We start from the raw sequence: 144,179 nt of genomic DNA on the forward strand, positions 1-144,179 counted from the left end.
GCGTCTTTAACACATTACAACAATTTAAATGAGAGATTTTTCCTAACCAATATAGCCACTCCCCTACTTCTGGTATTAACTGATGAAAAGTAAACTCAGTCAAAGCCATTCTGCTGTAATTTCAGATGCTCCTTGTCATCCAAATGTGTCTCCTGTAACAAAGCAATATCCACCTTCTCCTTTCTAAGACTCAAGAGTACCTTCTTCCTCTTAATTGGTGAGTGACTTCCCTTGATATTCCAGGTACACCATTTAATCAAATCATTAGCCATAATCTTCTGCAATTACATTTAAATTCCAGAGAGGAGGAACCCGAACCACAAATTGCTGAGCCTTAGTGTCGCATGGTCCACCAAATATAAAAACTACATAAACTAAAACCACTACATTTAACAAACATACAAAATTATTAAAAATTAAAAACAACAAAAACTAGAAAACAAACCAACATATAAAGCGCCAATAGCGCTGAGTAGGGGAACTCACCCCCTGCCCGGAGGGGGCAACTACCCGTCCCGAACTGCCCATAAATAGGCATCTAACCATCTCAACCACCTTCACTTCTCCCAGCTAGAGCCACATCGTAAGCACAAGCTAAAAAGAATAAACACCCCATAGAATATCAATATGAATAAAAAAAACATTCTTTTATAAAAACAAAGGGGAATAAATACCCCACCCATCCTTTGGTATGTCCGAACTTAGAAATTTAATATGTACATCTTAACCACCGCCAGACATAGTTTGAACCAAATTATTATCAATAGAGGTAAAAAAAAGGGAAAAAAAAGCTCCAACTGGATTTCCTCCATTTCTTTTACAGAATGATAAACACATACCCATGCAACGATATTTATAAATACTACAATTGTTTAAATTAGGTTAGTTTGTCCACAAAGTCTCTTGCCTTCTCCGATGTGTCAAAGAAATGCATGGATCCATCTAAGGTGATCCGAAGCAGTGCCGGATATCTCAGGGAGTACTGAATCCCAAGCTCCTTCAATCTTCTCTTGAGACCATCATACGATTTTCGTTTCTGGATCACCGCCGCTGAAAAGTCCTGAAAAAACATGATCTTAGACCCCTCGTAAATTAGGGCCTTTGGATCCTTCACCTGGAGTCTGGAAGCCTCCATGACTCTCTCCTTATCCCAGTAATGATGGAACTGCACCAGAAAAGGACGAGGGCATTGACCCGGACCCAACCTCCGTGCTGCGACCCGGTGAGCCCTCTCTATCTTCAATCCTCTCATGCCAGTCTCCAAGTCAAGGAATTTCGGAAGCCAATCTTCAACAAATTCCGCAGGCCGCTCACCTTCCTTACCCTCGGGCAGACCGATGATCCGAATGTTTTTTCTCCTGCCCCTGTTTTTAAGATTATCCATTTGGTCACGCAAATTATGAACCTGCGTCTTCAGGGCTTGGATCTCTTCCTTGAATGAACTGGCATCAGCTTCCACCACTGTGACCCTGTGCTCCACCTCATCCGTCCTCTTCTCCAGGTCTTCCAGCTGCTGCTCATGCTTCTGCAGCATGAGAGAGACTGGAGCCAGCTTCTCTTCAATCTGTTTCCCCAACATCTCGCGAGATTTTGAAAGCTGGTTCACCTGGAGAGTAATCTGCTCTGAGGCTGCTGCAGGCTGAACTGCAGGCCCGGCCTCAGATGCTCCCCCTCCCTTTTTAGGCATTTCTGGACAGCTGAAAATACAGGTAAGTCAATTTTTAAATGTTTCTTGGGGCTCCACAATCTTTCCAATGCCCCAAGAAATCCTGATGACCTGGGTTGGGTGGGTTAAAGGACCGTCCTGCTCCTGCTGCGATGCGAAGCTCTGCAGTGCGATCTTCTCAGATTGCCGCCATCTTAGATCCGACAAAGACATTTTAAATATTTCTTTTGAGAGAAGTACAGGTCATAATCAAAGAGCACATTCAAACAATTACTAATCAATTTTAATGAAATTACTTTATTGATAGCAACTCAGCCAAATGATATTTCCTGGGAACCAACCTTGTCTTCCAAAATTTAAGCCATTCTTATCTCATGAACCGAGTTTTTGCACCTGCACACGAAGGTCACTTAGGATGGCTAGTAATGTCTTATCTAGTCTAGTTATTTCTATGCTGTAAAAGAAGCATTGTCTGCTACTCTTTGTTGAAGCCAGTTTATGCAGCTTTAAGCAGAATTGTCAATTTGCAGCCTAGAAGCCATTTTGTCATATTATTTTCATTAAGAAGCCACTTTATTCCTGCGTATGTTAGTAAGAGCATGTATTAAATGGTTGTTCCTTACTACAACTAGTTTCTTCAGCCTATAGTCAGATTTCAGATCCTCAACAGCACAGAAACAACTCATCCATGCCGACCAATTATCCCAAACTGACCTAGTCACATTTGCCAGCATTTGGCCTATATCCCTCTTACTCCTTCCTGGTCATATTACCATTCAGATAGTTTTTCAATGTTGTAATTGAACCAGCCTCCACCTTTTCCTTTGGCAGCTCATTCCATGCACCCACCACCTCTGCATGAAAAGGTTTCCCCTTCCCCTTAGATCCCTTTCAAATCTTTCCTCTCTCACCTTAAACCTTTAGTTTTGGACACCCCTACCCAAGGAAAAAGACCTTGACTATTCATCCATTCTATGTCCCTCATGATTTTATAAATCTCTATAAGGTCACCCCTCAGCCTTCAACATTTCAAGGAAAATTGTCCCAGTCTATAGCTTAAAACATCCAACCCTGGCAACATCCTTGTAAATCTTTTCTGAACCCTATAAAGTTTCACAATGTTTTTCCTATAGTAGGGAGATTAGAAATGAATGTAGTTTTCCAAAATAAAAGTGGCCTAACCAGTAGCTGCAACATGACATTGCAACTCTTTTACTCAATGCACTGACCAATAAAGGCACGTGTACCAAACACTTTCTTCACTGTGCTGTCTCCTTGTGATTCCACTTTCAAGAAACTATGAATCTGCACCCCAACATCTATTTGTTCCACAACATTCTCTAGGACCTTACCATTAAGTGTATTAGTCCTGCTCTGATGTGCCTAACCAAAATGCAACATCTCACATTTATCTAAATTAAACTCCATCTGCCACTCCTCAGCCCAGTGCCCTATCTGATCAACGTTCAGTTGTGCTCTGAGATAATCTTTTCTCCCTCGCCACTACCCCACCAATTTTGGTGTCATCTGCAAATTTACTAACCATACCTCCTACATTCACATGAAGACCATAACACCAGCTTCATAAGACCAGGGATCATCCTAGTGAACCTTCTCTGAACTGCCTCCAAAGAAATTATATTTTTGCTTAAGGGGGGCCAAACCTGCTCATAGTACTCTGGGGTGGTCTCACAAGCATCTTTTACAGTTGCAATAAGACTTTTCTATTTTTATAAACCAATCCCCTGGAGTGAGTTTTTTTTTAAATCCATTCACAGGATATAGTGCTGCTGGCCAAGATAGTATTTAATGATGATCCTTTATTGCCCGGAGCGTCAACCACATAGCTGTGGTCTGGAGTCACATTCAGGTCAAACTACGTAAAAGTACAGCAAGCCAGGCAGCACCAAGAGATGGAGAAGTCAACGTTTCAGGTATAACCCTTCTTCAGGAAATGTTGACTTCTCCACTTCCTGATGCTGCCTGGCTTGCTGTGTTCTTCCAGCCTCCTACTTGTCTACGTTGGATTCCAGCATCTGCAGTTTCTTATTTGTCTCTAGACAGGATAGAGATGGCAACTTTCTTTTCTAAGAAACCAGATTGTTTTTTTCCTAAAAGTCAATAATGGTTTCATGGTCATCATTACATTTTTAAAAAGATTTTTGAGAAGATTTGTAGCTCAGGTTGAGGTTCTAGATGTAAGTTTGCTCGATGAGCTGGAAGGTTTGTTTTCTGACGTTTTGTCACCATACTAGGTAACATCATCAGTGAAACTCTGGTGAAGCGCTGGTGGTATGGCCCGCTTTTTATTTATGTGTTTAGGTTTCCTTTGCTTGGTGACATCATTTCCTGCAGTGATGTCATTTCCTGTTCTTTTTCTCAAAGGGTGCTAAATGGAATCCAAGTTGATGTGTTTGTTGATAGAGTTTCAATTGGAATGCTATGCTTCTCGGAATTCTCGTACGTGTCTCTGTTTGGCTTGTCCTAGGATGGATGTGTTGTCCCATTTGAAGTGGTGTCCTTCCTCATCTGTATGTAAAGATATTAGTGAGAGTGGGTCATGTATTTTTGTGGCTGGTTGATGTTCATGTATCCTGGTGGCTAGTTTTCAGCCTGTTTGTCCAAAGTAGTGTTTGTTACAGTTCTTGCAAGGTATTTTGCAAATTATATTAGTTTTGCTTGTTGTCTGTATAGTTCAAGTTCATTAGCTGCTGCTTTATTGTGTTGGTGGGCTTGTGGGCTACCGTGATGCCAAGAGGTCCTGAATAGTCTGGCAGTCATTTCCGAGATGTCCTTGATGTAGGGGAGAGTGGCAAGGGTTTCTGGACACGCTTTGTCTGCTTGTTTGGGTTTGTGGCTGAGAAATCGATGGTCTGTGTTTATTGGCTACTCGTTCTTTTTGAAAACACTGTACAGATGATTTTCCTCTGCTCTTCATAGTTTCTCTGTGCTGCAGTATGTGGTGGCTTGTTGAAATAATGTTCCAATGCAGCTTCGTTTGTGGATGTTAGGATGATTGCTTCTGTAATTCAGTATTTGGTCCATATGTGTTATTTACCTGTAGATGCTGGTTTAAAGATCCCCTTTGGATGTTCGCTCTACTGTCACATGTAGGAATGGCAGTTTGTTGCTGTTTTCCTCCTTAGTGAAACTCACGGGTCTTGAAGGTTTCCTCTAATTTGTTTCATTTTAGTGATGACAAAGATGTCATCCACATAGCGGACCCAGAGAAAGACAACAAACTCACAGAAGAAACCCAGCAAACAATCAGCCAGTCACATCAACATTAAGAAGGAAAAAGAAACACTTTGCCCATAGCGTTCAGGGATGTGTAAGTTAGGCGCATTAGTCAGGGGTAAATATAGGATAATAGGATAAATATAGGATAATAGTGGTTTACTCTTCAAAGTGTCAGTGTGGACTTGTTGGGTCGAAGGGCCTGTTTCCACACTGTAGGGATTCTATGATTCTAATGACTAGTCCTTCTAACTGCTTTCCTTTCTTGTGTATTGTGTATTCAGATGAAATATCTGAAAACAAACCTTCCAGCTCAGCGAGCGAACTTACATGCACATTTTTAAAAAAATTCAAATTACAACACCTGCCTGGCAGGATTCGCACCTGAGTTTCCAGAAATTGCCTTGGTTTCTGGATCAAGATTGGGATACAGACAGTCTCTAACCTCACCTTTAAAACATTATCTAAACTGAGATGTCACCTTTTGTTCATACCGATAAAACCTTAAGTTATTTTGGTACTTTGACTTGAAAGAAGTTTTGGGATTTTCATATTAATCAATCAAAACCTGCAGCCCCATTCCAAGACCTAACAGCAATCTAGGTTTGTTCAATACATCGCATCAGTTGCATGACACTTTGATGTTTTACGATAATTCGTGTATCCTGTGATGTTGCTCCATTAGCTAGCTGACGGAGTAGCAGCGCTCAAAAAGCTGGTGCTTCCAAATAAACCTGTTGGTAATTTTTAACTTTGTCCACGCCAGTACCTCCACATCTGGATTAATAGTTTAGGCAGAATACCAAAGCTTTTCTGAATTTGGAATTGGTAGGCTTTTAAAAATAATTGGGAGGGTGCAGCACAGCGCAGTGACTTGTTGGGGCTCTCCTACCTAAGAGCGGAACACCTTAGTGCTGACCCACCCACGTGCGCACTCTGCCCCACCTTGGCAACATCTCCGGGGCTGATTGGCATCCGCGCTAACCAATCAGAACACGCCGGTGAAACAGGTGGGATCCATGACGTCGGCGGCCAATGGGTGCGGGGCGGGGTGGGTGAGAGTGGGTCACGTGAGCAGGCGCTGCAAGATGGCGGCCGCGTTGGAGGCGTCGGCGGTGGAGAAGAGCCCGCGGTTGTCCTTTTGAAGCGGGCCTGGCCGCATTTGGTAAGGAAACGTTCTCAGTTTCCCGTTCTCGTTGGAATGTATTTTTTTCGTGGGGGACATGTAAGGAAGGCGGCGGTTGGGGACCCCTCCCCCTGCTTGGGATGGGGGGGGGGAAGGGGGTTGGGGTTGCCCGATGTTGTGGGAGAACAGTCAGTTTGTCTCACTCCCTCACTCACCGGGGCCTCCTGTGGTTTCCACCCTCTCTTCTCCCCGTCTGTCTGTTGAGGCAGGCCGCTTCACTGTCTATTTGAGAGGTTCAAGTGGCCCACCGACTTGCGAGTTTTTTCTTTAGTTTAAATTGTCCAAATGTGGGAAATGTGTGACCAAGGAAACTTCTGGTCTCCCCTCCTTTGGAAGGACGGGCTTTTTAACACCGAGACTCTGATGTAGTCTTCCTACCAGATTTAAAGGTCGGTTTGTACTTGTACCTGATCAACTCCCCAGGTCCAGGACATTTTATTATGACAGTTTTAAGGAGGTAGTTGTTTCAGGTCCTCCCTAGTTCTATTCAAGAGGTTAGTGTTCAAAGTTCAGTGGCTGGGCTTTGACTGTTCTGACGTATTGCTTATAAGTCTCTTTTGAGATTGGTGGAATGATTTTGGATGGTGTTGAATTTTTTTTGGTACTAATCCAACTGCTTTACCATAACGTCATAAGGAAAGGAGCAGGAGGTTGTCAGTCCGCCCTTTTGGCAAGGTTCTGACTGATTTGATTATGGCCTTACATCCAGTTTTCTGCCTGACAGAATAAAGAACAAAGAAAATTTACAGCCCACGAACAGGTCCTTTGGCCCTCCGGCCCTCCAAGCCTGAGCTGATCCAAATGTACGGTTTAAACCTGTCGGTCAATTCCTAAGCATCTGTGTCCCTCTGCTCCCCATCTACTCGTGCATCTGTCCAGATGCATCTTAAATGAATCTACCGTGCCTGCCTCTACCACCTCTGCTGGAAACGTGTTCCAAACGCCCACCACCCTCTGTGTGAAGTACTTACCACGTGTATCCCCCTTAAACTTTCCACCTCTCACTTTGAAAGCATGACCTCTCGTTATTGAATCCTTCACCCTGGGAAAAAGCTTATCTCTAACCACCCTGTCTATACCCTTCATGATTTTGTAGATCCCAATTACCTTATTTATCAGTGTACTTCAGTATATGCAGTGATGTTCAATTCTGGTCTCCCTACTATAGAAAAGATGTTGTGAAACTTGAAAGTGTTCAGGGAAGGCTTATAAGGATGTTGCCAGGATTGGGCGGGGAGAGCGATTTGAGGTGTAGGGAGAGGCTGCATAGGCTGGGGCTTTATTCCCTGGAGTGTCGGAGGCTGAGAGATGACTTTACAGAGGATCATGGATAGGGTGAATAGGGGCATAATAGGGAAAGATATTTTCGCCAGGGTAGGGGAATCCAAAACTAGAGGGCATAGGTTTAAGGTGAGGAGAAAGATTTCAAAGGGATCGAAGGGGCAACTTCTTCATGCAGAAGCTGGTGCATATATGGAATGAGTTGCCAGAGGTGGTGCAACTACAAACGTGGAAAATTCATCTAGATGGGTACGTGAATAGGAAGAGTTTAGTGGGATATGGGGCAAATGCTGGCACATTAGACTAGATCAGTTTAGGATACCTGATTTGTCTTGAACCAGTTGGATTTAGGGGTCTCTTTCTGTGTTATATAAGGCTGCCTGTATGACTCAATATTGATTTATGTAGAACAGAATTCCAGAAAGTAAAGGCTCTCAGAAGAAATTCGGCATGCTGTGTTAAATGGGAAACCCTTCATTTTTAAACAATTCTCCTAGTTATAGATTTTTTCCATGAGAGGACACAAACTTCAGCATCAACCCTGTCAAATCCCTTCAGAATCCTGTAAATTTCAACAAGATTACTTCTCATTTTTCTAAACTCCTATGAATATAGGCCACCCTGTTCAAGTATTCCTCAAGGCAAACTGTTTGATCTTAGGAGTCAGCCTAGTGTTTCTCCTCTGAACTCCATTCATTGTCAGTATATCTCTTAAGGATGGAGTCCAAAGCTGTATATAGTTCAAGTGTGGTCACATCAATGCCCATTAAGTTGTAGCAAACCGTCCTGACCTTTACCCTCCACTCCCATTGCAAGTAATTAAAATCAATTATTTATCTCACTGTGTGAAACTTAATTATGAAGGAAGTAAATAACTACGTATTGCAGTAGTAAACCGACACTATCATGCAGTTTTGTTTAACCTTTTAATATTTTCACTTTACTGAAAGCAACATCGAAGGAAATGTGACCTTGCACGGAATAAACCACCGCTGTACAAGATTATTATTTCTACTTGAGGCTACGTTTGCTTTTGTTAGTTACAGTAGGAAAGAGAAACCAGCATTTATATAGTTCTTCTCATCCTCAGGATGTCTCAAAATGCTTTATAGCCAATGAGTGTGTTTTTGAAATATAATTACTGGTTTGTAGACATATATGGCAGTCAATTTAAAAGGACCCAAATAGCAAATGAGATAAATAAGGTGTTTTGTTTTGGTTGTGTCATTTCAGAGATCAGAGCTGATAAAGGCACTGTGAAAGCTTGACTGATCACAAACTGAACCAATTTAGCATCTCACTTACAAGACAAAATGCTTAATTTTATTATGCTATTTCAATAAACTTGATTAATTTATTCCATTTTATTTCATTAGTTCTTGAATCTGTAGTTATTGATGTAAGATTATTTTTTTTTAAACTCACATGTTGACTTGTTAAGTCAAGTAATGTTTAGTCCTTCATCTCTGGACAGAAACCATGACTTCTCAACTTTACATTGTGATGGGACGCATTTATTAACAGTGCATCGAAGTGAGCATAATGTTATATTTGTGCATCAAGATACATTATTGTGTATTTAAAAACTGCAATGAATACTTGCAACTGCTGATTTCAGTTTTGAAGTTGATCTTATTATTTTTATCTGTTAGCATATAATCAGCATGTCTACAACCTGTATGAACGTTTGAAAAAAAGTACAAAATTTTCTTGTAAGCTTTCCTAATGACAGTGTAGTTTCACAGTCTCCTTTTACCTGGTGGAACATAAGAGGACCATTTCTTCCACTTCTATCTGTCTTGGACAAGATATTTGATTCTGCTCAGTGTTTCTTTCCACCGGCACATTGTGGTTTTCCCCAGTTGATGTTTATATTTGATGTTTATAAGTGTAACAGACTTGTTTTGCCTTTGGATTTTATCTGTGGTGGGCGCATCCTTTTGTGCTGTGTTAGGTGTTTAACTTAACTTTGTAGCCTGCGAGCAAATCCAGGACCTGCCTACAGACTGGCTTCCACCTATTGTCCTGCCTGTCTTGTGTGGCCCTATCCTGAATGCTGTTCTACCAACAAAGTTGTAGGGACATAACACGCAAACTTTCCCACCATGTTAAAGGGCTATCCCAAAGGAAGGAATTGCAGACTTTCTTGTACAAGGTTCAGTTTGGGGCTCTGCAAGCAATACAAGATGATTCAGTTTACAAGCCTATTGGACTTTAAAAGATATTGGCTTAACTTTAACAACTGACCTATTGACATGTTACAATTGCCACACACTCTCCTAAGAGTAAAGCTCAAACAAATCTGCATTATCTGTCTGAACCTTGAGATGCAAAATTACCTTGGGGGTAGTACTTTTTGTTTTCCTAATCGTGAGAGGCTGAAATCAAGGAAATTCAATAATATCATAAAATATAAATGCAAAACTTCAAAGGGCATGATTGTTTCATTCTAAAGTGGATTAAATCCTTAGAGCAAGAATCACTCATACTTATTGTTATCTATAAATATGTTTGAGATATTTTTGTTCAATCTACTAGCTGTTTTGGTGGCCAACAAGGTGTCAGCCCCTTAAGTCAAACCATGTTATACGAACCACAGTTCCGTTGTAGTCATATGTGGCATCTCAGATGTCATTATGCAGCTTTATTCAATGACATTTTCCCATGTTGCCTTGTCTTTATTCTGGTGAATCTCCATTATGCTCCTAAAACATTTTACTTTTTATTACGGAGCTCCCAAAACTGAAATTTATTACGTTATCATACGGTGTATGAATTCATTCTGCTACTTTAATATTGTGCAATTATTTTAAAGTCTCATTCTATGGGTCATATTTATGTTATCTAATATGCCAATTTTCACTTCCAAGAGTTATGTATTTGATCTCCAAGGTGTCTTTGTTGAAGACCTGTAATGTCTCTTGCTCCTTCAGTTTGGAATTCAACATTACAAAAATGTTTGTCTCTTGGAAAAGTTTGAATTAGTGCTAAGTTTAGTTTTGACTCCCAGTTCTGACTTTGTGAATATATCCTTGGAATAGCTAGGTCATGCAGGCTCGGAAGGTCATTGGTGTCCAATCTGTTAGGATGATGGTAAATGCTACACTCTCCAGTGCTGCAACAGTTAGCTGTTTTCACATTCAAGGTTCTCTGCATGTGCTTGCATTGATACATGAGAAGGGCAACCCCATTTAATATTCCCCAATGATTTATAGAGGCCTACACGTGAGAAAGGGGTACATGATGACATGCATCTGTGGGACCATACACAGGTCAAGAATGAACACCTCTTTTGAAGAAAAGTTGACAAGAAAGCATTAAAGATGTCAATGTTAACTGAACCTAATGTTTCCTAATGTAACACAGGGTCTTCCAAGTGGTCTGCCAACTTCAAATTACATGCAAGAGCTGAGGCTAAATTAGAGAATAGGCCAGAACCCTCATTCACATGTAACATTACACCACCAGACTGACTCCTGCATATATGCCATGGGTTGTTTTAAGTGTGAGAGGTAGCAGTGTAGTTGTATAAGCACCACTTACATTACTATTGCAATGTTCAACTGATCAGACTTTCAAAATTATTAAACTTTGGACTTGGAGCTGAAGTACATCATTTATACCAGTCTTCTCTCCTTCCCATTTGGAAACTTCAGCTAAGAACCTAACCAGGAGTTGGCAATTCAGCCTCTCAAGCCGCCTTGACCATTTGATATGATCAAAGCTGAGTCATTTTGACCTCAACTCCACTTTTCTGTCCACTTTCCCTAATCCTTCAACCCACTACTAACTCAAAATCTATGTATCTCCTTAAATTGACTCACTGTTTTGGCATCCACTGCACTCCGGTTCACAAAATTTTGATAGTGATTTCTCCTCATCTCTGTTTTAAATCTGCTACCTCCTTATCCTAAATCTATGACCTCTCAATCTAGATTGCCCTGCAAAAAGAAATATACTCTCTCCATCTTTTTTGTCAACCCCCTTTGACATCTTGATATATGGGTTGAAACTTTATTGCTGGAACAGCACAGCAGGTCAGGCAGCATCCAGGGAACAAGAGATTCGACGTTTCGGGCACAGGCCCTTCTTCAGGGCCTGTGCCCGAAACGTCGAATCTCCTGTTCCCTGGATGCTGCCTGACCTGCTGTGCTGTTCCAGCAATAAAGTTTCAACTTTGATCTCCAGCATCTGCAGACCTCACTTTCTCCACATCTTGATATATCTCAATTAGATCTCCTCCGTCGTGATACAAAGCTAGAGAAAGACCTGGATCCCCAGTCTTTTTGAACAGTTACTGTTTCTGGATTTACTCTAACTAGAAGATATCCTGTTCTAGCCATTTTATGGCCAGAGTAGATTGCGTCACATTTGTCTGCATTGAAATCCATTGCCAAATTTTAATCCATCAGTAACAAAAACAGAAATTGCTGTAGAAACTCAGCAGATCTAGTAGCATCTGTAGAGAGAAAGCTGAGTTAATGTTTCAGGTACAGTGATCCTCCTTTTATCTTAATCAGTGTTTCTCTTACTTTGTTTCTGTATACAGTGTCTGTCTGTCAGCACTTGAATATGTAGGTTTCTATCCTATCATCTAAGGGTTTATTAAATTGTCTGGTTTATTAAATAATAAGTTGAGGCCTTTGTGGAATACCATATTCTTGCCTGTTGAAGTATTTACCCAATTACTTTGTTTACATCATCAACTTCATCACCATAAATGGGAAGACAATTTTAGCCAGAATGTTTTATCTTATGACTGTTGTGTAGCCTATATGAGTATCTAAACGACTCGGACTATCAAAGGAAAGTCACCAATTTGAATGAACAACACCTGAAATGTGTCGCAGTTGTCTAGTAAAGGTTAGCAGGTTAAACATGTCTGTACAGTCTGTTTTAAGGTTAGCCGTTTTGGTAACCAAGCTCTTTTTAAAAAAACTAAGTAACTACTTCATAAGATGTCCTGATCAATACTTATCCCTCCAGCAGCATTACTAAAATGGAAAGTCTGCTTATTATCCTATTGCTAAAATAGAACTGTGTACAAATTTAGTGCCATGTTTCTAGCAGTGTCTACACAATAAAGAAGTACTTAATTGATTCTAACGTGCTGTAGGGTGTCTCGGGGTTGTGAAAATGATACTGTCAAAATTGCTGGAGACACTCAGTCAGTCTGGCAGCATCTGTAGAGAAAAAATAGCATTTACGTTTAGAGTCCAGTGACTCTTCTGAAGAGTCACTGGACTCTAAATGTCATCTGTTTTCTCTCCACAAATGCTGACAAGCTTGACTTTCTCTGACAGTTTCTGTTCTTGTTTCAGGTCTCCATCCTCAGTTCTTTGGTTTACGTTATAAATATAACTTCATTTCAAAATAATCTTCTGGTTTTGTATATATTCAGTTGTCTTATTTCATGAGCTTTCTTTTCAGTTTGTTTTTTTTCCCCAAAGATAGTGACTCAACTTAGGCCTTAACTCCTCCTTATTTCTAATCTTGTGTTAATGGAGTCTTAAAAGTAAAAATGCTGTTCAGTGTATTCAGGTGTCAAGGTGCTGAACTCCAAAATTCTCTTCCTAAACCTCTGTACTTCTCTTACATTTTGTGACTACTGCTTAGAACCTACATCTTAACCAAGCCCTTTGTCATCTGTCCAAATATTGTCTTGTGTAGCTTGGTGTTAAACTTGTGCTATGACATTCACTGCAAAGTATCTTGTGATGTTTTGTTACATAGTGACACTACGTAAGTTGCTGATATATTTGGTTTTTTTTGCAATATTTCTTACTTATGACTCACTTATTAAGTATTTGGATTACAAGAACAATTGCTGACATCAGAGCATTACAAACTTCCGCCTGGCAGAAAGTATGCAGCTTAATTGTCTTTTCTGTGTCATTATAGGAAATGGAAACTGCTTGATAGTTTTGCTTTGATTCGAGCTGGAGCTAATGATTAATTCTTAGAATTCACATCTAGTTAAGTTTTAAAAAAAAATCCATGTTGCAAGATGACTATTTGTTTGTTACCGATTCTATTTATGCTAATTTTTTTTTTAAAATCAAAAGTCAAATTATATTAAGCAAATGTTCTTTAAACAATTTGTAATGTTCCTCATGGAAAAGTTTGTTTGCTGTTTAGAAGGAAGCGAATCCCAGAAGGAGACAGCTAGAGATTAATTGAGGGGAGTATGAGGGTAATTGAAAAGAAGCATTAAGGCTTTTGAAGGAGGAAAAGTAGTTTTGGAAGAGTTGCAAGTGTGCGGTCATAATAGATATGGAAAATAAGGCCCTGGCGAAGAAAGTGGTATAAAAGCTTTATTATAAAATCAACAAAGTGTGTGCTGTGGGAAAGATGGCTGGCTCAAATTAGAGCAAGTCTGTGGATGGAGTTGAAGGTGCATGTCCTGAAATTAATCAGTGGAACACTTGGTTAGGGTGAGTAAATAAAATAGATTTGGGCATTGTGTAGGTTGTAATATGGAATCAGGGGAGGATTAGAGTTTGGGAAAGATTGCCCACAGGCGAGCTCAATTTTTTTGACAGAGTTGAAAATGAAGACCTTGAACTGGTTTGGAACAAAATGGTGAAGATGTAAGCTGGGGGAGTAGGTATCTGGCTGTGAAGTTGTGGAAATTAGAATTGTTCTTACCTTCAGAATGTTGCTGGAATTTGTCTGTTGAGAAATGTCTATGCAGAAATCGTTAATGCCTATGGTAATAATTAGACCACAAGACCCCATTTTCCTTAACTATCTATGTTTTAAATATGCCCTCCACAGCCTTCTGTGTCAATGAATTCCACAGATTCCACCATTCTGGCGAAAGAAGTATCTCCGTTCAAAAATATTTTTCTTTTACTCTGAGGCTGTGGCCTTGGGTCCTTGTCTCTCCTGCTAATGGAAACATCTTCCCAACGTGTCCAGGCCATTGATTATTTTGTAAGTTTTCAATCCAATTTCCCCTTTTTCTAAACTCCGAGTATAGTCCCGTAGTCATAGAAATGTACAGCATGGAAACACAGCAAATCCTAACGGATCAAATGGATCGGTTGGAGTGACAGAGGCAATGAGGAATTTACAAGAGTATGGGGGTGTGATGGGAGGCAGTTAGAGGAAGGGAGAAAAACTGCAAATGCAGTCAGATAGAAGGATTAACTCCAGGAATGGTTGAGGTAGGCAGATAATGCAGGAATGTTCTGTGACTATCCCCATTTCAAACAAGTATGCTGTTTTGGAAAATCTAGGGGGTGATGAACTCTCAGGGGAATGTGACACGAACATCAAGTTTCTGGTATCAAGACTGGCTCTAATGTAATGAGGGAAACCAAGCAATTGGTTGTGATAGGGGACTGTCTAGTCAGAAGCACAGAAGTTTCTGTGGCCAGCAGCGAAAAATCAGAATGGTGTGTTGCCTCTCTGGTGCCAGGATCAAGGATGTCTTCAGAGAGGGTGCAGAATGTTCTCGAGGGGGAGAGGGACCAACAGGAGGTCATTGTACACATTATAACCAATGACATGGGAAGAGAAAAGGATGAGATTCTGAACGGAGAATATAGGAAGTTGGGCAGGAATTTAAAAAGGCATTCCTCGAAGGTCGTAATATCTGGGTTGCTCCCGGAGCTATGGGCTAGTGAGGGTAGGAACAGGAGGATCGAGCAGATGAACGTGTGGTTAAGGAGCTGGTGCAGGGGAGAAGGGTTCACATTTTTGAATCATTGGAATCTCTTCTGGGATAGAAGTGACCTGTAAAATAAGCATGAATTGGAAAGAGATTAATATACTGGCAGAGAGATTTGTGAGAGCTGCTGTGGACGATTTCAACTAGTAAAGTGGTGGGGTGGGACCCAGGAAATAGTGAGGAAAGAGATCAATCTGAGATTGATACAGTTGGGAAAAGGAACCAGTCAAACAGTCAGGGCAGCGACAAAGCAGAGAACAAGATAGGACTGATAAATTAAACTGCATTTACTTCAGTGCAAGAGGCTGAACAGGTAAGGCAGATGAACTCTGGGCATGGTTAGGAATAAGAGACTGGGGAATCATAGAAATTACAGAAACATGGCTCAGGGGCATATAGGCCTGGCGGGTCGATTATTCCAGGGGATAAATGCTATAGGAAGGATAGAAACAGGGGCAAAAGAGGAGAGGAAGCGGTCTTTTTGATAAGGGATAGCGTAACTGCAGTACTTAGGATATTCCTGGGAATATATCCAGGGAAGTTATTTGAGTGGAATTGAGAAATAAGAAAGGGATGATCTCCTTACTGGGGTTGTATTAGAGACTCCCAAATCGTCAATGGGAAATTGAGGGACAAATTTGTCAGGAGATCTCCGTTATCTGTAAGAATAATAGGGTGGTTATGGTAGGGGATTTTAACTTTCCAAATGTAGACTGGGACTGCAACAAATGGAGAGGAATTTAAGTATGTACAAGAAAATTTTCTGATTCGGTATGTGGATGTACCTACTAGGGAAGGTGCAGAACTTGACCTTGTGAAACTTGAAAGGGTTCAGAAAAGATTTACAAGGATGTTGCCAGGGTTGGAGGATTTGAGCTATAGGGAGAAGCTGAACAGGCTGGGGCTGTATTCCCTGGAGCATTTGAGGCTGAAGGGTGACCTGATAGAGGCTTATAAAATCATGAGTGGCATGGGTAGGGTAAATAGGCAGTCTTTTCCCTGGGGTCGGGGAGTCCAGAACTAGAGGGTGAGAGGGGAAAGATATAAAAGGGGCAACTTTTTCATGCAGAGAGTGGTACATGTATGGAATGAGCTGCCAGAGGAAGTGGTAGGGGCTGGTACAATTGCAACATTTTAAAAGGCATCCGGATGGATATATGAATAGGATGGGTTTGGAGGGATATAGGACAAGTGCTGGAAATTGGGACTAGATTACAATGATGTTGCCAGGGTTGGAGGATTTGAGCAATAGAGAGAGGTTGAATAGGTTGGGGCTGTTTTCCCTGGAGTGTTGGAGGCTGAAGGGGTGACCTAGAAATTTATAAAATCATGAAGGGTGTGGATAGGGTAAATGGACAAGGTCTTTTCCCTGGGGTGGGTGAGTCTAGAACTAGAGGGCATAGGTTTAGGGTGAGAGGGGAAAGATATAAAAGAGACCTAAGAGGCAACCTTTTCATGCAGAGGGTGGTACTTGTATGGAATGAGCTACCAGAGGATGTGGTGGAGGCTAGTACAATTGCAACAGTTGAGGTATTTGGATGGGTATATGAATAGGAAGGGTTTGGAGGGATATGTGGCAGGTTGGACTAGATTGGATTGGGAGATCTGGTCAGCATGGACAAGTTGGATCGAAGGGCCTGTTTCCATGCTGTACATCTCTGACTATGACCCTTCACCCCAACGTGTCCATGATATCCTAATCCAATCTAGTCCCATTTGATGTTGATGAATCACCTCTGGGCCTGCTCCAGGACCAGTATATCCTTCCTAAGGTATGGGGCCTAGTAATGCTTACAATCCTCCAAATGTGGTCTGACCACAGCCTTAATGCCTCAGATGTACATCCTTGCTTTAATATTCTAGTCCTTATGAGATGAATGACAATATTGTATTTGCCTTGTTAACTATTAAGTTTGCACTTTGCACTTAAGATTTCTGAATTTCCTCCCCATTTAGAAAATAGTCCATGCCTCTCTTTTTCCTAATAAAGTGCATGACCTCTCACTTTCCCAAATTGTATTTCATCTGCCACTTCTTTGCCCACACTCTTAACCTGTCAAAATCTTTCTGCAGCCTCCCTGCTGCCTCAATACTACTTGCCCCTCCACCTATCTTTGTATCATTTGCAAACCCAGCCAGAATGCCCCTCAGTTCCTTCATCCAGATCATTCATGTATAAAGTGAAAAGTTATGTTCCAACATCGAGCCTTGTGGAACACCCCTAGTCACTGGCTGCCATCCTGAGGAGGACCTTTTTATCCCTACTCTCTATCTTCTGCCAGACACCTAATGTTTTATCCATGCTAGTACCTGGCCTCTTATCTTACTCAGCACCTTATCAAAGGCCTTTTCAAAGCCCAGATAAATAACATCTGTTTGTCTCCTTGGTCTAACCTGCTTGTAACAACATCAAAGAATTCTAACAGATTTGTCAAGCATCATATCCCCTTGATGAAACCATGCTGACTTTGATGTATTTTACTATGTACTTCCATGTATTCAGAAATATCATCTTTACCAACAATTGAGGTCAGGCTGATTGGCCTATAATTTCCTGTCTTTTGCCTGCTCCCTTTTTAAACAGGAGATTACATGAGTGATTTTCCAGTCCTCTGGGACCCTCCCCGACTCCAGTTATACCTGAAAGATCACTGCTAAAGCTCCAATGTCTCCAGCTATCTCCTTCAGAACTCTTGGGTGAAGCCCATCTGGTCCAGATGATTTATCCATTTATCCACTTTCAGACCTTTGAGTTTCTCTAGCACCTTCTCCTTGGTGATGACCACCATACTCAAATCCACCACCCCCAGACTTTTAAGAATTTTTGGGATGTTATCGTGACTTCCAATGTGAAGATTGATGCAAAGTACATCTTCAGTTCCTCAGCCATTTCTTTATTTCCCCATTACTACTTCTCCAGCATCATTTTCCAGTGGCCCAGTGTCCACTTGTGCCTCTCTTTTACCCTTGTATGTCTAAATAAACTCTTGCAATCTTTCCCAATATTACCGGCTAGTTTATTCTCCTATTTAATCTTCTCCCTCCTTATTTCTTTCGTTGTTGTCCTCTGCTGGTCTTTGTAGGTTTCCTAATCCTCTGATTTCCCACTGTCCTTTGCCACATTTATATGCTTTCTCTTCTGCTTTTATGCTGTCCCTCACTTCCCTGGTCAGCAGTTGTTGCCTCATCCTCCCTTTAGTGTGCTGCATTTCCCTCTGGATGAAATTTTGCTGTGTTTCTTGAATTACTCCCACGACCTCTAGCCATTGCTGTTCCACTGTCTTTTCTGCTAAGCTCCTCTCCTGCTAGGTTACAGTAAAGTTCCCATTTTTCAGATCCTGAGCATCCGGAATTCTCATGCAGCTGACATCTGTTTCAAAAGTGGAAATCTGGGTACGTGGGATCTAGATAACCGGGACTTTACTAGTGCTAGCAATTGGGAGCAAATAATAGATCAAATGCTTTATTAAAGCTAGTTCAAAAGTTTCCTTATTGATAAAGTCAATATCATGGCCAGGTATACTGGTATTTTTGAGCAATCCTCATGCCTTGTTTTTTAAAAGGCACATTCATCTTCGAGCAGCAAAAAATCAAGTTTTCCCAACCACCACCAGTATTGCTGATGCCACCAGCAGGTTCAGCTAACTGGCACCCAACGTCCTTTCTGTACCAGATACTAGGAAGGTTACTGGACATAGTCAGCACCATTTACCTGCTATTGGCAGCTGTTTGGAATATTTGAGGAGAAAGTGAGGTCTGCAGATGCTGGAGATCACAGCTGGAAATGTGTTGCTGGAAAAGCGCAGCAGGTCAGGCAGCATCCAGGGAACAGGAGAATCGACGTTTCGGGCATAAGCCCTTCTTCCTGAAGAAGGGCTTATGCCCGAAACGTCGATTCTCCTGTTCCCTGGATGCTGCCTGACCTGCTGCGCTTTTCCAGCAACACATTTCCAGCTGTTTGGAATAGACAGGGACAGTCGAAGCATTGGGGAACATACTTTTCTAACATCTGCTCAGAGAGACCATGCACAATCCTACCACTATTGTTACCCCTCTTGGTGCAGTAAAAAGCTGGAGGATCTTGCTTTGTAATGTTTCTCTATTGCAAAATGATAATTCCTGATCTCTACATAAGTCTCCCATGTGAAGAAGCTGGGAACTTTGTACAGTGGAGAATATGATAGAGTGGCTTATTCTGATATGGGATATAAGTACTGTAGTAGCTTGGAGTAAAGACGGCTTTTTGTTTTGTGGGGGTTGCGCGAGGATTGAAAATGGGGAAATTATGCAGTTATATACAAAGGAAGCTAAGAAATGGAAAAGGCTGGAGAAACTCAACAGGTCCAGAAACATCTATGGACTGAGAAACAGATAATGTCTTGAGTCTAACATGAACTGAAGAACTCTCATATTGGACTCAGTGTTATCTCTCGCGCTGTTTCTTGTGCACTGTCTCTTGTGCACTCTTGCTTTGAATGTATTTCAGATTTACAGCATTTACAGTATTTTAATTTAATGTAAAATGAGTGAGAAGGTGTTTGCAGTTTTAAAACCAAGTTACTGGAACACAGTGAGTTATATGTACAATCTTACATTATTGGAGCGGTGAGAGAAGGGTCCAGGCAAATTGTCCTGTGTGTGTTCCGGGCAATTGGGACTGTCCTATTATCGACTTTTCAATTGGCCACCAGTTTTTGGTTCAAGAGAGCTTAGCATTGTACACCTCGATTGGTTCTTGTGTAGGTAGCTATAGCCTTGTGTGACAGCAGAAATATCTAACCTATGAAAGGCTCCTTGGTGTTGGCCGCAACATGACCTCCCAAGCCCCCCCTCGCTTCTGTGTAGAACTAAAATAAAATCTCTAGCATGTAGCTATTCTCCTTCACCTTCCTCTCTGGGCTGCACTCTGCAAGTTCCCCTATTGAAATGAAAAGGAACAAAATCACCTCCGGAGAACCTGAAAAGGTAAATCCTCAACCAATGAATGAATAACTGTGAAGTTAAGACTACTTGTATAGGAATTTTTAAAAGTACAGTTGGTTAACTGGCTACAAAGACCCAACAACGTCTTCTCTTCCTCAGGCAGCTGAGGAAATTTTGGCATGACGGCGAATACCCTTACCAACGTTTATAGGTGCGCTATCAAGAGCATTCCGTTTGCATGTATCATTACCTGGTATAGCAACTGCACCATTCAAGATCCGAAATGGTTACGGAGGGTGATGAACTTGGCCCGGACAATCTCAAAGGCCAACCTCCCATTTACAGAATCCATCTGCCAGGTCTGCTGTCAAGGAAAGGCTGTAGGCATTTTCAAAGATCCACCCCACCCTGGCAACCTCTACCATCAAGGAGAAGGTACAGAAGCCTGAACACACGCACCAGCCAGTTTCAAAACAGTTTCTACCCTACTGTTAGAATACTGAATGGACTCTCAAACTTTTAACATTCGCCTGTACCTGTGTTTTTGTTTTTTGCCACTGTTTACCTATTATTTATTTATCTATGCTACTTAACTCTGTGATCTGCCTGTATTGCTCGCAAGACAGTTTTTCACGATGTCTTGGTACCCATGACAATAAATTCAGTTCAATTCAAATTCAATTCATTTCAGTCGTTAGCAATTCACATTTTTTCTTTTACCATCATAAATTGTTTTTAATAGCTGTTTGTTAATAGAATAAACCAATTGTGCATTTCATTTAACTTTTAATTAAACAGTTGGGAGAATGGGCAAGTCTTGGTTTAATTAAATTTTCACATTTATATTAAATTTTCACATTTGTGATGATTTGGGAAACAGTGGGACTTGATTAAGAGAATGTTATCCCCAGTGAGTTGTGAACTTGACACTCAGTTTTACCTTGTAGTAATCCTAAGTAATTTTAGAAAACTATTGTAGCTGCCATGCGAAAAGTAACCACCCGATTCGGTCTGCTTCCTGAGCTGACAGTCATAGAGATGTACAGCAAGGAAACAGACCCTTCAGTCCAACTCGTCCATGCCGACCAGAAATCCCAACCCAATCTAGTCCCGCCTGCCAGCACCTGGCCCATATCCCTCTAAATCCTTCCTATTCATATACCCATCCAATCGAGGTGGGTGGTGGTGAGGTCTCAGTAATTTTAAAGTCATTTCAAAGTCGATAAAGAGATGCAATACGGTGAATACAGCTGAAAAAGTGCAGCCGTTTTTGCTCTTTCATCTAACTTTCAGTGCAGATTCACCAATTAAATTCAACGTCCGTGCAGTAAACCTTGTTTGTATGTAATTTGACCTGTCAGACTGAATAGTCAGTTCTTAATGAATGATGGTAAATGAATATACTGGCCTGGATTTTCTGCTGAACATTCAGTATGCCAGCATAGATTTACATTGCAGGTAGGTGAGATATTAAAGTGTTGATTTCTTCTGCCGACCTACAAGAAATGGAGTGCCCCAGGGGCAGAGTGGAATGTCTCTATTCTGCAGGTAGAATGTAAGTGAACTTACGTTGTCATCCCTTGCCATTCAGAGCCCTTTGCATCGCCATCACCTATTCTGAATCAATTAGAACATTGCAATTAAAATTCTGACTGCACCCTACAGTTACAGAAACGATATGCAACAGATTTGACCATTAAGGGATCATTTATGTTACATTTGTTTCTGGAGACAATCAGGTCACTGCATAGTGTCATGACTATCATGTGACTGCAAGGGTGCAGCTGGGGGTTGCGAGTGGGGTGCTGGAAAAGCAGCAGGTCAGGCAGCATCCGAGGAGCAGGAAATCAACGTTTTGGGCAAGAGCCCTTAAGGGGGTTGTCTTGTGGACATTTTGTATAAAAACTGTTTCCTTTGTTCAGAGAGACCTCTAGACATGCTATGCAAGCATGGCGAAGAGTGTTAAGAGTTTCTCCAAAGTTCGTACTGTACTGTGCTTAATAAAATTTGGTGGTTTAAAGAAGTTGGCGTGTTGCAGTTGCATCAAGTGTGTAAGAATCTCAAGAGAAAAAGAACACAACATAGGCACACTGTGGAATCCCCATTGTAGCATGCTCTGACAATTGCTAGGGAAATTGTTTTCTTCTGGGCAATTCGCCTCTGCCTGGAACCCTCGATTTAAGTTTAAAATTAAGTAAAATAGTTATTCAGGAAAAGTTAGACGATGATGTACATACTCCTCTTTACTACCCTCCCTGGGCACAGAGGTCATGTTTGCTGCTTTCCAGGTTAATGGAGTCTTTCCTGAATCTAAGGAATGTTGGAAATGTAATTAATGCATTATTACTTCATTTGCCATTTAAGGCTTGAGGATGAAGTCCATCTGGACTTAGAGATTTGTCAGTCTTCAGCATCAGTTTGCTTAGCACTGCTTCTCTAATGATTATGAAATCGTGTTTCACTCTCCCTTCTACCTGCCGGTTTACAGTTATCACTAGAATATTTTCTGACATCTCTATATTCAAGACAAAAGTAAAATATCTATCATCTATCATTTCCTTTTATTCTCAATTCTTGCTCTCTAGATGGTTAACACTTGCACTTTTCTAAATGGGATCTTCTTGCCAACAGCAATACGCCATTGATAGCTGACTACAATTACACAATGCTGATTAATGCCAACTACCTAACATTAGTCTGATTTTTCACAATTAAAAGAAAAGTTCAAGTTTTAAAAGTTTATTTCTATGACCATGTATACTATTACATTAAAATTATATCATTAATTGCTATTTGTAACCCTGTTAAAAATCACACAATACCAGGTTAGAGCCCAACACATGTTTGAGTGACATTCTTCCACTCTGGCAGTGTATGCCATCTCACTGCACATGATGAATAGGCAGAGAGGTCAAAGGATCATTCAATTGGTCTAAGTGGAGTGAGCAAATCTAATTAGCTGATGGAGAACTCTATTAGAAAGGAGAAGCAAGTTTCGATTGATTTAAGATGCAAATTCAGAATCGGTTTCAAGTCACTGCCCAAGATAATTAAAAAAGGTTTTATCAGTGTCTGCCTAACTTTGCAAACTTCAATCAGGCAGAGATACATCTCAGGTCTGACACTGAATTGTAGGTGTGAGGCCTTGTTCAGAATCTGTCTGAATTTTAAATCAGGCTGGTCTTGTTCTGAAAGCAAGAATTTGTAAAATGCCACACTATGACTACAGATTGTGTTTTTGAACAAAATAGAATGTTTCTGCAAATAAACAAACATCTTGAATGAAATGATTCACTCCATAGATTTGAATACAATCGAACCTCAATCATCTGAAGGGGATCTCAAGGTCCCAATAGAAACATTAGTCAAAGAGCTGTTTCAATCCTGATCGTGTCTTTTCTTTACAGGTACAATGAATTAAAAACAAACTGCTGACTGAAATGCTGCTGAGAACAGTCCTGGAAAGTTAAGGCACCGTCTCCAAATGACTGATCTGTCTCTGCCTCTCCTCTTCCCCAGATAATCTCTCCAACATTGTCCTGTAGAGGGCAAAGGTGGAACTTACCCACAAGGCAGCAGCAATCTTAATGTTGGTGTATAGTCTGACTGCCTCAGGGGCGGGCATGGGTGGGATTGGGGGGTTCACACGTGTTAAAATACTGCCCAGTCTCCTGAATGGGGAGCAGACTTCACAGAAAACTTCGAGCCCCAGACGAAATCAATGAACCAAATAATCCGCCTATCTCGTTTGGATAATCGAGATTTCTTGTGTATATATGTGTGAGAGAGGGGGAGGTGTGGAATAAGTAATCTAAAACTGTAAGAACTAATTAAGATGGAGAGATCGTGATTTATCATGGTGATGCTGTCAAAACAGGGCAGTAAAGAAGATTTTACAGGCACAGAACAGTGTGGTAGGGTCACCTGTAGCGCAGCATGAACCCAGGATCATGGTTGAGGTCCTCTTTGTGGGTGTGGAACTTGGCTATCAGTCTCTGCTTGGCAATTCTGCGTTGTTGTGTATCTCAAAGTCTGCCTTGGAGGACGCTTACCCAATGGATTGGAGGCTAAATGCCCTTGGCTGCTAAAGTACTCCCCGACTGGGAGGGAACATTCCTGTCTGGCGATTCATCTATCTTCGTAGTGTTTGCTTGGTCCCGCGAATATACCATGCCTCAGGGCATCCTTGCCTGCATCATAAGAGAGAGTCAACAGATGAATATCTGATTTAGAGTGGAACTGGAAAAGCACAGCAGGTCAGGCAGCATCATAGGAGCAGGAAAATCGACCTTTCGGGCAAAAGCCCTTCTTCAGGAAAGGGGAGGAGAACTGCTTCAAGGTAGACATCCTTGGAAGAGGACTCGCAGTAAGGTTAAAATCAACTAGGTGGAGGTGGACACTGCAGAAGAGCTTTTGCCTATTGCGTTGATTTTCCTGCCCTTGGATTCTGCCTGACCTGTGGTTTTCCAGCACCACTCAAATCTTGATTCTAATCTCCAGCATCTGCAGTACCCACCTCTGCCCAACTTGAATCTCTGCCATGTATGTGGTGGGTGGTGGTCCCAAGTGTGATGGTTGTATCCATGTTGATGATCTGACATGTCTTGCAGAGGTTGCCATGGTAGGGTTATGTAGTATTGCAGTCAATGCTATCCCAAAGGCAGGGTAGTTTGCTGTGAACAATGGTCTGTTTAAGGTTTGGTGGTTGTTTGAAGACAAAATGTGGAGGTGTAGGAAAGACCTTGGCAAGGTGCTCATTGTCATCGATGACATGTTGAAGGCAGCAAAGAACATGACGTAGTTTCTCCACTCCGGGTAAATACTGGATGACCATGGGTATTCTACTGGTTCTATCCCATTTCTGTCTTAGTTTGTTGCTTTTTCTCTGGTGTGGCACATTGGAACTAGCAGTCGATGAGTTGAGCATCATATCCTGTTCTTAGGAAGGCATCCTTCAACACACTTAGGTGTCCATAGTGTTCCTCCTCATCAGAGTAGATCTTGTGTGCATACAGGGTTTGTCGATAGGGGATAGCTTTTTTAAATATGTTTAGGATGGAAGCTTGAAGTGCAGCGTAGTGAGGTTATCCCTGGGCTTGCAATAGAGTGAGGTATTAAAGAATCCGTCCTTGTTGGATCCAAGAATGATCTGATTCTGAAGAGTAATCTATGGGAAATCTAGTGAAATGAATCTTGATGTTGCTATGTAGTAGTTTCAGTGATTCCTCGCCATGAGTCCAACGGAGGAAAATGGCATCAATATATCTGGTGTATAGTGTTGATCAGAGGCCCTGTGCAGCAAAGAGATTTTGCTTGAACTAGTGCATGGAAATGTTGGCATATTGGGGTGCACATTTGGTCCCCATAGCTGTTCCATGTGTCTGGATGCAGACCTGGTTGTTGAGGATGAAGCGGATGAGTTGTAGGATGGCATCAGAAAATTAGCATTAAGTACTAAGTATTAAGTACTCAGGCTGTTGTAGCGATGCTGGTGTAGAGTGCTGAAATGTCCATTGTGACCAGGAGTGTTCCTGGTTCGACTCGTCCATGAGTGCTGAGTTTCTGTAAGAAATCCGTAGTATTACAACAGAAGCTGGGGGCTCCTTGTTCAATGGGTTTCAAGATGCCCTCTACATAGCCAGAGAGGTTCTCTCACAGGGTCCCATATGTTGGGACATCCAGGTGTGTTGGCTTTGTGTATCTTCGGAAGGTAATAGAAGCTCCCCACGCAAGACGTACGCAGGATGGAAGTGCATAGGATACTCTGAAAGACTAGATCAAAAGTCTTGATCAATCTGATGAATTCACGCGAGTGTACTTTGGTTGGATCTGCAGGTAGTTGTCTGTAGCGTTCCGGGTTGTCCAATTATCAGCATACTACTTTGCAGTAGTCCATTCTATTCTGCATGATGATGGCTCCTCTGCTGATTTGATGACCAGTCTCTCATGTGCCCATGCGTTCTCACTAAAACACGCATGAATCAATGGGGTGAACCATTTCATCCAAGACGTTTGTTTGTTTATTTGCAGATACATTCTGTAGTCGCAGTCAGTGTGGTATTTTCAGAACAAGACCAGCCTGATTTAAAACTCTCAGATTCTGAACGAGGCCTCTCACTTACAATTCAGTGTCTGACCTGAAACCGATTCTGAATTTGCATCTTAATCAATTGAAACTTGGAACTCCTTTCTAACAGAGTTCTCAGTCAGCTATTTTAGGTTTGTTCACTCAACTTGCACCAATTGTATGATCCTTTGAGATCTCTGCCTATACACTCTGGCGGTGGGCCATCTCTTACGGCACCTTTACAAAGGAGTGTCATTCTGAAGGCTTGTGATCAAATGAACCTTGTTTGACTACGACTTGGTGTTGTTTTTTTTTTAACTTTGTCCACCCCAGTCCAACACCAGCACCTCCACATCAATTGTAACTATTTAATACTGTATTTGAGGGATACCACTGTTAATCCACAAATTCCTTGGTGTTAACAAGTACAACCTTTTAAGTAAGTGGAGAAGCTCTTACCATACATTTTCACCTGTATAGCTAGCTTCTCATGCTCTGAATTTTCACTTCCGATTAATCTTTGTCATTCTCTGTCATTCTTTATATTCTGACCACTACTCAACTTTGCACAGGTGTATACTTTTACCTTTTAAATTTGATGCTTTCCCAACTACTTAACCTGAAATGTTTGGTACTAACTTTAGATTCTTTCTTTATTGTAGGAATGGAGTAATACCGAAAGATAAATATTGCTTCAATGACAAATTACAATTGTAGCAAAAAGGGATAAGTATTAGATAAAGCTGAAAATATTAAAACACTGATTTAACCTGTGGTGTAGACTTCATAGTGAAGCACTGAAAATAAAGGCTGTGGAAATCTTTAAGAAAACTTAAATCTTGAAACTTTGGTCTTTCTAGGGGATGAACTAAGGCAAATTGCCAACCTTATCTGTAATTATTTTGTAGCTGTAAATTAAGACCTTTTTGATATAAAACAGTGCTGTGCCATGGTGAATGGAGAATTTATTTCATGCTTTTATGAAATTGCAGGGCTTTCATTATGAACATCTATTAAGAGTAGGTATATCAAATGCAGGTAAAGTACACATTTGCAAATCATAAAAGTTCTTTGCTGTAGTTTTCCAATACAGTGGTTTACATTTGAAATGAATGACTATTTTTATGCCAGGACCTGGGGGCAAACACCAAGCTGTTGTTTATTGAGGCTTTACTGTAGTGACCTGCTTAATACAGGTTATTAATTTTTGGCAATTTATTTTTGAAATCCACAGTACTCTATTTACATCTAAAGCATACTATATTCTCAATGTTAAAAATCATCAATGCTGTGTATTAGGTCAATCTAACAATGAAGAAAAAGAGAATAATACAGTTTCAGTCTGTATTTAACATTGATGAATCAGAGACTTGGAAGTTACCAAATGAAGTGTAATGCAGTTTATTTGGATGGTTTGCATATTCTGTTAGTTATCCAGGCTTGAAAATTGTCAGCATGGTCGCATCATCGTCAGAAATACAATGCACATAAGTAGGTCCAAACAAGCCCTGAGTCGAGCAAACATTTCAGAGGATAGTAAAAAATCTTGATACCAAAACAAACTGTTTCCAAAAATTTGTCATCCGAGAATGGCAAAAACATTGAACTACAGCAAAGAACTTTTATGATTTGCAAATGTGTACTTTACCTGCATTTGATATGCCTACTCTTAATAGATGTTTATAATGAAAGCCCTGCAATTTCATAAAAGCATGAAATAAATTCTCCATTCACCATGGCACAGCACTGTTTTATATCAAAAAGGTCTTAATTTACAGCTACAAAATAATTACAGATAAGGTTGGCAATTTGCCTTAGTTCATCCCCTAGCTCAATATGTCACATCAGAAATGCAGATGAAATGGCCATGAATTTTAATTTATCCAGCAATGGAATTTTGGAATTTGACAGCAGTCCTGGTGCCAATGATAGGACGTGAGTATGCCAGATATACCATGGTGCTTGCACAAATGATGTGGCAACACAATTTGGGCCTCTACCTTTTAAACATAGAGCTGCTAAGAATTCATTCCAAGCAGACGTTTTTATACATGTCGGCGAATCAGTTGGATGGAAGAACCCAAAGTGAACTTATGGGTCAAGAAGTGCAGGGTGATGGATTCTCACAGGAATGTAGCACGATCAGCCAAGTTTCTGGTATTGAGACTAGCTATAATGCAATGAGGGGTTCGGGTTCCAAGATATCGTCTGGGTTAGGGGACTCTCTAGTCCAAGGTACAGATAGAACTTTCTGCGGTCAGCAGTGAAAAATCAGAATGGAGTGTTTCTTCCCTAGTGCCAGGATCAAGGATGTCTCCGAGAGGGTGCCGATTGTTCTCGGGGAGAGGGGCCAGCAGGAGGTCATTGTCCACATTAGAACCAACGACATAGGAAGGGAAAAGATTGAGATTCTGAAGGGTAATTACAGACCATTACGCAGGAATTTAAAAAGGAGATCCTGGAGACTAGTGATATCTGGATTACTCCTGGTGCTACGAGCTACTGAGGGCTGATGGAGCAGATGAATGTATAGCTGAGGAGCTGGTGTACGGGGGAAGAATTCACATTTTTGGATCATTGGAAGCTCTTTTGGAGTAAAAGTGACCTGTACAAGAAGGACAGATTGCACCTAAATTGGAAGGGGACTAATATACTGGCAGGGAAATTTGCTAGAGCTGCTCGGGAGGATTTAAACTGGTAAGGTTTGGGGGTGGGACCCAGGGACATAGTGAGGAGAGAGGTCAATCTGAGACTGGTACAGTTGAGAGCAGAAGTGAGTCAAACAGTCAGGGCAGGCGGGGACAAGGTAGGACTAATAAATTAAACTGCATTTATTTCAGTGCAAGGTTCCTAACAGGGAAGGCAGATGAACTCTGCATCATTAGGAACTTGGGACTGGGTTGTCATAGCAATTACAGAAACATGGCTCAGGGATGGGCAGGACTGGCAGCAGGGAGGCAAGAGAGAGGGGGTGTGGTGTTTTTGATAAGGGATGGCATTACAGCTGTACTGAGGGAGGATATTCCCAGAAATACATCCAGGGAAGTTATTTGGGTGGAACTGAGAAATAAAAAAGGAATGATTACCTTATTGGGATTGTATTATAGACTCCCTAATAGTCAGAGTGAAATTGAGAAACAAATTTGTAAGGAGATCTCCGCTATCTGTAAATATAATAGTGGTTATGGTAGGGGATTTTAACTTGCCAAACATAGACTGGAACTGCCATAGTGTTAAGGGGTTTTGGTTGGGGTGAAAGGCAATTTCGTAAGCAAGACAGATGGAGTGGAATTTAAGTGTGTACAAGATTCAGCATGTGGATGTATGTACTAGAGAAGGTGCAAAACTTGACCTACGTTTGGGAAATAAGACAGGGCAGGTGACTGAGGTGTCAGTGGGGGAGCACTTTGGAGCCAGCAACCATAAGTCTATTAGGTTTAAAATAGTGATGGAAAAGGATAGACCAGATTAGATTAGATTAGATTCCCTACCGTGTGGAAACAGGCCCTTTGACCCAACAAGTCCACGCTGACCCTCCGAAGAGTAACCCATCCAATCCCATTTCCTTCTGACTAATGCACCTAACACTACGGGCAATTTAGCATGGCCAATTCATCTGACCTGCACATCTTTGGACTGTGGGAGGAAACCGGAGCACCTAGAGGAAACCCACGCAGACACAGGGAGAACGTGCAAACTCCACGCAGACCGTCGCCTAAGGCTGGAATTGAACCTGGGACCCTGGTGCTATGAGGCAGCAGTGCTAGCAACTGTGCTGCCCTCTGTGGTCTTCACCCTTTCTATCCTCTGTACTTTCTTCCAGCTCTACAACACTATGCACTCCTATATTTGCTGTTCTCCTCTGCATTTCCAATTTAATTGCTTCATTATTGCTGGTCATGTTTTCAACTGCTAAGACCCCAACCTTTAGAACTTCCTCCCGAAACCCTTCTGCTTTTCTCTGTCGCCTTTTAAGACACTACACAGATACTGGCCTCTTTCACCTGTCTTCGTACTTATTTGTGTCTTGGTATAAACATTGTTTCGCAACATACCTTTAAAGCACCTTGGAATATTTTATGATATGTAAGGTAGTACATTGATGCAAGCTGTTTGTATGAGAATGCCTTATCCCTATTATGTTTTATGGAAATCCTTTGGAAACCACTGCTTTATGCTATGAATTCTTATTTTTATTAAACAACGTACAGGTGGATGTTCTTTTCTCTTCCCAGCACTGATGATGTAGAGCACACCTAACATGCATGATTTAAAAATATCTGCATTTCTGCAATTCAGTCCATCAGTTAAGGCCAGACACATTCCTTGCAGAGGGCTATTCCATGATGTTGTTTGCAACTGGAAATGGGGATGGAAATCCAGCTGATGCTATTAAAGCAACTCTAATTACAACATCTAAAAGTTGAAGTTCTAAATTGGAGAAAGGCCAATTTTGACAGTATTAGGCAAGAACTTTCAAAAGTGAGTGGGGGCAGGCGTTTGCAGGTAAAGGGATGCCTGGAAAATGGGAAGCCTTCAGAAATTAGATATCGAGAATCCAGAGCGTATATTCCTGTCAGGGTGAAAGGAAAGGCTTGTAGGTATTGGGAATGCTGGATGACTAAAGAAATTGAGGGTTTGGTTAAGAAAAAGAAGGAAGCACATGTCAGGTGTAGACAGGATAGGTAGAGTGAATCCTTAGAAACGTGTAAAGGCAGTAGGAGTATACTTAAGAGGGAAATCAGGACGGCAAAAAGGGAACATGAGATAACTTTGGCAAATAGAATTAAGGAGAATCCAAAGGGTTTTTACAAAAACGTGAAGGACAAAAGGGTAACTTGGGAGAGAATAGGACCTTTCGAAGATCAGCAAGGCAGCCTTTGTGTGGAGCGGCAGGGGATGGGGGGAGATGCTAAATGAGTATTTTGCATCAGTGTTTACTGTGGAAAAGGATATGGAAGGTATAGACTGTAGGGAAATAGATGGTGACATCTTGCAAAATGTCCAGATTACAGAGGAGGAAGTGCTGGATGACTTGAAACGGGTAAAGGTGGATAAATTCCCAGGACCTGATCAGGTGTACCCTAGAACTCTGTGGGAAGTTAGAGAAGTGATTGCTGGATCTCTTACTAAAATATTTGTATCATCGATAGTCACAGGTGAGGTGCTGGAAGACTGGAGGTTGGCTAATGTGGTGCCACTGTTTAAGACAGATGGTAAGGACAAGCCAGGGAACTATAGACCAGTGAATCTGATATTGTTGGTAGGCAAGTTGTTGGAGGAAATCCTGAGGGACAGGATGTACATGTATTTGGAAAGACAAGGACTGATTAGGGATAGTCAGCATGACTGTGTGGGAGATCATGTCTCACAAACTTGAATGAGTTTTTTTGAAGAAGTAACAAAAAGGATTGGTGAGGGCAGAGCAGTAGATGTGATCTATATGGACTTCAGTAAGATGTTCAGCAAGGTTCCCCATGAAAGACTGGTGAGCAAGGTTAAATTTCATGGAATAAAGGGGGAACTAGTCATTTGGATACAGAACTGGCTCAAAAGTAGAAGACAGAGGGTGGTGGTGGAGGGTTGTTTTTCAGACTGGAGGCCTGTGACCAGTGGAGTGCCACAAGGATTGGTGCTGGGTCCACTAATTTTCGTCACTAACTGGTTTGGATGTGAGCATAAGAGGTAGTGTTAGTAAGTTTGCAGATGATACCAGAAAATTGGAGGTGAAGTGGACATCGAAGAAGGTGTCCTCTGATTACAACGGGATCTTGATCAGATGTGCCAATGGACTGAGAAGTGGCAGATGGAGTTTAATTTAGATAAATGTGAGGTGCTGTATTTTGGGAAAGCAAATCCTAGTAGCATTTATACACTTAATGGTAAGGTCCTGGGGAGTGTTGCTGAACAAAGACCTTGGAGTGTAGGTTCATAGCTCCTTGAAAGTGGAGTTGTGGGTAGATAGGATAGTGAAAAAGGCATATGGTATACTTTATTGGTCAGAGTATGGAGTGCAGGAGATGGGCGGTCATGTTGCGGCTGTACAAGACATTGGTTACGCCACTGTTGGAATATTGTGTACGATTCTGGTCTCCTTCCTATTGGAAAAATGATGTGAAACTTGAAAGGGTTCAGTGAGGAAGTGGTGGAGGCCAGTCCAACTGCAGCATTGAAGAGGCATCTGGATGGGTACATGAATAGGAAGGGTTAAGAGGGATATGGGGCAAGTGCTGGCAAATGGGACTAGATTACAATGATGTTGCCAGGGTTGGAGGATTTGCGCTATCGGGAGAGTCTGAACAGGCTGGGGCTGTTTTCCCTAGAGCGTCTGAGGTTGAGGGGTGACCTTATAGAGGTTTATAAAATCATGAGGACATGGATAGGATAAATAGACAAAGTCTTTTTCCCTGGGTGGGGGAGTCCAGAACTAGAGGGCATAGGTTTAGGGTGAGAGGGGAAAGATATAAAAGAGTCCTAAGGGGCAACCTTTTCACGCAGAGGGTGGTATGTGTATGGAATGAGCTTCCAGAGGAAGCAGTAGAGGCTTGTACAATTGCAACATTTAAAAGGCATTTGGATGGGTATATGAATAGGAAGGGTTTGGAGGGATATGGGCCAGGTGCTGGCAGGTGGGACTAGATTGGGTTGAGATATCTGGTCAGCATGGACAATTTGGACTGAAGGGCCTGTTTCCGTGCTGTACATCTGAGTCTATGCCTCTAATTTTGTTGAATAAGTGTCCCTGTGCCTTACTCAAAGCACAAAACTGGTTCTGAACGTTTCCATACTAAATCTGTTCAAGATCAAGAGGCAAAGAATGGATACTCTAAATTTGGTTTTCTGAGGATCTAAATTCCATTGTTTGAGCTTTGGATGTGTACGTTATCAAGCTATTCAAAGATCGCATTCATACAAATGGAATAGTTTGATGGAGAAAAGACTGGAAATGCGCATGGATGCCCTTTTGGAAACTCTGTCATCAAATTGTTCAGAAAATGCAGAATACCTAACTGAGTGGGTTGGAGATGAAGGTGAGGTATTTTGAAAATACCATGGTAGATTCAAAATATGATCTTTGCATTGTTACCATAGCCGAAGTGTCTTGATGAATTCTATTAACTCATTGCGTTGACAAATATTTTTGAAGATTTTGTAGTAAAAAGTATTTTTGTATGGTTCTTTCAGTAACGGTTTTTATGTTGATTTGTTTTGAGTTGCCAGTGCTATTTTTTTTAACCTTTTTGAAGTGGTCACCATCTACTCCAACGTTAGTGTTCACATTTTGTTGTTGGCATATTAGCTTTTTGAAGTTTGTACTATCTTTCGAAGAAGTACACTGCTACTACAGTATGAATGATCTGCTTTTGTATAATAGCATTTATATAGTACCTTCAGAATTGTAAATTAAAGTTCAGAACTTTGATTTAAGGATGCACATAAATATACACCCATGTACACTTGACAAGCATTTTATCACATCTCGATTGATATAATTGTAAGATGCCTTTGTGTGGAGTCACAGAAAATGGGGGAGATACTAAATGCATATTTTGCATCAATATTTACTGTGGAAAAGGATATGGAAGATATAGACTATAGGGAAATAGATGGTCACATCTTGCAAAATGTCCAGATTTCAGAGGAGGAAGTGCTGGATGTCTTGAAATGGTTAAAGGTGGATAAATCCCCAGGACCTGATCAGGTGTACCTGAGAACTCTGTGGAAAGCTAGAGAAGTGATTGCTGGGCCTGTTGCAGAGATATTTGTATCATCGATAGTCACAGGTGAGGTGCTGGAAGATTGGAGGTTGGCAAATGTGGTGCCACTGTTTAAGAAGGGCGGTAAAGACAAGCCAGGGAACTATAGACCGGTGAGCCTGACCTCGGTGGTGGGCAAGTTGTTGGAGGGAATCCTAAGGGACAGGATGTACATGTATTTGGAAAGGCAAGGATTGATTTGGGATAGTCAACATGGCTTTGTGCGTGGGAAATCATGTCTTACAAACTTGATTGAGTTTTTTGAAGAAGTAACAAAGGAGATTGAGGGCAGAGCAGTAGATGTGATCTATATGGACTTCAGCAAGGCGTTTGACAAGGTTCCCCATGGGAGACTGACTGATTAGCAAGGTTAGGTCTCATGGAATACAGGGAGAACTAGCCATTTGGATACAGAACTGGCTCAAAGGTAGAAGACACAGGGTGGTGGTGGAGGGCTGTTTTTCAGACTGGAGGTCTGTGACCAGTGGAGTGCCACAAGGAACGGTGCTGGGTCCTCTAATGTTTGTCATTTACATAAATGATTTGGATGCCAGCATAAGAGGTACAGTTTGCAGATGACACCAAAATTGGAGGTGTAATGGACAGCGAAGAGGGTTACCACAGATTACAATAGGATCTGGACCATATGGGCCAATGGGCTGAGAAGTGGCAGATGGAGTTCATTTCAGATAAATGCGAGGTGCTGCATTTTGGGAAAGCAAATCTTAGCAGGACTTATACACTTAATGGTAAGGTCCTAGGGAGTGTTGCTGAACAAAGAGACCTTGGAGTGCAGGTTCATAGCTCCTTGAAAGTGGAGTCGCAGGTAGATAGGATAGTGAAGAAGGCATTTGGTATGCTTTCCTTTATTAGTCAGAGTATTGAGTACAGGAGCTGGGAGGTCATGTTGCGGCTGTAAAGGACATTGGTTAGGCCACTGTTAGAATATTGCGTGCAATTCTGGTCTCCTTCCTATCAGAAAGATGTTGTGAAACTTGAAAGGATTCAAAAAATATTTACAAGGATGTTGCCAGGGTTGGAGGATCTGGGCTATAGGGAGAGGCTGAATAGGCTGGAGCTGTTTTCCCTGGAGCGTTGGAGGCTGAGGGGAGACCTTATAGAGGTTTACAAAATCATGAGGGGCATGGATAGGATAAATAGACAAAGTCTTTTCCCTGGGCTGGGCGAGTCCAGAACTAGAGGGCATAGGTTTAGGGTGAGAGGGGAAAGATATAAAAGAGACCTAAGGGGCAACTTTTTCTCGCAGAGGGTGGTACATGTATGGAATGAGCTGCCAGAGGATGTGGTGGAGGCTGGTACAATTGCAACATTGAAGAGGCATTTGGATGAGTATATGAATAGGAAGGGTTTGGAGGGGTATATGCCGGGAGCTGGCAGGTGGGACTAGATTGGGTTGGGATATCTGGTTGGCGTGGACAGGTTGGACCAAAGGGTCTGTTTCCATACTGTACATCTCTATGACTCTAATTGTGGAAGAAGTACAATGGAGCTCTGCTTGCACACAGTTAGTAGCTGTAAGAAAGCTTTGTCTGAATTGGAGCTTATTTTGTGTAAATAGCATTTGTTCCTCAGTATCTTGCCCAAAAACCTATTTATGTACATTTGAGAACAAGATTTGACTGAAGGATATCATATTGGAGTCTCTCCTAATTTGTTGTTCACACAAAACCTCCGGACGGGTTGCTGATTTTTGATTGGCCTTTGGAATCCATACTCTGTTTTCTTTTGTAGCTCTCTGTTTTGTGTATCTTCATGCACCATTTCCGTGAGACTTTGTGAAATCAGCTGAGGTTTTCCTGGGTTGATAGGAATGCCACTCCTAAGTTTCTCATTTAAAAAATACACTGGTCTACTTCACCTAGACCAACATAAACAACAGTGATTGCACCAAATAAAATCATGTAACAACAATGCTCTCATACTCTGGTAACATTTTTGATGGCGCCATTTTTATTTATAATGGAACATCGAAATTTAGAGTGGTGTGGTTTACAGCACCAATTCATCCTAACCAGCTAGCATTCTTTGTAAACTGCTGAATTTTATTTTAGAACCAAGCTGCTGAAAATTAAGGACCTACAGGGTAAGGATCTAAGAAAAATTAATATGTCATAGCAGATTGATCAGTGCTTTAGAGCAGGTACAGCCTTGAGTAAATGTAACATAATGCATTAACTTCAGTAGCTACTGAAGGGAAACCGCTGTTATGTAGACAACAATCTTGTCAGTGGTTAAAGTACATGTTGCATTCGAACTTGATGTAAAACCCCATTTTGAATCCAATCTGTATACAGAGTTGTCTTCATTTCAGTTTCAGAAGTACACTGTAATTCTGGGGCATGAGTAAAATGTCAAAGTGCTAGTTATGTTAGGTTTCAAACTCTATTGATTTCAAGTGTGGAAGTACTATTGTAAGTTGACTGTCCAAAATCTCAAAAGTAATATGCTGTTTGTTAACTCCAGGAAGTCTCATCTATCCATCGCTCTTGTGTTAAATTGTAGCTGTGGTTCTGCTTGCATCTAAGTGTGCCACTCCTTTGTTCTCCAACTGTTAATGTCTATGGACATGCTCTTGAATATGCTCTTTAATTATTTTGAAGGGGGACAATGGAACATAGCTAGATTGTAGTTGGCAAAGAAAACAAAGTGGCTAATAGTGTCTGTCAGTGGAACAAAAAAACACGTATGCCTTGCTGTTATCAAAAGTAACCAAGGTAAGTTACTATGCATATGCCAGGTGGTTGAAGAAGAGAAGAAAATAGAAATTGAATTTTTAAAATAAATCAAACTATTAAACTGTTATATTGCTTGCTGTTCTTTTTCAGTATAGGTGAAATAGAATAGGAGCGGTAATTTTTTAGTATTCATTTATGGGATATGAACATAACTTTAAGGCTGATTCCCACTGGCCTAAATTTTATTTGGACTCCTTGATGCTATGCTCAGTCAGGTGTTGCCTCAATGCCGAGAGCAGTCACACTCAAATCCCCTCCTAAATTCAGCTCTTCTGTCCATGTTTGCAGCAAGATTATGATGAGGAAGTCTGGATCAAGTGATTTTGGCAGACCCTAAACTGAACATTGGTGAACAGCCTTTGGAATGCACTATCTGATGGGGTATTCAATGATAGCCTTCAAATGGAGTTTGGTAATTACTTCAAAAGTATGCAGGTGTATGTGGAATGTTTAAGGAAATCTGACTAACTACAATGCTTTTCAAAAAAAAGCAGGCTTCATTGACCAAAATTACAGCCTGTCTTTTATATTGTTCTTTGATTTTGTTCTAATACAATATTCTGCAATTGTCATGTAGTAAGTGAGCTTGTCTGCTGTAAGTATTTGTTTGACTTTGCTGCGTGGCAATATCTGATCTACATTACCAATAGTGAGAGAAACTGGTACTTTGAAGCCTGTAGATGACATGAAGTCATTTTTTGTTAGTTATTTGGAAACGCTTTCTTTCAGTTACCGTGATAATTGACTCATCATAAATTATGAATCATAAACATTCTTACTTGAGTAAATGTTGTCATAAGGACTTCAATAAAGCATATGATAAGGAAGTGATATATAAAAGCAAAATACTGAAGATGCTAGAAACCTGAAGTAAAACCAGAAAGTGCTGGAGATACTCGCGCACCCCAGCAGCATCTGTGGAGAAGCACAGTTAATGTTTCAAATCTGATTTGACTCCTTTTCAGAACTGTTGAATGAAGTAATACTGCCACACAGGGAGGTTGGTGTGATATTAAAATATACAGTCCTAGTTTAAATACATTTATTCTCTTGATGGTTTCATTGCAAACGTTTTCCCAGTTATCAGTACTACTTAAGATGTAATAAATTAATGCAGTTGCTGGAATCTGTAGTGAACAACAACAGTATTTGCTCAATCCTACACATCCTCAGTAGTGAAAACAAAAATGCTGTAGATCACAGCGGGTCAGACAGCATCCATGGTGCAAAACACAATGGCAAACAGATTTGAGAGGAGATACGGGGGGCACACAGTTTATTCAACTGCTAGTCCTGATCTGGCAGAGACAGAACCTTTTCAACAACAAGGTCCTGCAGAAGCAGCTTCCCCCAAGGCTCCAGACCCAACAAGCAGCTTTAGAACCAAGAACCACAGAGGCCGAACAGAGAAGCTGAATCAGGAAGACCAAACCAAGAGCATCATCGCAACGAGGGACATCCAAGAGCGGGGGAACCAACCGAGTGCTCTCAGAACAAGACCTTCTAGGCGCAGGCTGTTCCAAGCCAAGAGAACCGATGGCAAGAGTCTCAGCAACCTGATGCATTTTAAACCTGTATTTTCCCTCAGTATTAAGTTGAAACTCTTGAAACCCAGGAAGATGGGTGGTGATAGTGCAGGGACCCCTAGGGTTGGAAGCCTGATTAAAGTTTGTGATTAAAACGTCTGTTTAGCTTCTAATGGTGTTTTAACCTCTTTAATTTGATGGTGTGTTTAATCATAGGCCTCTGTATAGTTGTTAATTTCACTGTTTCTTGCATTTGCCTTTTATTTCTTACCTTTTTATATTTAAATAAATGCAGAGTTCCTTTTGCCCTGAAACACCTGTCTACTGCTACCTTTATTTCACATTTCTAAGTCCAGTATTAGAACCAGGGATTGGGGCCTGATTCGAACCACCTAAAAATCGGCAAATTATTGATTGCAACCAGGTGTCCTACAGATGTCCTCTTCCTGAGGGATCAGAAGAGAGATCCTTCAGCCCCAAATCATTTCTGATCAGCCATGCTATCTTTGTTGATAGATGTCAGTTGAGTATAGCTTAGTTGCACAATTTATTTTTTTTTTATGTAGTGGTGAATAGGCTGTTGTAAACTGAATTTCTACATTGTTTAACTTTTATAGAACGAGCTAAGAAACCAGTATCAAACGCTGAAGGCCTGTTCCAAGAGAAATGTCCAGGAAAGACTGACTAATTTGGCATTGCTTGGTAGATTGGTATGTATGATAAAACTATTTGAATGCTATTTTTGAAGACAAAACATATGAAATCTCTTGTTTGCCAGTGCATCATATTTTAAAGTGCTCTTTTTAATTTGTAAGTCCATTATATGGCAGAAATACATTGTTATGGCACAACATCTTTTCAGTATAATAATTTTTCTAAGCAAACTTAATGTGGGCGAAAGTGTCATGACTAGCATTGTCTGTCCCTAGTTACAGTTGATAAGGTAGCAGTCTGTCATCTTGAATTCTGGATTAGTGGTGCAGGAAGAGCACAGCAGTTCAGGCAGCATCCAAGGAGCTTCGAAATCGACGTTTCGGGCAAAAGCCCTTCATCAGGATTCCTGATGAAGGGCTTTTGCCCGAAATGTCGATTTCGAAGCTCCTTGGATGCTGCCTGAACTGCTGTGCTCTTCCTGCACCACTAATCCAGAATCTGATTTCCAGCATCTGCAGTCATTGTTTTTACCTTGTCATCTTGAATTGCTGATTTGGAGGCACTGGTGTTAGACGAGGATGGGCAAAGTCAGAAATTACACGACACCAGGTTATTGTCCAACAGATTTATTTGAAATTACTAGCTTTTGGAGTGCTCCTCTTTCATCAAGAACCTTTGACATCTGTATAGTGATGGTGCTGTTACGACACTGGGTAAACCCCTCTGCTAATTTAAACCAGCAACACCGAAAAGATTCACCTACTGCTGTAATCTGTTAAAATTCGAGAGGCAAAGAACTATCCCACAGCTCACTATTTAAAGTAAAAATTAACAAATTTATTCTTTAAGTCCAACAGAGAATATTAAAACCAACAATTATTTATAGCTCCTTTCTCTTAAACCTATCTTTTACCTCCCACTATCCAATACTAGTCTGATTAAGAAATCCCGATTTAAGATTTACAAAAAAAAAATCACGTTTCAAAACTAGTCTGTTTTGCCGATGTTCCTTTATAGATTTTCCTCTTTAGATTCTCTCCAGGTTGGCTTTGATGTTCTGCTGCATAAACTCCCCAGTCAGGTACCTTTCAGAGAGCTCTTCAGCTAGTAGTCTACATTTGTTGGTGCTCGGCAGATCTCCACCGAACTGTTCAAATGTCTGGTTTTCAACCCCAAAACATCAAATTGTTTCATTAGTATTTTGACAATATTAAAACCAAATTCAAATTTAATTGGATTTTGGTAACTTAGGGCATAGTTTAAACTGTTCGAGTTTGAACTTGTTTTTGTTTCATGGCAACCCAGCGATGCTGAGAGATAAGAGAAAATGCTGGAAAATCTTAGCAGGTCTGGCAGCATATGTAAGGAGAGAAGAGCTGACATTTTGAGTCTAACTGACCCTTTGTCAAAGCTGGAGATAAATGGGGGGAGGGGGGAGATTGATGCTGAGGGAAGGCACTAGATGGATGCAGGTGGGGGGTGGGGTGATGGTGATAGGTTAGAGTGAAGGGTGAAACGGATAGGTGGGATGGAAGATGTGCAATAGTTGAAGAGGGCAGTGCTGAGTTGGAGGGTTGGATCTAGGGATGAGGTCGGGATAGAGGCACCTCCCCATGCAACTGCAAGAGGATGTAAAACCTGCACCCACACCTGCCCCCTCACCTCCATCCAAGGCCCCAAAAGATCCTTCCACATCCAACAGAGATTTTCCTGCACATCCAAACACTCCATCTACTAGGTCCATTGCTCTCAATGTCTCCTCTATACTGGGGAAACAGGACGTCAGCTCACGGAACATTTCAGAGGACGTCTGAAACAACCCACTGCCCTGTGACCAACCACTTCAACTCCCCCTCCCACTCCATCAAGGACAAGCAAATCCTGGGCTGCCTCCACTGCCAAAACCTAGCCACCTGAAGCCTGGAGGAAGGATGACTCATCTTCTGCCTTGGGACTGTCCAACGACCCGGCATCAATGTCAATTTTACCAGTTTCCTCATCTTCCCTCCTTCTACCTCATCCCTGATCCAACCCTCCAACTCAGCATAGCCCCCTTGAACTGTCCCATCAGTTCATCTTCCTTCCCGCCTATCCACTGCACCTGTCACCATCTACCTATTGCCTTCGCAGCTACTCCCCCCCCCCCCCCCCCCACCCCTCCCACCACCACCACCCCCCCACACACCATCCTCAAACCCCCTCTCCCCCACCCACCCCCACCCCACACCATCCTCAAACCCCCTCCCCCACCCCATTAATCTCTCAGCCCCTCCCCCCACTCTCCCTTTCTGGTGAAGGGCTTATGTCCAAAATGTCGATTCTCCTGCCTGACCTGCTGTGCTTTTTCAGCGCCACACTTTTCGACTCATTATAATAGTTTCTGTCCATCTTCATAAAGCTGTGCCTTTTGCTTTATTCATTCATGGTTTGTGGGTGCTACTGGCTTAGTGTCCACCACTGATTGGCCTTGAAAAGACGGTGGTGCAGTCTTTGGAGTGTATGTACACGCACAGAGCAGTTAAGAAGGGAGTTCCAGAATTTTCACCTAGTGGTAGTGACGGAACATTGATTATAGATGCAAGCAAGATATTGTGGGGCTTTGAGGGGAACTTGCAGGTGGTGGTTCTCCTGTGGAGACGTTGCCCTTGTCCTCCTCGGTGGTGGAGGTTGAGAATTTGGGAGGTAAATAGCCCAAGCAATACCCAGCTACTCTAGTTAAAAATTGCCAGTGTTCAACCCAAGCACACAAATCTGAGTTATTGTTTTAAGTTTAATTCTGTGGATTTTAATTTATTTAACAGTGGAACAGCTGGCACTGCATAAAATGGCCCCTAACGTCTATCTCTTGATAACACTAAATGACCAACCGCATAGTCTACAGAATAATACAAAAAATTCTTCAATCGTAATAACAACACTTGAATAACTGAATAAGTAAAATTTGTACAGATTTGTTTAAATCTGTTCCTGCTTTAATACCGCAATAGCACAGTGTTAAATAGGTTCATTATTAAATTAGATTTCTTGTTAACGTAATCTAGTTTGAGAATATTCATCCGTTCAATAGGCAGTCAAGTTTTGGTTTGTGTGCTGGTGCTAATGGCCTTTGGTTCTTTCTGCACTTTAACTGCAGGAAGCTTGAGGAAACGATTAACTGGTTGTGAGAAGACAGGGGATTAGGAGTTCGTGCTTTTGCTTCCAATTGAGGTCCAGCAGTAGCCAGCTGAACTGTTGCAATTTGCGTGAATAATCTGATTTAGATCTGACAGGTTGAGGAAGTTTTCAGTTTTTTTTAAGGATATTTGATGGAACTCTGCAATATTGTTTGTAACCTGGAGTGGAGGTTAATTTGTGCACTGTAGGATGTGAATGGGCAGCATTAACCTATATGTTGACTTGATCTGGAAACTGGATGATAATTCAGTACAAGAATGGAAGACAAATGAGATCAAACATAATTACTGCTGTCTTATAATTCTTGATAAAAATTGCTTCATGTAAGCTACATGGTAAAACAGCTGGTTTATGACTATGGATGCTGTATAATGTGAATTGCCTGATATTTCTCTTCTCTCTAATATAAGGATTTTTAAATTGCCCCTATTCTAATCCTGTCCCCTCCCCAACACCACTGCCACCCCACCCCAGGAAAAGGTTGCAGTTTATGGGAGTAATTTCCTTTATGTTCATTTTGAGGGTATAGATCAATTGTTAAGATGGGTAAGTCACCTTTCAAAAAACCAAAAACCTGTGGATGCGAGAGATCAGAAACAAAAGCATAAATTGCTGGAAGAACTCAGGTCTGGCAGCATCTGTGGAGGGAAAGCAGAATTAATGTTTTGGGTCCAATGACTCAACCACAGGATATCAGACTCTTGTCCAGAACCTGAAATTTTGGATGTAGGTTTGCTCGTTGAGCTGGAAGGTTCATGTCCAGATAGTTCATCACCCTGCTAGGTAACATCTTTTATGGGCCTCAGGCGAAGCACTACTGATAATTCCTACTTTCTATTTATATGTTTGGGTTTCTTTGGGTTGGTGATGTCATTTCCTGTGGTGATGTCATTTCCTGTGGTGAAGTCACTTCCTGTTCCTTTTCTCGGGGTGGTAGATGGGGTCAAACTTGATGTATTTGTTGATAGAGTTCCAGTTGGAACGCCATGCTTCCAGGAATTCTCATGTCTTTGTTTGGCTTGTCCTAGGATGGATGTGTTGTCCCAGTCAAAGTGGTGTCCTTCCTCATCCATATGTGAGGATACTAGTGAGAGAGGGCCATGTCTTTTTGTGGCTAGTTGGTGTTCATGTACCCTAGTGGCTAGTTTTCTGCCTGTTTGTCCAATGTAGTGTTTGATACAGTCCTTGCACGGTATTTTGTAAATGACATTAGTTTTGCTTGTTGCCTGTCTCGGGTCTTTCAAGTTTATTAGCTGCTGTTTTAGTGTGTTGGTGGGTTTATGGGTTACCATGATGCCAAGGGGTCTGAGTAGCCTGGCAGTCACTTCCGAGATGTTTTTGATGTCGGAGAGAGTGGTTAGGATTTCTGGACATGTTTTGTCTGCTTGTTTGGGTTTGTTGCTGAGAAATCAGCAGACTGTGTTCATTGGGTACCCATTCTTTTTGAATACACAGTATAGGTGATTTTCTTCTGCTCTGTGTAGTTCCTCTGTGCTGCAATGTGTGTTGGTTCATTGAAATAATGTTCTGATGCAGCTTCGTTTGTGGGTGTTGAGATGATTGCTTCTGTAGTTCAATATTTGGTCCATTTGTGTTGTTTTCCTTTAGACGCTGGTTTGACGTTGCCCATTGGTTGTTCGCTCTACTGTGACATCTAGGAATGGCAATTATTTGTTGTTTTCCACTTTATTGAATTTTATGCCAGGAAGGGTATTATTGATGGTCTTGAAGGTTTCCTCTAATTTGTTTTGTTTAGTGATAACAAAAGTGTCATCCACATAGCGGACCCAAAGTTTGGGTTGGATGGTTGGCAGAGCTGTTTGTTCAAGTCTCTGCATTGCAGCCTCTGCTAAGAACCCTGATGTCGGAGATCCTATGGGTGTTCCATTGGTTTGTCTGTAAGTTTTGTTGTTGATGGTGAAGTGTGTGGTAAGTCATAGGTCCAGTAGCTTGATGAAGTTAGCAGTGTTTGGTGTATGTGTCTTTGGGTCTTATAATAGTGTAGTCAGTGTTTCCTTCGCCAGGTTAATGTTGATTAATGTAAACAGGGCTGTTGCATCAAAGGAGACCATTATTTCATTCTCTTCTATCTTAGTGTCTTTGGTCTTCAGGAATTCTTGGGTCGAGTGGATGGAGTGGGGTGAGTCCTCTACTAAGTGTTTTAGTCTTTGGTGTAGTTCCTTGGCCAATCAGTAAGTTGGTGTTCCAGGTAGTGTGACTATGGGTCTATGGGGGGCTTCTGGTTTGTGAATTTTGGATAATCCATAGAAACGTGGTGTGTTGGATCCGTCTGGTTCCATTTTTTTGGAAGTTGGTCTTATTTAATTCTCCAGATTTCTGAAGTGATTTTGAGTAGGGCTGTGATTCAGTTCTCTAGCTGTGGGGTCGGGTCTATTGCCACTTGTTGGTAAGTGTTGTTATCTGTAAGTAGTGCGTTTGCTTTTTCAATGTAGCCTCTTCCATTTAGAATGACTGTCAAGCATCCTTTGTCTGCAGGTAGGAGAACAATGTTTTTATCTTTTTCAGTCTTTCGAGTGCTTTCCTTTCTTGTGTATTGAGCGTGATTCCTTCCCTTTTTCTTTTTGCTTAATGTTGGTGCGACTACCTGTCTTGATGGTTTGCTGGGTTTCTTCTGAGAGTTGGTTGTCTTTTAGTGTTGTTTCTAATGCTGCTATCTTGTCCACATCCTGGCAGTTGTAATTTAATCCTCTTACTAAGATGGCTTTTTCAATGTCTGTTAAGGGTCTGTCAGAAGTTTTTTTTATCCATGCTTCTGTGTTGTCAGTGTTGTTACTTTATGTGAGTTTATCTAGTTTTTTTCTGCAGATCTAATTTCATTTTCTGTGTTTGTCGTTGTCTAATAGCTATGGCTTGTTGTACTGTGTCTATCCATTCATGGTCTGTTGCATGAGTGAGTAAAGATTTTTGATGCAAAATTTCCCCGTTGCATTCACGGAGTCTGTTGTGGTCATCATTAATCATTTCTCTAAGCATTCTGCGCCCGTTTTGCTCTGCTATTCTTTTGGCTAGTGGAATAGAACATAGAACATAGAAAAATACAGCGCAGCACAGGCCCTTTGGCCCTCGATGTTGCGCCGATCCAAGCCCACCTAACCTACACTAGCCCACTATCCTCCATATGCCTATCCAATGCCCGTTTAAATGCCCATGCAGAGGGAGAGTCCACCACTGCGACTGGCAGGGCATTCCATGAACTCACGACTCGCTGAGTAAAGAATCTACCCCTAACATCTGTCCTATACCTACCATCCCTTAATTTAGAGCTATGCCCCCTCATAATAGCTGACTCCATACGTGGAAAAAGGTTCTCACGGTCAACCCTATCTAAACCCCTAATCATCTTGTACACCTCTATCAAGTCACCCCTAAACCTTCTTTTCTCCAATGAAAACAGCCCCAAGTGCCTCAGCCTTTCCTCATACGATCTTCCTACCATACCAGGCAACATCCTGGTAAACCTCCTCTGCACCCGTTCCAGTGCCTCCACACCCTTCCTATAGTATGGCGACCAAAACTGCACACAATACTCCAGATGCGGCCGCACCAGAGTCTTATACAACTGCAACATGACCTCAGGGCTCCGGAACTCAATTCCTCTACCAATAAAAGCCAGTACGCCATATGCCGCCTTCACCGCACTATTTACCTGGGTGGCAACTTTCAGAGATCTGTGTACATGGACACCAAGATCCCTCTGCTCATCCACACTACCAAGTATCCGACCATTAGCCCAGTACCCCATCTTTTACTCATACCAAAGTGAATCACCTCACACTTAACTATATTGAACTCCATTTGCCACCTTTCTGCCCAGCTCTGCAACTTATCTAAATCCCACTGTAACCTGACACATCCTTCCTCACTGTCAACAACTCCACCAACTTTCGTATCATCCGCAAACTTGCTCACCCAACCTTCTAGCCCCTCCTCCAGGTCATTTATAAAAATGATAAACAGCAATGGTCCCAAAACAGATCCTTGCGGAACACCGCTAGTAACAGCACTCCAAGATGAACCTTTACCATCAACTACTACCCTCTGTCTTCTTCCAGCCAGCCAATTCCTAATCCAAACCTCCAGCTCACCCTCAATGACATACCTTCGTATTTTTTGCAGTAACCTACCATGGGGAACCTTATCAAGCCTTACTAAAATCCATATACACCACATCTACCGCTTTACCCTCGTCTACCTCCTTAGTCACCTTCTCAAAGAATTCAATAAGGTTTGTGAGGCATGACCTACCCTTCACAAAACCATGCTGACTATCCTTGATCACATTATTCCTATCCAGATGTTCATAAATCCTATCCCTTACAATTCTCTCTAAGACTTTGCCCACAACAGAAGTGAGACTCACCGGCCTATAGTTCCTAGGGTTATCCCTACTCCCCTTCTTGAACAAGGGAACCACATTTGCTATCCTCCAGTCTACTGGCACTATTCCTGTAGACACCGAGGACATAAAAATCAAGGCCAATGGCTCTGCAATCTCCTCCCTTGCTTCCCAGAGAATCCTAGGATAAATACCATCAGGCCCAGGGGACTTATCTATTTTCACCCTTTCCAGAATTTCCAACACCTCTTCCCTACATACCTCAAAGCCGTCCATTCTAATTAATTGTGACTCAATATTCACATCGGCAACAATGTCCTGTTCCTGAGTGAATACTGACGAAAAGTATTCATTCAGTGTCTCCCCAATCTCTTCAGCCTCCACACACAACTTCCCACTACTATCCTTGACTGGACCTATTCCTACCCTAGTCATTCTTTTATTCCTGACATACCTATAGAAAGCCTTAGGGTTTTCCCTAATCCTACCAACTAAGGACTTTTCATGTCCCCTCCTTGCTGCTCTTAGCTCTCTCTTCAGATCCTTCCTGGCTACCTTATAACTCTCAATCGCCCCAATTGAACCTTCACGCCTCATCTTTACATAGGCCGCCCTCTTCCATTTAACAAGGGATTCCAATTCCTTATTAAACCACGGTTCCCTCTCACGACCCTTTCCTCCCTGCCTGACAGGTACATACTTATCAAGGACACTCAATAGTTGCTCCTTGAACAAGCTCCACATATCAATTGCGCCCTTCCCTTGAAGCCTACTTTTCCAAGCCACGCATCCTTAGTCGTGCCTCACCGCACATAATTTCCCTGTCCCAGCTATAACTCTTGCCCTGCAGTGCACACTTATCCCTCTCCATCACTAGATTAAAAGTCACCGAATTGTGGTCACTGTCCCCAAAGTGCTCACTTACCTCTAATTCTAACACCTGGCCTGGTTCGTTACCCAGAACCAAATCCAGTGTGGCCTCACCTCTTGTTGGCCTGTCTACATATTGTGTCAGGAAACCCTCCTGCATACATTGGACGAACACCGACCCAGCTAACGAACTCGAGCTATAGCTTTCCCAGTCAATATCTGGAAAGTTAAAGTCCCCCATAACAACCACCCTATTACTTTCACTCTTCTCCTGAATCATCCTCGCAATCCTTTCTTCTGCATCTCTAGGACTATTAGGAGGCCTGTAGAAAACTCCTAACAGGGTGACCTCACCTTTCCTATTCCTAACCTCAGCTCAAACTACCTCAGATGGCGAGTCTTCATCCATCGTCCTTTCCACCGCTGTAATACTATCTTTGACGAGCAATGCCACACCTCCCCCTCTTTTACCCCCACCTCTGACCCTACTAAAACATTTAAACCCTGGAACCTGCAACAGCCAATCCTGTCCCTGTTCTACCCATGCCTCTGTAATAGCCACAACATCGAAATCCCAGGTACCAACCCATGCTGCAAGTTCACCTACCTTATTTCGTATACTGCTTGCATTGAAGTATACACACTTCAAGCCACTTTCCTGTTTACAGGCACCCCCCTTTGAGATTGCTGCCATGTTCCTAACCTCCCTACACTCCAGGTCCTGCACCCTAAAGCTACAGTCTAGGTTCCCATGCCCCTGCAGAGTTAGTTTAAACTCCCCCCAAGCGCACTAGCAAACCTCCCCCCAAGGATACTGGTGCCCCTCAGGTTCAGGTGTAGACCACCTTCCCCAGAAAGAACCCCAGTTATCCAGATGCCAGAATCCCTCCCTCCCTGCACCATACCTGTAGGCACGCATTTAACTGTTCTCTCTCCCTATTCCTCGACTCTCTATCACGTGGCACCGGTAACAAACCAGAGACGACAACTCTGTTCGTTCTAACTCTGAGCTTCCAACCTAGCTCCCTGAAAGCCTGCCTAACATCCTCAGCCCTCCTCCTACCTATGTCATTGGTGCCAATGTGGACCACGACTTCGGGCTGCTCCCCCTCCCCCTTAAGGACCCGGAAAACAGGATCAGAGAAGTCACGTACCCTTGCACCTGGGAGGCAACATACCAAACGTGAGTCTCTCTCGCCCCCACAGAACCGCCTATCTGTGCCCCGAACTATCGAGTCCCCAATAACTATTGCTCTGCTCTTCTCCACCCTTCCCTTCTGAGCAACATGGACAGGCTCCGTGCCAGAGGCCTGAACCCCATTGCTTACCCCTGGTAAGTCCCCCCCCCCCCCCACAAGTATCCAAAACGGTATACTTGTTCTTGAGGGGAACGGCCGCAGGGGGTCCCTGCACTGGCTGCTTCCTCCCAGTCCCCCTCACTGTCACCCATCTGTCTGCAATCTTTGGAGTTACTACTTCCCTAAAGCTCCGATCTATGACCCCCTCTGCCTCCCGAATGATCCTAAGTTCATCCAACTCCAGCTCCAGTTCCCTAACACGGTCTTGGAGATGGGTGCACTTCCTGCAAGTGTAATCAGCAGGGACAACCATGGCATCCCTCACCTCAAACATGTTGCAAGAGGAACATTGCACTGCCTTCACTGCCATCCCTCTAAAAGTAACCTTTTTAAAAAAAAAACTAGGTCTAAAGAATAGTACAAGCAAAATGCAACATTTACCTACTTACCACAACGGGTCTTATTATTAGGTTAGAGGAGGAGGGCGGGTGGGAGGCACTACCTCTGTAGTGCCTTGGGTTCCTCTCCTGCACGCTTTTATAGGAAAAAAAACCTACCCAGGTAAGCTTGCGCTACACCAGCTTCCGGCTGCCCCTCTGGTCGTCGTCACTTCCCCCTGCTGCTCCCGCTCTTTCTGTGAAGAGAGAAAAAAACACCGCTGCCCGCTACCGGTAAGTAATTTTAAAACAAACTGTCTCACCTTAGCTGTAGCCTTCCGGGTTTGTTTAAACTCAGCTGCTGCTCGCACTCAAAATGTTAAGAGGAGGTTTGTATTTAAGGTATTCAGATAGTACCTGTTTTCTTAGGCATTCCTGCAGGAAGTACAGCTGTTCAATCCACGGGGACAACACATCCATCCTAGGACAAGCCAAACAAAGACACACATGAGAATTCCTGGAAGCATGGCATTCCAACTGGAACTCCATCAACGAACACATCAAGTTAGACCCCATCTACCACCCCTTGAGAAAAGGAACAGGAAGTGACTCCACCACAGGAATAATGACATCACTGACCCAAAGAAACCCAAACATATGAATAGAAATCAAGAATCACGTACACTGATTCCCCTGATGGCCACTGAAGATGTTACCTAGTAGGGTGACAAAAAGTCTGGAAATGAACCTTCCAGCTCAGCGAGCAAATCTACATCCAAAACCTCAACATGAGCTACAAATCTTCTCAAAACTCGCTTAGCACCTGAAATGTTAATTCTGCTTTCTCTGTACAGATGCTGCCAGACCTGAGTTTTTTTTTCAGCTGTTTCCATTTTTGTTTCACCTTACTTTGAGTCTGAATCAGATTGTGGTGCTGGAAAGCACAGCACAGCAGGTCAGGCAGCATCCAAGGAGCAGGAGAATCGATGTTTCGTGTATGAGCTCTTCATCAGGAAATGGGGGAGGGGGGCCGAGCGATAAACTGGGTGGGTGGGGCGGGGTGGTGGGGGTTGGGGGGAAGGTTGCTGGGAATGCGATAGGTGGATGAAGGTGGGGTTGGTGATCTGAAGCATTCTACTGTGACCTAATTAATAAGTCAAGCAAAAATGGCATAGGCATGACATCCAAATTGATTTTTTACATTCCTGTGGCACCCCACATTTGAGAATGGCAACTCGATAGATATTGAATTTTTACGTCATTCATCTAGCTTTATGTTGATGCTCGATCTTTTTACCAGAGCTGGGGGGCTCTGTCTGCGGTAGGCCCGGTTCAGAGACCTTCCAGAAGTCCTGGAGCCATGTTTGAGACCTTAGCCCAATGATAAACTCCAAGTGTTTTCTTTTTATTCTTTACCTCAAAATGGTGCCGAATTGTGGCAACAGAACACTTTTTTCACTGTATCTCCCTAGGTGTTTGTGATAATAAATCGTTCATTCATTCATTTTAATGTCCTGGATATACATGTATGTAGAGTGCCCTCTGTACACACTGATGCTAATTATACTAAACAAACTTGACTAATATAATAATCATACACTATCTTTTGAGATGTCTTGTTAACGTGGCTGACTTTATTTTTTAGGTTTCTCGCGTAGTCTGAATCATGGCTGCAAATGGTACAAATTCTGGTTCAGCAAGCAGCCATACGACAAAATCACAACTTGGAATAAAAGGTGTGTTTTGAAATGCACTTTTTAAAATTCATTATGCATGTGTGCATGCCCACCTTTTGCTTGATTTAAATTTCTGACTGCCACTTACTATTTCCCCACAGATGTGTAGTCAGAATTGAGATCTCAATCCATGGGGAGGCATAGGTTTGAATGCTTATTCCAGACTTTGTGACGTCTATTAGTTCATCTTCCAACACGTTACTTTTCTCCTCAATGTCAATTACTTGTGAACAAGAGCCTGTCCCCTAAATAGCACTGTAAATAGATAAGATGTTGTGTTTATACTGGAGCCAACAATTTTACCGTTCCTAACTATGGTGTGTGCTACCTTTATATTGCAGAAGCCAATTTGAGACTTTTAAAACAATGATTACTTTACAGTGTGGAAACAGGCCCTTCGGCCCAACAAGTCCACACCGACCCGCCGAAGCGCAAACCACCCATACCCCTACATTTACCCGTTACCTAACACTACGGACAATTAAACATGGCCAATTCACCTGACTTGCACATCTTTGGACTGTGGGAGGAAACCGGAGCACCCGGAGGAAACCCACGCAGACACGGGGAGAATGTGCAAACTCCACACAGTCAGTCGCCTGAGGCGGGAATTGAACCCGGGTCTCTGGCGCTGCGAGGCAGCAGTGCTAACCACTGTGCCACCGTGCCGCCCACTATCTTGACAGAGGGTACAATAATCTCTTTTCGTGATCTTCCTGTAGCCAGGCCTACAGAGTTTATAAATGTCCTCGTTCTGATTTTCTGCTCTTTTTAATTATTGGTATCAAGCAGGCTCTTCTCCAGTCAATCCGTGAACTCCAGCAAACTGCAAGACTCTTATTTGCTTATTTCTCAAGGCGTTGCTATTGTCCTCACTGCTGTCATGTATTCAAGCAGTTCATAGAATTTTTAAAATACATAGACTGAAATAATTAGGCATATGAGTCCCTCCTGATCGATGGGAGTAATACATTGGTAATGAAGATTTTATTGTTGTTACTAATCCTTATGTAGCTTTGTACCCAGAATGGAACATCAAAGGCAGGGAATTCCAGACTTCCTTCAGTTCATTTTGCGCAGTAGCCACTAAAATGTTTTAAAAATATTGGATATTTAGGAAATAGAAAACTTATCTAGCCATGCTGTAGTGCAGTATTCTTGTATGCAGTTGAAACATCATATTGGATATAAAGCACTGCAGTTATTTAAAACCTCTTGCATTCTAACGTTACTGCCCTGTAATCACTTCCATGTACTTGTTGTCTAATGTGATTGTTTTCTTTGGATGCTGTTTTTGCTGGTGCATGGCTGTTTTTGGTGGCTGTCATGACATCTGCTAGCTGAAGCCCTTTGTTTAATTGGTAGATGAATCTATTGCAATTATTAATCTTTTCTATTCGGGTGAGATCATGGGGTGATGGTTTACAAATGGCTAGTAATATTTAAAAATATGGAAATGTTGTATTTCAGTTCAATGATTGCACTCCTTTTTAAAGATTTGTTGCCTCTAATTTGTTGTTTCTATATTTGTTAGTCATTTGTGCAAAGCTGAAGGAAAATAAGAAGAACTGGTTTGGTCCCAGTCCCTATGTGGAAGTGGCAGTTGATGGCCAGTCGAAGAAAACTGACAAGGTTACCAACACGCACAACCCCAAATGGAAGCAGCAAGTCACCGTGTATGTTGAGAAGTCGGTCATTTAATTGTGTTATCACTGTGAATGCAACTGGTGCCTATGATAAACTGCAAAACAAAAATAAAAATGTGGTCATGTTAATCATGGTATTTTGTTCTCATTGAACAGATAAAAGGCCTCATCAATAAGATGACCAAAAACTGAGAGACCTTAATTTTTGTTTGTCTGAAATATCTTGCATCACATGGCACCCCTAGATGTAACTGTCTATTTCCAATGTTCTCCAATGCTTTTTCTCATTGAGTGATTTGTTGGGATATCTCTCACTATTGGCTAGTATTTGAGGTTGTTTGAATGTAAACTTTTATCTTCCTTAATCATTAATACAAATTTTTAGCAAGGATACTGAAATTATCAAAATTCTTGAGATATGAATATTGCTGACTTTTTGCTAATGGTTTTTTTGAAATAAACTGACTTTAAAGGTCATAGAGTCAATTGCCTTGTGGTAGACTGCAGTCACATGTAAGTCACACAAGGTAAAGATGTTTTTTGTCTAATTCACTCTTGGAGTGCAAGTGTTGCTGGCTGGGCTAATATATATTGCCTATCCCTTGTTGCCCATTGAGAAGGTAGTTGTGCACAGCCTCTTAAACGGCCACAATCCATTTTATGTAGGTACATCCACAAAGCCAGCATGGGCCCATTGGTCTGGGGACTTGAGTCTTGCTTAGGGTGACTTTATAAACTAGTATATTCCTGGGTTCAAATTGTATATGAGCCTGATCTTGCAGAGTAAGTGTCATGATAAGGGTGAGTGTTCTTCCCAGGAGAACATTGGAGAACATTTCTAATACAATACAGCAGTTTTGAGATTTATTTCTGTTGCTAGTCTACAAGTTGCTAGGTTTAATGATTAACTTTTATAACTTGTCATGGTGGGATTTTAAACTCACTAAATCTTCGAGTACCACATCTAATGATTACAGAACTGTACCAGAATGATGAGTACCAATTTTTGTTTTGTTGTAGAAAAGTTTCCCTTTCTAGGTTTTGACTCTGAGCCTCTGTTTCTATACCACAGATGGAAATTAATTCAACATGAGTTTGAAATCCAGAACTTCTGGTCATTGAGACACTGAAGGGTGCAGGATGGATTTTTAAAATATAAATCACTAATTAATTTATTTTCTCCTTTTCTCTCATTCTGAAGAATTTGGTCTTTCATAACTATCTTTGTTACATCGCCCATAGACCCTCCTTACTGTGTGACACTGAGACAAATGGATCACTCTTTGTCATTTTAGAATTCTGTGCGCAGTTGACCAAATTAAAAACATTGAAAATGCGTGTACCTGAGAGGGGAGAAAATCCAGCTCTGCTAGTTCTTCATCTGATTACTAATTGCAGAAGCCCTCATTCAAAGGCTGTGACATTTCCCATTTGAATAAAGATACAGTATGTGGCTTTCCTGTTCAATCTATGAACGCCACTATTGGGGAAGAGCTGCAAATGAGCCTCATTCTCACATTCGGTTAAGTACCCAAAAGAAGTGATGAAAGAGGAACATAAGATTAATTTATAATAGGATCGTGGTGGGTCTGTTGGTGTTCTGTACTGTCCTGTATGTTTTTTGACTCCAAATATCTTGTTTTATTCATTACCTTTTTTTATTTACATAGGATTGTTACACCATTCAGCATGATCACTTTCAAAGTCTGGAGCCATCAAACACTAAAATCGGATGTTCTCCTTGGTTGTGCCACTCTGGATATCTGTGAGACATTAAAGTCTAATAACATGAAATGTGAGTTTGTTGTACTTTTCAGCCCTGATACATTAATTAGGCCACTCCCATGCTGCTCGGAGTAACCTAAATGGTACAGGTTTGTTAACCATCTGCTGACTGATGGTTAACAAAGCTTTATTCCTGATGAAGGGCTTTTGCCCGAAACGTCGATTTTGCTGAAGCTGCACGGATGCTGCCTGAACTGCTGTGTTCTTCCAGCACCATTGATCCAGAATCTAGATTAGAATATGTCAGCAAGCTGTGTAACTCAGTATGGAGTACTGCAGCCAAACCAAACCCTGTCTTTGCCTGGCAACCACATAAACACACAAGTTGCTACATTAAAATTGGGGGTTAAGGTTATTGTCCTGAGATACCGAGAGCAATTGAAGCATCTCTGTCTTTTGGTAACAATGTCCCAAGCTATCTGAACCTTAAATTCAGGAAAGTCCTCCATGAGCCTCTTTGTTTCTCTCATGCACTCTCTTCCTTTATGACCTTTCTCAAAAAAATACCTTTTTGACCAAATTTAATTATGTATTTCTGATGTGGTTTGGTGTCAAATTTTGTTTAATAATAATCCTCAAAAATGCATGTTTTTCCAAATTAAAAGTGCTGAATAAATTATTTTTTTTTGTATCACCTTATGTCACTCGTCTCAACACAGCCTAAAATTGCAATTATAGCTTTGTTTTTTTACAATTATATCTTGATAATTTTGTTTTATTTAGTTTTAGACTTTGATGTTAACGGTTGTCAGTCCAGATTTGTGAAGTGTATTGCATAAAATTCACAGCAGTGTGGCAACCTATGAAAAGTGCCTGAAGGAGTACATTATGTTCAAAGTGCTCTCTTTATAGAAGAAATTTTTAAGTTTGACAGAATTTTTAACTCTTTTAATGTCTACTCTATGGCCAACGTAAGAACACTGAACACTGTATAACTTTCCCCGATGAGGATTTTTTTCTGTAGTTTTTAGAATAAACTGACTGCAAATGAGGTCAAGAGTGTGGTTCTGGAAAAGCGCAGTAGGTCAGGCAGCATCTGAGGAGCAGGAGAATGATGATTTGGGCATAACCTTATGGGTTTATGCCCGAAATGTCGAATCACCTGCTCCTCGGATGCTGCCTGACCTGCTGTGCTTTTCCAGCATCACACACTCGAATCTGATCTCCACCATCTGCAGTTCTCACTTTCTCCTCCTGACTGCAAATGAGCGCCACCATATTTGCTGATACTAACCTGGCAACCTATAGTCCTTGCCAAGCAAGGTATTGAGGATCCTACCAAAGTCCAAATTCTGATATATATCCTTTATATAATGGGCGAGGCTTCTAGTATTTGCTTCCTCTTCCAGAATTGCAATGGATGAGCATAATAAGGCTACAGGAGGTGGATGAGGAAAACTGTCAATGTTTCTGTGGCAGCAGAGTCTAGAAAACGCAGCTCAGAATAAGGGGCCATGTAGGACTCAGATGAGAAGGTTCTTCACTCAAAGGTTTGAGAGTTTTAAGAATTCTGTCCCCAGTTGGATGATCATTCGCTAAGTATTTTAAAGACTAACATTTATAGAATTGAGGTGTCCAGTGATAGTGCGAGAAGTTGAAATTGAGGTATAAAATCAGATGTGATCTTGTTGAATGGCAGAGCAGGCTTGCATGTCCAAACTCTCTACTCCAGCTGTATTTCCTACTTTCTGATGCTGTAGGTACAGGTAAAGTTTAACAAGCTTTTATAGTAGCAATCTAAAATCATGTTTAATTACAGTCTTGAATTCACATTATGCTACTTGTTTTTTGGTCACTTGTTTTGTACGTTGCCTTTTTATCAGCAGAGGGTCTCTGTGAACAATGATTTTTGTGCTGATAACTTTGCAGCTTACTAACTAATAGTGCAAAACATTTTTGATGTATTTTAACTTTACCTGTGCAACTTGCATTGAGGCAGTTACTCTTGTACAGAGAAGAAATAATGTATCACTGCAAGCGTGGTATCCCTGATTAATTTTGCATCTAAATCTTTCTTTCAGTTGATGATGTGGTTATAAAGTTACCACTCACAAATGAGCGAGACATTGTGGATGGGGCAAGCGAACTTATTGTGTCCTTGGATGGGTTAACTGTAGATCCGGAAGTCTTAACTAATGGCGACCTTGCAGCTGCAAGAAGTATGTAAGAAAATTGGAATCCCATTTCACGAACATAATGTGCTGTGGGCAACATGCTCTAGTGGAATAACTGATTTTGGGTCAAAAGTTAAGCTTTGAAACTATCTTATTTGTACCATTGTAAGTGGGAACCTTGAGAGCTTTGATGATGTGATAAACACAGGCAATAATTAAGTGCCTAAGATTGGAATATCTAACCTTTGCTATAGTGGAATGATTTTAAAAAAAGCTTCAAAATGACCTGTCTGAAAAGCTCAGTTACAAGTTAAGATCCACATACTCCATTGGAAGAAGTATTCCAACTGTTACTGCCATTAATTTTTTTGTAAATATTGTTAGCAATTATTTAGGACATGAATGGAACAGTGACACCTTGAACTTGAAAAAAATTCAAATACAAAATGTTTGCTATGAACAACTGACAAAGCTCAACTTTATGCACACATTCTAGGGTGAGATGCATTCTTTATTTAGAAAGTGAGTACGGTGTAGGCCAAGATTAACAAATACTAAAATTTGAAACATCCACAAAACACACTCAGTAAAACGGGAAACAGTAGCAAAGTGTTTATAGTAATTCAAAGGTTGACTATAGCTGAAAAAAGAAACACTGCCAAACATAATGTTGTCGGTCCAAAGTTATGTCCTGTCTATCTCACAACTGAATAATACTGGTTATGAATTTCATAGCTAGTGCAATGACAGATACAAAGGCTATATTCTTCAATGATTAGCTAATCAAATCAAGCATGTAACTCTGGCTGTTGGTAATAGGCAGGGTGAAGACGATACTCAGCCAGTATGCATTTGTAAAGCCCAAATAGTTTCTACTGTCAGATGTACTTCTGTAATTAGACATCACTTGCTGAACAACCTTGAGTGTGCTAAAGCCACACTAGCAGCCATTACAGTAGTAAAATTGATAATGCAATACACATCTTGTGTATCAATGTATATTCTTATGTAGTGCTTGTTCTCTACACTAAAAATAGAACTTGTTCAAGCCTGATGTCATGTTTGAATTAACTTGAAGCATGAGGAGCCTTTACTTTAACCAATCAGATGTCATTTTATTTTCCCTCAAGGGCTTCTCTTGACAGCTTCTCAAGAGCTGCATTTTTCATTTTCACAGTCACTTAGAAGCAGTTCCTTCTGTATTAGTGTTGAAAACGAAGTATTTAGACTTTGTATAAATACCGGATTATAAGAATTGGTCAATTATTCTCAATCATAAATAACTCCAAAATCAAATTCCAGGTCGTAATGCACAAGAACATGTTAATTTCCTAGATATCACAGTATTTAAATTGGTACAAGATAATAGGCATAAGTTAGCAATTATATTTCCCATAATAATTGACACTTTTACATTCAAGAGCTATAATCCTAAATATACTTTACATAGCTGGTGAGATTACACCTACTGTATTCAGTTGCATATCCACAGAACTGGAATATTTTGTGTAGACAGTTAGAACCCTTTTTGCGCATCTTACATTTCAGTTTCATACTGAATTTTAACTACAGGATCCGTTACAATTTTCTTTCTGGGTATCTCGGCTCCAGAGTCAACGCCACCTTAATCCAGATGTTAAACATTTATTTACAAGAAATTCAATACAAATCAGATTTTAAAGTTCTTTTTAATCCCACTTGGCTGAGTATTTCTTTGTTGACAGGTTTAAACTTGTTCTCTCTCCATTGCACATCCACTCTCCCATCCTGCAGCTGTCTCTTCTCCCTGCGAGCCCCCAAACAACACTCTCGCAGTCTCCTACACTCTTCACAATCACCCCAAGCATATGCCTGAATCTAGCACTTGGAACTCCCAGATTCGACAAAGTTCTTGATCCCAGCCTTGGCTGAAGGTGACCCTATCTCTGCCTGAACAAAAGATAGTCCCTGAACTTAGCTTTGACGAAATGTGACTCCCTACTCACTCACTTTGCTCACTGCCCTTTGCTTCTCCATTCCAAGGTTGATTCTCTCCTGTTTATTGCTGATTAATTTTAGCAGACACAGGAAAGAACTGCACTGTGATTGATGTTGCAGCTCCTCAGAATTTCCTTCCATTCTATTTACTGGATAACTTTTCTTTGGTTACTCCATGAGTGGGTTTTCTTGGGGAGTTATGGGGCTGAATTTATCCACTAACTGCAAATATTTTGATCATTGCAACTGATCAGCCCCCATTTCCTGTCATATATTCTGTTGTGATTTTTTGAAATTCGGCATTCTTTTGTTTGTCCTGACATGTGTAATACAAAAGCTTCAACTGCCAATTTCTTTTCTCAGCAATATTTAAGGTTTTATTATTGGATTAGTGATCCTAAGGTCAAGATTAATGATTTGAAGAAGAGAGTTCAAATCCCACCATTGCAACCAGGCAGTTTAACTTAAGTAGTTAAACTACATCTGGACTAAAATGTTGGTCCAAGTAATGGTGGCAATATGACTAGCAATTTTTTTGTGTTTATAAATCTAGCTAGTTCTGACATGTTTAAAACTACCTGATCTGGCCTGCATGTGTATTCGTGTGCAAGTATATCTGGTTGAATTTTTTTTTAAACTGCCCTCCGAAAAGACTTTGTCAGCTAATCAGTTGTGTTCAAGAAAATGATTAACCATCTCCTTCTCATGGGGAATTAAAATGCCAATAAATGCTGAGCCTTTCCCGCAGTGTCCGCAATAATGAGTGAAATAACAGAAATCTGGAATAATGTGTAAAAATCAATCACTCAGATGATGTCAATGACTCAAATCCTCCAAATTATCCCTCTAGCTGTGTTCCCTCTAATTCATCATCTTGGTACTGGGAGCTATATTTTTGTGTTTTTTTTTTAACATTTCAATGCTCATTGTGTGCATGTCGGAGGAAGTAATGCCCAGAATATGCCCCCCTTTAAAATATTCAACTCTTCAGTTCAGTTTGAAAGTAAAGAGTTTTGAACCACGTTGTGGATACCTAATTCTGTGCTTCTACCTACATTTATTTATGAAAAAGTATGTATATGATAGAATAAAACAGCATTTTGATTTTAGAGTAATGAGCATGGATTTGATTATGAAGGGGAGCACATTGTGAAGATTTGAACAAATATCTGCCCCAAAAAAGAAATGATGGGGGAACAAGTGCCATGCTGTAGACCGTGAGTTAACTAGATGTGCTGCAGTTGTCCTCTCGTCACCATGTTCCCAAGTTAATTAAATATTTTATGTACATGTGCTTCTTTTGAATTTAATTTCTCTGTGGGGTCTCCCTCTATCCTGGTCTCAGAATATTTATAAACTGACACTTAGTGAGTTAATCTTGAATCCCCTCTCAAAGCAAATGATAAGAGGCTTCTAAGGAGTAGTTTTGAGGTACTGTTGTTTTGATGGAAAGGTAACTTGTGTCTGAATTTTCTGGCATGGACAATTGAGTTGAGCCAATGCCTTTCTGTCTAATATGTCACTGCACAATTACATTTTCATAACTTTGATTTCTTTCAGGTAACTCCCCAAATAAAGGTTCCAGATGTGGCACTGAGGCATATGTACTAAACCCATCAAGGTACAACCTGGCTTTCAGAATTCTTCATTTGCTCTCTTCAGAATTATCCCTCGACTTTGCAAAAATGGAAATATCACTTTCAGGCAATGATGAGCACTGTAATGTGTGTAGTGGAACACTAGATAAATTGCAGACTGTGTACATGAATCATTTATTAATGGGATTGTTTCTTAGATGTGAAATCTATCCTAATGAAGCAGTAAGACCCACTACTGCTGTGCAGTTATACCCAGTTTCAGAATAATAAATTTGTTAGAATTGAGTCCAGCTTGCTGTGGTACAAAACTCACCTTAAACTATTTGTGGTTCCAAAAACCTGCCACAACTTTCACTTTCACAACACTAAAGTGAGAGTAGAAGATGAGCTCAAGTGGCCAAAAAACCCATTATCTGTCTTCTGCCTGGGGTATCTGTCGTCGTTCCCTGGAAGTAAAAATAGCAGGTCAGTATTATTTAAATGGTGAAAGATTGCAGCATGCTGTTGGGCAGAGGGACGTAGGAGTGCTCGTGCATGAATTGCTGAAAATTGATTTGCAGGTGCAACAGATGATCAGGAATGCAAAAGAAATATTGGCCTTCATTGCTAGAGGAATTGAATGTAAGAGCAGGGAGGTTCTGGTGAGGTTGCACCTCGAGTATTGTGTGCTTTTCAGGTCTCCTTACTTGAGGAAGAATGTACTGGCTTTGGAGGCGGTGCAGAGGAGGTTCACCAGATTGATTCCAGAGATGTGGGTTATTATCTGAAGAAAGGTTGAGCCACCTGGGACTGTACTCACTAGAATTTAGATTGAGAGGGGATCTAATAGAAACATAAAATTATGAAAGGGATAGATAAAATAGAGGCAGGCAAGTTGTTTCTGTTGTTGGGTGAGACCACGATGAGGGGACATGGCCTCAAGATTAGGGGGAGTAGATTTAGAACAGATGAGGAGGAACTGTTTTTCCCATAGAGTAGTGAATCTATGGAATTCTCTGCCCGAGGAAGTGATAGAGGTAGCTTCGTTAAATATATTCAAGACACAGTTGGATGGGTTTTTGCATATTAGGGGAATAAAGGGTTATGGGGATAATGCAGGTAGGAGGAGCTGAGTCAATGGATAGGTCAGCCATGATCTTAATGAATGGCGGAGCAGGCTCGACAGGACAAATGGCCTACTCCTGCTTCTATTACTATAAAAAAACATTCAAAAGACTTGAGACCCAAACCAGCAGTCACCTTACTTCTTGACTTGCCATGTTTTCTTCTTTCTTGTTTTTAACATTAATGGCCTGTGGTCTTCAGTTTTGTGTGGATTTCACAATTCAAAGGAGAAAAATCTCCTTTCTTTCCAGTGTCCACTCAGCTTTAAAATGGTGTTTCCTAGCTGCTTTTTTTTTAATAAAGCAGTCAAAGCACAAAAATAACATACTTGGTGTACGTACCTCTTCTGTGTATTTTAATGCCCCCTTTTAACTGGTACCAGTGGGTGTGATAGGATGTCACTGGTTTAGTTTTTTTCAATCATGAAGTCACCACCCCTACAAAAGTGGTGGTTAAGCAGTGAATATAAGTTGTAAACAGAGTCTTAAGACATTGTTCAAATAGATATTGTATTGCCTGTAGCAGTTATATAAAACCAGTGCTATCTTCTTTTGTTTCACTCTTAAATTTTGATTTTGCACAAATTAATTACTTTGGCATAATTTGTATAAAATATTTTTGATAAAGAAGAAAAAAATTAAGCTAGTAGGAGGATTGATTATGACTGTTGAACTTCACAACCAAATTGTAATAGATCATTGACAATAGTTTCACCTCACATTGAGCATTGTATTAATTTTTCTTCAAAGTGGTAATTCCTTCAAATTATTACCCTAATGTGAAAGCTGTATCTGATATTTAGAAAAGGCACCTATCTTCTAATTACTGAGTTATCAGTGTTACACTTTTCAAAAATGTGAGTGATCCTAGTATTAGAATCAGATTCAGCGACCACCCCAATGGGTGTAAGGACTAATGCATTGAGAAGAAAATGGTCATCCCTGTCTCATCGTTCTGAAGGACTTTCCTGGGATACTCGGATGTCTTTTAATCATGCAGGCAGTTTGGCAAGTTTCTTTTTTATTTTACTTTAATTACCACATTTAATTGATCTTGAAGGTTTGACTTTAGCAGTGTCATTTGGATTTCACATAATTTATGGCATATCAATAGAATTCTGATCAGAGTTGTACAATCACTTCCAGTGCAAATGGCGATGCCGTGTCCCAAGAAGGTTCATCGGAAATGAGGTCTGCTGATGAGTGCAGCATGAATGGCAAAAGTACACCATCACCATCTCCAAAGCCACCAAAGCCAGTGAGACCTCCAAGACCTTCACGACCTCCACCTGCCGTCCCATCCAGACCTGTCAGTACAGCAGGTAAATCAAGAAGTGAATTTACCCTTCGTGGACTGCAGATCGTTCATATGATAAAATATATTTTGCAAGATGTAGTGGATTTCATGATTGGAATGCTCCTAAGCACTTGAAGTATCTTTTGAATTCAAATTAAACATCCTTTACGTCCGCTTTGTCTCCATTAAATTTGTTTTTTAAAACCTAACTCCTTGGCTAGGCTTTCGATCACCAGTCTCCTTTTGACGATGTCAGGTTTTGTTTGTTTATCCTGTTGTAAAGCTATTGGGACATTTTACTCTGTTTAAAGGTGTGGTACAAATGCAAGTTGTTTAGACCCTTTGCCCTTGGGTATATTTTAAAATGTATGTTTAAATTTTCGTTTTGGCTCTTGGCTATCAAACTGACGTTCTCACATTTCTTCGTGGCTTTGACTGCATTTGACTTTGGCATGCACCACTCAAACACAATATACAATATTTCATTCTGTTGACCCCTGAGCCTTTAAGATATTTATATTTTAAAATTTTGACTTTGGACATCAAACTAGGGGCAATTGGAAATTTATTTTATTAGATTCCCTACAGTGTGGAAATGGGCCCTTCGCCCAACAAGTCCACATCGATCCTCCGAGTAACCCACCCAGACCCATTTAGCCAGTATTTTTGATTTAATTCTATTTTGTGATTGTTTTTGGACAAGGCTTATGATGTTAGTTTCCATCAATCAATTAACATTTAAATCTTCCCAATTTCAATACCTGCTACAGTTTTTCTCTTATCAATGTTTGATTATGTTTTGCATTACTACAGTCTTGTCAGGGTGAACTGCTTACATTATACCAGTCTGCAAGCCAATAAGTAAATATCAAAGTTCGGTTTGAGGTGTTTCAATTGATCAGTTAATTTGTTTCTAAAGTTAATACCACTGTCCTGAGTTGCAGACTGTTTTTCAGTCATTCTGAAACAGAAAATACATCTCATTGCCAACTTTTAGTTTTGCCCTGTTTTTGCATAGATAAGCTTATCTTTCGATTTGATATTCAGAAAGTTGTTTGTTAGTGCAGAAGTTGAGTATTCCTCAATAAAGACATTTATTGAAGCTTTTCACCTTACACTCATTTAGAATAATTTGCAAGATTACAAATGTAAAACATTTGCTATGTAAGCTGTATGAGAGGGATGTGCTGATTTGGTAGGCAAGCGTGTTTTGATTAGTCAAGGTGTTACCATGGAGTATGTACCAGTTTAATAACCGATATTAACAGCTGAACTCTTAAACAATGCCAGCTGACTCCAATTTATCAAGGCATTGCCCTAAGAAGTTATCAAGATCATTTGTTGAGTTGAAACATACCATCTTTGTGTCTGCAAAAGTGGATCCCTGTGTATTAGTATTTGTACATACTGGAAGGCACACTGCAGGCCTAACTGACCATCTTAAATTGATACCTTTTTATTTCCATTCAGGGCAAGTGGACTTGTTTATTGCCCATCACTTTTTACCATGGAGGAGGTGGCGCTGAGCTGCCTCCTTGAACTACTGCAGTCAATTTGGTATGGGTGCACCTACAATGCTATTAAAGGAACCATAAGGCATCGGAGTAGAAGTAGGCCATTCAACCCATCACATCTGTTTTGACATTCAGTAAGATCATGGCGGGTCTGATCATTCTAACTCCACTTGTCTGCCTTCTCCCAATAATCCTTGATTCCTTTACTAATGAAAGATAAGGATATCTTAACCTTTTATATTCCATAATGTCACATTTACGCACATTATATTCCATTTGCCAAGGTTTTGTCCACTTGCTTAACCTGTCCATGTCCCTCTGCAGACTGTCATCCTCGCCACTTGCCTTTCCACTTATTTTTGTACCAACTACGAACTTGACTATAATACACACACTTTCCTCATCCAAGTTATTAATATATATTATAAATTAATGTGGCTTCAGCACTGATCCATGTGGCACTCCATAAGTTGCAGGTTTCCATTTTGAAAATACCCACTTATCGTAACTGTCTCTTCCATTAGTTAACCAAACCTGTATCTATGCTGATGCACTTCTAATGCCACGGAATTCCAAGATTTTGAACAAGTGACGTTAAAGGAATGCCAATTCATTTCCAAGTCAGCATGGTCACTGACTTAGAGAGATACTTGCAGTTGTTGGTTTTCCCGTGTATCTATTGTTGTTGTCCTACTAAGATGGTAGTTGTCATGGGTTTGGAAGGTGCTGTCCAAGAGCCTTTGGTAATTTATGCAGTGCGTCTTCCAAATGACGAGTGTCAGCGGTAGAGGGACTGAATAGCACTGCATCCACAAATAATTGAGCCAGCTGCTTTGTCTTGAATGTTGTTCAAACTCTTGACTTAAGAGTGGAGACAATGCCATCATGCTCCTGACTGTGCCTTTTAGATGATTGTCAGGCTTGGGGGGGCGGGGTCAGGAGTTGAGTCATTGCAGGATTCCTAGCCTCTGACCTGCTCTTGTATCCATGGTATTTATATGGCTAGTTCAGCTTAGTACCCCATAAGCTGTTGAAAGCTGCATCTTTTCAATACACAGCACCCTACATTTTTTTGCAGACACAAATAATGTGCACACACTTGGTATTCTAACTGAACAAATTAAAGAGCAATTTTTTGGTGAAATGACTAGCTACTAAGTGTCCTTGGTGACTCGTTCCGGATTCTGTTTTTGCCACCAGCCTGTGAAAATGGATATCCAATTCCCTTAGAGAATGGCCCTCCTTCTACAACTCCACCTACGACCACCACTGTTCCTGCAGCTGTAGCAGCGGGTGAACCGGATGCATCACCCAGCAATGGTACAGTACCACCAAATACATCCATTTCTCCTGGTGACAGAACATTAAATACTGTGAACAAGGGTCCGCTTCCACCTGGGTAAGATTGCATTTTTTTTTTAAAAGATGTATTGAATATTCTGTTTAAAGGAAAGACAATCCCTTTAATACACTTTTAAAAGATTTGTAGTTTGAAATACTACTTTGTCAGGGCAACCCATGTTAGATTCATAGCCAGTCAAATTTATTTGAAATAGTTTAAAAAATGGAAAGAACTGTAGATGCTGGAAATCAAACAAAAACTGAAATTGCTAAAAAATCTCAGCAGGTCTGGAAGCACCTGTGGGGAGAAATCAGTTAACATTTCGAGTCCACTGGCCCTCCTTCAGAATGATGGTAGTTAGGAAAATGTTGGTTTTTATGCAGAACGTAGGGTGGGAGATTGAGAGTAAGGAGTAAATTATAGGCGGGTTTAGAGCCCAAAGAGAGAGAAGAACAATTGGACAAATGAGTACGTAAAAGTCGGCTTGGGAGAATGAATGGCTGCTGATAGGAACTATTAGTGGCTAACAATGGATAGTGTGAAGGGCTAATGCCCGAAACGTCGATTCTCCTGTTCCCTAGATGCTGCCTGACCTGCTGCGCTTTTCCAGCAACACATTTCCATCTCTGATCTCCAGCATCTGCAGACCTCACTTTCTCCCCAGTGTGTATTAGCTGACCATGTGATAACAAGGCCTGTTGTGTGTGGGTAAGGACATGGGAGATGATGCCTCAAGTCCTAAAATTGTTGAACTTATTATTCAGTCCAGAAGGCTATGGAGTTTCCAAGTGGAAGATGAGGTCTTGCTTTTCCAGCTTGCATTGAGCTTCACTGGAGCACTGCAGCAAGCCTGGGACAGATGTTGCAGTTGTTATGTTTATTTGGTTTGCAGACATTTTGTCCCCTTTCCAGGTGACATCTTCCTGTAACCAGCATCCGAGCTAAAAATCTTAGACCATAAGACATAAGAGTGGAAGTAAGGCCATTCGGCCCAATGAGTCCATTCCGCCATTCAATCATGGCTGATGGGCATTTCAACTCCACTTACCCGTACTCTCCCCGTAGCCCTTAATTCCTTGCGAGATCAAGAATTTATCAATCTCTGCCTTGAAGACATTTAACATCCCGGCCTACGCTGCACTCCATGGCAATGAATTCCACAGACCTACCACACTCTGGTTGAAGAAATGTCTCCTCATTTCCATTATAAATTGACCCCCTCAAATTCTAAGGCTGTGCCCACAGGTCCGAGTCTCCCCATCTAACGGAAACAACTTCCCAGCGTCCACCCTTTCTAAGCCATTCATTATCTTGTAAGTTTCTATCAGATCTTCCCTCAACCTTCTAAACTCTAATGAATACAATCCCAGGATCCTCAGCTATTCATCGTATGTTAGGCCTACCTTTCCAGGGAACTTCCGTGTGAATCTCAGCCGAACACGCTCCAGTGCCAGTATGTCTTTCCTGAGGTGTGGGGACCAAAATTGGACACAGTATTCTAAATGGGGTCTAACTAGAGCTTTATAGATTTTCAGCAGCACATCACTACTTTTATGTTCCAACCCTCTTGAGACAAATGACAACATTACATTTGCTTTCTTAATTACAGACTCAGCCTGCAAGTGAACCTTAAGAGGATCCTGGACTAGCACTCCCAGATCATTCTGTACTTTGGCTTTGAATATTCTCGCCATTTAGAAAATAGTCCATGCCTGTATTCTTTTTTTCAAAGTGCAAGACCTCACACTTGTTCACGTTGAATTTCATCAGCCATTTCCTGGATCACTCCTAAACTGTCTAAATCTTTCTGCAGCCTCCCCACCACCTCAGTACTACCTGTCTGCCTAACTTCGTATTATCGGCAAACTTCACCAGAATGCCCCCAGTCCCTTCCTCCAGATCGTTAATATATAAAGTGAACAGCTGGGGTCCCAATACTGAACCCTGTGGGACACCACTTGTCACTAGCTGCCATTCCGAAAAAGAATCTTTTATTCCAACTCTCTGCCTTCTGTCAGACAGCCAATCCTCAATCCATGCCAGTCGTTCATCTCAAACACCATAGGCCCTCACCTTACTCAGCAGCCTCCCATGAGTCACCTTATCGAAGGCCTTTTGGAAGTCTCAATAGATAACAGGAACATAAACCATGAACAAAGATGTTGTCCAGGGAACACAGTGGTGTGATGAGGTGGCAAGCAACTAGAAGGTCAGGGTCTTTTTTGCAGACAGAGTGTCTGTTCTCCTCCTCCCCCCCCCCCCCCCCCCCCCCCCCCCCGCCCCCAACCTTCTGAATTTTTGCACAATTTGTTTTTGCTCCAGATTGTTTAATTTTATATGTTAATATTTCCTTGCAGCAGCATATCCTGAAGATGTCCTTATGACAAACCAAAATAAGAATTTTAGAAGGTTCTTTATCTTCTGATTTGCAATACAATAATATTAAGTAGAGTCATAGAGACATACAGCACGGAAACAGTCCCTTCAGTCAGACTCGTCCATGCCAACCAGATATCCTAACCTAATGTAGTCCCATTTGCCAGCACTTGGCACATGTCCCTCTAAACGCTTCCTATTCATATACCCACCAAAAACCTTCTGGAAATCTGAGTACCATATCAAAAGCATCACAATCATAGACCCCCTCCAATACCTCTTCACAAAAACTCCACGCTAGTTAAATACTATTTTCTGTTAGAAATCCATACTGACTCTTTGTAATTAATCTACCTTTTTTTCATTTGATTCACGATTCTATCCCAAATAATTGTTTCCAAACGTTTTCCCACTCTCAACTTAAATTAACTGGTCTGTAATTGCTGGAACTACCCATATTAACCTTTTCTGAACATGACCTTATTGTTGGCAACATTCCAGCCTTGTCGCACCTCCCCTGAGCCCAGAGAAGACTGATTGTGGCCAGTGCCCTGCAGCATCTACACTCGCCTCTTTCACAATCCTTGGATTCATCTCCTCTAATTCCAGTGCCTTGTTAACTTTAATCACTAACCATCTATTCAAGGCTTCTTCCTGATTAATCTTGAACCCTTCTAGTGACAGAATTTCTGTGGCCTGGCCAGCCATCCTCCTCTTTTGTAAACACAGATGCAAAGTGTTAGCTTAATACCTCAGCCATGCCAGTTGCAATTATTGAACACAATTAGAAATACACGAGGGAGCATTTTGGTTTTATCCATGTAACGATGAATCATGCAGCACAGAAGGGAACCATTTGACCTATGGAAACCTATGTTAATTTGATTTTAATTGAGTTCTGTAAGTTTGTCAATTTTTTTTAACTTAAACTGGTTTTGAAAGCTGCAATTTATGCTTGGCTTATTGTCTACCTCAGCTCATTCTTCCATTTTTGACTTGCCAAGGAAGTACAATACTTGAATTTATCAGAAACATTATCACATTTTTCAATTCTATAACATTTTTTCTCATCGTAGAGAATTACTTCTGCATGCTCTAAAAAGCCTTGACATCCTTTTCTAAGGTGTATTGTTTAGACTTGGACATAGTACTCTAATTAGCACCTTCCCAATGATTTGTGAAGATTTGGTGTACCCTTGCCTTTTGTAATCTATAGCACTGATAATAAAACCAGGGATCCCATATTCTTTATTGGCATCCATCTCGACTTAGTCTGTCAATTTTAAAGGTTGGTGTTCGTGCAACCTATTTTTATAATTATGCTGTTTAGTTTACTTTTTCTCATCAACCTTGCAACTAAAATATATCATTCACACTTTGCTGACTACTTGAATAAAAGGATAAGCAATATGGAACTATCAGAAACAGTTGATCACCATGTACATGTAATTTCCCAGCGGAAGTGATGATTTATTCCCTTTAAGGCCAGAACCAACTGGTCAAAACATTTTCTTTCTGGTTTGGAGATGTTGAATAAGGTCAATAATTCATGCAAATTTATATTGCATTGAATTTTCCTTCAGGAATTAACATTAATAACTAGCTCTTAATTCCTGACTTATTTCTCTACTTACTTTCAAAATTGCTTTGAATAGGGTGCAGGAAATATATTTTGTGTAACTTCCATTTCTCTTCCTTTCTCATGACTGTGAAAATTGTACGACTTAATTCTGTCTTAAATGGAGTTAAGGAGGCTATGCAAACAGCATTCCCCTTTCATGATACCAGGGTGGAAGGCAGAGAGTGAAATGTAGGTTTTTTTTTTGTTCATATGCTGCTTCTCTCTGTTAGTATTACCCCATATTTTACTTTCTTTCCAAAAGCTGGGAGCAGAGGGTCGATCAGCATGGCAGATTGTATTTTGTAGATCACATTGAAAAACGAACAACGTGGGAAAGACCACAGCCATTGCCTCCAGGGTAAGTGGATCACACATCAAATTTTAGATGCTCATTAGTAAATAGCAGTTCTTTGAGTAACTATTTAAGTCAATCAGTTTTCTTTCACAGGATGATAATGAAACAGATGACTAAAATAATTTTCTCATGTCTTCTTCAACATAGATGCTTCAGGTGCAATTTCCCTGGGTTTTTGGTAGCTTTTTACAGGACTTTCAGTGGAAGGTGAAGTTTTCTCAGAGGAAACATATTTCTTTTCCAAAACTTTCTTGTCAGTGAAGGTTTGAGCAGGATTCCAGTACCACTGGTCACAAGTGGTGAGACAGGGCACAGTCAAGTCACTTTCCCTGCTCTAATGGAGATCACTGGATAGTGATTTAAGAATATGTATACTGATCGTCCCTTTTTAATATTCTAGGAAGCTATGGCCTAAACCAGTGCATTTTCTTTTACCTCCGAACACAAGAAATTGGAACAGGAAGAAACCATGTGACCCATTGACCTGATCCAGCATTCTCCAGGATCGTGACTGATCTTGAACTTCAACTCCACATTTCTCTGTTCCCATTTTCCCTGACTCGGAGATGAACATATGTCTATGCCAGCCTTGGCTGTACTCGATGATAGAGAATTCATAATCCTATGGGGTAGAGAATTCCAAAATTCACAACCCTTTGAAGAAATTTCTCCTCATCTCAGTCCTAAGTGATCAGTCCCTTATCTGGAGGCCTTGTCCCAGATTCCCCCACCAGTGAAAACATCTTTCCGTGCCTGACCTGTTAAGCCCCTTCAGGATCTTGTACGTAACCTAACTAACACATGTTAACTAAACGTCGTTCCCAGCATTGAATCTGGGTCTGTCCTCAGCTGTAGGGTGCAGAGGCAAAGTACTTTACACTGGCTGAGGTTGCTTTGAAGGACTGTCCTTCTCAACATCTCTTGCCTGACAACCTCAGATGAAATTGCTCATGGTTGTCTGTTTGGCAACCCTTTGGCTCAGTAGGATTATCACAACTTTACCTTTACGTTTTCCTTCACATCTGAGCCATTGGACTAGTCAGATGCATCATTTTTAAAAATATTTTATTTTGGATGACACGCATATTCACTATAACCACCTTCCGCAATCCTCATGCCTTTTGGTATTTGAAGGACAACTAATCCAAGTGGCTAGCTATTTTCTGCATTTGCTGTACTCCTCTCTCTCTCTGTTTTATCAAATAATAGATTTCGATACATGTTCATAGTGGCCTGGTTCTGTGCGAAATCATTCAGTTTATCATCCTTGTGACACACCGTTATATAATACATACTAATTGTGCTATTGTAGAATGTGTTTGGAAATGACATTGTTGAATTCCTCGAGAGAATTGTGTAACCATGGAAACACTCAACCGCAGTCTCTGGTCTGTTTTTAAAGTCCAAACCATTCACCATGAACCCCATAAGCTTTTTTGTGCCACTTAATACAAAAGCAGCTTCAACATTAAAAATAATTCCAATATCTCTTTGTGATCAATCTACTTATTTTTCCATGAGGCCACACATGAAGCTTGTTCTTCCAGGGCAGTGCACGTGTGATTTTATCTGTTAGCTATGAATTATCATTGTTTCCTAGGTAGCAACTCTTAATCTTGGCTCTCCTTCCCGAGCTGATGTACCTGAAAACATGTCTGTTATCTCAACAGGACTAATAATCAATTGCTATTCTGTATTACTATCAGTAAGTGCTTGTTCTGTTGTATACCCCCCTAATACATAATGCCTATGTCAAGCATTACAATGACCATTATTACAATATTATCACTAAAACCAACTTCACATCTGGAAATAATAGAGATTACTATCCAACGCTGCTTGGTAGCACTGCTGGAATGAAGAATAATCTGTCATTAACCACGTTCTCCCCAATTCTTTCCTGATAGCTGGGAACGGAGGGTCGATGAGAGGCACAGGATTTATTATGTTGACCACATTACCAGGACGACCACGTGGCAGCGGCCCACAGTGGAATCAGTCAGGAACTTTGAGCAGTGGCAGTCACAGAGAAATCAGCTACAGGGAGCCATGCAGCAGTTCAACCAGAGGTTTATTTATTCGGTAACTAACCTACTAATCTAACTTTTTGACTTTTAAAAGGAAGGACCAGAAATCTAATGTGTAGAAAATCAACATTGTGATTTTGGCACCTTTTGAAAAATGTGTTCACCTCAATCCAACATTACTTGTTTCTCCTTTAAACATATCTGATAGATGCCTTTAACCATTACTTTAGATGGATATATCTGTATTTTATAAACAATGGGATGTCAACGTTACTCCTTTATTCTAAAAAGAAGTGAGGCAGAAGGTCGCAAACTACAGACCAATTAGCTTGCCATCTGTCAAGGAAAACATGAAACTATTTTTAAAACAGTTACAGCAGGACACATTAATGTTCAAGGTAATCAGGCAGATACAACTTGTTTTGTGAAAGGGAATTTTTTTTGCCAATTTAAGTTTTTTTTTCAGTAAGTAATAAGCATTGTGCTAAAAATAGGGAAGTGTTGCTAAAACTGCTAGGCAGTGGTCAGACCACAGCATCAATACCAGGAACAGTACAGGTCTCCTTATCTAAGGAAAAATATACTGGCATCGGAGGCTACCTAGCGAACATTCACTAGGGTATGGAGGGATTTTCTCATGAGAGGTTGTGCAAGTTGGGCTTTTGTACTCGTTGGTACCCCCCCTCCTCCTCTCAGTCCGTATGTTTATTTATGTTTGTAGATGTTTCATTGGAAAACGGGCTCTATTTTTCATGGATCAACTAAAATGGTCTTGAGTGAATTTTTCTCCATGGACTGTGGGTCCTTGATCAAACTGAATAGGTTGCTAGTCCAGGTGCCCTGTTCATGTTGACTTTAAAATCTGATATTCGCCTTTACTGTTAGATTAGCAAGCAATTTGGCTGGCAGCAGTTTTTAAGTGAAAATGTGTTTTTAATAATGGAAAGTCGTAAGTATTGATTTGTATACTGAAACTTACAATCAGCTTAAATTGTGCAATAGAAGCTTCATTATTTATCACTTCCCATGATCTGTTGGTATGACCATGGTCCCTCCATTATGGGGATTTGTCTCTTGATCGCACTTTCCCTTTGTGTGTTAGTGTGCTGGATGGTTTTGTTCAGCTGATATCAAGCAGTCTATGCCCAGTACTAGCATGACACAGTAGTTGATGTGGTTGGATAAGAGTGACTTCTCTTATTGCATTTGAAATTTTGTTCTTCTGTGGCAATCAATCATTTCCACTCTGGGCCTTAGTGAAAGTATCAGCTGGAATTAATAACTTCACACCAAAGGGAACCAGTGTGAATCATTTGGGTGTTGATGAAGCAAAACATTTTAGATTTTCAGCAGTAGGTAAAGAAGACATGTTGTTTCAGATACTAATTTAAATGTAGCCAGACCCCTTTACTATTTTGCAATTTTTATTGGAATTGTCCTTCTGTATGACCTCTGTCTAACTGCCCCTTCTATTTGCATCGCTGTGACCTCTGTGACCACTGTGGGCAGCACGGTGGCACAGTGGTTAGCACTGCTGCCTCACAGCGCCAGAGACCCGGGTTCAATTCCCGACTCAGGCGACTGACTGTGTGGAGTTTGCACATTCTCTCCGTGTCTGCGTGGGTTTCCTCCGGGTGCTCCGGTTTCCTCCCACAGTCCAAAGATGTGCACGTCAGGTGAATTGGCCATGCTAAATTGCCCGTAGTAATTGCCCGTAGGGGTAAATGTACGGGAATGGGTGGGTTACGCTTCGGCGGGTCGGTGTGGACTTGTTGGGCCGAAGGGCCTGTTTCCACACTGTAAGTAATCTAATCTAAAACAGTGTTGTTTAGTTCTGAATTATCTATTAAGGTGAGCTTGTAATGGCTTTGATTTGTCATTTTTACCCAGTGACATGTTAGATTTTATTGGCATAAATCATATTTTTGAAAAGCCTGATTGGTAATGTCTTCATTTTCAGTATCCCGAACAGGTGGTGCCAGCTGAATTTGACCCACTTGGCCCCTTACCAACTGGATGGGGTAAGTAAGGCTGAAGCATACAGAGATAACAGATTATGCACATTGCTTTTCCAATCATTAATCAGTGATGGTGCTTATGACTAATTGGAGATTACTTCTATTCATTTGGAGCACAAGCTCTCCATTTTTTAATAATTTGAAAACTTTGTTATTCTCATAGAAAAGAGAACAGACAGTAATGGTCGAATGTACTTTGTAAACCACTTAACCCGTACCACTCAGTGGGAAGATCCTCGGACAGAGGGGTGAGTACTAGACTTAAATGTTTTTTTCTTCTATTCAAAGTGTAAAAAGAAAATAAGAGATTCCTGGATGCCAGAGTTGAGTACATAGTAACTTAACCATAGGGTTCACAATTAAGAGTAGGTTGTTGTTTTCTTGCTGTTATCTGAATTATAAAACTACATTCCTCCTTGATCTTTTGCCTCTGAAAGTTGTAGTTTTAACTTAGTTTTAGAATTAAAGAGTGATAAACAATGATAAAATATGCTTAGATTATGTAGCACCTTTGACAAAATAAAAAGATATTTCACAGAAGCATTATAAAACAAAATATGATATGATCTAGAACAGCACAGGGTAATGTTAGGTCACCAGAAGCTTGGTCAGAAAGATAGATTTTGTAATGTGATCTTAAAAGAAAATATTGAGGCGGAGAGATGTATTGAGGGTGTTCCAAAGCTTAGCATTTGTTAAATAAAAGTACAGCTGCCCATGATGGACAGTTTAAAATTAGGGTGTCTGAGAGGCCAGAATTGGTGACGCTCAGATGCCTCTCGGATTTGTCGGCATGGAGGAGATTAGAGAGATAGTGAAGGGCAAGGAGATGGGGGGGAGGATTTGAAAACAAGAATAGAATTTTAAAGTCAAAAGATGTTGATTGACTGGGTGCCGCGAAGTCACCGAGGACAAAAGTGAGGGATGAACAGGACTAGAAATGGACCAAGACATGGGCTATACTGTATTGAATGACCTCGTGTTTACCAAAGTTAAAATGTGGTTGATGAGCCAGCAATACAGTTGAATAGGCAATTTGTAATAAAGGCATGAATGGGAAGTTTAGCTACAGATGAGCTGAGGTGGGCTAAATTGAGAAATGTTTGGGGGGGTTGTTATGGACCGTCTTAATGTTACAGATATGAGATCAGAAGCTAATCTCTTGGGGGCAGATGTGACAGCAAGGTTGCAAAAAGACTGGTTTAAATACAGACTGCGTTTGACAGGAAGAAGGATGGAGTCCATATCTAAAGAACAGTGTTTGAAGGGGGAATGGAATTTGTAGCTGCAGAATTTCCCCAATATGTAATTGGAGCAAATAGCTGGTTGTCCAGTACTGGATATCAGATGAGCAATATGACATTTCAGCAAAGGTGGAAGAGTCAAGAGAGGTGGTGGTGAAGTAGAGCTGGGTATCTTCAGCATATATGTGAAAAGTAATACTCTGCTTTCAGATAATGTCGCAACATTTAGATGAGAAATAGGGAGTGCTGAGGATGGATTATTGGGAGACACCTGAGGCAGACCTTTTGCAAATGATTTTCTGGCTTTGATTAGATAAGAATGGAACAAAATGAGGGCAATCCCATCCAGCTGGATGTCTGTAGAGAGTCTTTGGAGGGATTGAGTGGTCAGTAAGGTTGAGGGCTGCACACAGGTTGGGATGGATGTGAGAATGGTTTATCTTCATATGCACAAAAGGTGTCATTTGTGAGTTAACAGCAAATTTGGTAATGTATAAAGTAGTATGATAAAATGCTTTGGTACCTTGATGCCAATCAGAAGACTGTCAAATTTGATAGATCAAATACAGTACACATTTATATGTTTGGATGGTGACAACAAAAATGTGGAAAATGAAGCAGATCATTGATATCTTCCAAAAAAGAGAGAACAAATCAACGTGCTAGACTAGACTGTTCACATCTGAGCTACGGCTCATCCGCAGATGCTGACTGACTTGTTTATTTCCAAACCGCATTTTGGATTTCAGTGATTAAATCTTGTTGCAATTCTGGCAGTAATTTTCTTTGAAAGAATACCCTTCAAGTTAAGTCGAGCAAATCATCTGAGAGTAGTAACTTGCCCAGAGTCAATTTTTTGCAGAGTTTAAATCCTTTTTAATGCAAAAGGTGAGGAACCACCAATGCAGAGTCGGTCACAAGTCTAAAACATGCTGTGGAAGTCTACACACATTCTTCCAGAAATTATGAAAACACACACACACGTCCTATCATGAGAAATGTGCAAAGTAAAGGAGAAACTAAAATATGAGTGTTCTGTAAAGCTGCCAGAGGTCCCCAAGTTTATATCAATTGGGCCAGGTTGGAATTTGCCCTTCCATCCACACCTTTCTGAAGAGGAAAAGTGATTTGTGCCAGATTGAGCAAGCTTGATTGTATAATTCTGTTTCAAATTCCTTAATTTCCAAATCCCTGCTTGATATTGGCTGTCTGATGGGTTGAAATTATTAATTAATCTTGTCATTGAACATCCTTGCTAAGGGCAAAAGTCAGACCAAGAATGACCGAGATGACTGACTGAATTCAACATTAGAATTGACAAAATTCTTTCATCCCATATTGGGTTTTTGGGCTGTTGCTAGCTGTGTTTGGAATGTTAACTATTCTGCATCGTTGATGTCGTACCAACAGTGACTGCTGTGTTATTAACATAAAGGTATTAGTGCCACTTTTGATTTTAGCATATTTTTAAAAAGTTATTACAGCTCTGGAACCAAATATAAAACAAATTGAGAAAGATTTATAACATTAAAGCTGTTGACTAACCTGTAGTGCCATACCCTAGCAAGAGGCATGATGCATTTGGGCAGGAGTGGAGAAAACCATTAGGAAACTGAAGAGAAATAATATTGGGAAGAAGTTAGCTGAAAGCCCCAGTATTTATTCAACTGTGTATGAGACTACCCGTTTTCTGTCTTGTATGCCTGAAATCATCTAATCTGCATGATAAATAATCCTTAAGTAAAATAGTTTGTTGGTTAGGTCATGAATAGTTTTGAATTAGTTGAATGTGTCTTGGGATGCGGTGCTATGTGGTATCTAGCTTCAAAATTTGTGCGAAGATTTGTAGCTCGGGTGCTCGTTGTTGTGGTTCTGTTCGCCGAGCTGGAAGTTTTTGTTGCAAACGTTTCGTCCCCTGGCTAGGCGACATCATCAGTGCTTGGGAGCCTCCTGCGAAGCGCTTCTTTGATGTTTCCTCCGGTGTTAATAGTGGTCTGTCCCTGCCGCTTCCGGTTGTCAGTTTCAGCTGTCCGCTGTAGTGGTTGGTATATTGGGTCCAGGTCGATGTGTTTGTTGATGGAGTTTGTGGATGAATGCCATGCCTCTAGGAATTCCCTGGCTGTTCTCTGTCTGGCTTGCCCTATGATAGTAGTGTTGTCCCAGTCGAATTCATGTTGCTTGTTGTCTGCGTGTGTGGCTACTAAGGATAGCTGGTCGTGTCGTTTCGTGGCTAGTTGACGTATCTAGCTTTGCAACAGTTTCTGTTTATGTGGGTAGTTTTCAGTGGTTGCTGTTTGAGAGTTTTAAGGTTTTGATGATAAATCCATAGTCCAATATTTGCCTTTGTCCTGAGACGAAGGTGTGAATGAATCCTTAATATACTGTTCTTTCTTTCTGAAAGAAACCGTATTGATTAAATTTATGGACTGAACCTGATGAAATGACATAAGATAATAACTTGAGCTGAGAGTGGATTGAAATTTGTGGTTCACCAAAATCAGTGTTTTCATATTTAGAGTTCATTTGTTAAAAATGTGTTTTAACAAATAATATTAGGCTTTCACCTTTTATAGTTATTGCTGGTATGTTCGCTGAGCTGGGAAGTCGGTTTGCAGACATTTTGTCTCCTTTCCAGGTGATATCCTCAGTGCTATGGAGCCTCCTCTGAACTGCTGTTGTACTGTCGGTTGGTATTTATTTGGTTTCGTTCCTGCTGCTTGTTCGTTGTTCTGGTTGGTTGTTGCAGTATTTGGTATATTGGGTCCAGGTCAGTGTTAATTGGAGTTCATGGATAAGTACCATGCTTCTAGAAATTCTCTGGCTGTCATCTGTTTGGCTTGTCCTATTATTGTTGTGTTCTCCCAGTCAAATATGTGGTCCTTGTCGTCTGTGTGTATAGCTACTAGGGACAGCTGGTCGTGGTGTTTAGTGGCCAGTTGATGTTAATGAATGCGGATCGCAAATGTCTGCCTGTTTGTCCTATGTAGTGTTTCCTGCAGTCCCTGTAGAGTCTTGTTCATCACATTTGTCCTGAACACGAAGGCTATTGGGTCTTCTGTTCTGATGAATTGTTGTCTGAGCATTGCTGTCAGCTTATGTGCTATCGTGAATCAGTGGTTGGAGAAGTCTGGCTGGAAACAGAACTGGCAACCAGAAGCAGCGGGAACGAAACCAAATAAATTCCAACTGACACAATACAGCAGCGCTTCACAGGAGGCTGAACAGCACTGAGGATGTCACCTAGAAAGGGACAAAATGTCTGCAAGCCAACTTCACAAAAAATACCCATAACAAATTCAACCGGCACCTGAGCTACAAATCTTTACACAAACCTTTCACCTTTTATGTTAAAGTTTTTAAATAGACTAGTTATTCCATGAAGCAGAGGAGTGAGGATGGTCTGAAAGACGAGCTGGATTTTGATAACTTTCAGTTATTATTTACAGGATCTATATTTTAAGAGAGTATCATTAATACCAATTTCAGAGAATGCCGGAGAAACTCAGCACCTCTGGCAGCATTTGTGGAAAAGAAAACAGTTAAAATTTTGAGTCTGGTATGACTGAACCGTCTTTCATATTTACTCATTCTTGCAGCACTCTCAACGAGAAACCCTTACCGGATGGATGGGAAATGCGCTTTACAGTTGATGGCGTTCCATACTTTGTAGATCATAACAGACGAACAACAACTTACATTGACCCACGCACCGGAAAGTCAGCACTGTAAGCATTTAAAATTTGATTTTGTACTTTTTTTAAAGTGAAATAAATTATGATTGTTGAGCAGTAGTTATTAGCAATGAGTGGTGGACTGGGTAGAATAACATTACTGTCCAATCTAGTTCAGATTGCTACTGAAAGAGTCCTCCACGTGAGACCTTGAGTTACTATCCTATCTGCCAATTCAATCTTCTGTTCAAAGACCTTGTACTAGTATTTGAAAATAAATACACAGAATTTTCATGGTGACCTATCCATGACTTCTCCCACAATATGTATAGCCAGAAAAATCATATCAACTAGTCATTAATCTTACTGTTTATGGGCTATTGTTAGTACATTGGCTGCCAGGTTGGCTGCCAGGTTGACTTGCATAGGTCATTGCATTCCAAAATAAAGGACCGTCCATGAAGCAAGATAATTTGCTGTGTTAAGGAGCATAAATTGAGTTTATGCAAGACTAGAGTGCAGATTGTTCATAATTGGAATATCTTGGACTGTAGGTTAACATAAAATGACAAATGAAATAATCACATTGGTACTGCAACATCTTCCAAGAGAGTTTCATCTTACATGGAAAAAGAACTCTGATCTGAGCATATTCATTGCTAACAGTGTTTTTGTCATGAACAGAGTGTAAATGTTTCTATAATTTTAAGGTTGCATACTTGAGTTGACAGAATTGTTTAGTTTTCCTACAATTCTGTGCTAAAGGTTGAGATTGTAGTGTGGTTCTTTGCTTCAACAGACTGCTGAAGGCTTATCCAATACCTAACTGACTGAATGGGAAAGGTGGTAGGGATTCTGTTTTGGCTATGTTTCTGTGCCCAGGGACTGTGCCTCAAATTTCTGATCTTACTACCAGAAGTTGTAGATTTTGTAATTAACAGATCTATATGACACGCGTCTGGAGCAGGTGGGACTTGGACCCAGGCTTTCATGCCCAGAGGTAGGAACACTGCCACTGTGCCGCAAGAGCCCTTATAATTTAGAATTGTAGGCTATATCAGTGCTGCAACACAGAAGAACTAATTTATCAATTGATCCAGTCTGTAGGTATTGTTGTTTATGATTAATTGCTCTTAAGGGCGCATCATGTTTCTGGTTCACACAATCTCTGCTTCCGAGATACTAGCCTGGATACTGATTCGTGTTTTCTTGTGCAGAGCAAATTTACGTTGTTTAGGTTGTACAAAAATTGTATTTAGGATCCTGGTTTAATTTATTTAATTTCACCCTCTGCTGAGCGCAGTATCTGTCCAAATAGGATGAATGAAATCTGGTTTGGGATGTCATGCTCAATGACCTGTTAATGTGCTGTGTATTAGCTAGAGGTGACTGGCAGATGGAGTACAAGCATTAATACATTTTAAATGTACTTGTGTAACTCCAAAGAAACTATTCTTACATTTTGAATCTTGCAAACTATAATTTTTTTTTCTTCTCTGCTCTACCATTTCCCCACCACCATGTTCCCAACCTTATGTTTTTCAGGTCAAATGGTCCAAACATAGCATATGTGCGTGATTTCAGATCCAAAGTTTCTTATTTCAGGTTCTGGTGTCAGGTAAGCAGTGTTTCATTCAATCCAGTGTGACAATACTGTGGGTTTAAGAGATGTATTCTGTTCTTTTTTTTAAATGAAGACAGCTTAGGACAAAGGTGTTGAGTAGTTTCAAAGTGTGGCGCTTGAAAAGCACAGCTGGTTAGGCAACATGCGAGGATCAGGAGAGTCGACGTTTCAAGCATAAGCTCTTCATGAGGAATGCTTATGCTCGAAGCCAATTTTCTCTTTATTTTTATATTCCAGTTAAAATTCAGACAAAATAGTGTGTTTTACTTAACATTGAATAGTTTGACCAATCGAATTGATTCTGGAAAGCAATGCCTTGCAGTCACCTTTAAAATAAGAAAATGGGAGGGGGATTTAGGCGATCTTAATATATTTTGAGGGGGTTTGGTCTGGTCCATAACACCAGTGAGTATTCTTCCATTTCACTGCAGTATATTCATCAAAAAGATGGTGGAAAAATTGCTTGAACAGTGGAATGGCTCTTTAATAATTTATCCAAGGTTTTGCAAAGGCTTAATTGGCGAGCCATTAGACATTCAAGGATTGCATTTTTAGAGGAATGAATATTTGATATATCATGAAATTGCTTTGTTTTCTAGCAACTGGCTGCACCTCAGCACATCAAGATAACTGTTTCAAGGAAAACCTTATTTGAGGACTCATTTCAGCAGGTAATTTGTTTGGGTTGGACAGAGAAATATAAATAATTTAATCTTAGTGGAATCCAGGCCTCTCCCTTCCACTGGACCACCAAGATATAAATGATAATATAAAGTTTGCTCATCCTCATTTAATTTTATTTCCTGACACAATAGCTGAACTCAAAATTGTTCACAGTCCTAGAGGTGTACAGCGTGGAAACAGACCCTTTGGTCCAACTCGCTCATGCCAAACAGATTTTCTAACCTACTCTAATCCCATTTGTCAGTACTTGGCCTATATCTTTCTAAACCCTTCAAATTCATTATACCCATCCAGATGCCTTTTAAATGCTGCAATTGTACCAGCCTCCACGACTTCCTCTGGCAGCTCATTCCATGAACGTACCACCCTCTGCGTGAAACAATTGCCCCTTAGGTCCCTTTTATATCTCTTCTTTCCCCCCCCCCCCCCCCCCCCCCCCCCCACCCCCGCCTCACCTGAAACCGGCATCCTCTAGTTCTGGACTCCACCACCCCAGGGAAGATACTTTGTCTATTTACCCTATCCATGCCCCTCATGATTATATAAACCTCGATAAGTCACCCCTCAGCCTCCAACGTTCCAGGGAAAACAGCCCCAGCCTATTCAGCCTCTCCCTGTAGATCAAACCCTTCAAACCTGGTAACATCCTTGTAAATCTTTTCTGAACCCTTTCAAGTTTCACAACGTCCTTCCAATAGGAAGGAGACCAGAATTGCCCACAATATTCCAACAGTGGCCTAACCAATGTCCTGTACAGCCGCAACATGACCTCCCAACTCCTGTACTCAATCCTCTGACCAATGAAGGAAAGTATACCAAACGCCACTTTCACTATCCTATCTACTTTCAAGGAGCTATGAACCTGCACTCCAAGGTCTTTGTTCAGCAACACTCCCTAGGACCTTACCATTAAGTGTACAAGTCCTGCTCTGATTTACTTTTCCACAATGTAGCACCTCACGTTTATCTAAATTAAACTCCATCTGCCATACCTCAACCCATTGGCTCATCTGATCAAGATCCTGTTGTACTGTGAGGTAGCCTTCTTCACTGTAGACTACACCTCCAATTTTGGTGTCATCTGCAAACTTAGTAACTGTACCTCCTATGTTTACATCCAAATCATTTATATGAATGACGAAAAGCAGTGGACCTCGCACTAATCCTTGTGGCACTCCGCTGGTCACAGACCTCCAGTCTGAAAAGCAGCCCTCCACTAATTCTCCCTGTATTCCATGAGATCTAACCTTGCTAACCAGTCTCTCATGAGGAATCTTGTCGAATGCCTTACTGAAGTCCATATAGATCACATCTACCAATCTGCCCTCACCAATACTGTTTGTTACTTCCTCAAAAAACTCAATCAAGTTCATGAAACATGATTTCCCACGCACAAAGCCATGTTCACTATCCCTAATCAGTCCTGCCTTTCCAAATACATGTACATCCTATCCCTCTGGATTTCCTCTAACAACCTGCCCACCAAAAATGTCAGGCTCACCTGTCTGTAGTCCCTTGGCTTTTCGTTACCACCTTTCTTAAATACTGGTACCATGTTAACCAGCCTTCAGTTTTTAGGCACTTCACCTGTGACTATCGATGATACAAATATCTCAACAAGGGGCCCAGCAATCACTTCCCTAGCTTCCCATACAGTTCTTGGGTACACCTGATCAGGTCCTGGGGATTCATCCACCTCTATGCATTTCAAGACATCCAGCACTTCCTCCTCTGTGATATGGACATTTTTTCAAGATGTCACCATCTATTTCCCCACATTCTATATCTTCCATGTCCTTCTCCACAGTAAACACTGATGAGAAATACTCGTTTAGTATTTCCCCCATCTGCTGCTCCGTGCATAGGCTGCCTTGCTGATCTTTGAGGTGCCCTATTCTGTCCCTCATTACCCTTGTGTCCTTAATGTATTTATAAAAACCCTTTGGATTCTCCTTAACCCTATTTGCCAAAGCTATCTCATGTCCCCTTTTTGTCTTCCTGAGTTTCCTCTTAAGTATACTCCTACTGCCTTTATATTCTTCTCAGGATTCTCTTGATCTCTCCTGTCTTTTCCATCTTTTTCTTAACCAAACCCTCAATTTCTCTTGTTATCCAGCATTCCCTGTACCTACCAGCCCTTCCTTTCACACTATCAGGTGTATATGCTGTCTCCACACCCTCATTATCTGATTTTTGAAAGCTTCCCATTTTCCAGCTGTCCCTTTACCTGTGAAAATCTGCCCCTAATCAGCCTTTGAAAGTTCTTGCCTAATACTGTCAAAATTAGCCGCCTTCCAATTTAGAACTTCAACTTTTAAACCTGGTCTAATCATCTTCATCACTATTTTAAAACAAATGCAATTAAGGTCACTGGCCCCAAAGTGCACCCCCACTGACACCTCAATCACCTGCCCTACCTTATTTGCTAAAAGTATGTCAGGTTTTGCACTTTCTGTAGTAGATATATCTACATACTGAATCAGAACATTTTCTTGTACACACTTAACAAATTTCTCTCCATCTAAACCCTTAACACTATGGACATTTGTGAGAATCTTTCCTGTATCTCGGACAGTGGTGTAGGGGAGACTTGAAGAAGAAAGAACTTTGTGTTTTGTCTAGTAGTAAGAGAAGGAGGATAAATGAAACATTGGGAGTAGAACATCAGAACTCATTAAGATGGACCCTAACACGTAAAGGCATCTGCTGAAACTTCAGTTCAGAAAACTTGAACTTGCAAATGACATTGCAAGATTGTAAAAGTTGTTTTGTGATTTCTTGAGTGATTATAATGACGTATGCAAGAAATTTTGTCCTTGTTGTTGCTAAGTGCAGTTAACCTGTCATTGGAGACATGCAGTTTAACTTGTTTGTTTGGGAAATAAGTGATTCTGCCTCAGACTAACTAAAATATTCTCTGATTAACTTTTGCTTTGTGCTTCAGATTATGAGCTTCAACCCTCAAGATTTGCGACGACGATTGTGGATCATTTTTCCAGGAGAGGAAGGTTTAGATTATGGAGGTGTAGCAAGGTAAGTATTTTCATTTTGCGGATCAGCTGATTCAAAGCAGCAGTTGTGCTGAATGCACGAAAGCATTTATTTAGTACAGAGCCGTAGAATGATGCAGCATAGAATGAAGCCTATGGTGCCTCTGCCACACTTTTTCGCAAACCTTATACAATTAGTCCCGTTCACGTCTTTCCCGTGGCTCTTCAGGTGTTTCCCCTTTAAGTATTTATCCAGTTCCTTTTTGGAAGTTATTGTTAGCAATCCCTCCATGACCTTTATACCTTATGAGTTTTTTGGCAATCTGCTTAAATCTGTGCACTTTGGTTTTCAATGCTTCTACCACTGGTAAACATTTCTTCTGATTTACTCTTGAAAAACCTGCCTTAAGTTCCATTTAATTTCCTTTTAGCCTTCTCTGCTTGATTCAGAAAGCCTCCAGTTTTCTGGTCTCTGCGCCATCTGTAATCCCTGATACTGTTCTAGTAAATTTATTCTGTACCCTCACTAAGCCTGTGATTTTTTTCTAATCATATGCTGTCCAAAGCTGAACATCATACCTTAATCAAGGTTTAACTAGTGTTTTTAAAACACCATAACTTAATTTTGCTCTTTGCAAAATGCCATGTTTTTGTACTTGATTTATTACTAAATCCAACATCCTATATTCTGATTTAACAGAACTACCAACTAGTCTTCCAACTTTAAATGTCTGCAGCTCCAAGTATCTCTGTTCCTCCCCACTTTAAAATTGTAATTTAGTTTATTTTGCCTCCTCCTTCTTACCACCATATATTACTTCTGTATGTTAAGTTTCAGTAACCACGTGCCTTCCCATTACCAGTCATGTCTTCCTAGCCAATTGCCATCATCCTAATTTTCAGGTTTCAGATCATCTGCAAGCCTTGAAAACATAACCTGTATACGTAAACCCAGGCTATTTATAAGTGTCAGGAGGAGCAGTGGCCTCCACATCAACCCCAGGGAACACCATTGTGTATTTTCTTTACTTTTGAAAAACAACCATTTGGTGACTGTTTTCTCCAGTTTTGTAGTTGTTGATGTCCATTTAATCCTGTGGGCTTTAATTTTGCAAACAAATCCATCATGTGGTCTGTAGAGTCTGTAAGCACATTATTAACTGCACTACATTCATCAATATGTTGCATAAAATAACCCAATCAGGTTAGTCAAACATGTTATGCGTTTAACAAGTCCATGCAGTCTTTCATTTCTTAGGCTGTACTTTGCCAAATGACAGCTAATTTTGTTTTTGATTCGTGTTCCTTCAATCAGTTCTCTCACAACTGACATTAGGTTGGTAAGTCTGAAGTTGGTGGGTGTGCCTTTTTTGGCACACTAGTATTACATGCAGAGCTCTGCAATCCTCTGGCACCGCCCCTAATTTCTCTGGAAGATTGTGGTCAGAAGCTCGAACAATTTTCAGCCTTAATTCCCTTTGCAATCTGGGGTGCTTCCCTTCTAGGCCAGATGACTTTCCTGTTCTGTGTGCAGCCAACCTTTATTCTATACTGTTTCCTTTATACGGTGACATTAGCCGCATGGGGCGGCACAGTGGTTAGCACGGTTGCCTCACAGCGCCAGATACCCGGGTTCAATTCCAGCCTCAGGCAACTGTCTGTGTGGAGTTTGCACATTCTCCCCATATCTGCGTGGGTTTCCTCCGGGTGCTCCGGTTTCCTCCCACAGTCCAAAAATGTGCAGGTCAGGTGAATTGGTCATGCTAAATTGCCCATAGTGTTAGATATAGGGGAATGGGTCTGGGTGGGTTGCTCTTTCGAGGGTCAGCGTGAGCATGTTGGGCCGAAGGGCCTGTTTCCACACTAAGTAATCTAATCCTCATTTTTCGTGGAGATAACTGCACAGTGTTCCTTTAATACCTCAGTTATGTCCTCTACTTCCACTAAAATTCATTTTTGGTTCGTAATTGAACCAAACTTATAAATGTCATGTTCCCAATCTCAGCTAGGCTCTCAAAAGTAAGCTGTTTCCATTTTTGCTACCAACGATTACCCAGCAGCTGGAATATTGATGGGAGAGGCAGCAGCTATCCAAATAAAGAACAGTGCACTACAGAGACAGCCCTTTGGCCCTCCATGCCTGAGCCGACACATTTTGAGCTTCCATACTCAAACTGTCTTCATTTACAGGATCCATATCCCTCTATTCCCTTCTCATTCATGTATTCATCCAGGTATTTCTTGAATGCTGCTGTTGTCTGCTTCCACCACCACCTCTGGCAACATGTTCCTAGCACTCATCACCCTTTGACTGAAAAACTTGACTCGTACATCTCTTGTCCAGCCCCAACCTCCCCCACCCCAATAATTGACCCCTCCACTCTGGGAGAAGAGATTCATACTTATTATTCTATGACAAGTAAGCATTAAAATGAAATTTATAAATTCTCCCCGTTTGGTAAATGATATAGCCAGCAACTCTACCAGGTAGACTGGAAAGGTCGTCTGGTTCAGTCCCCAATCTGTGTTGCGTGAACTGATCTTCATTTTCAAAACATGCATCAACCAAGGCCACATGGTATTGCTGGTCAGTGTTCTTTGCTGGAGATATGTGATATTGTGTTGTGTGGCCACTGTTGTGATACCTATAGTGCTGAAATGGCCAGTCAGCCTGCAGAAATATCTCTCAGAAATAATAGCCATTTGAGTATGTTATAACCATAATGTGCCCATGGGACTGCATCTCCGTGAGCAGTCAGTGATTTCAGGCAAAAAGAAATGAGAAGATTAAGGAGAACAAGAAATCTCTGACCAAGCTGTAAATTATTTTCAATAATGAAACATGATTAGCAAATGTTCTGACTGTACAAATAACTGATCTTAGTTCAAGTTAAAACATTTTGTCATGTTTAAAATTGAGCAAACAAAAGTTTACCCACCGAATGCAGTTTGGATTCGCTGCTGTTGTAGAATATTTAATGAAGTTAGACTACTATTTGGTCAAGCACAGTTCTATTTGGTCCAGTGATTTGGCTTTACAAATGGATCAGATTATATGTTGGAAATGACTGAAATCTTGCTACCAGTGTTATCTAATATTCTTTTTTTTAAAATAGAGAATGGTTCTTTCTACTTTCCCATGAAGTTTTGAACCCAATGTATTGCCTCTTTGAGTATGCTGGGAAGGAAAATTATTGCTTGCAAATAAACCCAGCATCTTACATCAACCCAGACCATCTGAAGTACTTCCGGTTCATAGGTCGGTTCATAGCCATGGTATGTTCCAGGATTTACTTGAACCTTCACCTTACTGCTCTTTTTAAGTCCTGTATACAGTTTAAATAAAGCTGGTTAGATCATATTTAAATCTTAAGTCGACCAGATCCTGTTATTTTAGTTTTATGTAGTAAAGCATTGGGAATTATGAACTATACTGAGATGTTAGGATCTGGATTAGTGGTGCTGGAAAAGCACAGCGGTTCAGGCAGCATCTGAGCAGCAGGAAAATCGACGTTTCGGGCAAAAGCCCTTCATCAGGAATACAGGCAGAGTGCCCGAAGGGTGGAGAGATAAATGAGAGGGAGAAAGTAGCATAGAGTACAATAGGTGAGTGGGGGTGGGGATGAAGGTGATAGGTCAGGGAGGAGGGTGGGGGAAGGTAGCAAAGAGTACAGTGGGTGGATGGGGGTGGGATGAAGGTGATAGGTCAGAGAGGAGGGTGGAATGGATAGGTGGAAAAGAAGATAGGCAGGTAGGACAAGTCATGGGGACAGTGCTGAGCTGGAAGTTTGGAACTGGGGTGAGGTGGGGGAAGGGGAAATGAGGAAACTGGTGAATGCCACATTGATGCCCTGGGGTTGAAGTGTTCCGAGGCGGAAGATGAGGCGTTCTTCCTCCAGGCATCAAGTAGTGAGGGAGTGGCGGTGAAGGAGGCCCAGGACCTCCATGTCCTCGGCAGAGTGGGAGGGGGAGTTGAAATGTTGGGCCACAGGGCGGTGTGGTTGATTGGTGCAGGTGTCCCAGAGATGTTCCCTAAAGCGCTCTGCTAGGAGGTGTCCAGTCTGCTCAATATAGAGGAAACCGCATCGGGAGCAACAAATACAATAAATGATATTAGTGGATGTGCAGGTAAAACTTTGGATGTGGAAGGCTCCTTTAGGGCCTTGGATGGAGGTGAGGGAGGAGGTGTGGGCGCAGGTTTTGCAATTCCTGTGGTGGCAGGGGAAGTTGCCAGGACGGGAGGGTGGTAGTTGGGGGGTGTGGACCTGATCAGGTAGTCACGGAGGGAACTGTCTTTGCGGAAGGTGGAAAGGGGTTGGGAGGGAAATATATCCCTGGTGGTGGGGTCCATTTGGAGGTGGCGGAAATGTCGGCGGATGATTTGGTTTATGCGAAGGTTGGTAGGGTGGAAGGTGAGCACCAGGGGGGTTCTGTCCTTGTTACGGTTGGAGGGGTGGGATCTGAGGGCGGTGGTGTGGGATGTGGGCGAGATGCGTTGGAGGGCATCTTTAACCATGTGGGAAGGGAAATTGCGGTCTCTAAAGAAGGAGGCCATCTGGTGTGTTCTGTGGTGGAACTGGTCCTCCTGGGAGCAGATACGGCGGAGGCGGAGGAATTGGGAATACGGGATGGCATTTTTGCAAGAGGTAGGGTGGGAAGGGGTGTAATCCAGGTAGCTGTGGGAGTCTGAGTGTTTGTATGGGCGGCACGGTGGCACAGTGGTTAGCACTGCTGCCTCACAGCGCCAGAGACCCGGGTTCAATTCCCGCCTCAGGCGACTAACTGTGTGGAGTTTGCACGTTCTCCCCGTGTCTGCGTGGGTTTCCTCCGGGTGCTCCGGTTTCCTCCCACCATCCAAAGATGTGCAGGGTCAGGTGAATTGGCCATACTAAATTGCCTGTAGTGTTAGGTAAGGGGTAAATGTAGGGGTATGGGTGGGTTTCGCTTCGGCGGGTCGGTGTGGACTTGTTGGGCCGAAGGGCCTGTTTCCACACTGTAATCTAATCTAAAAAAAATCTAAAAAATGTCAGTGTCAAGTCGGTCATCATTAATGGAGATGGAGAGGTCCAAGAAGGGGAGGGAGGTGTCAGAGATGGTCCAGGTAAATTTAAGGTCAGGGTAGAATGTGTTGGTGAAGTTGATGAATTGCTCAACCTCCTCACGGGAGCACGAGGTGGTGCCAATGCAGTCATCAATGTAGCGGAGGAAGAGGTGGGGAGTGGTGCCGGTGTAATTACAGAAGATCAACTGTTCTACGTAGTCAACAAAGAGACAGGCATAGCTGGGGCCCATATGGGTGCCCATGGCTACCCCTTTGGTCTGGAGGAAGTGGGAGGATTCGAAAGAGAAATTGTTAAAGGTGAGGACCAGTTCGGCCAAAGGAATGAGTGTGTCGGTGGAAGAGTACTGTTTGGGACGTCGGGAGAGGAAGAAACTGAGGGCTTGGAGGCCCTAGTCATGGCGGATGGAGTTGTAGAGGGACTGGATATCCATGGTGAAAATGAGGCATTGGGGGCCGGGGAAACGGAAGTCTTGGAGGAGGTGGAGGGCATGGGTGGTGTCTCGAATGTATGTGTGGAGTTCCTGGACTAGGGGGATAGGACAGTGTCGAGGTAGGTAGAGCTGAGTTCAGTGGGGCAGGAGTATGTTGAGACAATGGGTCAGCCAGGGTGGTCAGGCTTGTGGATCTTGGGAAGGAGGTAGAACCTTGCAGAACGGGGTTCCCAGACTGAGGTTGGAAACTGTGGGTGGGAGATCTCCTGAGGTGATAAGGTTCTGTATGGTCTGGAAGATGATGGTTTGGTTTTGGGGGGGGTGGGGTCATGGTCGAGGGGGCGGTAGGAAGAGGTGTCCTAGAGTTGGCGTCTGGCTTCAGCGGTATAGAGGTCAGTGCGCCAGACTACCACTGCACCCCCTTTGTCCGCTGGCTTGATGGTGAGGTCGGGATTGGAGCAGAGGAAGTGGAGGGCAACGCATTGTGAGGGTGAGAGGTTGGAGTGGGGGAGAGAGGTAGATAGGTTGAGGCGGTTAAAGTCCCAGCAGCAGTTGGAAATGAAGAGGTCGAGGGCGGGTAATGGGCCAGCACGGGGTGTCCAGGTGTATGGAGTGTGTTGGAGGTGGGTGAAAGGGTCCTCTGAAGGTGGGCAGGGGTCCTGATTGTGAAAGTAAGCTCGGAGGCGGCGGAAGAAGTGTTCAGCGTCACGGCCTGTATTAAATTCATTGATGCGTGGGTAGAGGGGGATGAAGGTGAGTCCTTTGCTGAGGACTGATCGTTCGTCCTCGGTGAGGGGGAGGTCTGGGGGGGATGGTGAAAACTCGGCAGGGCTGGGACCTTGGAGCTGGGAGTGGGGGCGGAGCCTGTAACTGAAGTGGGTGTGGTGGTGGGGTGAATGGGGGTGGAGTCATGCGCAGGGGTGGTGTTCCCTTCAGGCTTTTGGGGGTGGGGATGGTGACAGTGGGATCTGTGGGGTGCATGTCAGCAGAATGCAGGTGAGTGGCTTTGGTGGGGGTGGAAGTGGTGGCAAACACGGCAGTGGGGGGGGGGGTGCGGAAGGTACTGAGCGTGTCACATCAGATGATGTGAGGGGTGGAAGTGATGTCACGTGCATGAGGAATTGAGGGGCGGAAGCAGCCATGATGGGGGTGGAAGTGACATAATCCATCAGCGTGGGGGTGGTGGCTGCACCATCTGCATGGCTAATGGCATCCAAGCAGTTCCAGAGGCCGGCGGAATCTTCTGGAATGTTTGAGGAGCGCTGGTTATGGAGGTGGATAGATAAAAGTTTGTTGTACTTTTTTTGATGTTTGAGACGGATTTGAAATACTGTTTGTTGAGAGTATGAATTCTCCTGAGGATGTAGTACAGAAGGGGTCCTTTGCAATTCTGAGAGTGTGTGGCCCTCAGCTGAGGCAGGGCTGACTGTAGAGAGGTTAGGTGCTGGCGCATTGCTGCGTGTGTGGAGCAGAGGATCTTGAAGGAGAACCGTTGCTGGTGTTTTTGAATCTGTAGTCTGTACTGTTTGTCCTGCTCAGATCCGAACTCTGCTGGTTTAAAGGTGGTCCGGAGTCCGTGTGTGATGAATTAGTTACAGAGGCAGGCACAGAGCAACCAAATGTGGCTGTGGTAGCGAGTCTGTTTCAGGGCATGGTTGAAGAGCTTCAGGGCAGAGGAAATGACCTTGGAGTTGCAGTGGGAGAGGGACTCCCTGAGATTCTTGTAGAGAGAGGAGGAAAACTTCTTCAAGGCAGACATCCTTGCAAGAGGATTCGCAGTAGGGTTAAAATCAACTAGGTAAAAAAATGAGATGTTAACCAAAACTTTAGCTAAGACAACAAGTTTCACAGTGTTTGCAAGTCCGTGTATTGCTAAGGTCAGAAATTAATCATTGCTTCGCTTCTGTATTTTATAGGGGAGGCTTATCAGCTGGATAATATCTCAAAAGCTGAGATTTAAAATGATCATCTTTTAAAAAGAGACACATATTAGATTAATAATTTTGTCTGGTGAATTACATATGTCATAAAAGCAGTCAAGGGAAGAGGTAGCAGAGGTATTGGTGTGTTTTTAATAGGGAAAGTATGTTGTGCAAGACGACTGGTAAATAGCTAATCTATTTCCTATCTTTAAGAGGAACTCCCAGAATGTTCAAGAAATTGTCTGCCCGGTCAGCTTGTGATAGGAAATATAATCAATCCATGTTAAAGATGAAAATAGAAAACTTGTAGAAGCCCAATATATAATAAATAATTTGCATGGATTTCACACATGGCTGTCTTATTTGACCAGTCTCACTGAATTTTTGAGGAGATATCAGAGAACATTGGCAAGATCAGAGTGGTATGTGCCATCTAGATTTCCAAAAGGTTATCAATAACTAAACATAATGTCAGATCATGCAGAATCAGGGACGAGCAGAATGAATAGATAACTAGCTTCCAGACAAAATGTAAAGTGTGGCATAAGGTGGATTCCCCAAAGGTCAATCTGGAACTATTGTTCACAATTTATACTGACAATTTGGAGTCAACACAATTTCTTAAGTTATGAATGACAGCAACTTGGGGTAAGCTGAGGAGTACAGTAACAAATTACAGAAGGCATTCATAAGCTTACAAATTGGGCATTCCATGGTAAGAACATTTAAGGGTATGACATGAACAATCAATAGACAATAGGTGCAGGAGTAGGCCATTCAGCCCTTCGAGCCTGCACCCCCATTCAACATGATCATGGCTGATCATTCCTAATCAGTATCCTGTTCCTGCCTTATCTCCATAACCCTTGATTCCACAATCCTTGAGAGCTCTATCCAACTCTTTCTTAAATGAAACCAGAGACTGGGCCTCCACTGCCCTCTGGGGCAGAGCATTCCACACAACCACCACTCTCTGGGTGAAGAAGTTTCTCCTCATCTCTGTCCTAAATGGTCTACCCCGTATTTTTAAAGCTGTGTCCTCTGGTTCAGCACTCACCCATCAGCGGAAACATGTTTCCTGCTGCCAGAGTGTCCAAACCTTTCATAATCTTATACATCTCAATCAGATCCCCTCTCAGTCTTCTAAACTCAAGGGTATACAAGCCCAGTCGCTTCAGTCTTTCAGTGTAAGGTAATCCTGCCATTCCAGGAATTGACCTCGTGAACCTACGCTGCACTCCCTCAATAGCCAGAATGTCTTTCCTTAAATTTGGAGACCAGAACTGCACGCAGTACTCCAGGTGTGGTCTCACCAGGGCCCTGTACAGCTGCAGAAGCACCTCTTTGCTTCTATACTCAATTCCTCTTGTTATGAAGGCCAGCATGCTATTAGCCTTCTTCACTACCTGCTGTACCTGCATGCTTACCTTCATTGACTGGTGTACAAGAACACCCAGATCTCTCTGTACTGCCCCTTTACCTAAACTGATTCCATTGAGGCAGTAATCTGCCTTCCTGTTCTTGCCACCAAAGTGGATAACCATACATTTATCCACATTAAACTGCATCTGCCATGCATCTGCCCACTCACCGAACTTGTCCAGGTCACCCTGTAATCTCCTAACATCCTCATCACATTTCACCCTGCCACCCAGCTTTGTATCATCAGCAAATTTGCTAATGTTATTGCTGATACCATCTTCTATATCATTAACATATATTGTAAAAAGCTGCGGTACCAGCACAGATCCCTGCGGTACCCCACTGGTCACTGCCTGCCATTCCGAAATGGAGCCTTTTATCACTACCCTTTGTTTCCTATCAGCCAACCAATTTTCAATCCAATCTAGTACTTTGCCCCCAATACCATGCACCCTAATTTTACTCACTAACTTCCTGTGTGGGACTTTATCAAAAGCTTTCTGAAAGTCCAGGTACACTACATCTACTGGATCTCCCTCGTCCATCTTCATAGTTACATCCTCAAAAAATTCCAGAAGATTAGTCAAGCATGATTTCCCCTTCATAAATCCTGTTACTAGTGTCCAGATGTGCCGTAATTTCATCCTTTATAATAGACTCCAGCATCTTTCCCACCACTGAGGTCAGACTAACTGGTCTATAATTTCCTGCTTTCCCTCTCCCACCTTTCTTAAAAAGTGGTATAACATTAGCCACCCTCCAATCCTCAGGAACCGACCCCGAATCTATCGAACTCTGGAAAATAATCACCAACGCATCCACGATTTCCCGAGCCACCTTCTTCAGTACCCTGGGATGCAGACCATCAGGCCCCGGAGACTTATCAACCTTCAGACCTAACAGTCCCTCCAACACCAAATCCTGGCAAATATGAATTCCCTTCAGTTCAGGTCCTTCAGCCACTGTTACCTCAGGGAGATTGCTTGTGTCTTCCCCAGTGAACACAGATCTGAAGTACCCATTTAATTCCTCTGCCATTTCTTTGTTCCCTGTAATATATTCCCCTGTTTCTGTCTTCAAGGGCCCAATTTTAGTCCTAACCATTTTTTTTGCCTTGCACATACCTAAAAAAGCTTTTACTATCCTCCTTTATATTATTGGCCGATTTACCTTCGTACCTCATTTTCCCTGAGTATTTCCTTCTTAGTAATCCTCTGTTGCTCTTTAAAAGCTTCCCAGTCCTCAGTTTTCCCACTTATCCTTGCTATGTTATACTTTTTCTCTTTTAACTTTATATGTTTCTTAACTTCCCTCGTCAGCCACGGCCGCCCATGTCTCCTCCTGGGATCTTTCTTCCTTTTAGGAATGAACTGATCCTGCAACTTCTGCATTATACACAGAAATATCCACCATTGTTCCTCCACGGTCATCCCTGCTAAGGTATTGCACCATTGAACTTTGTCTAGTTCCTCCCTCATAGCTCCATAGTTCCCTTTATTCAACAGAAGTACTGTCACTTCCGACTGTACCCTCTCCCTTTCAAATTGCAGATTGAAGCTTAATGGATTATGGTCACTACTTCCCAATGGCTCCTTGACTTCGAGGTCACTGACCAATTCTGGTTCGTTACACAATACCAGATCCAGCTGGTTGGCTCCAGCACTAGCTGCTCTAAGAATCCATCTCTGAGACACTCCACAAAGTCTCTTTCTTGAGGTCCAATACCATCCTGATTCTCCCAGTCTACCTGCATGTTAAAATCCCCCATAACAAATGTAGTAACATCTTTACGACAGGCCAATTTCAGCTCCTGATTCAACTTACATCCGACATCCAGACTACTGTTTGGGGGCCTGTAGATGACTCCCAAGAGGGTTTTTTTTTTTACCCTTTAGTATTTCGAGCTCTATCCACACTGACTCTACATCCCCTGACTCTAGGTCCCCCCCCGTGCAAGGGACTGAAAAGCCCACTTACCAACAAGGCCACCCCACCCCCTCTGCCCGTCAGTCTGTCCTTACAATAGCACGTGTAGCCTTGAATATTCATTTCCCAGGTCCTGTCCACTTGAAGCCAGTTATCCCCACAATATCGTATCTGCCAATTTCCAAAAGAGCCTCAAGCTCATCCATCTTGTGTCTAATGCTTCGTACATTCATGTATAGTATTTTTAATTTGTTACTGCTCTCACCCTTCCCATCAACCCCTATTTCGCTCAACCTTACAGCATGATCCCTTTCCGAGTTTTCTGCCTCATTGATACAGTTGTCTTTCTTGACTTCCCTTGTTCCAACTTTCCCTTCAATTTCCTTTTTAAACATCCAGTTTGTCCTCTCCCACCCGTTCCTTAGTTTAAATGTAGCGGTGCTGCAATAGAAAACCTGCCTGCCAGAATGCTGGTCCCTAACCTATTAAGATGCAAACCTTAATAGTATTTATGTAGAATATTCTCAATGAATTAAAGATGCAAAGAGATGCTTTGAGTGTAAATGCAGAAATCATTGAAGTGGTAGTTTAAGTTAGAACTCTTATTTAAAATAAAACTAAGCATCATGGTTTATTTCTAGAGGGATAGAATTGAAAAGTTGATTTTATAGACAATAGGTGCAGGAGTAGGCCGTTATGCCCTTCGAGCCTGCACCACCATTCATTATGATCATGGCTGATCATTCCTAATCAGTATCCTGTTCCTACCTTATCTCCATAACCCTTGATTCCACTATCTTTGAGAGCTCTATCCAACTCTTCCTTAAACAAATCCAGAGACTGGGCCTCCACTGCCTTCTGGGGCAGAGCATTCCACACGCCCACCACTCTCTGGGTGAAGAAGTTTCTCCTCATCTCTGTCCTAAATGGCCTACCCCTTATTTTTAAGCTGTGTCCTCTGGTTCGGGACTCACCCATCAGCGGAAACATGTTTCCTGCCTCCGGAGTGTCCAGTCCTTTAATAGGTAAAATCTGTATGGAATCTTTGTATAAACCACTTTTGGAATGCCATTTACAATTGTGATTGACATGTTATAACAAGTATCAAGAGACAAAGGAGAGAATGGGGGAGGAGGCGATAAAGATGATTTCTAACGATGGTACCCAAACTGAGCTTACACCTGTCAGATGAGTAGGTTTGAATCTCTCGTAAAAAGAGAAGGCTGAGGCTGGGTACGGAGGTTAATCTGACAGTTATTTAAACTAATGCAAGATTTTAATGGAGTAAATTCTGAGAATGTTTCCCCTTTGAGGGAAGAGCAAAACTAAAGGCCATAAATATAAGCTTGTCACCAATCAATAGTGGATTCAGAAAAAATATCTACCCAGGGAATTGAAAAATTGTGCAGCTTGACACTGTGGGGAATGGTTGAGGTAAAGTTAGGGAAAGCTAGAGAAGCCGATGCAAAAGAAAGACTAGATAGTAATACTCAAAGCTGAATGAGGGAAAATAAGAGTCGGGTTGAGGGAAGGATAATTGCTGGTCGTTGTCTGTTTGGGCCAAGAACCCTATTTCTATGCTGTTTATTCTATGTAGGTTTGGTTAAACTCCTCCTTAATCAGATACGCACTATTTGACTGAAGTTTTTCTAACTTGAAATTGTAATCACTAACTTACATATTTCGAGAATTAAGTTTACAGTGATGTTGACTAACATTTTGAAATTACATAATGCATTCTACCTTACATTTTAATTAAACAACTATGCCTCACTCTTCTTGTGTTTTCTATTAGCCCAAATGTCTGGTAGTCAGGTGCCTACTACAGCATTTTGTCCACAACTGTACACTAAATTATTTTTTGAAAGTATGAAATTGAATATCTTTATTGACAAAAAATGAATTATCTACAAAATAGTGATGTGTTAAATGTTTCACTGCTATAGATATATTCACAGCTAAGATTAACACTTGACATAAGCATCAGCACATTCTTGGTATTCTCAACAATAAATAAAAGATTGAACACTGCCTGTGCAGACAAATTTAGTTTTGTAAGTTCTTGTTTTAGCTCGCTGTATTATTGTCACCACTACAATGTGCTCTGACTATGGAAATTTATCTCAAATCTCAGCATGTTTCTGTGGAGGACTGTACTTTTCACTGTAATCTGAACTGCTTAAGGGCCCTTTAATTCAGCTGATATGCTCATGTGGTCTATATCAGCAGTGAGCACTGTGTGAATTTCATGAAACCAGTTGTAGATTTCACTTTGCTTTTCCTTTTCATGACAGGCTCTGTTTCATGGAAAATTTATTGACACTGGATTTTCTCTCCCATTTTACAAACGTATGCTAAGCAAACCCATAGTAACCAAAGACTTGGAATCTATTGATCCAGAATTTTACAACTCCCTCATTTGGATCAGGTTTGTATCTTTTTTTTATTTTCAGTTTTGATTACGAGCTTTTCCTATTAATGACTATTTAATTAAAGTAAAACAAAGCTGTAGGATAGAGTAATAGTATGTTTGAAGAAGGAGGCAGCAAATAGTCCATTTGACCTTCCCAATAAAATGCCTTTTGATCTGGTATTTTTATCCTTTATCAAACTTGGCACCTTTTGATGTGAGGAAGCTGTATAATTTCTATTTTAAACCATTAATGTTTCCAATCTAATTAACTGAACTGGCGCATAGTTGGCATTACATTTGGAACAATCAGCTTTTTTTTGCTGAAGGGGCAGTCATGGTGTTGATGGTGGGTAGCTAATGATCAATGCAAACTGAACCCTGTTTCTTCATGTTGTTTGTGTAAAATCTAGCTACTGATGGACTTGATCTCAGGTTATCGCTCTTTCATGCATTCAGAATGCTGTTGACAATAATTCTGACCTTTGAGATATTGTTTCTGAGAACTGGAATTGGAAACATTGGGTGGGCAACAGGTAGATAGAGTATCTGTAAATTGGAACAGAGTAGGATGTATGAAATTAATTGTGCAGGTCAATTTTAGAGAAATTATCAGTCGGTAGAAAATCCAGATCTCTCTTTTCTACCTTTCATCAAATGCTTTGTAAGTGTGAATTGGAACATGCTTAGAATACATCAGAGTGCATAATATTTTTTGTAAAAATGCAAAATTTTCATGGAATGTGCAAGCCCCTGACCAAATATTTCAAAGTTATTTTTGTTGTATGCAGTTTTGAGTTATGTATCCAGTTTCTTTTACTTGTACAGCCACACGTGCTAACCTAAAGGAATAACTTATGAGTGATCCAATGGGTGCCCTCTGAATTGCTGTGTGATTGTGTGCAATTAATGAAAAGCAGTGCTTCAAGCTTCGATTTTCCTCTTCAGTCATCTTCTGGTGTTTTTTCCCTCCAACATGTGAAGAAACATTAGGATTGCTGGCCTCTTAGTTTACATAGATCTAATTGATTCTAACCATTCCAAATTGAAAAATGTGGGCTACTCTTAAGGTGTCTGATTATTGAAGCTTTTGATGGTTTTCTATCTTGGTTTGTTTGTTGTATCAAAGCTTTATAAATAAATGTTAGAAGTTCATAAAACACTTTGATATGTACAATGGTGGTTATGTTCTATCATGTCAGTGTGAAAATTAACTTGGACACAAATTAATTGAGCATTCTAATGCATGATAGGAATGAATTTAAAAAAGTAAACTGGACCAGGATTTGCCTGCCCTTATTGAGAAATGCTACTTTAATTTTTGTAGAATATTGTTTCCTCGGAGGAGGAGCAGATCACAAATAAGCCATACTATGGTGCTGGAATAAGGAAATGTTGAGGTACAGTATTATAGAAAATAGTACAGCACAGCACAGGCCCTTCGGCCCATGTTGTTGTGCCACTTGACCCATTCCACAATTGAGGAGCAAACCAATGTTATAGCAATTGAGAAAGTGGTACTTTTCTGACTTTGGGTTAAGTGTGTTCACCAGCAAGGCGTTTGCATCATGGCTGTGCTATAACAAGGTTGTACTAGATCCTGCCTTGACTTTCCTCATTTAGGAAATATACTGCCTTTAGAACTGAAAATTTTTACCCTGGAACAGCACTATAAGCCCAGCTGCCAAGTGGTAAAAGCTGTTTACTGTTGATCAACGTTCATAATTTATGATGAGTAAGGATCAGAATCTGAATACTAACCAATTTTTTTTTCTTCCTCCTGTCCCTACATTGCAATTTGGGGAATTGGTGGTGTGGTGGTAATGTCAAAGGACTAATAATCCAAAGCCCAGGTTCTCCCTAAGGTGTGCAGCTGCAAGGAAATCTGGCACTAGCAATTGGTGTGCTGATACATTGACTTCCATGTGCAGAAGTCACTGTTGTGCACAGACCTTGGAGGTACAAGCAGTGGGGGGAAAAACTCTGAGGGAATGTTGTCTCGTGGTCCAAGGTAAAACACTGGTGGATAAGTTCAAATACCAACTTCGTAGCTGATGGGAACTGTATTCATCCCTTACCCTGATTTAGCTTACATGTGACTCCAGAACAACAGTAATCTGATTCTTAACTGCTATCTGAAGTGCCCAGCAAGCCCTATCATTCAAGAATGCAAATGGCCATGTCCCAGGAAAGAATAGCAAAAAGTACGATCAGCCATCTGTTGGTTATGGTACTGCATTGGTTACTAACATTGCTGCAGGAGTATTGTAGTAGGCATGGCCTAACTAAGCCAAACAAAAGAGAGCCTCTTAAAATTCTTGGTACACGTTAGATTTATATCACAATATTTGTTCAACTCTTATCCTGCAGTGATCTTGCAGCCAGGATCAGAAAGGTTTACATCCTTCACAGTGAATATTTGGAACGTTTGAATTACCTGGTTCAGTTTAAGCAGTTTGCATTTGAAATAGACCTAATTCAAAATTAGTTATTCATTTTGTTTCTGTAATTGTAACTAATGGGGAAAAAATTTATTTCTAGGGAAAACAACCTCGAAGAGTGTGGCCTGGAAATGTATTTCTCAGTTGACAAGGAAATATTAGGTGAAATACAAACCCACGAACTGAAAGCTGATGGTAACAATATACTGGTGACTGAAGAAAACAAAGAAGAGTATATTGGGTAAGATGAAGTGAATGTTTTCAGATGCTAGCGAGATTTGAGCATTTCGTATCTTAAGATCACCACTTTATGTTTTTCCAAGTTATTCCAATGTATAATGCTAACTATATAAATGATACTTGCTAACAAAATTTGTGTAGATTGTGAAAAATTAGGCAAGAATTCTTTGTATTTACTGCACTGGAAATTCTTGCTTAACATTGTACTTGTGTTGCTGAAACATGCAATATGGTAACATGAAGTATGTTAACTTAATAAATGTTCCCCATTAAAGCCAGTGTAAAAAGTGTACTCAGATTATGTCAGACCTTTCTCTCAGAAACAAAACTAAAACAACCTCCACATGTTCTCCATCTGGTCAACCCTAAGTCTTACCACTTTCCTTACCTGAACCCTCGCTGTCAGAAGGGGTTTAGGGATGAGGTTTTAAGATGCAGGGTTATAGGGCGTAGCCAAAAGTTGGAGAAGTGGCGAGACGACAGACAGTCAGGGCTCATGAGGAATGGGAACTGGGAGGATTAGTCAACAAATTGGACATCAAGCCAGCAACCAGTGAGGTCAAGGGATCAGGAGAAGCCATTGCAAAATTGTACTCATTGTATCATGTGTCAATAAAGCAACTTTAAAATGATGCCTATGGCATGAAATGTAAAAATCCCACTACTTTATCTGATGGATGTTAAATCAAGATAACTTAAAGCCAGGCAATTTAAAGCAAGGGTCTACAGAATTGGAAGTAGATAATAATCCAACAAGTTATTAATACAAGTGGTTTGAACTGTATAGGCTTGTAGCTGATTGGAGACTATCACGAGGTGTTGAAGAACAGACACAGGCATTCTTAGAGGGATTTAATGAAGTGCTTCCTCTACACTATCTTCAGTCATTTGATGCCAAAGAATTGGAGGTATTGTAATTTGTTGAGTACTTTGTTTCATTCTTTTGTTTAACTGGATAGTAGTGACACTATGACCTGTGGTTGTCCACCTTTTTTTTCTATCGATCCCTTTCTGAATTGAGAGGGGCATTCCAATGAAGCATGGAACAAGTGAAGGCCACTGGACTGCAAATTAGCTGTGCAAAACCAGCACCTACCGTTTATAAACTATGCTATCATTATTTATCTTCGATTTGAAATTGACTCTGGAGGCAGTCACTTGTTCTAGAATATCCATTTTGCATAATGGTACCTGTATGTATTTAATTCAGATGATTAGTATTCTTTGAGAGGTGCACTTTATTTGTCAGCTGTATTTGTATTTCTCAAACGTTAACTGCATTTTCGAAGAGTGCTATGTTATTTAAGATGTTTTTCAGCATTTTAATACATCAATTACTTTTTTGATCTATTGCTTTAAAAAATGTATTCCATCCCTTTACTCCAACATCTGAGTCAGCTTGATCTGAACTTCATTTCTCAACTGATGTCAGCTTTTGGATTTCTTCAAGTGTTTAGTTTTAGGCACATCCTTGTTTAGAATTGTTAAAAATCGGTGTTAATATTAGGATTTGCCTTTTAAGTCACCCCTGTATCATTTCTGCCAGTGCCCAAAGAAGATACCTGGAAGATGTGAATGGAAGGGGTTTGTATCAGTATTTGGGGAGGGGACCCCTTTTTGAACAAGAGTCAAGCATTATGAGCAACCACTAAAATGTAGTTTTTTCTTGTGCCAGTGCTCTTTTTCTTCTCAGTCTTGAGTTAAGGTATTCTTAATTCTGCTCAAATATTTACAGGTACTTCTTTGTGGAATGCAAGAAATAGACTTGAATGATTGGCAGAGAAATGCAATCTATCGCAACTATACCCGAAACAGCAAGCAAGTGGTCTGGTTTTGGCAGGTGGGTAAGGGCTCTGCATTCTTTGCGTTATGCTAAAGTGTTTCTATTATGGGAGTATTTCAGGAGATATATATTTTAGATGTTTATTTCTAAATTACTATATGTTCTCACTGCCACAGTCAGAGTCAGTCAGCAATATCAGCATACTTATCCCATGAGATGCATTCATAGGATTACATAAACAAGGCTGTATTGATTTCCTATGCTTGAATGAGCTACCTAATTTGATTCCAAGCCTTGTATTTTTTTTCACTATTATCATAAGGCCTAGTAGCAGAAGTAGGACCGTTCAGCCCATCAAGTCTGCTGTGCAATTCAATGAGATCACAGCTGACCTTTTACCCATCGACTGTACTTTCCCAGCTCTTCCTCATAATCCTTGATTCCTTGCTGTTTAGAAATCAGTCTTGTCTCAGCCCTTAATATACTTAACCCAGCCTCAACAGCCCTCTGCATTAAAGAATTCAACAAATGCATGGCCTTCTCAGATAAAGAATTCCTCCTCATATCTGTCGTAAATATGCAATCCCATTTTCTGAGGTGTTGTGCTGTAGCCCTAGGCTTTCCCACAGGGAGAAACAATCATTCCACATCTACCCTGTCAAGTCCCCAAAAGTCTGTTATATTGCAATAAAGTTGCTTCTCATTCTTCTAAGTTCCAATAAGCACAGACTCAACCTACTCGACCTCTCCTCATAAGCCACTCCCTCCAAATCCTAGTGAATGTTTCTGCACTGCCTCTAATGTCAGTATGTTTCTCCTTTAGTTAAGAGGCCTAAAACTGTTCATAGTACCCCAGCTGTGATCTGACCAGTGCCTTGTATAGTTTTAGCAAAATTTCTAAAGTTTATACTCCAGTCCCTTTGAGATAAAGGCCAACATTCCATTTGCTTTTCCTTCTAGTCACTGAATATGGAAGCTAATTTTTTGTGATTTTTGAGAGCTTCCAAATCCCTCTATGTAGCTCCATTTACATAATCTCCAATTCCTCCTCCTCTTGCCAAAGTGCATAACCTCACATTTCATCTGCCAGATTTTTGCATGTTTCCTTGTCTATATCCCCCTGCAGGCTGTCAGCCTCACTATTTCCATTCCCAACTACTTTTATGTAAACTTGGCTTTAGTGCAGTCACTTCCCTCATCCATGTCATGAACATATATTGTAAATTATTGTCACTGCAGCACTGGTCCCTGTGGCACTCCACTAGTTATGGGTTACCATCCTAAAAATGCCCCTTATTCCAACTGCCTTCTATTAGCTAGTCAATCCTCTATCCATTCTAAAGTACGACCCCCAACATGATGGGCTCATATCTTAATTAGCCTAAGGTGTGGTGCCTTAGAAACTCTTCCTGAAAAGACCACACACATTACATCCACTTTCTGTTTCAGACCTCAAAGATTTCTGTTAAATAAATCAGGCATGATTTTTCCCTTCATGAAGCCTTGTTGACTGGTGCTTGATCATACTATGGGTTTCTAACTGCTCTACTATTACTTCCTTTATATAGTCTTTATAAAATCCTAATTTTCCCAGTAAGAGACATTAAACTAACTGGCCTAACTTTACCTGATCTTTCATCTCCTTCCTCTCTTTTTTAAATAAAGGTGTTCCATTAGGAGTTTTCCAATCCTCTGGAATCTTTCCAAAATCTAAGGATCCCTAGAAGATTACCAGCGTACCCACTATCCTTGTAGTTACTACATTAGTTTTGTGGAACACATCCTTTCTGGTCCAGGGGCCTTGTCAGTATTTAGTTTCCATAGGGCAATTTCTCTTGTAATAGTTTTTATACCTACTTCCTCTTTACCTTTTGCCTTTAGATTTTGTAATTTTGAAATGATAATGACCTCTACTGTGAAGACAGATGCAAAGTATTTATTCAACTCCCGTACCATTTCCTGGTTCCCCATTATTGCTTCCCCAACCTCATTCTCCAAGGGGCCGTTGTTCAATTTGGTTTCTCTCTTTTTGTACTTCAAGAAGCTCTTGCTGTCTGTCTTGATATTACTTGCAAATTTCCCGTCGAAGTTTGCCGCCTTCCTTTTTTTCGGTCATCTTTTATTAATTTTTAAAACTCTCCCAATCAACTAGCCTACCACTAATCTTTGTCAAATTGTATAATGCTGAACATTAACCTTCTTCACGTAATGTCCAATTGTCACTTAAAAGTTCACACGGAATCTGATTCCACCACCTTTTCAGCTAGTACACTCAATCATTTTAGCACTCTGTGAAATAATTGGTCCTAAGTTTCCAACTAGTTCTTTTGCAAATAATTTTAAATCCTGGTCCAACTTAGAAATAGTAGTTTTTCCTTAGTTCCTCCTTCTAAACTCAACAAATTGGAATTTCTTTTATTAGATCAACTCTTAACCTTCCATGCTATAAAGAGAGCAACTCCAGTTTGTGATCTGTTCACATGACTGAAGCTTCTCTTCTAGGATCTCATACTCCTGAATATTCTCTTCAAAACCTTGACATCCTCCTGAAGTATGGTGCCAGACTGTACAGTTGCACACACTATTCCAGTTGAGGCCAAATTATTAATGTGTACAGATTGAACATGATTCCCTTTTTGTGTTCAACATGCTTTGGAAAGCTAAATGTCCCACATGCATTCTTTGTTAATCTAATAAGCCTGCATCTGTGAAAGGATGAAGCAAGAGTTTATCTATATTCCACAAAGGGTTTATTTGCTATACTCCAAATAATAAGTGGAGATCACCTTTGTGTCCTACAGGTCAGTCACTCTTGGGTGGGAATAAATCTTTTAAAATGTTTTTAATCAACCTGTTCAGGCATGTTAACATTCCTCTGATAGGCAGGGCTTGATCCCAGATCTTCTGCCCTGGGGCGGGGCCACTGTACTATGTTACATACTGATCTTTATCTTTTGTCAGTTAATTTTCCAGCTTCTCTTAATCATAACTCAAACATCCACATACGTACCCTCAATAACATGACCTTTACAACATCGGCTTCTTAACTAACTTATAATTTTATCCTGCTGCTTCAGGATTTTGTGAATGTATAGCCCACTTTCCACTACTGACATCCTTTAGGGAAGGAAACTGCCCCTCTTACTTTTGGTCTGGCTCACATGTGACTCCAAATCCACAGCATTGTGCTTGGCTCGGAAACTGCCCTTTGGGCAATTAGGGATGGACAATACACGCTGGCATGGCCAGCGATACCCTCATTCTGTTAACGAATAAAAAAAACCTACTCTTTCAGTTCCTATATATTACCAGTTTCGTTGGTTACAGGATCTAAAATTGCAATCTAATTAGTCAGTAGCAGTTTACCTTTAACAAGTAAGATCTGTTAAAATTCCAAGAAGCAAAGTCTAAGCGTAAATGGAATTATGTTCCTCATTGCAATATTAGATGTTGATGGGGTTTTAAAGGTTTTTCTGAATTTCCAATTGCCTTCTATTTCTTTCATCAAGAGAAAGTAAGCTGGTAGAGAAGCATGTGTACTGCACATATTAAGTTTTATGAATAACTGTCTTAACTTAGTGGCACTGTTCCTTTAGGTTGTGAAAGAAATGGACAATGAGAAGCGAATGCGTCTGCTGCAGTTTGTCACAGGAACATGCCGCTTACCAGTTGGTGGATTTGCTGATCTTATGGGTAAGTGTTGTTCAAAACCAAATGGTGGAGATAAGCTTGATGGAATTTAAGTTCATTCAAGTTGCTTATTTTGTTGGCAATCATTCATTGTCCATTTTAGGGTATATTGTTCTTAAATGCTTTCATGTAATGGGAAGAGTTCCTCCAATTATTTAGTAAGCAAATACACCACATTGATGATGAACCTGTATTTGGCAATAATTTAGCAGACTTGGAACGACAGTTACACATTACAGGTAATTTCAGTGCTTAGGTTGGAAAATCTGTCAGGTTTCTTGGCTTCTGATTGTTCAATAATGCATCTAAAGTTGTCAGGTGAAAATGGTATCAGCTCAGGAGTGGTGCCCCTATGATAGGTTTTTTAAAAAAGCCATGCAGTTGTCAAAAGACTTCTTTAGTAACACTGTTTTAAAGAAGGAACAGCCATCCCTACCCAGACTAACCTATATTGGACCCCAGATTTATTAATTTTAGGAATCTGTCATATTCGTGTCTTACTCTGTAAAATATCAGACAGGGTGAAGTTCAAACACACAATTTGTTTAATTGAAGAGAGAAAATCTAGACTTAACATGTAACACGTATGTAGAGGTGAAACTCAAATTGAGCTTCAGTATAACTTCTCTGTTTATCTTAACTTGAGCGATGTACCTTCAATGAAACTGAATTAGACATAAGTTGAGTTAAAGTATGTTGCAAGCTTGATTAGATCAGATTAGATTCCCTACATTGTGGAAACAAGCCCTTCGGCCCAACAAGTCCACACTAACCCTCCGAAGATTAACCCACCCATACCCATTTCCCTCTGACTCATGCACCTAACTCTACGGGCAATTTAATATGGCCAATTCACCTGACCTGCACATCTTTGGACTGTGGGAGAAAACCCACGCAAACACTGAGAATATGCAGACTCCACACAGACAGTTGCCCAAGGCTGGAATCGAACCTGGGAGGCAACAGTGCTAACCACTGAGCCACCTTGTCAACCCTTGTGATCTGTAAGGCTTAATCCTAATCCTATTCCTTAGCTGTGTCATGAATGCTAGTGAGCTATTTGAAGAACTACTACAGTCCATTTGGTGAAAGTACTCTCAAAGTGCTGTGACGTTCGAGGTTCCAGGATCTTGAGTCAGCAGTAATGAAATAAATGTGATATCCCTCAGACTCGACTGGATTTGACTTGGAGGTGTTAAATAATTGTTCTAGTTTTCTTTGGATGTAGCTTTTTATTTCAGTGCGCTCATTGATTGATTGTCTGACAGGAATCAGCTTGTGAGGAATTGCAAGTTATCTTTCAGATTGTTGTGGAGCTTGACCTGCACTAACATTAATTGGAATATTAGAAATAGACCTGGGAAAGTCTATAGCCTTAAAACTTGTCTTTAAACATATAGATTAAAATGTAATGTTGAATTATAGAACACATTTGCTGCACACTAGAAAATAGACAGGCAGGAAGAATCTAGCCATGAGAAAAGGGGGAACCGAAAGTTTGCAGAAGATAAAAACATCTGTTTTCACCAAGTGATAACAGGATGCTCTAAGGCAATTAAGAATATTTGCCTTAACATTGAATCTGTGTGAACAGGACACCGAGTGATAACATTCATGGCTGTTCCCTTATGAAATTAATAGGTGTTTGATTCTGACCTCGAAATAAAACGCTGTATCATCAAAAGCCTTGTAATTGACAGTCCGGATCCTATCAATTATAATGGATTCTTATTAACCTCTTGCAAGCGAGGCAGACACAGAGGGAACAACATCTTTTCTGTTACAAGTTCCTGACTTGAGTTCAAAAAGATACTAGAGAGAGAGACCATTTTAGTGCTGGACTGCAAAAGCTAGTAGAAAATTAACTCTTTGTGCCTACTTGCTATGCATTGAACTTAATTGCATTTTTGAGATTTTGATTTTCAGTAGCCATTATTGGTTATGAAATGCAAATTCTGTAAAAGGTAATATTGATGAAGCTTTAACTTTCTTGCAGACCATTCTACAGACCTTACAGATTGCCCCACTGTCAATTCTAACTAATCAGATCTTGTGATTTATTTGAATTTGCATCACAACCATGAAAAGAAAGCACATTTAATTCAAGATTAATGCATCAGTTTAAATACAACCTTATGGTAACATCTCAGCCTCAGGTACAGAATGATTCGGTGCTTAAGATAAAAAGCAGGTATCTGCTTCTAGCCTGAAAACTATTCTAAACCTAACATTGAAGAGATTCTGGTACAATGTTTCGGGAAGCCATTTTATGGTCAAAAGTTTGCCCTCCTTGCTAAGAAGCCTTTTTGTAAAACAATTGTATCTGACATGCGAGCTGTGCAAGGTTACTTTATGACATCTCCCACTTAATTCAGACTGGTATTTCTCTATGATAGGAACTTATCTTGCGAGCAGCCGCCTAACTCGGCTGGATTTGTTTTTCCCACCTGATGAATGGCTTAGGGCCGTAGGGGTGATCAGTCAAGTGCACACAGACCACTCAATTAACTTCTCTCCCTTACAAATTATTCTCCTTCACTGTTATCTGCCTAGATAAGAGCATGCAATGTTTTCGTAAACGTTTTGCACAAAGGAAGCCTGTTTGTGACAGTGCAGCAGAGTAGCCTGCGAGGGCTCTTAAAGGAAGAGCGATATCCTACTCTCCTGGGTTATTGGAACCTAGTTAGTTTAGCTTATAGGTATCAGTGTTATGTTGTAACAATGATGCTATTGGTAAATAAAGGGGATGACTAAAATTAAACTAAACTGTCTATAACAGGTTTTTTATTCCAGACTATCAAAGACTATGGGACGAACCAAGTGAGGCTTACAGGTTGAGTTCACGAGGGATTCCCTGGGCCGTCTCAAATCTGTACTTTAACAGGCCCTTTCCCTCCATGTGGTACTGGTTGTGGGTTTGGAAGGTGCTGTTGAGAGATTTGCTTTTGTGTTGCTGCAGTGCACATTGAAGATGGCACATGCACTAACCATTTTCATCAGTGGGGAATGAATATTTACGTTGATGTGTTGATCAAGTGGTCTACTTTATCCTGCATGGTTCTAGGGTGTTATGAGAGCTACATTCATCCAGGCATGGCTTGTATATTACCTTTAGGCAACTAAAATTGAATCCCTGCAATGTTTTAATAAAAATACGTTGAGTAAAACAAATTTTCAGGTTATGTCTATAAGCAGCCACTAAATCGATACTGAATATGTAGCAATGGTTCTTTAAAAACATCAATTCAGTTAATTTAGATAAGGTGACTTTTCCTCAGCATTCTTGTCTAAGTTTATTGAACTGATGTTTTAAAGAACTGGGGCAATTACTCTAATGGAATTGCTCTTCTTTAATGAGTGCAGCTTCAGCAAAACATGATCTACACCATCTCTGACAAAACAACTAGTTCAGGACCACATCCATCACCTTTAGCATTGACTCCCACCATCACTGGTACACCATACCCTCAGACTGTACTAGCTGTAAATTGGCAGTAGCAACTCACCCAGGTTTCTTTGACGACCACTCCCAGCCGTTACTTCAAAGAAGCTGAAGGGCAGCACATTCACAGGTATACTACCAAATCCTTTTCAAGTCGCACGTCAGCCCTTCATCATTGCTGTGTCAATATCCTGGATCTCCCTACCCAAAATTGGACTGCTCTTGCCATATTGTCGACACCCAAGTTCCATAGTGCATTTTTTAAAAAAAATTGTGTGCAGAAATAATGACTTAAATATGTAATTTGCAGGACTCATTCAAACCATAGCCAATGTAAGTGACTCACTGCATGAACAGATTGTTTTTAAAATAAGCTTTTCCTTCAGATGTGATTATTAATGTTGAATCCTTTCCTCAAAAACCTAGAATTAAATTTGTCAATTGTGTAAAGCAGTCAAGTGTCCTATCAGTGGTGTAAAATGTGCATTCACAGTGTGCTAGTTCTTAAATAGCATAAATTATTCTTAAGTTGTGCCAAAGCAGACACAAACATTAAAAACTTTGGCTTCATGCCTTTCCTCATTTGCATGTCTGTGCTTATCACATAGTAAACTGCCTCTGGATTAATTTCCACATGCTTGTCTATCAATTTCCTTCACTGGGGGAACTGGAGCTTTGCTTACATTAGCAGTTTCAGTCAAATGGAGCATAAGGATTTTCAGCTGGTGATAGTGTGGACCACCCACAGCTTGCTCTCTCTCGTTCTTTCCCTGTGCGCTTTATTACTGTGCCCTGCTGTCTTTCTCAGGGCATTGCTTCACTTACCATTGGGCAGTTCCACAGGTCTAGATACCCTCCAGTTGGTCACATAGGTGGCTGTTTCTCATCAGAGTTTCTGCTGGGTCATTATGGTTTAATCACATACCTTACCTGATCATCATTTTTAAGTAGGCAATATTCAGTAGTGCTCTAAAACATGTTGACAATCTCCCTCTGATGAAAGCAGTTGATTTACATACCTCTCTCAAATGAGGATGGAGTTTTCTGTGACAGTTTGGATGTGCAAATTGTTTTTGTACTTTATTTTTTAAATTAACCATTTGTTATAAATAAGTGTTCTTTTCTATCACTGATTTAATCCTTTAATCATTCCTTGTTATCCCAGGCTTGACTTAATGAAATGCACTCATTGCAACCTTCTCTGGTTCTACCTCGTATCAGCTTGAGCTCATTCAATTCTTTGCTGCCCATTTCCTTAGTGATATCATCCAGTTTACTCACATCTGCTCTGACACCTTGCCCACATTGGCTCCCAGTTAAGCAATGCCTCAAGTTTAAAAGACCATAAAACCACATAAAATAGGAGCAGGAGTATGCTATTTGGCCCCTACTGATCAAGAATCTATTTCAGCCTTAAATATACATAAAGCCTCAGCCCCCACAGCTATCTGTGGCAAGGAGGTCCAAAGGCACACAACCCCCTAAGGGAAGAAATTGCTCCTCGTCTCACTCTTAAGTTGGTCTCCTTTAATTCTGAGACTATGCCCTCTGGTCCTAGACTCTTCCACAAGGGAAAACATTCTCTCAGCATTTACCCTGTCAAGTCCCTTAAGATCCAGTATGTTTCAATGAGTTCACCTCTTATTCATGCAAACTTTTACTTGTTTTCATATCCATTCTTAGCAGCACTCTTCCCCCTCTGATTTCATTTCCTCCACACTGACAGCCTCTCAAAATCTCTGTTCTCTACAAATTCTGGCCTTCTGACCCTTCCCAATTTTAATTGCTCCACCATTGGCAGACTTCAGTTGCAAAAACTGCAAGCTCTGCAATTTTCTTCCTAAATCTGTCTGCATCTGTCTTACTTTAAAGAACTACTAAAAAAAATCTATCTCTGACAAAGCCTTTAGTCATGAGGTCAGATGTTGAGCTGATGATTGCACCATGTTCGACTCCATTTGTGATTCCTCAGATATTGAAGCAGTCTGTGTCCATATCCAGTGCGATCTTGCCAACATCCAGGTTTGGACTGATAACTCGCAAGTAGCATTAGTACACACAGATACCAGTCAATGAGCATCTGCAACAGGGGAGGATCCAGCCATTATCCCTTGACATTCATTGGCTTGACCTGCATTGAACTCTCCACCCTGAACATCCCAGAAGTTACTGTTCCCTGAAAATTGAACTGGACCATATCAATATTGTTTCCACAGGAGTAAGTCAGAGGCTAAGATTTCTATGGTAGGTGCCTGTCCAACATCAACAAAGCACAAATCAGGAGTTTGCTAGAATAGCCTGCACTTGACTAGATTGATGCAGTTCCAGCAACACTCGAAGCATTGACACCATTTAGGATAAAGCATCCCCAATTGATTAGTACCCCATCTACCTACTTATACTTCCCTCACCATCACACACGCAGTGGCAGCAGTGTGTACCGTCTGCAAGATACATTCCAAGTAACTCAGCAACCTTCCTTCAACAGTTAGAAAAATCAGGGCAGTAGATACATGGGATCACCACCTGCAAGTTGCCCTCCAAACCACACACTTAGCTGATTTGGAACTAGATGATAATTTCTTCATTATCAGTGGATCAAAGTTCTGGAACAGTCTTTCTTACAGCTGCATGGGTATCCCTATGCTCCAAGGACAGCTGCAATTCCAGAAGGCAGCTCGTCATCACTTGAGGGCAACTTTGGATGGGCAAATGCAGATCCTAGACAAGGACAGTTGCATCTATGAATGAGTCTTAAAAAGTGGCCTCAAATCAGTGTCAAGTTTCTATCTGATAATGCTTGTAAAGAATGTTGAAAATGGTGTATAAATGCAATTTGTTCTTGTTAATCGCTGAAAAGAAATATATTAAATTATAATTCATTTTTGCATTTTGGTTCAAGGGAGCAATGGTCCTCAGAAGTTTTGTATTGAGAAAGTTGGGAAGGAAAATTGGTTGCCAAGAAGCCATACCTGGTGAGTTGAGTATTTCAAGAAATGTCTGTCTTTTTTTAATGCTGTGAATACTATTTCTGTTCTTTACATTCCTTAACCTCTTAACTTTAAAAATTTGTGCGGAGTACTGGCAAATGGAGCACTTTTCCTATATTTGTTCCCAAGGTAAGGTAAAACATATGTTTGGAGTGTAACTTTTCACCGTGACCAATTTAAGCCACCTATTGAGCAGAGGGCAGTGAAGGTTTCACCACCTACACCAGTATCTTTGCAACCTCTGAATGGAATTACTAAATCATTCCAGCTCAAATCACATTGAATAGTGATCTCTTTCTTTTAGATTCCACTTGATCACTCCCAAATTGTTTCTTACATGATTCCAGGGCTTTTTTCTCTCCCCAACTCTCTATGAAACTCCACTTCAAGTGCTCACTACTCTGAGAGGAAAGATTCTGCTGTCTATCTGAAATTTGCCACTTGCTCATTGACCCTTGCATTCTCTTGTCCAACTGTTTCAGTTAATTGGGAAGTACTGGTTTGGGTTTGCTCTCTTTTCTCTTCCTTATGTGGCCACTCCACGGTCACCTTTTTCAACTTGGCAAAACCCACGGAACAGATTTTCTTCAACATTTGCATGTGCATTTTTAAAGCTTTCTCCCAGTTCCTGATACAAAGCTCTTGCAATACTTTGTTTAGTTAAGATTAATGAGTGTTTGTCTCCTATTTAGTATATGGGTGGATTAAGGGTATTTTTTGGTAAAACATAGGCAAATCTTTTATAACCATATTAGCCATTTTCTGGCCTACTTCGACTTTGATTGGGCTAATCATACTGATGAAATTCTCTTCCCCTGTTCTTCTGTGGTAACTGGGATTAAGCCACAGGTTTTTCATTATTTTGAGCCTGAAACCCTCTATTCAATATATGTCAAACCTCATTAATTCTAGCTGGATTAGTTTTGATGAGTGAATGTGTACCTCATATTTTGATTGAAGAAATTTTTATTATATCTACTGCGCTCCATTTTGTCTCCATCAGCTTCCCCTGTCCCTTGAAGCAAACACCAGGAATGCCAAGTATCCTTCAAATGCTTTTGTACTAAAGGAGAGCAGTTGATGGAAGGCACACAGCCCTTCCTGTAATTTGCTGCCATCCACATTGTAAACCTTGTGGATAATGATGGTTTGTGAATGTGCTGACTGGTTAAGGCCAGCAGCTTAAGAAAATTGTTTAGAATCTGGCTACTGTGGAGAAAGGTTTACTATACTCATTAAGAACAGTTTCTGGCACTGGGTGAAATATCTGTCACTGGTACCCCAGAATACAATCAATAATGTAATGCTGTGTGAGAGTACCTAGAGAGTGTTTGTGAAACCTCATGTACATAAATTCATGATCTATCTGCCGTACTATCTTCTGTAAGTCAGAGCCCGACATGAGACAGCAATTAGATTTCTCTCTCCCTCACTCTCTGAGAAAGATGTGACTTGAAATAAGAGGTGGAGCTTGTGACAGAGAGCAGCTGGAACCAAACAGGCAAAACTATTTTGGGGGGGTGGGGCGGGAGCAAGGTTGGTGGTGATGGTGGAACCTGATTTTCCACAGAATATATAAAACCGAGCCAACTAATTGTGGCTGGAGTAGCTAGCAAATGAGTGTCTAAATGAGTTATTGAACTTAGTCCATAATGAAACTTTCAGAATTCTGATTCTTTTTTTAACTATTTCCCTGTAGTTTTAATCGACTGGATTTGCCACCATACAAGAGCTTTGAGCAACTGAAGGAAAAGCTATTATTCGCAATTGAGGAAACTGAAGGTTTTGGACAAGAGTAACTACTGTATGAAAGTCTTGTCAGGAGAGAGTTTTGTGATGTCATTTGAAAGATTCTGTAAAGGAGGAACGCATTTCACTTCTTGTGCTTTACTTTCCAGTAGACTTCTGTTTATCCAGACGCATCAGGACTGTCTATTTGCTTTGGAAATCCTGTGGGAAATGGCTGAAAAGCCTTTGTCTTTCCTTCGAAACTCTGTGTATTTACAAGCTGAAGAACTTAATATAATGAGGAAATTGTACATGCTTAAATAGAATTAATGTGCTGTGATAAACAGTTTAAAACTGTAGTATGTTCATTTCTGTTGAACACGAAGGAGCAGCCATGCTTACCCCATTTAGACGTAGGAATACAGTTGGCTGCTGTTGATAAGATATGGTTGGGAATGGGATTCCTGGAATTAATAGCATTTTATAGTTGGCGGAGCAGAACTGGAATACATGTCTACTATCCATACATGTATTCCATTGTTGAGCTAAGAAACAATCCTAGATTGTGTATATCCCTCCTATACTATTATTCCCCCATTTTTGTTTTTTGCTTGCACCACACTCTCTCTCTGTCCTCATGGCCCATTATAGCAGGTTTCTTCTCCCCCCTCCGTGTGTGTCTGTGTGTGTGTGTGTGTCTCGCGCTCTCTCTCTCTCTCTCTCTCTCTCGCTCTCTCTCGCTCTCTCTCGCGCTCTCTCGCTCTCTCTCGCTCTCTCTCGCTCTCTCTCGCTCTCTCTCGCTCTCTCTCGCTCTCTCTCGCTCTCTCTCGCTCTCTCTCGCTCTCTCTCGCTCTCTCTCGCTCTCTCTCGCTCTCTCTCGCTCTCTCTCGCTCTCTCTCGCTCTCTCTCGCTCTCTCTCGCTCTCTCTCGCTCTCTCTCGCTCTCTCTCGCTCTCTCTCGCTCTCTCTCGCTCTCTCTCGCTCTCTCTCGCTCTCTCTCGCTCTCTCTCGCTCTCTCTCGCTCTCTCTCGCTCTCTCTCGCTCTCTCTCGCTCTCTCTCGCTCTCTCTCGCTCTCTCTCGCTCTCTCTCGCTCGCTCTCGCTCGCTCTCGCTCGCTCTCGCTCGCTCTCGCTCTCTCTCGCTCTCTCTCGCTCGCTCTCGCTCGCTCTCGCTCGCTCTCGCTCGCTCTCGCTCGCTCTCGCTCTCTCTCGCTCTCTCTCGCTCTCTCTCGCTCTCGCTCTCTCTCGCTCTCTCTCGCTCTCTCTCGCTCTCTCTCGCTCTCTCTCTCTCTCGCGCTCTCTCTCTCCACCCACCCCTCCAGTTCAGTCCTCGTCTTTGCTAAAAGATGTAATCATATTTCATTTTAAAGATTAATTTAAATGCATCTCAATGTCTTAATTTAATACAATGTTTTAATTTAAGCAAGTACAGTGAACTTCAGGGAGTCCCTACCTTGTGACAAAATTCTTATTAAAATGTTTTTTCCAGCATTGTTGATACTTGAAAGATAGGTGCAGGCTACTGTTTGATGAACAGATGTCTACTCTAACATTGCACCTTTCATGAATTTTCTTTTAAGCAGTCTCTTAGAAAAACTTCTGACAGTAGTGCTCATTATCCCAGATGTATTCTTCCTCCTCTCTATAAAGTGTAGCTAGAAAACAGAGGCTTCTGCCCTTTATTTTTTAAGGACTGAGAGATGTAGATCAATCGTAGCTCTAGTTTTATAGAGCTTGATTGGAAAATATTTTTGTGGTATCTGTGCTGACACCTTTGATTCAGGAAAGGCTGCTGTAAAATAATGTTGTCTTTGGTTAGAGATTGAACTTTTCCCATATGCGCACCCTTTCCCCGCTAGGTGCAACTTTGTATTGAAATTCTGAGGACATTTTAAAGTGTCCCCACCCGGTCCCTGCATACAGCGCTCAAGGGCCACCTTGACATATCTACTTCACACCTTGTTTATGGGTTCTAAATTTATCAGCTGTATGGATACTTTGCAAATAAGATAGGTGTAAATTTCCAAGATTGGAGAGGGATAAGAAATAACATATTAAAATGAATAGTGGAATAGAATAGTAGTTTTAAAAGAAAAGTAACATTCATTAGAAATACTGCGTACTCTATATGACCAGGACCAGCTGAACAGAATTTTGTTTATAATTCTGTCTTGTCCACGAATGTTCACTTCATATATTCACCTGTGAAAAGGTTCTTCTTTCTAAAAAACCTTCCCATAGCAATCCCTGGATAATGCGTTCTCAGCCCCATACAATTTGGGAAACCCACTTTAATTGTTCTATCATTTCCCTATTACTACTTAGTCTTATTCCCAGTTTAGAATCTAGTGTTCATCCATTGTAACCTATGATCACAACCAAACGAAATGTGGGTTTCCCTCAAGTTTTTTTTTTCTGTATAAACAAATTTATAACACAGCTGAGAAATCACATCACCAAAATCTATTTGGGATACAGATTATATTTCTATACCAATTTTAAAAAAAATTTATTATCTAACCTGCAATAGATAATTTCAGCAGGGACCAACAAGGGCACAATAAAGACCTCAGCCAAGAATCTTGTTTCTGGTCAACTAATGTGGCCCTGCTGAAACTGTGAGCATGTGTGTTTGGGTGAGGACAGCACTGAGCTTGGCAAAAGTTATGTAAATACACATTTTGAAAGTACTTTGCAGTTTGGGAAAGTTGACACCCATGGGTCTAAAGCCCAGAATAAGTTGATGGTTTGAATAAAGGACAAAGAAGAAAAGAATCACGCACAGAAGCAGTATCCACTGTTAATTGAATGGATATCCCAAATTATTGAGGGAATTTGGCAGAGATTTGTTTGAAAATTTGATTGCAACTTCCAAAGATTTCTCAAGTCTGTCTATTCTGGGACAAATTTAGTCTTTTTCAATATAAAGTGAAAATAAGGTAAATCTGAGTGTGGCTTACTTCCTAGCTAGAATCTCTGGGTTGAAATGACTGCATCAACATCTAACATGAAATAGTGTATACTCTTTCGATTATTCAGACTTAAACCTCTCTTCTCTCCCTGACTTTATTTGTTGTATACAAAGGCGTAGTACAGAATATCATTAACCGGAAGTCGCTACTGCAATAATTGGTTTATGCTGGCTTTGTTATTCTGTGAAGAGTAACAATTTTATTTAGCAATTATTGAAACATTCTGGGATAGCTAGGGGCAATTCACCGAGTCTTGCTGGAAAGTGTTTTTTGAGATCTGTCGAGGGCCAGACTGAATCTGGTTTTGATGCACTCCATTCCTGAATTGCCCCGGAACACCTGTCTAAGCTCATGACGTGCAACTATTGGGTCAGAGCTGGAGCTGACGCAACCACTCCAGCAAGACTCAGTATTTTCAGGACTGGGTGAGAAAATAGTGGGGTGAGGGCACTTGGGAACCCTGACTTATTTTTAACACAACCTATTCTTAAGCTAGAGTATATTTGTAATATATTTTCAGGATTTATCATAGATATTAATTATGTATATAGAGTATCAAATTTAGGTAGTTTTTTTGCTAAAACCTGCCTATTTTAGAAAGTTTGAACTTCACTTTGCATTTGTAAGTAATCACTGAGTTTCCAGTTTTAAGCTTGGTGTCGAAGCATCCCAGTTGTCTTGTTTAATGGATGCATGTTCCTGTTTAAACTATGGGAAGTGAAGTTAATCCATGTTCGAGTTGAGTACTTGGCCTCTGACCTTATGCTAAGGAAAAATTCTGTACAGGTTCCTGATTGTTAATCCATTAAAATCCCAAACTTGGCAGTGTACACTTGGCCTTTGGATGGGGGCAAGGCCTGAATGTTGTCCACCTACAAATGTTTGCATTTTCCACACACGCACACAGTACCTGTGGAACTTTATCCCAGCATGAGTCAGCTCAAGAGTTTGCCTTCTTAACTCTAAAGCTATGCAGACTGTGTGAAAATTACTTAATCAAACTTTGAAAAACAAGGACTCATTACTATTTTGCAGTTGGCCAGAGTAGGCTTGCAATGAGAATTTTCTCATCTTGTTCTTGCTAAACTGCATGTCAGGTATCTTGGTTTGAGTGTTCCTTGCTTTGGGGAACTCATCAAGTAAAACAGGATCCCCCCTCATTGATTTTGTCATATTCTTTTAGAAGAATGTTGGAATAGATGTCAGTGCATGACTGTTACCTGAAAGAAACCTGTTTCAAGAGGTTGCATTGTCTCATGAAACTGGTTTTCTGAGTTGCATGTCAGCTTGAATCCTTTATGAGCCCATTAGCAGAGAGCATATTTTTTAGAGATGGAATCTTTGGCTTAATTAAAAATGTTACAGCCCTTTTATTACCAGTTTTTGTTACTGTTTAACATAGTGTCTATAAATCTTGTATGATTATGCATCACAATGGCTCAATAACTGATAATTGCAAAACAAGTAATATATTTATCTCCCAGTAAATGTGAATAAAATAATTGCAGGAAGACTTTAGGTTGCAAGGACTGTGTGCTGTGCAACACTTCCTCCTTTTATTTTTGCTCTGTATCTTGCCACTTATTAGAAGCACACTTTCCTCGAATTAAATGAACAGCAGTCCTGGATTGTAGATTTCTCTGGAGCTCTGCAGACCAACAAGTGGAAGCAAGATGGTAAAGGGCTTTGTTCCAGTCCTGTTTGCTAACCTTCCTCCTCACGATCCCTCTTCACTTCCTTTGAGCTTTTCTCTGATGTATTATTTTTGTTATACAGCCATGAGCTGAATTTTAATTTTTAATGTAGCGCACAGATCCATTCAAATGGCCCCTACCCCCTAACCTTTCATTCAGAAGTAAGAAATTTAATGCTTGTGTTAACACAGTTTCAGTTGGTGTTTCTCCTTTTAGCCTAACCAGAAAAGTGCAAAAGAAAATTTCACTTCTATTGGATAATTTTATTGATGTGTGTTAAAGCTGTGGGCCTCAACAAATTTACTGCAAAAGAATGCTGCTTAATGGCATACTTTTTTGAATAGTGGAGCAGTGTGTGCTGATTTTGCTTCCGAAATGATCATGAAATAGCCTGGATATCAATCTAAACTTTCTCAAATTCGTGGGAGGAAGTACTTTAATTGACCTTGATTGTCATCTAGGGCTTTAGAACTGTCTGCACCATGTTGATAACTCAATCCAGTCCCCACAAAGTAAGTTATTTTATAACTGGAACAAAGATTGATACAATGCAAGCAACTAATTACCCATGACCGCATTTCCCATCTGCCTTGTGTAACGTTACTTTACTGCAATATTAGCACTTCTCATTGGTTAATCTCTCCCTGGTACATTCAGGATATCAGGGGTTATGACTGAGGCAGTCCTTCAACTTCACTATAGGAGGGAAAGTAGGTTTTTTTTCTGTCAGCTTTATAGGCTTGGTCAAAAACACTTTGAGCATTCCATGAGAATTAGTTAATTGTAATCAGTTTTCAACTGACACCGGCAACACAATATCTTTTCTCATTCTGCTAAGTTGATCTACATGAAGATGTATTGTACATAAAGTCATGCTTTTGCCCCCTCTTTTTTTCACCATGCTTTGTCTATGCAGCTCATTACGTTCTCTTCCACCCACCACTCCCGCAAAAAAAACTTAAAGTCCGTCTGTAAAGAAGTCTGTGATTATAGCTGTCAATGATTCCTTTGATAAAGGGTGCACTTGACTAATCATGGTGTACAATGTCTGACTCCTGGTATTTGCCAAGTTTGTTGATTTTTTTTTGTTTAAATTTGTTGTGTTGCCATAATTGGCCTCTGTACCCTGGCCAAGAGAAAAGCAAAATTGCCTGAAGATGTTAAAACTTGAATGTGTATCCTGCTGAAAGTGCATTTGGTAAGCACTGAGTCCCTAAGAATGCCCTGTGATTGGTGTGCTAGAGGTCTGCGGAACTGCATCTTGGTGGATGTCAAAGTTTTCAAGAGGATAAAAGGGTGCACATTGACAGACAGCAGCAATGTATGAGATCTGGGGTTGATAGCAAGTGTTTTTGTCAGTTCATGAGGGAAGGAAAGGAAAACTACTGAATGTCCACTTTATTCAGGAAATAACTGGAATCTGGAGCCATGGGTGCGGCACTTGTTTAGATTTGTGTATAATGAACTTATCCACTGTGATATTAACAGGAAACCAGATACTTTGACATCTGATAATTTTAAAATGATTTCTTGGCAAGATAAAGATTTAAACTTAGCTAATTGTCCAATGGTAATGGCTTGTATTTGTTTAAAAGTTTGATTTTATACATGAAGTGTGCTAATTTTTTCCCTTTTCCTGGAAGTGGCTGAATTGGAAGGATGCAACCGATTTCTTTCTTTTCCCCGTCCTCCCCTTCCCCACTCTAATTGCACTGCATTACAACCAGAAAATTTAGGCAAAATACATCCAAATGAATTTGTAAATTTGTTTCTCTCTCTGACGCATCATTTACCGATTTGGTAGTCCGCATTCCAATCGTCAAACATGACTGAAAATTCCAGGTAATGTCTTGATGGTCATCCCGTGTTACATTAACAAGTAGGAGTTGCTGAGGATATTCTGTTTATGCTACCTCCATCCTCCTCATTGGATTGCTAAGCAAAACCTAACATCTGTCTCATTACTAGTGAGTGCATTGATAATAGAAAACATTGTACCGTGGGTTAATACCAACAATGTAACACAACATTTTGTTTCAATGCAAAGTAACAAAACAACTTATTTTAGTAGAAAACTGCAAAACGCCACACTTTAAATCACCTATTCATGAACATAATCTTTCTTGTTGCCATTCAAGTATGTATGCGTTGCCTGCATTTTCAGGGTGGCAGCTTAAAGCTGGGAGTCATGTCAACCAAAGACCAAATACTTCATCCCATCTCTCTTGGTCAGCTGCCATTTTCATTATTCCCAGCATATCTTCCCTCATGTCCAACTTTGATCCAGGGAAATAAAATCCATTGCAGCATTGTACGCTCTCAGATTGTTGTAATATCACATCAAGCCTTCATAAGTCCATTGGATAATAGCTGCATAGAATTCTTTCACTCTTGCCCTCAAAACAAGTTACCCATTGTTATATAAAAGGCACTGATGTTAATTTGATTTAAAATAGAGTATTTGGTATTTTAAATAAATAGCTTTAGAAATATTTCCAATAAATTCAATAGGAAGTTTGGATGTTATTTCTAAGGCTGCAACATAATTTAAAGAAATCTGGGTAATTTCTCAGATCTTTTGGGCTTTCTATATAGTGTCTAATTTCCACTGTACAATATCTAAGGATTGTAAATCATGTTAATATTTCTGTGTTAAATCTTTTTGTAAAGCTGAATTTGATTGTTCGAGAAATGAGTTAAGGCTACTAAGATAATTCTGGCCACTTGGCACAAGCTTCTTACCTGTTTATCTATGTAAAGATAGTTAACATTGTAAAAAAAAATAAAAATGCTTCTCTTTAAGACTGTGCAGACAATAAGCTGTTTTGTGAGCACTTATGGGTCTGAATATTATTTCACTGCTTCCAGGAGGGCAAATGTGTTGACACTATTCTGATGAGGCACAGATCATCATTCCAGTTCTGTAAATGTGAAATATTTTAATTTCATTGAACTATATTTCCTCCTGTTTTCGATGGAGATGGGTGAATTTGCAAGGCTTTTTAAAATTTGTTCGGTCATCAAATGTGGATAAGGCCAGTATTTATTGCCCTTCCCTAATTTGCTCTTGAGTAGATGTTGATGAGCTTCCTCCTGAACCACTGCAAACCATGTGGTGCGAGTAGACGTGCATTACTGTTAGGGATAGTTCAGGATTTTGAGCTGCAAAGTCTACTCAAAATCAATCTCATTTGACAATGTGGCCACAACTTAATAAAGGATATCTTCATTGTGAAGACTTTGCTTCCACAAGGGCTGTGCGGTGGATTGGTGCCTGGGAGTACGACATTATTGCCATTACAGAGACTTGGTTGAAGGAAGGGCATGATGATTGGCAACTGAATGTTCTAGGATATAGACATTTCAGACAGGACAGGAAGGGAAGTAAAAGAGAGGGTGGAGTTGCATTGCTGGTCAGGGACGATATCACAGCTGTGCTAAAGGAGGACACTATGGCAGTCTTGGGTAGTGAGGCATTATGGGTGGAGCTGAGAAATAAGGGTGCAGTTACATTGTCGGGGCTGTATTACAGACCTCCCAACAGTGTGAGTGAGGTAGAAAAACAAATAGGTAAACCGATTATCAATAGATGTAGAGACAATAGGGTAGTGGTGGTGGTGGGGGGGGGGGGGGGGGAATGGGAGATTTTAATTTTCCTAACGTTGACTGGGAGACACTTAGTGTCAGAGATCTGAATAGAGTAGAATTTGTATGAAGCGTCCAGGAGAGTTTTCTAGAGCAGTACGTCTACTCGCACCACATGGTTTGCAGTGGTTCAAGAGGAAGCTCATCAACATCTACTCAAGAGCAAATTAGTGAAGGGGCCATATTGGACCTGGTACTGGGGAACGAGCAAGGACAGGTGGTAGAAGTTGCGGTGGGGGATTTCTTTGGGAACAGTGACCACAATTCTGTAAGTTTTATAATACTCTTAGATAAAGATGAGAGTAGTCCTAAGGGAAGAGTGCTAAACTGGGCCAAGGCCAATTATACCAAAATTAGGCAGGAGCTGGGAAATGTGGATTGGACACAGCTATTTGAAGGGAAGTCCACATTTGAGATGTGGGAGGCTTTCAAAGATAGATTAACGGTAGTGCAGGATAGGCATGTCCCATTGAAGGCAAAGGATAGGAAGGGCAAGATTCGTGAACCGTGGATGACAGGAGAAATTGTACGACTAGCCAAGAGGAAATAGGTAGCATACATAAGGTCTAGGCAGCTAAGAACAGAACGGGCCCTGGAGAAATATCGGAAGAGTAGGACAAGTTTTAAATGAGGAATCAAGCGGGCTAAAAGGGGTCATGAAATAGCTTTAGCTAGCAGAATTAAGGAAAATCCCAAAGCATTTTATTCTTTTATTAGAAGCAAGCGGGTAACTAGAGAAAGGATTGGTCCACTAAAAGATAATGAAGGAAGGCTGTGTGCCGAACCTGAGAGAATGGGTGAGATTATGAATGATTACTTTGCATCAGTGTTCACTGTGGAGAGGAACATGATGAATCTTGAAATTAGAGATAAAGTTTGATTAGTCTGCGTCACGTTGACATAAGTAGGGAAGATGTGTTGGGTAGGCTAGAGGTTATTAAGGTGGACAAATCCCCAGGACCAGATGGGATCTATCCCAGGTTGCTGAGGAGGTGAGAGAGGAAATAGCTGGAGCCCTGACAGAGGACTGGAAGGTTGCTCATGTTGTCCCCCTGTACAAGAAGAGGGTAGTAGGGATATTCTGGATAACTACAGACAAGTGAGCCTGACGGTGGTGGGGAAGTTGCAGGAGAGGGTACTAAGAGATAGGATCTATTTGTATTTGGAAAGGAATGAGCTTATCGGTGCTGGGTAACATGGTTTTGTGCGGGGGAGATCGTGCTTTACCAACTTGATAGAGTTCTTCAAGGAAGTGACCAAGTTGTTAGATGAAGGAAGGGCTGTTGATATAATATACATGGACTTTAGTAAGGCCTTTGATAAGGTTCCCCATTGTAGACTAATGGAGAAAGTGAAGTCACATGGTGTGCAGGGTAGGTGGATAAAGAACTGGTTGAGCAACAGGAGGCAGAGAGCAGTAGTTAAAGGGAGTTTCTCGAAATGGAGAAAGGTGCCCAGTGGTGTTCCACAGGGGTCAGTTTTGGGGCCACTGTTGTTTGTAATATACATAAATGATCTAGAAGAGCGCACTGTTGGTATGATCAGCAAGTTTGCAGACGACACAAAGATTGGTGGAGTGGCAGAAAGCATAAGGGACTGTCAGAGAATACAGGAGAATATAGATAGACTGGAGAGTTGGGCGGAAAAGTGGCAGATGGCTTTCAATCCAGACAAATGTGAGGATTTAGGCAAGTCTAATTCTAGAGCAAATTATACAATTAATGGAAGAGCCTTGGGAAAAGTTGATGGGCAGAGAGATCTGGGAGTGCAGGTCTGTTGTTCCCTAAAGGTTGCTGCACAGGTGGATAGAGTGGTCAAGAAGGCATATAGTATGCTCGCCTTCATTGGACAGGGTGTTGAGTATGAGAGCTGGCAGGTCATGTTAAAATTGTACAAGACATTGGTTTGGCCACATTTAGAATACTGTGTACAGTTCTGGTCGCCACATTACCAAAAGGCTGTGGACGCTTTGGAGACGGTGCAGAGAAGGTTTGAGGGTGTTGCCCGGTATGGAAGGTGCTAGCTATGATGAGAGGTTGAGTAGGTTAGGTTTACTTTCATTAGAAAAGAGATTGAGGGGGGGACCTGATTGAGGTTTACAAAATTATGAAGGGTATAGACAGGGTGGATAGAGATAAGCTTTTTCCCAGGGTGAAGGATTCAATAACGAGAGCTCATGCTTTCAAGGTGAGAGATGGAAAGCTTAAGGGGGATACACGCGCTAAGTACTTCACGCAGGGTGGTGGGTGTTTGGAACGGGTTGCCAGCAGAGGTGGGAGAGGCAGCCATGGTAGATTCATTTAAGATGCGTCTGGACAGATGCATGAGTAGGTGGGGAGTAGAGGGATACAGTTGGTTAGGAGTTGACCGACAGGTTTAGACAGTACATTTGGATCGGCTCAGGCTAGGAGGGCCAAAGGGCCTGTTCCTGGGCTGTAAATTTTCTTTGTTCTTTGTTCCTCCTGATACTGTCATGGTCAGACAAATTTATTGAGACAGATTGGTAGGATCAGGTCAAGTAAGTTTTTTTTTTCACTGCTTGGTTTTGGCACCACCAGCTGCTGAGTTTTGTTTGGCTGTCACGTCTTTTAAGACTCAGCCAGCTCATTCAATATTGGTGCTGCTGAGCTACTCTGGATATTGTAGTTCCCCAAACAGTGTTTACTCTGTGTCTCAGTGCTTGTTCCAAGAGGTGTTCAGTATTATACTGATTCACTTGATGAAAGGGGCGGAGGGACTTGGAATTGATAGGTGGAATCAGCAGATGGTCTCCTTACCCATACTAAACATGTAGCCATGAGACTTCATATGGCTCAGAGTCAATGAGTAGTCCAAGGGCACCTGTTCCTCTGATGGTGTCGGGGAAATTGATGCAGTCGTGAAATCAAACCATCCAATCTATTGCTTGACTCGTAATTTCCGCACCATCCCAATTTTGGCCCCGCCCCCATATATTAATAAGGAAGATTTGTAAGGTTGACAATTCTGTGTTTGCCGTGTCATTTCCTGTATCTCAGCCTGTACCAAGTGGTCCATCTGGTTTTCACCTTGACCTTTTTGATTTTGCAGTGGTTGAGTACAACTGGGTGGATGGCCACACCATTTCTGTTAAGTGTCAAAAACATTTCTGGGTGCCTGGAGTCAGGTGGAACTCTATTTCCTTGCATACCAATTAGAGTAGAAAACATAAGACTGCTGTATTTGTAGATAAATTGACAACTTAAATTCTAAAGTTCTAATGTGGACTGATGCTTTGAGGCCTTTCACAGACATGTTTAGATAAAAATAAACACAAGCTGATAAAGGAGATACTCTGTTCAGCAATCAGAAGCTGGGCCACAAACAGGTTCTCAGGAGTCCTTTAACAGCGGTAGAGAAATTGGGGACTTATAGACTTTGGTGTAAACTTATTTCAATCCCAGCCTCTCTCTAGATTCCACTTTCATCAGCTATCTTCAAGAATGTTTGTTTTAAAGTGTTGGGCATTGTTTGCAAATTTTTGAGGCATTTTCCACTCTACCCAAGTGACTTATTTTGATCCACCCCTACCTGACTTCAAGGACCTCCTCCCATCAGGCATAGTGACTTTAAAATTGAATGCTTATGCTAATCTCTTCATTTGATAGTTTCTCCCCATCTTCAAAAGCCTCCTTAAAACATCTTGCTTTGTAGACATTGGAAAGACTCTTCTTTGGTATTCAGCTACTGACTCCATCCTTCAACAGCAACAGTCTGAGGCTAAACCAAATATTAGAACTGCAGATGCTGGAAATCTGATACAAAAATGTAAATTGCTGTAAAAACTCAGCAGGTATGACAGCATCTGTAGAGAGAAAGCAGAGGTAACATTTCCAGTCCAGTGACTCTTTGTTTTTTGAGGCTAAACCAGGCAGTCCACAGCTTTGGTTCTGCACTTGACCCCTGAGGTGAGCTTCCAACGTCAGTGGTGTCATCAATAAATCTACCTAGTTCCACCTCCATATCACTGCTTGACGTCATCTCTAACTAAGTTCACCTGCGAGAATTCTCATTCTTGCTTCTTTACCTCTAGACTTGACTATTCTAATTTTTTCCTGGTCAGTCTGCCAAGTGCTGGTCTCCACAAATTTGAAATCATCCAAATCAACCTGTGTGGCTGGTGTCACATTTCAATTTATAATGTTTATTGGATATAATGATCTTAACTGATGTTATTACAGACAGGAACTTGGCTTGATGGGTCATTTTGACTTGTTTTGATTTTAACAAAGTGGTCTCTCACTGAAACATAAGCACACAATGCTATAGATTTTATTTTAATAATTAAACAAGTTTATTGTGAGAGAAATAAAGATAGGTAGATGGTTTGATTTACTCTATAGTACAAATTCAGAGATTATAACTATACAGTAAGTCTATAATCCCAAAAACACTCCTTTATAAATTGAAAAGAAGCAACAGCTTTTGTATTATAAAGTCATAAAGATGTACAGCACGGTCCAACTTGTCCATGCCGACCAGATATCCCAACCCAATCAAGTCCCGCTCGCCAGCACCCGGCCCATATCCCTCCAAATCCTTCCTATTCATATACCCATCCAGATGCTTTTTAAATGTTGCAATTGTACCAGCCTCCACCACTTCCTCTGGCAGCTCATTCCATACACGTACCATCCTCTGCGTGAAAAAGTTACCCTTGAGGTCTCTCTCATATTTTTCCCCTCTGACCCTAAACCTATGCCCTCTAGTTCTGGACTCCTTGATCCCAGGGAAAATACTTTGTCTATTATTCCTATCCATGCCCCTCATGATTTTGTAAACCTCTAAGGTCTCCCCTCAGCCTCCGATGTTTCAGGGAAAACAGCCTTAGCCTATTCAACCTCTCCCTATGGGTCAAATCCTCCAACCCTGGCAACCTCCAACCTCCAACCCTTAAATCTTTTCTGAATCCTTTTAAATTTCACAACATCTTTCCGTTAGGAAGAAGACCAGAATTGAACGCAATATTGTACCTATTTAAAACAAAAATGAAGTAGCAACACAAATTCAGGTAAATGGGTATGACCTTACTCCTTAAGAGGGTTTCTCAAAATGGAAACGCGTGACCAGTGGAGGTCAGCAGGGATCTGTGCTGGGATTGCTGTTGTTTGTGATATACATAAGTGATTTGGAGGAAGGTATCGGTGGTCTGATTTAATGTCATCTGCAAACTTGCTAAGATTAGAGGAGTTGCAGGTAGTGAAGGGGACTGTCAGAGAACACAGCAGAATATAGATAGGTCGGAGAGTTAGACAGAGAAATGGCAGATGCAAGGTGATGTGTTTTGGAAGATCCAATTCAAGAGCAAACTATACAGTAAATGGAAAAGTCCTGAGGAAAATTGATGTACAGAGAGATCTGAGTGTTCAGGTCCATTGTTCCCTGAAGGTCAGTAAAGTGGTCAAGGAGCCATACGGCATGCTTTCCTTCATTGGACGGGGTATTGAGTACAAGAGCTGGCAGGTCATGTTACAGTTTTATAATACTTTGGTTCAGCCACATTTGGAATACTATGAACTGTTCTGGTCGTCACATTACCAAAAGGATGTACAAAATTAAAAATCGCACAACACCAGGTTATAGTCCAACAGGTTTAATTGGAAGCACACTAGCTTTCGGAGCGACGCTCCTTCATCAGGTGATTATGGAAGGCTCGATCGTAACACAGAATTTATGCAAAAATTTACAGTGTGATGTAACTGAAATTATACATTGAAAAATTGATTGTTAAGCCTTTCATCTGTTAGAATCCAGTGATAGTTTCACTTCTTTCATGTGTAAATCACAAAACCCTTTTTTTTTAAAAAGTTGCATTCTCGGGTTAGCTGTTAACAATGGTGAGAGCTAGACAATATGTTGAAGGTGTTAGCCCCCGTGTTCTCTGTCTATGACCTGAGGTTTAGATTGATTCTAATCTAAAAAGTGAGATAACAGAGTTTTACATAAATTCATGCAGTTTTTGAGCTCAGAGTTCTACATGAATGTATGCAGTTTTTGAGCAAAGTGCAATGTAACTCTGCAAGTACAGAGTTGTACTTGCAGAGTTACATTGCACTTTGCTCAAAAACTGCATACATTCATGTACAAAGTTAAAAATCTCACAACACCAGGTTATAGTCCAACAGGTTTAATTGAAGCACACTAGCTTTCGGAGCGACGCTCCTTCAGGTGATTGTGGAGGGCTCGATCGTAACACAGAATTTATAGCAAAAATTTGCAGTGTGATGTAAATTTTGCTATAAATTCTGTGTTACGATCGAGCCCTCCACAATCACCTGATGAAGGAGCGTCGCTCCGAAAGCTAGTGTGCTTCAATTAAACCTGTTGGACTATAACCTGGTGTTGTGTGATTTTTAACTTTGTACACCCCAGTCCAACACCGGCATCTCCAAACCAAAAGGATGTGATGCTTTGGAGAGGGTGCAGAGGAGGTTGCCTGGTATGGAGGGTGCGAGCTATGAAGAGAGGTTAAGTAGATTAGGATTATTTTCACTAGAAAGACAGAGGTTGAGGGGAGACCTGACTGAGGTCTACAAAATCATGAGAGGTATAGACAGGGTGGGTAGCAAGAAACTTTTTTTCCTCAGAGTGCAGAACTCAATTATTAGGGGTTACGAGTTCAAAATTAGAGGGAAAGTTTAAGGGAGATATACATGGAAACTTCTTTACACAGAGTATGGTGGGTGTCTGGAACTTATTGCCAGCAGAAGTGGTAGAGACGGTCATGATAGCGTTATTTAAGATGTGTCTAGACAGATACATGAATGGGCAGGGAGCAAAGGGGTAGAGATCCTTAGAAAATAGGCGACAGGTTTAGATAGAGGATCTGGATTGGCGCAGGCTTGAAGAGCCAACGAGCTTGTTCCTGTGCTGTCATTTTCTTTGTTTTTTTGTATAGCCATTGTGAATAATGGTTATAAGGAGATCAAAGCTGGGAACTGAAAGCTCAAGGATATCTGACCTTTCTGAAAGATGTTATGGACTAGGCCACACCACTCAAAACATTCTTAAGCAGGCAGCCCTAGACCTAACTTTGCAATTTGCTTCAGTAAGTGTACAGTGAAAATTACCTGGAGTAAGATAGCTATGTTGACTACTAGATTTTGAAACAGACAAAAGGTTAATTCACAAAATTACGCAATGAAACACAAAAGAACAGAATAAAGAACCCCTACAGAACTCAACCTATCCAGCTAGACTTAATTATGCTGTTCTGAATACAAACAACAATCCCAATAAGCAAATTCCCTTTTTAAAAAAACGTATAAATGGAACACATGCTTACAGGCTGAAGTTGAAGGGCAGAAAGATGTGTTTCCGCACAGCTCCTTGTTGAACTTCCCAGTTCAACACTGAACTAAAAACTGCTCTGCTCAGCTCAGCTCAGCTAGAGAGCTGACCACTCCCCTTTCTTTATACAGGTCACTTCTAAGACATGACCACTTTGGCCTGAAGTCTCAGCTGTTTACATATAAACAAAAGGACTCTCAAAATCCTTTTCATCTCTGTACCAAACCAGACTGATCGGAGCCTGACCCAGTTCACTGGCCCCCTGAAAAAATCCAGGACAGAGTGTCCTTGATAAAAACAATGACTGCAGATGCTGGAAACCAGATTCTGGATTAGTGGTGCTGGAAGAGCACAGCAATTCAGGCAGCATCCGAGGAGCTTTGGATGCTGCCTGAACCGCTGTGCTCTTCCAGCACCACTAGTCCAGAAACAGAGTTTCCTTGAGCCAAGGAACAGCTTTTAGAAAAAAAGGGGCTAGCTTTGAGACATCTTCCACCTCCCTACCTGCCCTCCCACCCCACATTTTAATAAAAACAATACCAAGAGATGGCTTCATTTTTAACCCTTCAAAAGCCGGATAGTAGTCTAAATGCACATATACACTATACTAGCTATAAACATGCACAACCCTGTGCAAATTCAGGCTGCAATACACCCACCACCGAACACCTCTGTATCTTATTCGAGTCTCAATAACACATCGGCAATCACGTTTTCACGACCTGCCACCTGCACAACTGTCAAATTGAATGGCTGCAACAACAAGCTTCATCTAAACAGTCTGGCAGTTTTGTCCTTAAATTTTTCCCAAATGTCAATGGTATATGATTGTCTCAGATGCATTGCTGGTATTATAAACACTGAAATGTTGTCATGCCAACGCCAAGCTTAAAGTCTCTTTCTCCACCATTGAATATTTCTGTTGATGAATGTTCAACTTCCTGGAAAAATACCTGATGGTCTTTCTATCCCCTCGTCATCCTCCTGCAGGAGCATCGCACTGACACCCACATCACTGGCATTGATAGCCACCTTGAAAGTCTATGTGTAATCTGCTGTGGCTAATATTGGGGCAGTGGTTAACACAGTTTTTAGGCTGTCAAATGCCTTTTGACAATCTGCTGTCCACTGAAACTTCTTGATTTTTTTAACAATTCGATGAGGGGAGCAGCCACACTGTTAAAGTTCGACACAAACTTTCGGTAAAATCAACTTAACCCCAGGAACTATAGTACTGCTTTTTTTGTCGATGGTGTAGGAAATTCCCCAATAACTTTCGTTTTTGCATCCCATGGGGCCATTTGTCCATTTCTAATAACGTGGCCCAGGAAGGTGACTTGGGCTCTGACAAATTCACTTTTAGCCGGGTTTACCACCAAGCCTGCCTTCCAGAGTCGATCGAACAAGTTTGATAAATGCTGTAAATGTTCCTTCCGCGGGTGACTAAAAACCACCTGGTCATCAATGTAAACAACACAATTGGATAACCCAGCAATGACCTTATTAGTCAGTCTCTGAAATGTGGCTGGAGTGTTTTTCATATTAAGTGGCATGACTTTGAACTGATATAGTTGAGACTTTATTGCTGGAACAGCACAGCAGGTCAGGCAGCATCCAGGGAACAGGAGATTCGACGTTTCGGGCACAGGCCCTTCTTCAGGAATGAGCAGAGAGTGTTCAGCAGGAGAAGATAAAAGGTAGGGAGGAGGGACTTGGAGGAGGGGCGTTGGAAATGTGATAGGTGGAAAGAGGTCAAGGTGAGGGTGATAGGTCGGAGTAGGATGGAGGCGGAGAGGTCAAGAAGAAGACTGCAGGTCAGGAAGGCGGTGCCGGGCTGGAGGGATCCAGCCCGGCACCGCCTTCCTGACCTGCAGTCTTCTTCTTGACCTCTCCGCCTCCATCCTACTCCGACCTATCACCCTCACCTTGACCTCTTTCCACCTATCACATTTCCAACGCCCCTCCTCCAAGTCCCTCCTCCCTACCTTTTATCTTCTCCTGCTGAACACTCTCTGCTCATTCCTGAAGAAGGGCCTGTGCCCGAAACGTCGAATCTCCTGTTCCCTGGATGCTGCCTGACCTGCTGTGCTGTTCCAGCAATAAAGTCTCAACTTTGATCTCCAGCATCTGCAGACCTCACTTTCTCCTTTGAACTGATATAGTCCATTTGGCGTAATGAAAGCCAAAATTGCCTTTGCTCTCTCTGACAGAGGTACTTGCCAGTAGCCTCTGAACAAATCCAACTTGGAAATGTAAGTTGCTTGTCCCACTTTTTTGCCACGATCCTCCAATCATGGAATTGGATACATATCAGTTTTTTTAATGGTGATAGTCCACACATAACCATCGGGTACCATCTGGCTTTGGCACTATGACTATGGGTGAGCCCCAGTCACTTTAACTCACTTCAATTATGCCATCTTGGAGCATGCGCTGTATCTCCTTCTGAACCTGTGCCAACTTTAAAGGGTTATGTCTGTAAGGATGTTGCTTAATTGGAACAGCATCTCGTCTATCTACATCATGCACAATTAGGTTAGTACTTCCCAGTTTATTTTCACATATCTCCCCGTGTGATAGTAATAACTCTTTCAGGTTATTTTGATTTTCTTGTGGAAGGTAAGTCAATAATTTATCACAATTTTTGACAACTTCTTCATTGTCCAATTTGAGGAATGTCCAATTCAGAATCCTCTGAACTTGGCTCTTACTTCTGTGCTGTAATTATTAACACCTTCTCCTCTTGCTTTCCTCCCCTATCAAAATACCTTTTGAGCATATTCCCATGACACACTGTGAGATTTCTTCCTGTCTGGAGTCCTTATCAAGTTGTTCACCTCACTCAATTTCCTCTTGATTTGATATGGTCCCCTAAACCTTGCTTTTAAAGGCTCCCCTGTTGCTGGAAGTAACACCAATACCTTATCCCCAATGACAAATTGCAAATTTGTGATTTCTTATCCACTTTCTGTTTCATTGTATGCTGTGATACTCTTAAATGCTGTCCAGCCAACTCTCCAGCTCTATGTAATCTTTCTCTAAAATTTGACACACAGTCCAAATGGGTGATTTCTGAATTCTGACTTATTAATTTCTCCTTAATCAATGTTAATGGTCCGCTTACTTCATGCCTAAAAATTAATCCAAATGGACTGACGTTGGTCGATTCATTCGGTGCATCTCTGATCACAAAAAGTACAAACGGAACTCCCTTATCCCAATCATCTGAATAATCCTGACCATACGCCCTCAACATGGGTTTTAGTATTTGATGCCATCTCTCTAACTCTCCCTTGATTCCGGGTGGTACGTAATAGATTTGAATTGCTTTATTCCCAAGTTATCCATAACCTCCTTGAATAGTTTGGATGTGAAGTTTGATCCTTAATCTGACTGGATTTCTATTGGTAATCCATATCTAGTTTAAAAAAAAGTTTAGGTAATTCTTCTACAGCCCTTTTAGCTGTGATGTTGCGTAATAGGATTGCCTCTGGAAATCTAGTCGACACATCCATTATTGTTAATAAATATTTATTCCAACTTTTTGATTGAGGTAGGAGACCTATGCAATCAATCAAGACTCTTGTGAAAGGTTCCTCAAATGCTGGAATAGGTATTAAAGGTGCAGGTTTTATAACTGCATGTGGTTTTCTGATTAGCTGACATGTATGACATGTCTGGCAAAATTCAACTACATGTTAGTGTAGTTTGGCCAGTAAAAATGTCTTTGTATTTTAGCCTGTGTTTCCCTCACCCCTAAATGACCTCCAAGTGGTAGCTCATGCGCCACTCGCAGCACGTCCTTTCTATATCCTAGTGGCAAAACAATTTGATGGAATTTCTGCTCATTTCTCATCTGCTTGAATGTGTGATGGTCTCCATTTCCTCATTAAGACATCATTTGTTAAATAATAACACACAGGAATGCATTCACTTTCTTTCTCAGTAAATGCCTTTTGACATAACTGCTTTAACTCATCTTTCTGCTGTAATTCAATCAGCTTCGCAGAGCTAAAAATACTTGCATATTTACCTATTTTCTCCTTCTCTGTTCCACTTATCTGATCAAAGAAAGTCTCTGATAACACTATGTCAGCTTCCTTATCTGGGTCTTTTGATCTCTCCTGCTTCAGCTTGTACCTCTGTGATCCTGTGACCACACAATCAGGGAAAATTCCTGGATAAACATTCTCCATGTCTTCAGTTGTTTGTGTCTCTACTGGCTTTTCAACTAGAGAAGGCAGCACACCGACTGGTGAATCAACTATATCATTTGCATGGACAAATTGTATTCCTGGAGCTGAGAGTTTGTCCAGTACTCCTACCACAAATTCTCCACTCTTCTCTGGACTCTCTAGTCTCACTTTACATAACTGAGCACTTTTTGTCTCATCATGAATTCCTGTTACCAGTACCTTCTCTGGCAATAGTCCTTCAGGAGTACATATCTCCTCATCCTTCAGCATTACAGACCGAGAGGATCCTGTGTCTTAATGTAGTTATCTCCTTACCTATTACTCCTGGCCTATGTGAATAAACTTTACCCTTGCATGTTTTTTTTTGCAGATCTGGCACTTCCTCCTTCATCAACCTCTGATCATCTTGTACACTCTGAGGCAGCTGTCTAACTTCCCTTGTGCTTTTTGTTACTAGTCCAGCAAAACTTCCAGGCTTGTCTGGTTTTCCTACATCTGGCTTTCTCTGAGCCCAACACTGTGATTTTGTGTGGCCCACTTTATTACAATGAAAGCACCGGAGCCTTTTAACTTCTTTGCCCCCCTCAAGGGTTTCTTTTTTACCCTGTGGTAAGTTATCCTTATGATCTTCGCTGAGATTTCCCTTTACCTTTCCACGTGAGGATTTCTCTTTGCCCCAATTTCTATCCCTCATGGACTAAAATTGATTCTGGAAGCCAAGCCGTGTTTTATGGACCAGCTCATAATCATCAGCCACTTCAGCTGCTAATCTTGCTGTTTTAACTCTCTGCTCTTCCACATGAGTTTGCACTACTTCAGGCAGTGAGTTTTTGAATTCGTCCAAAATAATTACCTCTCTAAGAGCATCATAGGTTTGCTTGATTTTTAAAGCTCTTATCCATCCATTAAAATTACTCTGATCCTTTCAAACTCAATATAGGTTTGATCAGGGTCCCTCCTTAGATTCCTGAAACATTGTCTAGGTTTCTGGGACAAGTTCATATTCACTTAAAATGGCTTTTTTCACCTCCTTATACTCCCCAGATACCTCCTCTGATAGGGATGTGAACACCTCGCTAGTCCTACCTACAAATTTTGTTTGTCTCAACAAAACCCACATTGCCACTGCCCACTGCATTTGCTTAGCTACCTTTTCAAATGAGATGAAAGAGGTTTCCACATCCTTCTCATCAAATTTAGACAATGCTTGAACATACTTAAATAGTTTCTCACTGGGCTTCTGACTACCAGGGACTTGCTCATTCCCACTGTCTTCCTCACTAAGCCTACCCTCAGCCTTTATCTCCAGCCTTTTACACTAACTTTCTTTTTTAAGTGTCAGTTTTTGAATTCAAACACTCTCTTTTTCTCTCTGTTCTGCTGCTCTCTTTTTTCCTCTCTTCTTCTTTTAATCATAACTCAAACTGTTTCATTTCTGCTGCCCTTTCCTTATCTCTCACCTCTAACTCAAGCTGCTTCATTTGCAATTTAATTCTTGCCATCTCTATAGATTCTGATGGTTTCTCCAGCAAGTTTAAATGCTGAGCTACTGCTGTAATTATCTCTCCTTTCCTCACAGAAGCAGGCAGTTCAATTCCAGCTTCTCTGCTAATTCTTGCAACTTGGTCTTATTCACTTTTTGCAAAACTTCCAAAGTCACCACATCCACATCCAGAAAACTTTTGGCGACTTAGAGAGCCATTACTATCCCAAGCTTTGTCTCCCCAATCAAACCAACACCCGAAATAAAGATGCTACCACCCACCACTCGCTGTTTAAAATCCAGCAAAGAGCCCTTAATCTGTTATGGACTAGGTCAGACCACTCAAAACATTCTTAAGCAGGCAGCCTGAGACCCAAGTTTGCAATTTGTTATGGTAAGTGTACAGTGAAAATTACCCAGAGTAAGTTAGCAAGGTTGACTAGATTTTAAAGCAGACAAAACATTTATTCATAAAATTACACAATGAAACATGAGGAACAGAATAAAGAACCCCTACAGAACTCAACCTATCCAGTTAGACTTAATTATGCTGTTCTGAATACACACAACAGTCCCAATAAGTAAACTCCCTTTAAAAACCAATATAAGTGGAACACATGCTTACAGGCTGAAGTTGAAGGGATCAAAAGAGTGAGAGTTTCCACATAGCTCCCTGTTGAACTTCCCAGTTGAAGACTGAACTAAAAACTGCTTAGCTCAGCTAGAAAGCTGACCACTCCCCTCTATTTATACAGGTCACTTCTAAAACATGACGCCTGAAGTCACAGCTGTTTACATATAAACAAAAGGCCTCTCAAAGTCCTTTCCATCTCTGTACCAAACCAGACTGATCGGAGCCTGGCCCGGTTTATTACCCCTCTGAGAAAAATCAAGGACAGAGTCTCCTTGAGCCAAGGAACAGCTTTTAGAAAAACAAGGGACTAGCTTTGTGACAAAGGGCAGGAGATGGGGTAGCAATTTTGTACAGGATGGAATAAGTACGAAAGCAAGAAATTATCTTTAATCAGAAGATGTAGAATCCATACAGGTGAAAGTCAGAAAGCAAGGGGAAGAAGACACTGTTAGCCACACTCTATAGTCCCTGGAACTACTGTTTGGCAGGGTTGTGAATAAACCTGATAAAGATAATGAAGGGGGTATGTAAAAAAAAAAGGCAATGCATTAATCTTGACTAATGATGCTGGGTGATTTTAACCTTGTAGATTGGGTTAGTCAGATTAGCAGAAGTAATTACTAGAAAGAAGTCATAACATATATTGCAGTCAAAGTTTCCCAGAACAATACATTGTGGATCCAGTCAGGGAATGTTATGTCATAAGCAAGGTTTAAAAATGATGTCAGGGTAGAAGATCCTTTAGGAAGTTTGAGGGAGGATTCTGCATCAGAAAAAACTGAGCTAAGTTTAAACAAGGGTAATTCTAAAGGAGTGAGGGTGCAACTTGCTGCAGTGGACTGGAAAGGGGTTTAGCAGCAAAGATGGTTGAGGAACAATGGCAGCCTCACAGTGAGAAAGAAGGAGACTAGGAAGAGGACAAGTCCACCATAGTTAACTCGGGAAGTTCAGGATGGCACTCAATTCAAAGAGAAAACATAGTGTGACCTAGAGTAGTTGCAAGGCAGAGGTTTGCACAAGTTTTAAAAACCAACAAAAGACAACCAAAACAAAGATAACCTTTGAGGGTAAACTTGAAGTAATATCAAGACAGATAGCAAGAGCTTATTTAAATATATAAAAAGGAAGAGAGAGGCCAACATTAGATAATGAGGCTGGGGAAATAATGTGGAAGCAGGAAATAGCAAAGGAGTTGAATAAATATTTTGCATCCATATTCACAGTCAAAGATTCTAGTAACGTTCCAAAATTATTAAATAGTCAAGTACCAAAAGGAGGCAGCATAGTAAATACATCAACCATCAGTAGAGAAATAGTGCTAAGAAACTAATGGGAGTAAAGTCTGAAAAATCTTTTGGACTTGATGGTGTACGTCTGGGATATTAAAGGATGTAGCTACAGAAGCACTAGCAGTAATTTCCAGGAATCTGTATGTTGTACTATGCAGCCCCCCTACCCCCGCACCAGCCCAACTCCCCCCCCATCCCAATAGTAAGAGGGAAATTGAGACACAAATATGTAGGGAGATTTCAGATATTCATAAGCATAATAATTTTCCAAATATTGACTGGGGCTACCACAGTGTTAAAGGTTTGGATGGTGAAGAATTTGTCAAAAGTGTTCAAGAAAATTTTCTTTACCAATAAGTGGCTGCTCCTACTAGAGACGGAGCAAAACTAGACTTATTCTTGGGCAATAAAGCAGGGTGAGTGACTAAATTAAAAGTGGGGGAATGCTTTGGGTCTTGCGATCATAATTTAGTTTCAAAATGATTATGGAAAAGGATAAGTCTTCCATAAAATTTTAATTGGAGTAAGGCACATTTTAATGGAATGGGACAAGAACTTGCAAAAGTTGATTGGAGTAGACTGGTTGCAGCTAAAAGGGCATCTGACAAGTGGGAGGCTTTCAAGAGTGTGATGGCAAGAGTTCAGAGGCATTGTGTTCCTGTTAGAGTGAAAGGTAAGGCTGGTAAGGTTAAGGAACAATGAATGAATAGAGATATTGAAGTTCTAGTCGAGAGTAGAAGACAATCCTATTTTAGATATAGACCACTTGCTTCAATTGAAATTCTTAATAAATTTAAGGAGTGTCGGGGCATTCGTAAGAGAAAAATCAGGAAGACAAAGAGGGGATTTGAAATAATATTGGCAGCTAATGTTAGGGATAATCCAAAGCGATTCAATAAATACATTACGAGGAAGAGAGTAACTAGAGAGAGGATAGGGCCTTTTAAAGATCAAAGAGGTCATCTATGTGTTGAGCCCCAGAGATACTGAATGAATATTTTGCATCGGTTTTTACTGTGGAAGCTAAAGAATGCAGAGAAATAAACTTGATGTTTCAAAAACAGCTCACGTTAAAGAAGAGGAAGATCGGGCGATCTTAGACATAAAGGTGGATACATCTCTGGGACCAGATCTAATGTATCCCAGAGTATTGTGGGAAGTAACGGAGGAAATTGCAAGACCCCTTGCAGAAATATTTGTATCATCTGTAACTACAGATGAGGTGCCTGATGATTGAAGAGTGGTGAATGCTGTATCTTTGTTTAAGAATGTTTGCAAGTAGAAACCTGGGAAACAAATACCTGTGAGTCTGACTTTGGTTGTGGGTAAGTTGTTGGAAGTTATTATAAAAGGTAGAATTTATGGACATTTAGAGAGGCAACAATTGATTAGGGATAATCAACATGGTTTTGTGTGAGGAAAATCGTGTCTCTCAAATTTTTTTAATGGAAATTACCAAAAAGGTTGGTAATGCAAGAACAGTATAAACATTTTTTATTTGGATCTTAGTAAAGCCTTTGAAAAGGTTCCATATAGGACAAATTAGAAAAGTTAGATTACATGAGATTCAGGGTGAGAAGGAGACAAAGGATAGTGGTGGAGGGATGCTTTTCAGACTGGAGGTCTGTGACCAATGGAGTGCCACAAGGATCAGTGCTGGGGCCTCTTTTGTTTGTCATTTATACACATGATTTGGATGAGAATATAGAAGGCATGGTTAGTAAGTTTGGAGATGACACCAAAATTGGTGGTATAGTAGACAGTAAAGAAGGTTTTCTATGATTACAAAGGGATCTTGATCAAATGGGTCAATGGGCTCAAAAATGGCAGATGGAGTTCAAGCTGGATAATGTAAGGTATTGCATTTTGGTACAACAAATAAAGATAGAGCTTATACAATTAATGGTAGGGCCTTGTAGTGTTGTAGAAGGGACCTATGGGTTCATGTACATAATTTTTTGACGTTTGCATCACTCATAGGCAGAATGGTTTAAAAGGCATTTGGAACACTTGCCTTCGTTGCTCAGTCATAGAGAACAGCATGGAAACAGACCGTCCATGCCGACCAGATATCCCAACCCAATCTAGTCCCACCTGCCAGCACCCAGCCCATATCCCTCCAAACCCTTCCTATTCATATACCCACCCAAATGCCTTTTAAATGTTGCAATTGTACCAGCCTCCACCACTTCCTCTGGCAGCTCATTCCATACATGTACAACCCCCTGCGTGAAAAAGTTTCCCCTTGAGTATGTTTTATATCTTTCCACTCTCACCCTAAACCTATGCCCTCTAGTTCTGGATTTCCCAACCCCAGGGAACAGACTTTGCCTATCTATCCTATCCATGCCCTTCATAATTTTGTAAACCTCTATAAGGTCACCTCTCAGCCTCCAACGCTCCAGGGAAAACAGCCCAAGCCTGTTCAGCCTCTCCCTGCAGTTCAAATCCTCCAACCCTGGCAACATCCTTGTAAATCTTTTCTGAACCCTTTCAAATTTTACAACATCTTTCCGATAAGAAGGAGACCAGAATTGCACGCAATATTCCAGAAATGCACGCAATATTCCAACAGTGGCCTAACCAATGTCCTGTACAGCCACAACATGACCTCCCAACTCCTGTAGTCAATACTCTGACCAATAAAGGAAAGCATACCAAATGCCTTTTTCACTATCCTAATTACCTGCGACTCTACTTTCAAGGAGCTATGAACCTGCACTCCAAGGTCTCTTTGTTCAGCAACATTCCCTAGGACCTTACCATTAAGTGTATTAGTCCTGCTAAGATTTGCTTTCCCAAAGTGCAGCACCTCGCATTTATCTGAATTAAACTCCATCTGCCACTTCTCAGCCCATTGGCCTACCGGATCAAGCTCCTGTTGTAATTTGAGGTAACCTTCGCTGTCCACTACACCTCCAATTTTGATATCATCAGCAGACTTACTAACTATACCTCTTATGCTCGCATCCAAAGCATTTATATAAATGATGAAAAGTAGTGGACCCAGCACAGATCCTTATGATACTCCACTGGGCACAGGCCTCCAGTCTGGAAAACAAACCTCCACCAACACCTTCTGTCTTCTACCTTTGAGCCAGTTCTGTATCCAAATGGCTAGTTCTCCCTGTATTCCATGAGATCTAACCTTGCTAACCAGTCTCCCATGGGGAACCTTTTTGAATGACTTACTGAAGTCCATAACATCTACCACTCTGCCCTCATCAATCCTCTTTGTTACTTCTTCAAAAAACTCAACCAAGTTTGTGAGACATGATCCATATAGATGTACAGCATGCAAACAAGCCCTTTGGTCCAACTCGTCCACGCCAACCAGATATCTCAACCCAATCTAGTCCCATTTGCCAGCACTTGGTCCATATCCCTCTGAACCCTTTCTATTCACATACCCATCCAGATGCCTGTTAAATGTTGCAATTGTACCAGCCTCCACGACTTCCTTTGGCAGCTTATTCCATACATGCATCACCCTCTGCATGAAAAGGTTGCCTCTTAGGTCCTTTTTATATCTTTCCCCTCTCACCCTAAACCTATGCCCTCTAGTTCTGGATTTCCCGACCCCAGGGAAAAGATCTTGTCCATTTATCCTAACCATGCATCTCATGATTTTATCAACCTCTATAAGGTCACTCCTCAGCCTCCCACACTCTAGGGAAAACAGCCCCAGCCTATTCAGCCTCTCCCTACAGCTCAAGACAACAAGTCCTTTGAGTATAGAAGTTGGGAAGTGATGTTGAGTTTGTACAGGTCTCTTCCTGAATACTTGTGTCCAGTTCTGGTCGCCAAGATACAGGAAGGATATTATTAAGCTGGAGAGGGTTCAGAAGAGATTTACCAGGATGTTGCCAGGTATGGAAGGTTTGATTTATAACGGAAGGTTGGAAAGGCTGGGACCTCTTTTACAGGAATGTAGGAGGTTGAGAGGCAACCTGATAGAAGTGTATAAAATAATGAAAGGTATAGATCGATTTAATGGTGGTTGCCTTTTCCGTAAGGGTGGGGGCTTTCAAGACCAGGGGCTCATTTTTAAGATGAGAAGGGAAAGATTTAACCAAGATATGAGCAATTTTTTTTGTACAGGGTGGTTTGCATGTAAAATGAACTTACGGAGGAAGTGGTGGATGTGGGTACAATTACAGTGTTTAAAAGACATCTGGATAGTACATGAATAGGAAATGATTACAGTCGTATACTCCACAATCACCTGATGAAGGAGCAGCATTCTGAAAGCTAGTGCTTCCAAATAAACTTGTTGGACTATAACCTGCTGTTGTGTGATTTTTAACTATGCATAGGAAAGGTTTGGAGGGATATGGGCTAGGAGCAGGCAGGTGGGACTAGTTTAGTTTGGGATTATGTTCGGCATGGTCTAGTTGGACTAAAGACTCTGTTTCCGTGTTGTATAACTCTGACTCTGTGATAGAAAATTGCGAATGTAGTAATCTCATTCAATAAGGGAAGGCAACAACACAAAGCAGATAACTATAGTCCAGTTTGCTGAGCATCTGTCATTGGCAAAATGCTAAGATGCTATTAGAAAGGATGTAACAGCAGAGTATTTATAAACACATATGATCAAGCAGAGTCAGCACGGATTCACAAGGCCTCACATCTTGTTTTAAAATAAATTATCATGGTTACAGAAATACTTCCAAGTTAATAATTAACTTCAGACACAGAAAAATCCATGTCTCCTGCAAACTTGCAGTAATTCATATTAAAACACAAACATACATATCCACAATTTGTACCACACAAACCTTGGGAAGATGTATTATATCAATGGTTATTTATAAATATAAATTTACAATAAATTGTAGTTCAACAATGTATTCAGCCAATAAACCTTGTTTCTTGGTTGATGTCTGTTTATATCCTTGAAAACAACTTTGGCCAGTTAGACTATCTGATTAAATCTGAGGGGTGGAATGGGCTACTCCCGCTCCTAATTGTTATGTTCATATTTTAAAGTAGATTTCACCTTTGGCCACTTGCAAACCAGCCTAAATTGGAACCTGAAATAGACAAGTCAGAGTGTGTTATTTATAGACTGCAACTCCAAGTGTAAGTGGAAAATAAGATCTTTTATAGTTTTTAAGAGGCCATTTGCTTACCTCACACGATCACAGACTAACATTCTAGGGACATAGATTCAAATCTCACCATGGCAGATGGTGAAATTTGAATTCAATCAAATCTGGAAGTAAAAGTTAGTCTAAGGATAAAACCCATCTGCCCTAAATGCCAAACTTAATCAGTCAGCCTACACGTGACTCTGCTTCCACAGCAATGCATTTGACTCTTTCCTATCTGTTTTAAAAATGCCACCCCTTCTCGAGTCTGGTAATGTTCTCCAGAACTGATAACAGCTAGAGAAAAGGTGATGGTGTACATGGAACCCAGATTCGATTCCAGTTTCGAATGAGTGTCTGTGTGGAATTTGCACATTCTCGCCGTGTCTACATAGGTTTCCTTGCCCAGTCCAAAGATGCGCTGTTTGACCATGCTAAATTGTCCCGCAGTGTGCAGAGATGTGCAGGCTAGGTGGATTTAACCTGGTAAATTCAGGATTACAGGGATAGGGCGGGATGCTGTTCAGAGGGTGAGTGTAGACTCAATGAGACTCATGGCCTCTTTGCACACTGTACCAATTCTATGATTGGATGTGAGGTAAATGAGTAAGTGGATAGAGCCCAGAGAGTGAGAAAGACAGGTAGGCAAAAGATGGATTATATATAGTATATCAGGGATGGAGAAAGGTTAATCATGGGGACCATAAGTTGGTGAAAATTTGGCTGTGCTGAAGCAGCCCGTGTCTCGGCAAAGCCTGAGGTCTTAAGCAGATTTCCTTAAATTTCAATTGACCGAGTTGTGTCGTATTGCAGGATTGGCATCGACCCATCTCCTCGAAAACAGAAAACCAAGTAACTCCGAATACTGGGTATCAGAAACTGTTGGGAAAGCACAGCAGGTCTGGCAGCATCTGAAAAAGGGCCACTGGGCCTGAGTCATTAACTCTGCTTCCTCTCTCCACAGATGCTGCCAGACTTGAAAGGATTCAGAAAAGATTTACAAAGATGTTGGAGCTACAGAGAGAGGCTGAATAGGCTGGGGGTGTTTTCCCAAGAGCATCGGAGGCTGAAGGGTGACTTTATAAAGTTTATAAAACCATGAGAGGCATGAACAGGATAAATAGACAAAGCCTTTTCCCTGGCTGGGGGAGTCCAGAACTAGAGAGCATAGGTTTAGGGTGAGAGGGGAAAGATATAAAAGGGACGTAAGGGGCAACTTTTTCACACAGAGGGTGGTACGTGTATGGAATGAGCTGCTCGAGGAAGTGGTGGAGGCTGGTACAATTGCAACATTTAAAAGGCATCTGGATTATATGAATAAGAAGAGTTTAGAGGGATGTGGGTGAAGTGCTAACAATGGGACTAGGTTGGGTTGGGATATCTGGTCGGCATGGACAGGTTGGACCGAAGGGCCTGTTTCCATGCTGTACATCTCTATGACTCTGTGAGCTGCTGAGTTTTCCCCAGCATTTTCTGATTCTGAAAAGCAGCGTGTCCCTGGATGTCACTCAAAGGTGATTGACAGGTGCCGCCCATTCACAAAAAAATGAGGGGCGGTGCACTCGCCGCTGATTGAGGTCTGGCCAAGCCAATCAGTGCCAGCAGCAATGATATCACGGTCGGGCAGTGCGCAGCTGCAGTGCCCGCCAGCCGGCTCTGGGTGAAACATCTGCGAGTGGGCCCAGGGAGATGGTGAGTGCAGTGCACCCGTGCAGCTGCAGAGCCCAGGCTAGGGCAATGGGGACCGGGGGGAGACAGGACAGGACAGAGAGAGCTTTGCAGAGTGTGACCCAGCCTCTTCATTGCAGCCTCACTGAGGGCTGGGCGGTGGCTTTGCAATTTGCATTTAGGGGATTGTCAGCGGAATTGGACGTGCCCTAACTAATAGGATCGAGTCTGCAAATCTAAACATTGGTCAGCAGCTTTCCCCTGGGTTAAAAGCTGGCTGAGACCGGATGCCAGGAAATCAAAAGCCTCCCTAGCATCAACAATGAGCTTGAGTACTCCCAGAGTTGGCTGTGGCATTGCATCATATACAGAGATTCAGAGGAGGGAGTATGTGTGGGCCGTGGGTGGTTGGTAGCAAGCTGATGTGCCTATGGCTTACTAACTGAATGCCATGTCACTATGCTGCTGAGTAGGGTGTTTTAGATTTCGGCTTTTTGCTTTGTTGTTTTCAGAAGTATTCTTCCCCACGTGATGATTTCACATTTTCATCAGAAGTCGGTCTCCATCAGTCTGATTTTAGACTGCTGGTGCTGAGCCAGTACAAAGAATGCCTCGATATTGAGCGGTATTTTCCCAGGCTCCCCTGAATTCCTTGAGTCCGCTGTGCAATTCCGCAGACGGGTTCACTTATTCTCACAAGAGCGGGCAGCTGGCAGGAGGCGCGGCTGTGCTTTCTGCTGAACTCTTCAGTGTCGTAGCTCAAAACGACTGGCAATAAGTGCTGCCCTAGCTAGCGACGCCCTCATCCTGTCAATGAATTAAAAAAAAACTCCCCAAGCATGCGGCAAGACCTAGATTCGTGCTGTGATTGCCCAGGGTAAAGGGGAAGTTGAAATCCGCTCCTTATTGTGTACGTGTGACAGAGAGGGAGAATGTTCGGTGAAAAGTTTAGGGTCACACATAATGGCCATTGGGTGAGATCTTAGAATGCCACCAGCACACTTGGATCTGAAGTCAACATATCTTGAGGACTTTTGTTGAGTGGAGTCGAAAGGAAAGAGCTTTATTGTATTGCCTGGTTACTGATAATGCCAGGAGTTAAGGTATACTGTAGTGGCAAGCAGAGCAACTAATATTCCAGTGAGGTAGAGATCAAATATTTATCAGGTGAGGCATAACTGAGTAC

General features: G+C 41.2%; 2 protein-coding genes across 4 annotated transcripts in view; both read left to right on the top strand.

Moving 5' to 3' along the window:
- Positions 1-5,979: 5,979 nt before the first annotated feature.
- Positions 5,980-113,781, top strand: LOC122560273 (E3 ubiquitin-protein ligase Itchy homolog). Of its 3 annotated transcripts, XM_087994750.1 has the most exons (26): positions 5,980-6,068; positions 38,692-38,784; positions 44,370-44,398; positions 50,450-50,540; positions 52,075-52,216; positions 53,857-53,981; positions 55,993-56,130; positions 59,623-59,683; positions 61,910-62,085; positions 64,775-64,973; positions 69,176-69,271; positions 71,176-71,350; positions 73,256-73,316; positions 73,477-73,561; positions 78,154-78,282; positions 79,774-79,846; positions 80,452-80,523; positions 83,481-83,569; positions 86,643-86,802; positions 96,584-96,717; positions 99,241-99,381; positions 100,168-100,288; positions 101,116-101,220; positions 104,760-104,856; positions 111,198-111,270; positions 112,985-113,781. In XM_087994750.1, the coding sequence occupies exons 4-26, from the start codon at positions 50,471-50,473 to the stop codon at positions 113,082-113,084; spliced, it is 2,622 nt and encodes an 873-aa protein (XP_087850876.1). In that variant the 5' UTR covers positions 5,980-6,068; positions 38,692-38,784; positions 44,370-44,398; positions 50,450-50,470; the 3' UTR covers positions 113,085-113,781. The 3 variants fall into 3 exon arrangements, with proteins under 3 accessions (XP_087850876.1, XP_043566742.2, XP_087850877.1); XM_043710807.2 differs by lacking the exon at positions 44,370-44,398 and having other exon boundaries at positions 5,987-6,068; positions 112,985-113,780; XM_087994751.1 differs by lacking the exons at positions 38,692-38,784; positions 44,370-44,398 and having other exon boundaries at positions 6,018-6,068.
- A 29,164-nt stretch (positions 113,782-142,945) lies between these two features.
- The window catches only part of LOC122560272 (dynein light chain roadblock-type 2-like), a 10,807-nt gene continuing 9,573 nt past the window's right edge, over positions 142,946-144,179 (top strand). The window contains exon 1 of the mRNA XM_043710806.2: positions 142,946-143,017. Coding sequence (XP_043566741.1) covers positions 143,015-143,017 — 3 coding nt within the window. The 5' untranslated portion in view covers positions 142,946-143,014. The remainder of the gene's footprint in view (positions 143,018-144,179) is intronic.

Source organism: Chiloscyllium plagiosum, unplaced genomic scaffold (assembly GCF_037043375.1).
Source record: "Chiloscyllium plagiosum isolate Xiang-an unplaced genomic scaffold, Cpla_swu_hap1 HiC_scaffold_15, whole genome shotgun sequence".
Taxonomy (NCBI): Eukaryota; Metazoa; Chordata; class Chondrichthyes; order Orectolobiformes; family Hemiscylliidae; genus Chiloscyllium; species Chiloscyllium plagiosum.

What these genes read in the sequence shown, in the direction of transcription:
- LOC122560273 (XM_087994750.1), top strand. Translation starts at nt 50,471, where the DNA reads ATGGCTGCAAATGGTACAAATTCTGGTTCAGCAAGCAGCCATACGACA. An exon ending in GAAGATCCTCGGACAGAGGG is followed by an intron (nt 73,562 to 78,153) that starts GTGAGTACTAGA and finishes TCATTCTTGCAG; the next exon opens with CACTCTCAACGAGAAACCCT. An exon ending in TAGGTCGGTTCATAGCCATG is followed by an intron (nt 86,803 to 96,583) that starts GTATGTTCCAGG and finishes TTTTCATGACAG; the next exon opens with GCTCTGTTTCATGGAAAATT.